The 124,421-nt window shown below is 49.3% G+C and overlaps 4 protein-coding genes across 8 annotated transcripts; 2 read left to right on the top strand and 2 right to left on the bottom strand.

Moving 5' to 3' along the window:
- The first annotated feature begins 11,952 nt into the window (after positions 1-11,952).
- EIF2B2 (eukaryotic translation initiation factor 2B subunit beta) lies at positions 11,953-20,770 on the top strand. Its single transcript, XM_069736325.1, has 8 exons — positions 11,953-12,188; positions 18,251-18,371; positions 18,736-18,884; positions 19,058-19,221; positions 19,839-19,934; positions 20,021-20,158; positions 20,448-20,514; positions 20,589-20,770. The coding sequence occupies exons 1-8, from the start codon at positions 12,026-12,028 to the stop codon at positions 20,744-20,746; spliced, it is 1,056 nt and encodes a 351-aa protein (XP_069592426.1). The 5' UTR covers positions 11,953-12,025; the 3' UTR covers positions 20,747-20,770.
- ACYP1 (acylphosphatase 1) lies at positions 20,771-94,407 on the bottom strand. 3 transcript variants are annotated; one of them, XM_069736284.1, is made up of 13 exons: positions 94,304-94,346; positions 84,373-87,235; positions 84,178-84,270; positions 84,049-84,113; positions 74,244-74,348; positions 73,600-73,666; positions 73,411-73,482; positions 73,232-73,337; positions 73,003-73,162; positions 71,910-71,933; positions 21,243-21,321; positions 20,926-21,077; positions 20,771-20,850 (listed from the first exon to the last, which is right to left on the bottom strand). In XM_069736284.1, the coding sequence occupies exons 2-13, from the start codon at positions 87,215-87,217 to the stop codon at positions 20,785-20,787; spliced, it is 3,834 nt and encodes a 1,277-aa protein (XP_069592385.1). In that variant the 5' UTR covers positions 87,218-87,235; positions 94,304-94,346; the 3' UTR covers positions 20,771-20,784. The 3 variants fall into 3 exon arrangements, with proteins under 3 accessions (XP_069592385.1, XP_069592394.1, XP_069592404.1); XM_069736293.1 differs by lacking the exons at positions 84,049-84,113; positions 84,178-84,270; positions 84,373-87,235; positions 94,304-94,346 and adding an exon at positions 76,939-77,069; XM_069736303.1 differs by lacking the exons at positions 20,771-20,850; positions 20,926-21,077; positions 21,243-21,321; ... (7 more) ...; positions 84,178-84,270; positions 84,373-87,235 and adding exons at positions 90,736-91,261; positions 91,359-91,492 and having other exon boundaries at positions 94,304-94,407.
- Position 94,408: 1 nt separating this feature from the next.
- On the top strand, positions 94,409-98,448 carry ZC2HC1C (zinc finger C2HC-type containing 1C). The gene is made up of 3 exons (XM_069736313.1): positions 94,409-94,488; positions 96,631-97,870; positions 98,108-98,448. Exons 2-3 carry the CDS (start codon positions 96,632-96,634, stop codon positions 98,360-98,362), a joined length of 1,494 nt encoding a protein of 497 aa, XP_069592414.1. The 5' UTR covers positions 94,409-94,488; position 96,631; the 3' UTR covers positions 98,363-98,448.
- Positions 98,449-101,164: 2,716 nt separating this feature from the next.
- NEK9 (NIMA related kinase 9) lies at positions 101,165-121,944 on the bottom strand. 3 transcript variants are annotated; one of them, XM_069736260.1, is made up of 23 exons: positions 121,669-121,944; positions 116,472-116,649; positions 116,339-116,394; positions 110,976-111,046; positions 110,548-110,653; positions 110,334-110,465; positions 110,144-110,254; positions 109,140-109,204; positions 109,004-109,054; positions 108,740-108,932; positions 108,520-108,664; positions 107,365-107,565; positions 107,244-107,290; positions 107,022-107,177; positions 106,835-106,943; positions 106,572-106,733; positions 103,915-104,085; positions 102,904-102,963; positions 102,652-102,830; positions 102,442-102,570; positions 102,054-102,215; positions 101,924-101,977; positions 101,165-101,535 (listed from the first exon to the last, which is right to left on the bottom strand). In XM_069736260.1, the coding sequence occupies exons 1-23, from the start codon at positions 121,831-121,833 to the stop codon at positions 101,404-101,406; spliced, it is 2,835 nt and encodes a 944-aa protein (XP_069592361.1). In that variant the 5' UTR covers positions 121,834-121,944; the 3' UTR covers positions 101,165-101,403. The 3 variants fall into 3 exon arrangements, with proteins under 3 accessions (XP_069592361.1, XP_069592367.1, XP_069592377.1); XM_069736266.1 differs by lacking the exons at positions 110,144-110,254; positions 110,334-110,465 and having other exon boundaries at positions 121,669-121,915; XM_069736276.1 differs by lacking the exons at positions 110,144-110,254; positions 110,334-110,465; positions 110,548-110,653; positions 110,976-111,046 and having other exon boundaries at positions 121,669-121,915.
- Between the last annotated feature and the right edge of the window lie 2,477 nt (positions 121,945-124,421).

Here is a 124,421-nt window from a genome sequence, read left to right as displayed (position 1 = left end):
TGAGGCATCTGGACCACAAATTCTCTAATGAAGTCAGGTGTGTCCAAGATCGGTTGCTTACATAGTGAGTTTCAACTACTAGAAAGCCATCTCTTTTTCAGAGAACCATTTAGCCATTGATATCTTCATGCCCTCAAGAAGGTTTGTTAGGGGTGGGGCTATCATGGCAAAATTCTCTTTTGACGATGTATCCCAATTATTTTACTTCCTCTTTCCACCCCGCCTTCCTTAGTGCCTCCTGGACCATCTGCAGGTGACCTCCCCAATCTGGGCTGAAGATCACTATGTCGTCCAGGTAAGCTGCAACATACTTTTGTGAGGGCTAGGATCTGGTCCATGGCCCTCTGGAAGGTAGCTGGGGCGCCTTGTAGTCCAAACTGCATCCGGGTATACTGGAAGGATCCATCAGGAGTAAAGAAGGCCGTCTTCTCCTTGGTACTTTGATAGAAAGGTTACTGGCAAATCCCCTTCGTTAGGTCCAAGTTGGCGATGGACCTGGCTGACCCTAGCCTCTTTTCATCAACGCTGGGCATTGTGGAGATATGCATCAAATTTAGACACCTCATTTAGTTTCCTGTAGTCATTGCAGAAACATCACTCTCCATCCGGCTTCCAGAAGACAAGAATAGGGCTGGACCAGCCACTCTTTGACTCCTCAATGATACCCAGGCTCAACATTCTCCTCACCTCCTCGGAGATCACCTCATGGCAGGCTTTGAGGATTCTATATGGCTTTTGATTCACCCTCTCATATGTTTTCGTCAGGATTTCATGGTCAACAACCTGCGTACGTCCTGGTAAGGCTAGGGTCACATTGCGTTAGCGCAACCCGCTAGCGCTAGACGGGTTACACTAACGCAATGTTTTTACTGTGGCCGCGTCCCGGGGTCGCGGTAACGTCCCCGCTCTCGCAGATCCCCGATCTGCGAGAGCGGGGAACGGACCGCGGGCGCGCCTCGGACGCTGCAAGCAGCGTCCGCGGCGCGCCAGGAAACACCGGCGCGTCGCTAGCGCGTGCCGAACATGGCACGCGCTAGTGCAGCGCGTTCCCATTGCCGTGAATGGGCGCGCTAACGGACGCGTTGCACGGCGTTAATTTCGCCGTGCAACGCTGTCCGTTAAGCGCGTTCCCATAACGCAATGGGAACCCAGCCTAACTCCGAAAACAGGTTCTGCTGAATCAGTTCTCGGCATTGTTGTTTCTGGGCAGAGTCCGCATCTCTGCCACTGTAACATCCTTGACTTTGGCCTCAGGATTGACCCCCAAGCACTATTTCTCTGTCTCTAAGAAGATTGATGTGGTACACCTGGTACAGCTTTCTTCATCCTGGCTGGTGGATCTTGTAATTGACATCACTGAACTTTTCAACCACCAACACTCTGTCTCCAGGGTTTAACTGTCTTAGCATCGCTGACTGATTGTAAACCTTTGCCTGGACCCCTTGTGCTTGAAGGAGGCCTTACTTCATGATCGGGATTACCCTCGCGATCCTGTCCTAAATCCGGGCAACATGCTTTGATCCTCCCATGGGGCGTAACCTCTTCCCAGGTTCCCTTCACAAAATCCAGAAGTCCCCGAGGGTGCTGTCTGTATAACCCCGAGAACCCTGTGGCACTAACCTAATAGAACACAGGTACGGGAGAAGGCAATAATAGTCTCGACCATCCTGCTCCACAACCTTCTTAAGCATTGACTTTAGGGTCTTGTTGAATCTCTCTCCACCAGGCCGTCTATCTGCAGATTGCACACCGACGTCCTGAGTTGTGTAATCTGGAGAACCTTACACAACTTCCTCATCACTTAGGACTTAAATGGCATTCCTTGGTCCGTCCGGAAGACAATATGAATTATCACTCGGGCTATACTCCTGGTGGATGAGTTTCTCAGTGGTTCTGCCTTGGGGTACCATGTTACATAGTGTATGACTACCAGGATACATTGGTGCCCTCTAGCAGACTTAACTAGGGTCCCAACAAAATCCAGTCAAATGGAACTTCTATAATGGGTAATGGCACTAGGACTGCGGAAGTGGGAGATGGGTCCAGTTAGCTGACAGAAAGGGCAGGACTGGCAGTAATTAACAATGTCTCGTGACATTGCCAGTAGAGCCTGTGAAGGACCCGCTCTCGGGTTTTGTCTACGCCCTGATGTCCACCCAAGACATGAGAATGGACCACGTCTAATACCCTACTCCTATAGGGTCCTGGTACTAACAGCTGCTCTAATACTTCCCCTATCGGTTTAGTGATCCAATATAGAAGTTCCTCATTTACTGCAAAATATGGAAACTTAGTGTCTGCCCTCGTCTCTTGGGCAACCCAATTTATCAGTCACATTGTCCCATGTCCCTTTTAATGTTAGGTCCTCCATTTGAACAGTCCCAAAACTCCCATCCCCCAGAGACCATCCAACTCAGGAATCTCAACCTCATGGGTCCCGTACCCGTGAATACAGCGGGCACCCACGATTTTTCTGTGGATCAACTGGTGGGGGAATGTGACCAAACTCCACAAGTCCCTTCACCAGCACCCCATTTATTGTTACGGGACATGCCTGCAGCCCTTCACCGCCTTTTATAGTCAACACTGCAGGCCGGAGAGGCATAATGCAAACAGCGCTTTACTATGCTGTAATCCATCTGTTCGGCGGACATGTGACAACGAACGGCAATATTCCCTGGACCGTGACATCTTCAACAAACTAAGTCCTTAGCAGCAGCCTCTCGCAACCCCTCAACAACCCCTTGGGGCCTCGAACTCCCCCAGTTGTGGCTCTATTACCCTTCTTTTGAAAGTCAGGCTCCCTCTGTGTACGCCAGTGTGAAGAAACCAGATTGCATCTTAATTTCCCAGACAACCATGTTTTTGCAAACCAAAAGAACTGGCTTTTTATCTGTATATTGGCTTGTGAATTTAAGTGTTTATGTCTGGTGGGTCAAGAAGACAGACTTGCCAACTGATATAGTATCTAACATACTGTGTAAAGGTACCGTTACACTAAACGACTTATCAACGATCACGACCAGCGATACGACCTGGCCGTGATCGTTGGTAAGTCGTTGTGTGGTCGCTGGGGAGCTGTCACACAGACAGCTCTCTCCAGCGACCAACGATCCGGGGAATGACTTCGGCATCGTTGAAACTGTCTTCAATGATGCCGAAGTCCCCGGGTAACCAGGGTAAACATCGGGTTACTAAGTGCAGGGCCATGCTTAGTAACCCGATATTTACCCTGGTTACCATTGTAAAAGTAAAAAAAAAAACTACATACTCACATTCCAATGTCTGTCACGTCCCCCGCCGTCAGCTTCCCGCACTGACTGTGTCAGCGCCGGCCGCAAAGCAGAGCACAGCCGTGACGCATTACAGTCTCTCTTTAGCTGGCTGCCTGGGCAAAAACCTGGTGCAAAATGAGCTCCCACTATCTTATACCCCCTGGCCGTGACATCACTGAGTGGGCCGAGTTATGAAAGCACTCCTCTTAGCAACCAAAACTTCCTTAATTTCATAACTCGGTGGGGCAAGCTTGTGGCACGACGACATGACTACCATTTATCTTGGTTCGAGAGTAGCGTTCTATTAAGTCTAAACATGATCTGGCTATGCATCTCGGGTAAGCAGTAATGCGTTTCTCAGTTTCTGCTGGTACGGGACATTAGAAAAACACTGTGTGTGTCACTCTACCCTGGCACATCCCAAATATGTAACTTTCACACCTATCTCCCTACCTGGGATCGAATTATTCCCTTTTGAATAACTCTCATACACAACAGAACGCACATGGCTGGAAACAAAAGAACTGGTTTTCTGCTAACCCCCACATTCTTGAGGGAGGGGGAGCAGAGTCACACACTGGAGTTACACGTTGCAGCTGTATTGTCAGCAGGGAGAAGGAGCTGGGAGGAAGGGTGGTCATAGAAATACATGCAGCCACACACTCCGGTCCCGAGTGCCGGCGGCAGTACGGGGTATTGACGTGCAAGTAGAAGAAAAATGAACGGCGCAGCTCTGGGGACACGAGGCTAAATCAAACTCCAGGGACACAGGTGCCGATCAGCAGAAATCAAGCAAATATCCAAATTTCACTATGTAAAAAAAAAGAACATGGCATTCACCGTCCCAAGCAAATGTTCTTTATTGTGGATACATATACAACAGAGGCAGGGAGGCTTTGAAGTGAGTAACGTACCGGACGATGTCTGTTTCGCACTACATTTGCAAAAAAAAAAGAGTGCCGGGTATTGAGGCGAGAGAATAGCGTGAGTTTCTCGCATTGCAGTTGCAAGTGTGACACCGGCCTAAGCCAAAGAGATATATGTATGCTAATGCCAGCACATATTTGGAGGTAAGCTGAGCTAATTATATTGTTACAATGCATGAATACTCATCGGCCTCAAGGACACCGTTCTCTCCTGGTTCTCCTATCTCTCTGACCGATCCTTCACTGTATGTTTTGCTGGTTCCTCCTCCTCTCACCTTCCCCTTACTGTTGGGGTTCCTCAAGGATCAGTCCTAGGCCCCCTTCTCTTCTCTTTGTATACTGCCCCTATTGGACAAACAATCAGTAGATTTGGTTTCCAGTACCATCTCTATGCTGATGACACCCAATTATACACTTCTGCTCCTGATATCTCGCCTGCCTTATTAGAAAACACCAGTGATTGTCTTACCGCTGTCTCTAACATCATGTCCTCCCTCTATCTGAAACTAAACCTGTCAAAAACTGAACTCCTCGTGTTCTCTCCCTCTACTAACCTACCTTTGCCTGACATTGCCATCTCCGTGTGCGGTTCCACCATTACTCCAAAGCAACATGCCCGCTGCCTTGGGGTCATCCTTGATTCTGACCTTTCATTCACCCCCTACATCCGATCACTGGCTCGCTCTTCTTACCTGCATCTCAAAAACATTTCTAGAATTCGCCCTTTTCTTACTTTCAACTCTGCAAAAACTCTTACTGACTGTTTCACTTATTCATTCTCGTCTGGACTATTGTAACTCTCTACTAATCGGCCTCCCTCTTACCAAACTCTCCCCGCTCCAATCTGTCCTGAATGCTGCTGCCAGGATCATATTCCTCACCAATCGGTGCACCGATGCCTCTACCTTGTGCCAGTCATTACACTGGTTACCCATCCACTCCAGAATCCAGTACAAAACTACTACCCTCATCCACAAAGCACTCCATGGCTCAGCACCACCCTATATCTCCTCTCTGGTCTCGGTCTACCACCCTACCCGTGCCCTCCGCTCCGCTAATGACCTCAGGTTAGCATCCTCAATAATCAGAACCTCCCATTCCCGTCTCCAAGACTTTACACGTGCTGCGCCGATTCTTTGGAATGCACTACCTAGGTTAATGCGATTAATCCCCAATCCCCACAGTTTTAAGCGTGCCCTAAAAACTCGCTGAGGATCTGTTTATACCAAGGAAGGTGACGGGCACAAGGGGGCATTCTTTGCGTCTGGAGGAGAGAAGGTTTTTCCACCAACATAGAAGAGGATTCTTTACTGTTAGGGCAGTGAGAATCTGGAATTGCTTGCCTGAGGAGGTGGTGATGGCGAACTCAGTCGAGGGGTTCAAGAGAGGCCTGGATGTCTTCCTGGAGCAGAACAATATTGTATCATACAATTATTAGGTTCTGTAGAAGGACGTAGATCTGGGGATTTATTATGATGGAATATAGGCTGAACTGGATGGACAAATGTCTTTTTTCGGCCTTACTAACTATGTTACTATGTATTTGTTCAGACTGGCCTACCGCCTCAATGCATTAATGTAAGGATCCCTGTGTGGCCTATTTTAAAAAAAAAAAAAAAAAATGTTCTCATTCACTTTATGCAGTTAATAGCCCTCTGTGTCTGTACTGTTACATACTTAGGCAGTTAACTGGTTCATGCAGCTTTACATGAACACCCGAGCCTTACACTATGGCTGGTCCGAATAACTATAGCATTTGTTACCATCCACCTCTCGTGTCTCCCCTTTTCCTCATAGTTTGTAAGCTTGCGAGCAGGGCCCTCATTCCTCCTGGTATCTGTTTTGAACTGTATTCCTGTTATGCTGTAATGTCTATTGTCTGTGCAAGTCCCCTCTATAATTTGTAAAGCGCTGCGGAATATGTTGGCGCTATATAAATAAAAATTATTATTATTATTACTTATATAAAGACTGACCGAATGATGTAATAAAGAGAGATCTGCTTTGATACTGAATGTATTAGAGTGGCTCTTCCGTGCACTTATTTGAATTTTACAATTTAATTTGGAGCAGGCACAACATCTCAAAACGTCCCACATTATGTGACAACGACGCACACATAGCTACTCCTGAGCATGCCAATATTTTAGTTTTTATCTTGGCATACTTGGGCGTTTTTTAAGACAAGGTCATAATAAGCGTTCTGGGGCTCACCAGTTAGATACAGTAGGCGGCCAACACCTCTTCCCACTGCTTCGGCAGCAGCTTCTCGCACTCTGCCACCCTTTTGAACACAGTAAAAAAATGCTTCAACATCATCCTGTGGGGTCATCTTTTGCATCACTCATCTTACCGCCTTCCGAACGTTTGTGTCGTCACCTGGATTTGGGGGAGGGGCTTCCGGCCTCCCATAAATTGCTTCTACGAGCAGCTCTTATCTGCTGCTGCTGTTGTCGATGCTAGTCTTGTTGCTGCTGCTGTTGCATTAGCAGCTTAAGCTACTTTCACACTAGCGTCGGAATCTGCCCGTCGCAATGCGTCGGGCCGAGATTCCGACGCTAGCGTTGTTAGCGCCGCACAACGGGTGCAGCGGATGCATTTCTCCGGCGCATCCGCTGCCCCATTGTAAGGTGCGGGGAGGTGGGGGCGGAGTTCCGGCGGCACATGCGCGGTCGGAAAAAGTGGTCCGTCAGGAGCAAAAAATGTTACATGTAACGTTTTTTGCTCCCGGCGGTCCGCCACAACACGGCGCAACCGTTGCACGACGGTTGCGACGTGTGGCAAAGCGTCGCTAATGTTAATCTATGGGGCAAAAATGCATCCTGCAAACAACTTTGCAGGATGCGTTTTTTGCCATAAACGACGCATTGCGACGTCTGGCAAAAAACGCCAGTGTGAAAGTAGCCTAAGGCTGCGTGTCCACGTTCAGGATGGCCGGCGGTATCGTCGGAGCGGCTTAGCCGCTCTGCGGTAAGCCCCGCCCCCTTTCTGGGACGCGATGATGCCGGATGTGTTCACAGCACACATCCGGGATCATCGCTCCCCACCATAGGGCCCTGTGCTATATCTTGCGGCGACGGAGCGTCGCCGCAAGATATACGGACATGCTGCGATCTGAAAAGACGCGCAGCATGTCCGGAGTCGCAGGGCCGCCGCGTGCGTGTTACCACGCATAGTGGAGACGGGATTTCATTAAATCCCCTCCACTATGCTGTAAGGCTACGTTCACATTAGCGTCGTGTCGCCGTTGCGTCGGCGACGCAGCGGCGACGCACGGAAAAACGCACGCAAACGCGCGCAAAAACGCGCGCGTTTTGCGACGCGTGCGTCGTTTTTTGCCGAAATCGGACGCAAGAAAAATGCAACTTGTAGCGTTTTCTTGCGTCCGACGCTAGCGTCTAAAACGACGCACGTGTCGGAAAACGCGTTCAAAAAGACGCACGCGTCCCCTATGTTAAACATAGGGGCGCGTCGCCGCTGCGTCGCCGCTGCGTCACCGACGCAACAGCGACGCACATTAGCGTAACGCTAATGTGAACGTAGCCTAACATCTGGACGCTGCGTGTCTGACGCTGCGTCCCTATGCAGCGTCAAACACGCAGCGTTTACTGCACGTGGACACATACCCTAAGGCCGGCTTCACACTCAGCGTATGACAATACGGTCCGTATATTACGGCCGTAATACGCTGAAATGTCCCGAAAATAGTGGTCCGTAGCTCCTCCGTAGGCAGGGTGTGTCAGCGTTTTTTGCGCATGGCATCCTCCGTATGTAATCCGTATGGCATCCGTACTGCGTGGTTTTCTCGCAGGCTTGCAAAACCAACATACCGCTATAGAAATGATCCATGTGTCCCAAAAAGAAAAAAATATATATATATACTGTCTATATATATATATATATATATATATATATATGTCATTAGACACATATATGTATATATATTAATATTTTTTCCAGCGCTATACAGCTTGAAAGCCGGTAATTCAATTACCGGCTTTTTCTTTCTCCTTCTTAAAACCCGACATGATTTGAGACATGGTTTACATACAGTAAACCATGTCTTCTCTCCATTTTTTTTGCAGATTCCACACTACTAATGTCAGTAGTGTGTATCTGCAAAATTTGGCCGTTCTAGCTCTTAAAATAAAGGGTTAAATGGCGGAAAAAATTGGCGTGGGCTCCCGCGCAATTTTCTCCGCCAGAGTAGTAAAGCCAGTGACTGAGGGCAGATATTAATAGCCTGGAGAGGGTCCATGGTTATTGGCCCCCCCTGGCTAAAAATATCTGCCCCCAGCCACCCCAGAAAAGGCACATCTGGAAGATGCGCCTATTCTGGCACTTGGCCACTCTCTTCCCATTCCCGTGTAGCGGTGGGATATGGGGTAATGAAGGGTTAATGCCACCTTGCTATTGTAAGGTGACATTAAGCCTAATTAATAATGGAGAGGCGTCAATTATGATACCTATCCATTATTAATCCAATTGAATGAAAGGGTTAAATAAAACACAAACACATTATTTAAAATTATTTTAATGAAATAAAAACAATGGTTGTTGGAGTATTTTATTCTACGCCCAATCCAATCACTGAAGACCCTCGTTCTGTGAAAGAAAAAACATAATAAACCAACAATATACTTACCCTCCGCAGATCTGTAACGTCCAACGATGTAAATCCTTCTGAAGGGGTTAAAACATTTTGCAGCAAGGAGCTTTGCTAATGCAGGCTGCTCCTCGCTGCAAAACCCCGGGGAATGAGTCTAAAAATAGATCAATGAGCTATATTTAGCTTCATTTGCGGTGAGGCGCCCTCTGCTGGATGTTTATAGATCGTGGGAACTTGCCTAGAAAGCCTGGGAGCTTTCAAGGAAAGTTCCCACGATCTATGAACAGCCAGCAGAGGGCGCCTCACCGCAAATGAAGCTAAATATAGCTCATTGATCTATTTTTAGACTCATTCCCCGGGGTTTTGCAGCGAGGAGCAGCCTGCATTAGCAAAGCTCCTTGCTGCAAAATGTTTTAACCCCTTCAGAAGGATTTACATCGTTGGACGTTACAGATCTGCGGAGGGTAAGTATATTGTTGGTTTATTATGTTTTTTCTTTCACAGAACGAGGGTCTTCAGTGACTGGATTGGCCGTAGAATAAAATACTCCAACAACCATTGTTTTTATTTCATTAAAATAATTTTAAATAATGTTTGTGTTTTATTTAACCCTTTCATTCAATTGGATTAATAATGGATAGGTGTCATAATTGACGCCTCTCCATTATTAATTAGGCTTAATGTCACCTTACAATAGCAAGGTGGCATTAACCCTTCATTACCCCATATCCCACCGCTACACGGGAATGGGAAGAGAGTGGCCAAGTGCCAGAATAGGCGCATCTTCCAGATGTGCCTTTTCTGGGGTGGCTGGGGGCAGATATTTTTAGCCAGGGGGGGGCCAATAACCATGGACCCTCTCCAGGCTATTAATATCTGCCCTCAGTCACTGGCTTTACTACTCTGGCGGAGAAAATTGCGCGGGAGCCCACGCCAATTTTTTCCGCCATTTAACCCTTTATTTTAAGAGCTAGAACGGCCAAATTTTGCAGATACACACTACTGACATTAGTAGTGTGGAATCTGCAAAAAAAATGGAGAGAAGACATGGTTTACTGTATGTAAACCATGTCTCAAATCATGTCGGCTTTTAGGAAGGAGAAAGAAAAAGCCGGTAATTGAATTACCGGCTTTCAAGCTGTATAGCGCTGGAATAAATATTAATATATATACATATATGTGTCTACTGACATGTATATATATATATATATACCTATTCTATGTGTACACATTTATTCTACCTATTCTACTGTAAGCTGTCAGTGTGATTTTACTGTACACCGCACTGAATTACCGGCTTTTCTCTCTAACAGCGCTGCGTATTTCTCGCAAGTCACACTGCTTGTCCGTGTGTAATCCGTATTTTTCACGCTTCCATAGACTTTCATTGGCGTATTTCTTGCGCAGTACGGTGACAAACGCAGCATGCTGCGATTTTGTACGGCCGTAGAAAGCCGTATAAGGCCATGTTCACACAGTGCGTTTTTTACCGCGGAACCGCGGCGGTTTTGCCGCTGCGGTTCCGCAGCTGTTTTCCATGCAGGGTACAGTACACTGTACCCTATGGAAAACAGGACACACTGTGCACATGGTCCGGAAATTGTTAAAAAAAAGACGCGCTGAATAGCTCCCGGAAAAAAGAAGGAGCATGTCAATTCTTTTTCCGGAGCCGCAGCGGTTCTGCACCCATAGACCTCCATTGTGAGGTCCAAACCGCAGTAAAACCCGCAGATCAAAAATATATCTGCGGGTTTTACTGCGATTTGATGTGCAGAACCGCTGCAGCAGGAAGTGCGGGGAGCGGGCGGAAGTGCGTGGGCGGAGTGTGGCTGCCCCCCCCGTGTTCCGATCCCGCCCCCCCGTGCTCCGATGCCCCCCCCAGTGCTCCGATGCCCCCCCCCCAGTGCTCCGATGCCCCCCCCGTGCCCTAATCTCCCCCCCTTATACTCACCCGGCGTCCCGGTGTCCGTCCGGCCGTCTTCTCCCTGGGCGCCGCCATCTTGCAAAATGGCGGGCGCATGCGCAGTGCGCCCGCCGAATCTGCCGGCCGGCAGATTCGTTCCAAAGTGCATTTTGATCACTGAGATATAACCTATCTCAGTGATCAAAATAAAAAAATAGTAAATGACACCCCCCCCCCTTTGTCACCCCCATAGGTAGGGACAATAAAAAAAATAAAGAATTTTTTTTTTTTTTTTTTCACTAAGGTTAGAATAGGGGTAGGGGTAGGGTTAGGGGTAGGGTTAGGGTTAGGGTTAGGGGTAGGGTTAGGGTTAGGGGTAGGGGTAGGGGTAGGGTTAGGGTTAGGGGTAGGGTTAGGGGTAGGGTTAGGGGTAGGGGTAGGGTTAGGGGTAGGGGTAGGGTTAGGGTATTTTCAGCCATTTTAACCCTAAAAAAATTCCTAGAAAACACACAGACTCTGGCTAGAAAACTGCATCAAAAAAACGCATCAAAAAACGCATCAAAAACGGACCAAAAAAGGACCAAAAAAAGGACCTGCGTTTTCTGCCAAGAGCTGCAGTTTTTTAAAAAACAGTCAGGAAAAAAAAAGGATGGAAATCCTGAACGTGTGAACATACCCTAATACTGATCAGTAAAATACGGCAGATAGGCGCAGGGGCATAGAGAATAATTGTGCCGTATTTTTTGCGAGTTTTACGGACGTAGTTTCTGCGCTCTTAAGTCCGTAAAACTCGCAAGTGTGAAGCCGGCCTAACTCTTCCACAGCAGTCACTTCTTCCCTCAGTACACCGTTGCTGTTTGTCACTTTGATGGGATTTTCCGGAACGGTAACCGTGCAGACAGGACTCGTTTCCGTCCTTTACGGATCTCAGGCCAGAGCTCATTGCTCTGATGTGCGGAGCCCGACTGCTCCCGGCCGGCGGCAGTGACCCGGATGACGCGTGTGCACGGCGCCTGCAGGGGAGCGCTCAGCTTAACCCTTTCAGCACGCTGATGCCCATTTCTGTGCCTGTTCACACCGGACTCAGCCATACATTGTTTTTTTTTTTTTATAGTCACTTTGTTGTTTAACCTGAAAAAAAGAGCAAAAGCAGAAAAACAAAACAACAGCTGCAGCTGAAGGAAACAAGCAGCGGCTCGTAGCTCTGAGACGTGAGGCGGCGCGGGCATGACGTCATGTACCACCACGTGTACGCGCCTCCCTCGCGCAGGTCGCACTGCAGAGCAACGGCCATCTTTCTGCTCTCGGTAACATGCCGGCCGCCAACGAGAAGGAGACGGAGCTGTCAGAGCGGATAGAGACCTTCATCACTGGCCTGAAGAGGGGTGGCGGGCGGCAGAGCTCGGAGGAGACGGCGCGAGAGACGGTGTCACTACTGCGCAGAATCATCGCCCAGGCCAGATGGGGAAATGCCGGTGAGCGAGACGCATGTGACCGAGAGCGCGCAGCGCGTACACGTCCGTGTGTGTATACTACTCACTACACAGTCACTCCTGTCCTGTATATATATATATATATATATATATATACTCACTACACCGTCACTCCCCATCCTGTATATATATATACTCACTACACCGTCACTCCTGTCCTGTATATATATATATACACTACACAGTCACTCCTGTCCTGTGTATATATATATATATACTCACTACACCGTCACTCCCCATCCTGTATATATATATATATACTCACTACACAGTCACTCCTGTCCTGTGTATATATATACACTACACAGTCACTCCCCATCCTGTATATATATATATATATATATACTCACTACACCGTCACTCCCCATCCTGTATATATATATATATACTCACTACACAGTCACTCCTGTCCTGTATATATATATACACTACACAGTCACTCCCCATCCTGTGTGTGTATATATATATATATATATATATACTCACTACACCGTCACTCCCCATCCTGTATATATATATACTCACTACACAGTCACTCCTGTCCTGTGTATATATATATACACTACAGTCACTCCTGTCCTGTGTGTATATATATATATATATATATATATATATATACTCACTACACCGTCACTCCCCATCCTGTATATATATATACTCACTACACAGTCACTCCTGTCCTGTGTATATATATATACACACTACACAGTCACTCCTGTCCTGTATATATATATATATACACTACACAGTCACTCCTGTCCTGTGTGTATATATATATATATATATATATATATATACTCACTACACCGTAACTCCCTGTCCTGTATATATATATATACTCACTACACAGTCACTCCTGTCCTGTGTGTGTATATATATATATATATATATATATATATATATATATATATATATATATATATATATATATATATACTCACTACACCGTCACTCCCCGTCCTGTATATATATATATACTCACTACACAGTCACTCCCCGTCCTGTATATATATACTCACCACACAGTCACTCCTGTCCTGTATATATATATATATATATATATATACACTAGTCACTCCTGTCCTGTATATATGTATACTCTACACAGTCACTCCTGTCCTGTATGTATGTATGTGTGTATATATATATATATACACTAGTCACTCCTGTCCTGTGTATGTATGTGTGTATATATATATATATATATATATATATATATATATATATACACACACTACACAGTCACTCCTGTCCTGTATATATGTATACACTACACAGTCACTCCTGTCCTGTATGTATGTATGTATGTGTATATATATATATATATATATATATATACACACTACAGTCACTCCTGTCCTGTGTGTGTGTAATATATATATATATATATATATATATATATATATATATATATATATATATATATATATATATATATATACATACTAGTCACTCCTGTCCTGCGTATGTATGTGTATATATATACATAAAATATATATATATATATATACATACTCTACAGTCACTCCTGTCCTGTATATATACACTGCACAGTACCACTCCTCCTGTCCTGTATATATACACTGCACAGTACCACTCCTCCTGTCCTGTATATATACACTGCACAGTACCCCTCCTCCTGTCCTGTATATATACACTGCACAGCACCACTCCTCCTGTCCTGTATATGCACTGCACAGTACCACTCCTCCTGTCCTGTATATACACACTGCACAGTACCACTCCTCCTGTCCTGTATATACACTGCACAGTACCACTCCTCCTGTCCTATATATATACACTGCACAGTACCACTCCTCCTGTCCTGTATATATACACTGCACAGTACCACTCCTCCTGTCCTATATACAGTGGGGCAAAAAAGTATTTAGTCAGTCAGCAATAGTGCAAGTTCCACCACTTAAAAAGATGAGAGGCGTCTGTAATTTACATCATAGGTAGACCTCAACTATGGGAGACAAACTGAGAAAAAAAAATCCAGAAAATCACATTGTCTGTTTTTTTATCATTTTATTTGCATATTATGGTGGAAAATAAGTATTTGGTCAGAAACAAAATTTCATCTCAATACTTTGTAATATATCCTTTGTTGGCAATGACAGAGGTCAAACGTTTTCTGTAAGTCTTCACAAGGTTGCCACACACTGTTGTTGGTATGTTGGCCCATTCCTCCATGCAGATCTCCTCTAGAGCAGTGATGTTTTTGGCTTTTCGCTTGGCAACACGGACTTTCAACTCCCTCCAAAGGTTTTCTATAAGGTTGAGATCTGGAGACTGGCTAGGCCACTCCAGGACCTTGAAATGCTTCTTACGAAGCCACTCCTTCGTTGCCCTGGCGGTGTGCTTTGGATCATTGTCATGTTGAAAGACCCAGCCACGTTTCATCTTCAATGCCCTTGCTGATGGAAGGAGGTTTGCACTCAAAATCTCACGATACATGGCCCCATTCATTCTTTCATGTACCCGGATCAGTCGTCCTGGCCCCTTTGCAGAGAAACAGCCCCAAAGCATGATGTTTCCACCACCATGCTTTACAGTAGGTATGGTGTTTGATGGATGCAACTCAGTATTCTTTTTCCTCCAAACACGACAAGTTGTGTTTCTACCAAACAGTTCCAGTTTGGTTTCATCAGACCATAGGACATTCTCCCAAAACTCCTCTGGATCATCCAAATGCTCTCTAGCAAACTTCAGATGGGCCCGGACATGTACTGGCTTAAGCAGTGGGACACGTCTGGCACTGCAGGATCTGAGTCCACGGTGGCGTAGTGTGTTACTTATGGTAGGCCTTGTTACATTGGTCCCAGCTCTCTGCAGTTCATTCACTAGGTCCCCCCGCGTGGTTCTGGGGTTTTTGCTCACCGTTCTTGTGATCATTCTGACCCCACGGGGTGGGATTTTGCGTGGAGCCCCAGATCGAGGGAGATTCAGTGGTCTTGTATGTCTTCCATTTTCTAATTATTGCTCCCACTGTTGATTTCTTCACTCCAAGCTGGTTGGCTATTGCAGATTCAGTCTTCCCAGCTTGGTGCAGGGCTACAATTTTGTTTCTGGTGTCCTTTGACAGCTCTTTGGTCTTCACCATAGTGGAGTTTGGAGTCAGACTGTTTGAGGGTGTGCACAGGTGTCTTTTTATACTGATAACAAGTTTAAACAGGTGCCATTACTACAGGTAATGAGTGGAGGAAAGAGGAGACTCTTAAAGAAGAAGTTACAGGTCTGTGAGAGCCAGAAATCTTGATTGTTTGTTTCTGACCAAATACTTATTTTCCACCATAATATGCAAAAAAAAATGATAAAAAAACAGACAATGTGATTTTCTGGATTTTTTTTTTCTCAGTTTGTCTCCCATAGTTGAGGTCTACCTATGATGTAAATTACAGACGCCTCTCATGTTTTTAAGTGGTGGAACTTGCACTATTGCTGACTGACTAAATACTTTTTTGCCCCACTGTATACACTGCACAGTACCACTCCTCCTGTCCTGTATATATACACTGCACAGTACCACTCCTCCTGTCCTGTATATATACACTGCACAGTACCACTCCTCCTGTCCTGTATATATACACTGCACAGTACCACTCCTCCTGTCCTGTATATATACACTGCACAGTACCACTCCTCCTGTCCTGTATATATACACTGCACAGTACCACTCCTCCTGTCCTGTATATATACACTGCACAGTACCACTCCTCCTGTCCTGTGTATATACACTGCACAGTACCACTCCTCCTGTCCTGTGTATATACACTGCACATCACCACTCCTCCTGTCCTATATATACACTGCACAGTACCACTCCTCCTGTCCTGTATATATACACTGCACAGTACCACTCCTCCTGTCCTGTATATATACACTGCACAGTACCACTCCTCCTGTCCTGTATATATACACTGCACAGTACCATTCCTCCTGTCCTGTATATATACACTGCACAGTACCACTCCTTCTGTCCTGTATATATGCACTGCACAGCACCACTCCTCCTTGTCCTATATATACACTGCACAGTACCACTCCTCCTGTCCTGTATATATACACTGCACAGTACCACTCCTCCTGTCCTGTATATATACACTGCACAGTACCACTCCTCCTGTCCTGTATATATACACTGCACAGTACCACTCCTCCTGTCCTGTATATATACACTGCACAGTACCACTCCTTCTGTCCTGTATATATGCACTGCACAGTACCACTCCTCCTGTCCTGTATATATACACTGCACAGCACCACTCCTCCTGTCCTATATATACACTGCACAGTACCACTCCTCCTGTCCTGTATATATACACTGCACAGTACCACACCTCCTGTCCTGTATATATACACTGCACAGTACCACTCCTCCTGTCTTGTATATACACTGTACAGTACCACACCTCCTGTCCTGTATATATATCCTGTATATATATACTGCACAGTACCACTCCTCCTGTCCTGTATATATACACTGCACAGTACCACTCCTCCTGTCCTGTATATATACACTGCACAGTACCACTCCTCCTGTCCTGTATATATACACTGCACAGTACCACTCCTTCTGTCCTGTATATATGCACTGCACAGTACCACTCCTCCTGTCCTGTATATATACACTGCACAGCACCACTCCTCCTGTCCTATATATACACTGCACAGTACCACTCCTCCTGTCCTGTATATATACACTGCACAGTACCACACCTCCTGTCCTGTATATATACACTGCACAGTACCACTCCTCCTGTCTTGTATATACACTGTACAGTACCACACCTCCTGTCCTGTATATATATCCTGTATATATATACTGCACAGTACCACTCCTCCTGTCCTGTATATATACACTGCACAGTACCACTCCTCCTGTCCTGTATATATACACTGCACAGTACCACTCCTCCTGTCCTGTATATACACACTGCACAGTACCACTCCTCCTGTCCTGTATATATACACTGCACAGTACCGCTCCTCCTGTCCTGTATATATACACTGCACAGTACCACTCCTCCTGTCCTGTATATACACACTGCACAGTACCACTCCTCCTGTCCTGTATATATACACTGCACAGTACCACTCCTCCTGTCCTGTATATACACACTGCACAGTACCACTCCTCCTGTCCTGTATATATACACTGCACAGTACCACTCCTCCTGTCCTGTATATATACACTGCCCAGTACCACTCCTCCTGTCCTGTATATATACACTGCACAGTACCACTCCTCCTGTCCTGTATATACACACTGCACAGTACCACTCCTCCTGTCCTGTATATATACACTGCACAGTACCACTCCTCCTGTCCTGTATATACACACTGCACAGTACCACTCCTCCTGTCCTGTATATATACACTGCACAGTACCACTCCTCCTGTCCTGTATATATACACTGCCCAGTACCACTCCTCCTGTCCTGTATATATACACTGCACAGTACCACACCTCCTGTCCTGTATATATATACACTGCACAGTACCTCTTCTCCTGTCCTGTAAAGTGGGTGTTTGGGCACGTTCACACATTCTGGATTTTACCTCAGTATTTAGAAGCCAAATCCAGGAGTGGAACAATCAGATAAGTATAATAAAAACACTTCACCACTTCTTTATTTTTCAACCTCTCGTGGTTTTGAGTTACAAATACTGATGTAAAATACCGACTCAATACTGATCTTGTGAACGTGGCCAAATGTTCAGTATCTGTATGTGACCCATATTTAGAAAATGTCCTTCCCCAGTGCGCCCACCCAACCCCACCACATATGCATAGGGCATTTCCCCCTATATGACCCACCTCCTGTTTCCTGGGTGCTTTACAGACATACAGGATTCGCAAGAGGAGTCCGGTCCTAGCCGCGTGGCTCACTATCCTGGAGGGGAAGGACTGTTAATAAGTCAGTGCGGTGGTTGCAGGGTTACTGCAGCCTGGAAGCAACACGCTGCCTTGTTGCGCTTCTGTACACAGGGCTGATATATTTGGGGGGTCCATTTGATGGCGATTTCACATCTTCCAGGTGAATTGATGGACATTATCCGTAGAGAGGGAAGGAGAATGACCACAGCTCAGCCGTCTGAGACCACAGTGGGCAACATGGTGCGACGCATCCTGAAGCTGATACGCGAGGAATACAGTAGGTGAGGGTGGCCAAGCAAATGGTCCCTTCCGTTATGTTGTCTGCCTCCTCTCCCTCTGGCCCCATCTTCCCCCCATGGATCCCCTGTTCTCTTTACCTGTCCCCCCCCCCACCACCACGATTCCACTATCTGTCTCCCGCCTCGGGTCCCCACTGTTTCTCCACCTTTTTTTCCCCACTTGTTCTCTCCTAAGGCTCCCAGGGTTGGTCTCTGCACCTCTTCCCTCCCCAAGGTTGGTCTCTGCACCCCTTTTCTCCCCAAGGTTGGTCTCTGCACCCCTTCCCTCCCCAAGGTTGGTCTCTGCACCCCTTCCTCCCCCCCAAGGGTTGGTCTCTGTCCTCCTGGCGCCATGTTTTCTGTGCAGGTTACGAGGGTGCAGTGAGGAAAATGAGCAGCAGGAGTCTCTGCACAAGCTGGTGATGGCTGAGGGTCCAAGTGACGACTTTAATACTCCATTCCCACTGCTGAAGGCCAATGTGATCGAGGTGGTGAACGAGCTGCTCATTGAACTGGGTAATTATGACGCAGTAGATAGATCATGCATCGGGGCACTTGTACACCGCCACTTGCCTGAGGCTGCGGGGTGAGTGGCACCAGTCAGCTGTGGCCGCCTGCCCCGGGAATCTTGTCAGTCCGCTGTGGCCACGGCTCACCTCCTCTACTCACTCTGATTATTTCTACAACAGAGGGGACGACAGACAACATCGCAGCTCAGGCCAAAGAACACATTCACTCCAATGAGGTGATCATGACCCTCGGGTGCTCACACACAGTACAGCTCTTCCTGGAAGAAGCTGCCCGAAAGCGCAAGTTTCATGTCATTGTGGCTGAGTGCGCCCCCTTCTGTCAGGTATGTGGCTTGTCTTGGTGGTGGAGGGAGACCCCTTCTTGTGGGTATGTGGTGTGTCTTGGTGGTGGAGCATGCCCCTTCTGGCGGGTGTGTGGCATGTCTTGGTGGCGACAGGTACCCCCTTCTGGTGGGTATGTGACGTGTCATGGTGCTGGAGGGCGCCCCTTCTGGCATGTCTTGGTGGCAGAGGGCGACCCCTTCTGGCGGGTGTGTTGCGTGTCTTGGTGGCGACAGGTGCCCCCTTCTGGTGGGTATGTGGCGTGTCATGGTGTTGGAGGGTTCCCCTTCTTGCATGTATGGGTGGCTGACGGCGACCCCTTCTGGCGGGAATGTGGTTAGTCTTGATGGTGGAGGGCACCCCGTTTTGGTGGGAATGTGGCTTGTCTTGGTGGTGCAGGGAGACCCCTTCTGGTGGGTATGTGGCGTGTCTTGTGGCGGAGGGTGCCCCCTTCTGGTGGGTATGTGGTGTGTGTTGGTGATGGATCTTGCTGGTGGAGGGTGCCCCCTTCTGGCTGGTATGTGGTGTGTCCTGGTGGCGGAGGGAGCCCCCTTCTGGCGGGTGCACTTCTTAGGCCGGTACCAGGAGTGCCTTCACTTTGGCTGAATTCTCCTTACAGGGCCATGACATGGCGGTCAGTTTATCCAAGGCAGGAATAGAGACTACAGTCATCACGGACGCCGCCATTTTTGCCGTCATGTCACGTGTAAATAAGGTAAGTAATGGAGGTAGCAGGGGTCTGGGAGGGGGGGCCACCGTCTTCTCTCATCACAGTCCTTCTTGTCTTTTTCTCATTTCTAGGTCATCATAGGGACTAAGACCATCTTGGCCAATGGCTCTCTGCGGGCCGTGTCTGGCACGCACACCCTCGCTCTAGCGGCAAAACATCACTCCACCCCCCTCATAGTGTGCGCCCCCATGTTCAAACTCTCGCCTCAGGTACCCACTTATTTCTGTGGTGCGGAATCTGATGGTGCAGTGTCATTAAGGGGGGGGTTTGCTTGGAGGAGGGGATGCAGTGTGGGGAGGGGGTCGCTGGGAAGCAGGGATCGCTTGCGTGTAGTGTCAGGGGGACCTCTCCGGGAGTAGGGGGTGTAGTGGCCGGGAGGCCTCTCTGGTGGTAGGGGGCGCAGTGTCAGAGGAATGCTCGCTGGCAGGAGGGGGATCAGAGGAGGCAGCACAGTGTCGTGGTAGGGGTTGCAGCGTCTGATTTTTGTTCTCTTCACAGTTTCCTAACGAAGAAGATTCCTTCCATAAATTTGTGTCTCCACAAGAAGTCCTTCCCTTCTCAGAGGGTGAGTGTTGAGCGACTATGCCAGGAGGGTGGGTGGTCCAGGGAAGACCCATACTCATGCTCTGTTTCCCACAGGTGAGATCCTGGCGGAGGTCAGCGCTCACTGTCCCATCTTTGATCACGTTCCGGCGGAGCTTATCACCCTCTTCATATCCAATATTGGGGGGAACGCCCCATCCTATATCTACCGGCTGATGAGCGAGCTTTACCACCCCGCCGACCACGAGCTGTGAAGTAATAAACACATGCCAGGCTGACACTGTTTGTGCCTTTATTTTGTCAGCTGCCATCTCAGTTGCCGCTGCCTCAGACGACGCAAGTTTGGGGCTGGAGAAACCTGGGGAAATAGAGACATAAGTACAGGGAGTGGAGGGAGCGGTAATTGCCTCAGCAAGACAGTGTGGGGACTCACCTCTGGCTCAGTGGCCACATGCTGCAGGTCTGCCAGGGGCAGGATTGATGGTCGTCCGTGTGCACACTGGAAAGGCAGAGCGCACTGGGCCAGAGAGCGCATCAGCTGGCAGCACTCGACCATCGTCAGGGGATGGTTAAACTTCACTGCCCCTGTGATCAAACAGAGTGCATGGAAATACAGCTGTGAGACCAGGACCAGTTGCCGGAAATCAGCGCCCCTTGCTGCAGCTTGTGTAGGGGCTAGAGAATGATGGCAACATGGAAAGACCTACCACCCTGCACATAAAAGGCAGATTAATGAGATACCCGACTCACCATGACAGGCCTGTGACGCCAGCACCCGCAGCACCGATCCTGGCACCGCCATATTTCCTGCACCAGTCACCTGCAGTAACTAAGGAGAAACACCACAATCAGAACGGTGCCCCACTCCCCCATTTTTTTTTTTTTCTACAAACAACCAAGCTAAAGCGAACAGCTGGGGACTGGTATTTTCAGACTGAGAAGGGGACATGGATATTGCCACCCCATCTATTAGATGTGCCAATTTTGGCGTTTTGCCTGGCTTTTCCCACTTGTCCTGGTGCGGTGACAAGTGGGGTAATAGGTTTGGGGTTGATGTCAGCTGTTTTATGGCCCTTGACATCAAGACCAGGGCTTAGTAATGGAGAAGCGTTTATAAGACACCCCCATTACTAACCCCATAGTTAGATTGTAATAAAGACATAGCCAGAATAAAGTCCTTTATTTTAAATAAAACTCCCCACCCTTGTTTACCTATTTAGTCACACAAAAAAAAGTTACTCAACTTTCTGATAACTCATCGATGCCCATGTCGCACTGTAAAAAACAAACAATAAAACGCCATAATCCTCACCTGTCAGACGATATCCCATTAATGGGCATGTCCCACGGCAATCTGGATGATTTGGGAGCTGTCACCTCAATGAAGCGACCGCTGTCCACGCCTGCCAGAACATACTGAGACAGGAGCTTGCGCTCCTCCAGTGTGTAGAGAGGACGTGACAAAGGTCACCGGAGTTCATAGCTGATGAATAATGGTCACAGCTCCCTGTGTCAGAACTTTGCAGTTGGCAGGCTCACATCACTACAGAAATGCCAAACGTGGGCACTAAATGTGGTTTAGACACACAGGAGTTCAGATGGGAGGGGGGCATTTTAATTTGGGCATACAGAATTTGCTGAATGTCTTTTGAAGGCCGAGGAGCTATTTTGCTTTTTGAGAGCCTTTGTACTACCAGTAACATGGAAGCCCCCTATATTTCTGTTAGTAAATGACAAACCTGAGTGAGGACTTGCTTTTTTGTGTGACTGCATTGAAGCTTTTAGTGGGAACATTTTACATAATGTTTGGGATCACAATCATCCTGCACTTTTTACGCCGTTACTCATGTGGTATAAGTGATTAGGCGACTTTACTCTTCGCTGCAGGGTATCAGATTGGCGTCTCAGCTCCTGCTCGCAGCAGGCGATCACAGGTCACCTTCCCGGCGCTGAAGGACCCCGCAGCCATCTTGTAGCCCGGTGACACCATGGAGACCATTGGCACAACACAATTTTATTGCTTTGTGCCGATGGAAGCACACCGGGATCTCACTCCCTCTGTGATGCTTTTCAATGTCACTATTGACAGCGGTGTCATGTCTGCGATTAGTGCTAGTACTGATCGTGGGCGTTGCTGCAGAGTATCATCTCTCACATAGAGCTGAAACCTGCACCCGATTGCGGCGGTGCTCAGCGTGAGCCCACATAATCGCCCTGCCTTATCTATACGGCGGTTTGTGGGAAACCGCTCCTGCGGCACCATGTATGTACAGTGCATGTCTGGATGGAGTTTAAAACAGAATAGTACCTAGGGGACAAAAAATTACTTAAACCTTCTCTTACTACAAACCCACAACTATTGGCAGCCTGGGACAAAGGAATCCACTGAATCCTCAGTAAGATTCCTGCATATCCTCGCAGCAGAGGAAAAAGAGATTTTTCAGGACTCTACCCTGAAATACAAATACGACCCCGATTTCAATAGATGTGAAACAATTCTACAGATCTCCGTCGAGAAACTTCAAACTCCCGTAAGGAAAGAAAGCACAGATTCGTCACCCGCGATCTAGGTGAAAGCACAGAGACGTCACGTCACCCGTGATCTAGGTGAAAGAACAGATTCGTCACCAGCGATCTAGGTGAAAGCAAAGAGACGTCACGTCACCCGAGATCTAGGTAAAAGCACAGATTCGTCACCAGCGATCTAGGTGAAAGCAGAAATGTCACCCGCGATCTAGGTGACAGCACAGATTTGTCACCAGCGATCTAGGCGAAAGCATGGAGACAACACCTGCGATCTAGGCGAAAGCACAGATGGCTCCCGCGATCTAGGCCAAAGCAGAGACGTCACCCGCGATCTAGGCCAAAGCAGAGAGACGTCACCCGCGATCTAGGCCAAAAGCAGAGAGACGTCACCCGCGATCTAGGCCAAAGCACAGAGACGTCACCCGCGATCTAGGCCAAAGCACAGAGACGTCACCCGTCATCTAGGTGAAAGCACAGAGACTTCACCCGTTATTAGTGATGAGCGAATATACTCGTTACTCGAGATTTCCCGAGCACGCTTGGGTGTCCTCCTTTTTTAGTGATCGGAGATTTGGGTTTTATTGCCACAGCTGAATGATTTACATCTGTTAGCCAGCATAAGTACATGTGGGGGTTGCCTGGTTGCTAGGGAATCCCCACATGTACTTATGCTGGCTAACAGATGCAAATCATTCAGCTGCGGCAATAAAAACTAAATTTCCAAGCACTAAATACTCGGAGGACACCCTGTGAAGGGTTAAACTAAGAAAAATTAAGGGTATGTGCACACGCTGCAGATTTTGCTGCGGATCCGCAGCAGTTTCCCATGAGTTTACAGTACAATGTAAACCTATGGGAAACTAAATCCGCAGTGCACATGATGTGGAAAAAAATGCGCGGAAACGCAGCATTTTATTTTCCGCAGCATGTCAATTCTTTGTGCGGAATCCGCAGCGTTTTTACACCTGCTCCAATAGAAAACTGCAGATGTAAAACCGCAGCGGAATCCGCAATAGAAACCGCGATAAATCCACAGGAAAAACCGCAGCGGTTTTGCACTGCGGATTTATCAAATCTGCTGCGGAAAAATCCGCAGAGCTTTCTACGTGTGCACATACCCTTCAGCAGGCTTCATTTTGTGCTTTTCGACTCCATCTTGCTGTTTTGAGATACATTTTTGTTACTAGGCTAAAGTTCATAGTTGTTATGAGACCTTGATTATTCCAACCCGAACAAGATATGACACTGAAGGTGTATTATTCTACGAGATCTTGACGTGCAGGCTATTCCTGCATTCTTATAGGTTAAGAACTATGAGCATATTCTTATGTTGATTGGTTGAAGTGTAACTTGTTAAGATTATGAAAAGTGTGACACAATAAACGGGGCTTAGAGATCTGCTCGATCCCCCCCAAGCAGAGACACACGTCTCTGTCTGGTCATTTTCAGTTGCCGGCAACGCCCTGTGGATCAATTTGAAAATCACTAAGTTAACCGTGAAAGGTCACTTCAGATCCTCCCTCAACAGCTTGGGGCCCCAAACAGAGACGCCTCACCCTCCCGAAGGACAACAAGACAAAGGACCCTCAAACCGGACACAGGCACTGGAAAATGGAATTGATCATCCTCCACAACAACCACAGTAAATTGGCAATTATACTGTTCAGACTGACCGTTTGATGTGGTTTTCCAATGTTTGTTGCTACAAAGAGGATCTGAGGTTTATCCCCGATGATGGGGTAATTTTTGGGTGAAATCATATAGAGGTGTAATTCCGTCCGTTGAGGACCCAGTGCTCGAACCGTACCTCATAAGGGACGAACACCCCGGATTGACCAATGATGTAATTCTCTTTATAATCAAAATATCCTGAAATCCTAATCACTGTTAGAATCAAGCATAATAAGGTGATCAAAGATGGGTAGGATGCGTAACTCAGGAATGAATATATATATATATATATATATATATATATAATCTCCAGAGAATTAATCCGAGATGTCCTCCTTCCTTCACTGAATACCGCGTTTTTTGGGTTGTCCCAGTGGGGGACAGGTAGACCTGGTAGAACAGACTATACAGCCGCTCTAGTACTGTACACAACTAAAGTAAAAATATATAGCTCTAAAGGAAAATCATGTTTCCATGGGAAAACAGTTTGAATTTGTATAATGAAAGTTTCGTAAAAATTAATTATGTCTGAGAACTGCAGCATTCTGTTTCTATATGAAATTTCTAAATACCTGATGGGAGGGGCAGTTTAAACAGCTGCGCGATTGCTTTCTCCTTTCTATGTTGAGGAATACTGTGAATTCTTATCTCCGCTCAAATCTCAGATGGAAGGGGACACGTAGCTGCACTCAAGATTCTCTGTATATTCTATCCTTGATGTAACACGCACTAAGAAATCTATGTTTTGTTTAACAATACTGTATTAAAATAAAAAATTGTAAATTCAAATTGGAAGTTAAAAATGAAATATAATGCCCAATTTTAAAAGGAAACTTATAAATGATTGTTTAATTATCAATGTGATTGAATGATTGGTAAAAGATTCACCTGCTTCAAATTAAGTGATTGATATATATATATATATATATATATATATATATATATATATATATATATAACAAAAAACTGGATGTTTCGTGGTGCAAAAAAACCCTGAGAAAATGACTGAGATTAATATGCCAGAAAGACAAACAATTAAAAATTTAGGACAGGGGGGCTCCCTGTTAGGTGATATGGTCCCTCCCCAGGAAATTAAGCCTCTTCTTCTGACTATAAGCCCTATGCCCCTTAACCCCAAGGCACCAATATATCCTGGACTGCCAAAATGTTCTATGGGCATCTTATGGTAGTTTTTAAACATCTGGGATTCTCATTGTAAAATAAAGCCCACTCACACATTTTTGTGGCAGCTTTAATGTCCGGCCTTAACCCCTTTACCCCCAAGGGTGGTTTGCACGTTAATGACCAGGCCATTTTTTACAATTCTGACCACTGTCCCTTTATGAGGTTATAACTGGAACGCTTCAACGGATCCCAGTGATTCTGACATTGTTTTCTCGTGACATATTGTACTTCATGATAGTGGTAACATTTATTTGATATTACCTGTGTTTATTTGTGAAAAAAAATGGAAAATTGGCGAAAATATTGAAAATTTCGCAATTTTCCAACTTTGAATTTTTATGAAATTAAATCACAGAGATGTGTCACACAAAATACTTAAGTAACATTTCCCACATGTCTACTTTACATCAGCACAATTTTGGAACCAAAATTTTTTTTTGTTAGGGAGTTATAAGGGTTAAAAGTTGATCAGCAATTTTTCATTTTTACACCACCATGTTTTTTTAGGGGCCACATCTAATTTGAAGTCATTTTGAGGGGTCTATATGATAGAAAACACCCAAGTGTGACACCATTCTAAAAACTGCACCCTTCAAGGTGCTCAAAACCATATTCAAGAAGTTTATTAACCCTTCTGGTGCTTCACAGGAATTTTTGGAATGTTTAAATAAAAATGAACATTTAACTTTTTTTCACAAAATATTTACTTCAGCTCCAATTTGTTTTATTTTACCAAGGGTAACAGGGGAAAATGGACCCCAAAAGTTGTTGTACAATTTGTCCTGAGTACACAGATACCCTATATGTGGGGGTAAACCACTGTTTGGGCGCATGACAGAGCTCGGAAGCGAAGGAGCTCCATTTGACTTTTCAATGCAAAATTGACTGGAATCGAGATGGGACACCATGTTGCACTTGGAGAGCCCCTGATGTGCCTAAACATTGAAACCCCCCACAAGTGACACCATTTTGGAAAGTAGACCCCCTAAGGAACTTATCTAGATGTGGGGCGCATGGGAGGGCTCGGAAGGGAAGGAGCGCCATTTGGAATGCAGACTTAGATGGAATGGTCTGCAGGCGTCACATTGCGTTTGCAGAGCCCCTAATGTACGTAAACAGTAGAAACCCCCCACAAGTGACCCCATATTGGAAACTAGACCCCCCAAGAAACTTATCTAGATGTGTTGTGAGAACTTTGAGCCCCCAAGTGTTTCACTACAGTTTATAAGGCAGAGCCGTGAAAATAAAAAATCTTTTTTTTTCCCACAAAAATTATTTTTAGCCCCCAGTTTTGTATTTTCCCAAGGTTAACAGGAGAAATTGGACCCCAAAGTACGCTGATACCCCATATGTGGGGGTAAACACCTGTTTGGCTGCACGGGAGAGCTCGGAAGGGAAGGAGCACTGTTTTACTTTTTCAACGCCGAATTGGCTGGAATTGAGATCGGACGCCATGTCGCATTTGGAGAGCCCCTGATGTGCCTAAACAGTGGAAACTCCCCAATTATAACTGAAACCCTAATCCAAACACACCCCTAACCCTAATCCCAACAATAACCCTAACCACACCTCTAACCCAGACACACCCCTAACCCTAATCCCAACCCTATTCCCAACCGTAAATGTAATCCAAACCCTAACTTTAGCCCCAATCCTAACCCTAACTGTAGCCTTAACCCTAGCCCCAACCCTAACCCTAACTCTAACCCTAATGGGAAAATAGAAATAAATACATTTTTTTAATTTTTCCCTAACTAAGGGGGTGATGAAGGGGAATTTGATTTACTTTTATAGCGGGTTTTTTAGCGGATTTTTATGATTGGCAGCCGTCACACACTGAAAGACGCTTCTTATTGCAAAAAATATTTTTTGCGTTACCACATTTTGAGAGCTATAATTTTTCCATATTTTGGTCCACAGAGTCATGTGAGGTCTTGTTTTTTTGCGGGATGAGTTGACGTTTTCATTGGTAACATTTTCGGGCACGTGACATTTTTTGATCGCTTTTTATTCCGATTTTTATGAGGCAGAATGACCAAAAGCTATTCATGAATTTCTTTTGGGGGAGGCGTTTATACCGTTCCGCGTTTGGTAAAATTGATAAAGCAGTTTTATTCTTCAGGTCAGTAGGATTACAGCGATACCTCATTTATATCATTTTTTTATATTTTGGCGCTTTTATACGATAAAAACAATTTTATAGAAAAAATAATTATTTTTGCATCGCTTTATTCTCAGGACTATAACTTTTTTATTTTTTTGCTGATAATGCTGTATGGCGGCTCGTTTTTTGCAGGACAAGATGACGTTTTCAGCGATACCATGGTTATTTATATCTGTCTTTTTCATCGTATGTTATTCCACTTTTTGTTCGGCGGTATGATAATAAAGCGTTGTTTTTTGCCTCTTTTTTTTTCTTACGGTGTTTACTGAAGGGGTTAACTAGTGGGCCAGTTTTATAGGTCGGGTCGTTACGGGTCGATACTAAATATGTGTACTTTTATTGTTTTATATTATTTAGATAAAGAAATGTATTTATGAGAATAATATTTTTTTTTTCATTATTTAGGAACTTTTTTTTTTTTTTTTTTTACACATTTGGAAAATTTTTTTTTTACTTTGTCCCAGGGGGGGAACATCACAGATCGTTGATCTGACAGATTGCACAGCACTATGTCAGATCAGCGATCTAACTTACAACACTGCAGGCTTACCAAGCGCCTGCTCTGAGCAGCCACTTGGTAAGCCACCTCCCTCCCTGCAGGACCCGGATGCCATGGCCATTTTGGATCTGGGCCTGCAGCAAGGAAGGAGGTAGGAGACCCTGTGTGCAACGCGAGCACATCGCGTTGCTGCGGGGGTCTCAGGGAAGCCCGCAGGGAGCCCCCTCCCTGTGCGACGCTTCCCTGTACCGCCTGCACACTGCGATCATGTTTGACACATAGTGCCGGATGTCAGCTGCGATAGGCAGCTGACACCCGGCCGCGCTCCCCCCATGAGCGCGGCCGATCGCGTATGACGTACTATCCTGTCGGTGGGCATACGGGCCCACCCCACCTCGACGGGATAGTACGTCGGATGTCAGAAAGGGGTTAAATCTGAATTAAAAGAAGCAATAATGTCCATTAGACCTGACATCGAGACTTCCACTCCAGATGATGCATTGAAAATAGTTAAGAGTTTTCAAAAGAACTTAGCCTGTTCTGCATCAGCAGGAAAGTCAAGGTTAAACCAGTAGCCTCAGCGATTCCTGCCCAACCTCAGCCCCAACCCCAGCTACAAGGACACAGCTCATACCTCATTAGTGGCCTGGCAGCAGCAGCAGTAGACTCCAGATTCAGCCCTCCTCCCATACACAAATCCAGTCCCATACTCCAATATCCCTTTTAACCCTATGTCTGGGAATCTCACTCCCCAGCTCCGCCATGTCAATTCTCAGACCAAGAGCTTGTTTTAATTGGAGTAGATGGCAGACCCAATAAACATACTCTTACAAAACCCATCCCTGTGGGACCTTTCCCTGAGGTTACTGCTCAGTTCGTAATCTCTCCATCATGTCCAGTAAATTTACTGGGGGCAGATTTATTATCACAGTTCCGCTCCAGAATACAATTCCAAGATGAGGGTCAGATGGTTTTTATGTTCTACTAGATGGTGGCCCGATTCTAACGCATCGGGTATTCTAGAATATGTATGTAGTTTTTGAAGTTTTCAGAATAATGCAATTTATACACAGGATTCGGCTGGCTGGGCGCGACCAATTAGCGAAGCGTGGTTCAAATTCCGCGCCAATTCGCAGGCGGACTGCACCTGTCGCTGATTGTTCGTGGCCGGGCGTGACCAATCCGTGAAGCCAGGGCCGGCTCCAGGTTTTTGAGGGCCCGGGCGAAAGAGTCTCAGTGGGCCCCCCTCTTTAACACATACCACGATTCACGATGCACAGATACAGCACAGAAATATAGCACAGCCAAGTAGGGTATGACACAGCCCACGTAGTATATAGCACAGCCACGTAGTATATAACAGCCCTCGTAGTATATAGCACAGGCCACATAGTATATTGCCCAGTGTCAGGGATCCCTTCTCCGTTGTGTCACTTATTCGTCACGTGCCTGCTCTCACACGTGACTTGGGGTTGTGCCTGCAAGGGTTAATCAAGCTCCCCACTCTCAGTCCAGCATTCAACCTCTGTCCTATGCTGTAATGGGAGCATAAATCACACACCGACCCAGGCCACACACCCGCTCATATGCGCTTCCACCACTCATCGAATACACAGGCGATGAGTCCTGGAACTAATAATACTAATAAAAATATGTCTATCACTCATAAGTCTCACACACCTTTTGGCTATGGATTCTTTTAGAACATTGAAGGTTCAACTTGTTAAAGTTTTATACATTAATAGCAAAAAGTTCAATGCTTACAATAAGAAAAAGGTATAAAAAGATGGTAATAAAAAGACATACAACTTATGCAAACAATGTCAAAATAAACAGGAGAAAACTTACAGAAATTATCTAACTGGTAGTTGCTTTCTGCTCCCAGGAAGAAGGTAGATTGGATCACATCAGCTTCTCAGGCTGCACCCATCATGTGAACACAATTCTCTGTCTGCAGCCTAAATTTATAACTTTGGTCTGAGGTCAGGTTTCTAGACCGGCCTCCCAGGTTAATATCATAATTGGGGTCTGTTTGATTGGGCACGGCCGCTCTACTAATGAATATATTATTATCTCTTGAGACACGTGTGAGATGGTTCCCAGGGATAGCTTCCCTCAGGCCGCAACTTAGCATCTCCCCTCCAAGACCTAGAAGGTGCCAAATGTTGCTTTTCTTTTCGGCCCTAGCTAGACCTCCTGGTGAGATCTGGAGACAGAATTTCTAGTATTGCCAAGGAAGTACCAATTAACACCTAGGTGCGACTTGCCTTCAGGACAGATGTTACATTATCACCAGTCACACATATAACCCTAGACATATGTCCCTACACACATATATACACATATTTCACCACACCCAGCCACGTAGTATATTGCCCAGCCACGTAGTATATCGCCCAAACACGTAGTATATAGAACAGACACGTAGTATATTGCCCAGTCACGTAGTATATAGCACAGCCATGTAATATATTGCACAGCCACGTAGTAAATTGCACAGCCACGTAATATATTGCACAGAGACGTAGTATATAACACTGCCCATGCAGTATCTAACACAGCCCACGTAGTATATAGCAATGTGGGCACCATATCCCTGTTAAAAAAAAGAATTAAAATAAAAAATAGTTATATACTCACCTTCCGTCGGCCCCCGGATGCAGCCAAGGCGTTTACCAATGCTCCTCGCGTCGCTCCGGTCCCAAGAGTGCATTGCGGTCTCGCGAGACCGCACGTCATCATCTCGCGAGACCGCAATGCACTCATGGACCCGTCACCTGAGCGTCGCGAGGAGCAGGAAAGGACTAGGCTGGATCCGGAAGGTGAGTGTATAATGATTTTTTTAATTTTTTATTATTATTAGCATTAGATCCCGCGCCAATGTCGCTGATTGGTCGCGCCGGCTGACCGCGACCAATCAGCGAAGCGTGATTTAAATCCCGCGCCAATGTCGCCGATTGGTCGCGCCGGCTGACCGCGACCAATCAGCGAAGCAGGATTTAAATCCCACGCCAATGTCGCTGATTGGTCACACCGGCTGACCGCCATCAATCAGCGAACCTAGATTTAAATCCCGCGGCAATGTCGCTGATTCGTCGCGACCAATCAGCGAAGCGGTGGGACCGGAGCATTGCAAGCTGCAGGAAACGCTGCTGCGGAGGCGACAGAAGGTGAGTATATAATGATTTTTTATTTTTTTTATTATTTTTAACATTATATCTTCATACTATTGATGCTGCATAGGCAGCATCAATAGTAAAAAGTTTGTCACATAGGGTTAATAGCAGCGTTAACAGACTGCGTTACACCGCGATATGCCGCAGTGTAACGCAGTCGGTTTAACGGACTGCTACAACGCTATGTGGGTGGCGGGCGGTGACGGGGGGGGGGGGGGTTGGGAATAGAGGGGGCACTGAGTGCAGGGGAGTAGGGAGCGGCCATTTCGCGGCCGGACTGTGCCCGATGCTCCCAAGAGTGCATTGCGGTCTCGCGAGATGATGACGTAGCGGTCCGCGAGACCGCTTCCTCATCATCTCGCGAGACCGCAATGCATGGACCCGAGTGTCGCAAGGAGTGGGAAAGGCCTGGGCTGGATCCGGGAGGCCGACAGAAGGTGAGTATATAATGATTTTTTACTTTTTTTAAATTATTTTTAACATTAGATCTTTTTACTATTGATGCTGCATAGGCAGCATCAATAGTAAAAAGTTGGTCACACAGGGTTAATAGCAGCGTTAACGGAGTGCATTACCCGCGGCATAACGCGGTCCGTTAACGCTGCCATTAACCCTGTGTGAGCGCTGACTGGAGGGGAGTAAGGAGCGGTCATTTTGCCGCCGGACTGTGACCGTCGCTGATTGGTCGTGGCCTTTTTGCCGCGACCAATCAGCGACTTGGGATTTCCGTGACAGAAGGACAGAGAGAAAGGCGGAAGTGAGCTTTAGACAATTATATAGTAGATAACCCTTATGCAGATGAACACAATGAGGAGATCTGTATCCCACACGCCCTTCCCACAGTTATAATGGCCCTGATAGGCCCAGGTCCACCCCCAATAATGCCTGAGGATCAGCGACTCACCCCATATCACTCAGAAATACCACCCAAACTCTGGTCAAAAGGGCCAGATGATATAGGGAAAATGCCTGTAGAACCAGTAAAAGTGTTTTTCAAACCTGGTGCCCCTTTTCCCAAAGTCCATCAGGGCTTTTTGAAATATGATCAGGAGCAGGGCCTCAGGGGGCAAATACAAACGTTACTCGATAATGGTGCCCTGGTACCCTGTGTTTCCCCATGTAACGCCCTTGTTTCCCGTTAAGAAAAAGACCCCACCCGACCAACCCCCTGTGTACCGGCTGGTACAAGATCTACGGGCAGTTAATGCAGCTACTGTTCTGGAAACTCCGATGGTGCCTAATCCACATACTCTTGTCCCAGATAACTCAGGATTGGTTCACAGTCATCGATTTTACCAATGCCTTCTTCAGCATTTCATTACACCCAGATTGACAGTTTCAATTTGCATTCACTTATCAGGGACGACAATTGACGTGGATAGTTATGCCACAAGGGGCCCAAAACAGTCCCAATCAGTTTGCAAAAAATATGGGCAAGTGTCTTTTTCCCTGGCAGTTAGAACACCCCATGTCACGCTGCTTCAGTATGTGGATGATCTTTTGTTGTGTGCACGAACAGATCAGGAAGCCATTGCTGCCACTGTTAGCCTCCTCAAGTATCTGGCAGATCTGAACTGTCGGGTTTCGGCCTCGAAACTTCAGTTCTGCCTTGGTCAAGTGATATTTTTGGGTCACTGTCTCCTTCAGGGTGTCAGACACCTCACAGAAAAAAGAAAAATAGCCGTCAGCTCCCTTCCTTTTCCGAAAGATGAGACTGATCTCCAGCGTTTTCTTGGACTATGTACCTATTGTCGTCAGTGGATACCGGATGCATCCCGCATAATGCAACCTCTCTACAATGCCTTGAAAGACAATATAATGAACTATAAGGAAAGATCACCGGTTTGTATGGAAAGCCTTTATCGTGCCTTCTCTGAATTAAAGCGGCTTATTGCTTCAGCCCCTGCCATGGGCATCCCGGACTATACTCGACCGTTCCATTTGTAATGGAATCTAATCTTCCCTTCATCTCTAAACTCCTCGAACGCCTGGTCCACTCCAGTCTTACCCACTATCTCTCAGATAACTCTCTTCTCAACCCTCTTCAATCTGGTTTCCGCTCTTTACACTCTACTGAAACTGCCCTCACTAAAGTCTCTAATGACCTACTAACAGCTAAATCTAATGGTCACTACTCCATGCTAATTCTCTTGGATCTCTCCACAGCATTCGACACGGTGGATCATCAGCTCCTCCTCACTATGCTCCGCTCCATCGGCCTCAAGGACACCGTTCTCTCCTGTTCTCCTCCTACCTCTCTGACCGCTCCTTCACTGTATCTTTTGCTGGTTCCTCCTCCTCTCACCTTCCCCTTACTGTTGGGGTTCCTCAAGGATCAGTCCTAGGCCCCCTCCTTTTCTTTTTGTATACTGCCCCTATTGGACAAACAATCAGTAGATTTGGTTTCCAGTACCATCTCTATGCTGATGACACCCAATTATACACTTCTCCTGTTATCACACCGACCTTTTTAGTAAACACCAGTGATTGTCTTACCGCTGTCTCTAACATCATGTCCTCCCTCTATCTGAAACTGAACCTGTCAAAAACTGAACTCGTGTTTTCTCCCTCTATTAACCTACCTTTGCCTGACATTGCCATCTCCGTGTGCGGGTACATCATTACTCCAAAGCAACATGCCCGCTGCCTTGGGGTCATATTTGATTCTGAGCTTTCATTCACCCCCCACATCCGATCACTGGCTCGCTCTTCTTATCTGCATCTCAAAAACATTTCTAGAATTCGCCCTTTTCTTACTTTCAACTCTGCAAAAACTCTTACTGTTTCACTTATTCATTCTCGTCTGGACTATTGTAACTCTATTAATTGGCCTCCCTCTTACAAAACTCTCCCCGCTCCAATCTGTCCTGAATGCTGCAGCCAGGATCATATTCCTCACCAACCGTTACACCGATGCCTCTACCTTGTGCCAGTCATTACACTGGTTACCTATCCACTCAAGAATCCAGTACAAAACTACTACCCTCATCCACAAAGCACTCCATGGCTCAGCACCACCCTACATCTCCTCTCTGGTCTCAGTCTACCACCCTACCCGTGCCCTCCGCTCCGCTAATGACCTCAGGTTAGCATCCTCATTAATCAGAACCTCCCATTCCCGTCTCCAAGACTTTACACGTGCTGCGCCGATTCTTTGAAATGCACTACCTACGTTAATACGATTAATCTCCAATCCCCACAGTTTTAAGCGTGCCCTAAAAACTCATTTGTTCAGATTGGCCTACCACATCAACGCATTAACCTAACTGTCCCAGTGTGGCCCATTAAAAAAAAAAAATCTGGCTCCTCGCAACATGTTCTCATACACTTCATGCAGTTATTAGCCCTCTGTGTCTGTACTGCTACATACTTAAGCAGTTAACTGGTTCATGCAGCTTTACATGAACACCTGAGCCTTACACTATGGCTGGTCCGAATAACTAAAGCAATTGTTACCACCAACCTCTCGTGTCTCCCCTTTTCCTCATAGTTTGTAAGCTTGTGAGCAGGGCCCTCATTCCTCTTGGTATCTATTTTGAACTGTGATTTCTGTCATGCTGTAATGTCTATTGTCTGTACAAGTCCCCTCTAATTTGTAAAGCGCTGCGGAATATGTTGGCGCTATATAAATAAAATTATTATTATTTATTATTATTTGTATGTGTCTGAGAATGAAGGACACGCAGCAGGGGTACTCACACAGTCGCATGGCAATAGACAACGACCAGTGGGCTATTATTCGGCCCGCCTCGACCCCGTGGCCCGAGCGTCACCAAGTTGCATAAGGGCAGTTCACGCCACTCACTCGTTGCTTGACAAGACTGCAGACATAATTCTTGGACATGAGACGCACATTTTTGTCCCACATGATATTGCAGCAATACGGACACTCCAACAGTCACGACATCTGACTGTACGACACTTGCGACTGCAGTGTTCACTCCTTTTGCCTAACTACGTCAAGTTGCATCGCTGTACTACAATCAACCCCGCTACTTTACTGCCGGGCCCCAAGAAGGATGGCAGTGATGAGGATTACCTCCAACATTCCCAACTCCTGACTGAAGAGACAGCTACTCCATCGAATGTCAGCGAAAATCCACTTCCAAATCCTGATCTGGTGTTATACACGGATGGTTCAAGATATGCTGATGAGTTTGGCAGATTCCACACCGGATACGCTGTTACTACGGAAGACACTCTAGTGCACACAGCTGCACTCCCTCAGTCAGCACAAGAAGCAGAACTTCAGGCTCTGTCTACTGCATGTGTTCTGGCCAAAGACAGGCGGGCTAATATATACACGGACTCACAGTATGCATTTGGTATTTCTCATGATTTCGGAGCCCTATGGGCTAATCGAGGGTTTATTACTACCGCCGGGACTCCAGTGAAGGATGCTGAAGCTGTTAAAACCCTCATGGACGCAATAAAATTACCTATACAGGTGGCCATTATCAAGGTCAAGGCGCACGGTCCTAGGAACAGTCCACAGACTGTTGGTAACGCCTTTGCAGATATGCAAGCAAAAGCTGCTGCTCTCCTACCTGTTGAGCTGACCATACCAGCTATGGTGACCATACGCTCTCAGCGTAAACAGTTACAAGAAACACTAACTCTACAGGAACCTGATGATCTGCACCAGACTGAGGTTTTCTGCCGGACCCCGCGAGACCGCTTAATGACAATGCAGACAATGTCCCCAAAGGAAGAAGTGAAGCAGTGGAAGGCTGATGGAGCACGTATTGACAATGGTCTCTGGAAAAAGGACCACCTTGTGTTTTTCCCTAAGCGGATGTACCCTGCTATTGCCACATGGGCCCACACAGAGGAAAAAACCAGGCCCTAGCCCTGGTACAAAAATTCTACTGGGCTCCAGGTATTTCTACAATCCTGACAGCACTCAATCGTGCATGTAATATCTGTCAGACCTGCAATCCCGGTCAACTTCAACGTGTACCCCCGAAGCACCTTGCTAAGCCCGACTATCCTTTCCAAAGGCTCCAAGTGGACCACATCACATTGCCTAAATCTGGAAGGTATGAATATTGTCTGGTGGTTGTCGACATGTGCTCCAGTTGGCCGGAAGCATTCCCCGTTACCAACATGACTACAAAAACTACAGCAAAGAAACTAGTGATGGAAGTCATATGCAGATATGGTGTTCCAGAAGTCGTTGAAAGTGACCAAGGCCCGACCTTTTCTTCTCATGTGTATCAGGAGGTTCTGACAATGCTTGGATCCACTGTAGCCCTCCATACTCCGTACCATCCACAATCTAGTGGGAAAGTTGAGAGGCTGAATGGCACACTGAAGGGACAATTGACCTAAATGATGCAGGAGACTACGGCTCCATGGCCAGAGCTCCTACCCATTGTACTGCAACACATTCGTACTACCCCTATTGCAAAACATGGCCTGTCCCCATATGAGATATTGTTTGGTGCTAGGCCCCAGTTGCAAATTTCCAGCCTCAGCAGTTATCAAAGGAAACTGACCGTGCTGTTCAATATGTTATTCAGCTTAGTAAAAATCTTGCTAACACCCATGTTCTAGTTTCTTCTTCCCTTCCAGATTCAGCAGAAACCGACACTTGATACAACTTGAAGCCTGCTGATTTTGTGGTCGTGAAAAGGCATGTCAGAAAACACAAACTAGAAGCCTTGTATGACGGTCCCTATCAGGTCCTCCTCATTACTCCTATGTCAGTAAAGCTGGAAGGAAGGCCGACTTAGATCCACGCATCGCACTGCAAGCTGGTCAAACAGACTAGTGGCAGATAAAGGGGCATAATGTTTTGGTTTTTCTCTTTGGGGAGACCACAAATAGTACAGATGGGTATAGCCAATACAATTGTCAATTCTATTTTCATTTACCCTATGATTACACAAATGTGGGATAAATTGGTTAGGGCCACAGACTATGTAGATGATCAAATTTGGGATATATTGGATATACTTAATACTACTGTTGCTGTCCAAAACCAACTTATCATAATCACTAATCAACATACTGTAGTACTGGATCACTTAACAGCAGCACAGGGTGGTATGTGTCAGGTTATTGGACCCGCTTGCTGTCATTATATACAGTGCCTACAAGTAGTATTCAACCCCCTGCAGATTTAGCAGGTTTACACATTTGGAATTAACTTGGCATTGTGACATTTGGACTGTAGATCAGCCTGGAAGCAAAAAAAGAATGTTATTTCTTTGTTTATTTTTTTTTTTAAATTGTGAAAAGTCTTTTCAGAGGGTCATTTATTATTCAACCCCTCAACCCACCAGAATTCTGTTTGGTTCCCCTAAAGTATTAAGAAGTAGTTCAGGCACAAAGAACAATGAGCTTCACATGTTTGGATTAATTATCTCTTTTTCCAGCCTTTTCTGACTATTTAAGACCCTCCCCAAACTTGTGAACAGCACTCATACATGGTCAACATGGGAAAGACAAAGGAGCATTCCAAGGCCATCAGAGACAAGATCGTGGAGGGTCACAAGGCTGGCAAGGGGTACAAAACCCTTTCCAAGGAGTTGGGCCTACCTGTCTCCACTGTTGGGAGCATCATCTGGAAGTGGAAGGCTTATGGAACTACTGTTAGCCTTCCACGGCCTGGACAGCCTTTGAAAATTTCCTCCCGTGCCGAGGCCAGGCTTGTCCGAAGAGTCAAGGCTAACCCAAGGACAACAAGGAAGGAGCTCCGGGAAGATCTCATGGCAGTGGGGACATTGGTTTCAGTCAATACCATAAGTAACGTACTCCACCGCAATGGTCTCCGTTCCAGAAGAGCCCGTAAGGTATTTTTACTTTCAAAGCGTCATGTCAAGGCTCGTCTACAGTTTGCTCATGATCACTTGGAGGACTCTGAGACTGACTGGTTCAAGGTTCTCTGGTCTGATGAGACCAAGATCGAGATCTTTGGTGCCAACCACACACGTGACGTTTGGAGACTGGATGGCACTGCATACGACCCCAAGAATACCATCCCTACAGTCAAGCATGGTGGTGGCAGCATCATGCTGTGGGGCTGTTTCTCAGCCAAGGGGCCTGGCCATCTGGTCCGCATCCATGGGAAGATGGATAGCACGGCCTACCTGGAGATTTTGGCCAAGAACCTCCGCTCCTCCATCAAGGATCTTAAGATGGGTCGTCATTTCATCTTCCAACAAGACAACGACCCAAAGCACACAGCCAAGAAAACCAAGGCCTGGTTCAAGAGGCAAAAAATCAAGGTGTTGCAGTGGCCTAGTCAGTCTCCTGACCTTAACCCAATTGAAAACTTGTGGAAGGAGCTCAAGATTAAAGTCCACATGAGACACCCAAAGAACCTAGATAACTTGGAGAAGATCTGCATGGAGGAGTGGGCCAAGATAACTCCAGAGACCTGTGCCGGCCTGATCAGGTCTTATAAAAGACGATTATTAGCTGTAATTGCAAACAAAGGTTATTCCACAAAATATTAAACCTAGGGGTTGAATAATAATTGACCCACACTTTTATGTTTAAAATTTATAAAAATTTAGCTGAGCAACAAAACTTTTTGGTTTGTAAGATTTATGCATCTGTTAATAAATCCTGCTCTTGTTTGAAGTTTGAAGGCTCTAACTTATTTGCATCTTATTAAACCTGCTAAATCTGCAGGGGGTTGAATACTACTTGTAGGCACTGTAGATAGCACTATGAAGTTAAAGTTAGAGGATATTCAAAGACTCAGATCAATATGATAAAGACAATGACCGTAATAAGGACATTTGGTGGGGAGACACCTTCTCCTTTCTTAATCCAGCCAATTGGTTTAAGGGATTTGGGGGCTGGATAGCTGGGATCTTGCAAAGTTTGTTACACATCACTGCCTTTATCCTTGTCATGTATGTAATACTAAAACTTGTTCTTTGGTGTATTCTTTATGTATAAGGAAATTCTGCACAAGGACACCTAATGATGATACCAAAGGCATTGCCACCCCTGCTCTTCTCTACACCAATTTCACAAAGTTACCTGATGAAGATGCTGAAGCCAAGCGCATGGCTACCTTCAAAAGACCTCCTCCACGGTCATGAAAAATTGTTATCCGCAAATTGTAGCATACAGGGGGGATGGGTGTGCCGCAACAGCCATGGCTGGTAACATGGCACCAGTCATGTGAAGACCGTACCCTCGAGCTTATAACTCGGGATAGTACCTCTGATGCTGCTTATTAATTAACAAAATTTATCTAGGGGGGAATGTGAAGGGTTAAACTAAGAAAAATTAAAGCAGGCTTCATTTTGTGCTTTTCGACTCCATCTTGCTGTTTTGAGATAAATTTTTGTTACTAGGCTAAAGTTCATAGTTGTTATGAGACCTTGATTATTCCAACCCGAACAAGATATGACACTGAAGGTGTATTGTTCTACGAGATCTTGACGTGCAGGCTATTCCTGCATTCTTATAGGTTAAGAACTATGAGCATGTTCCTATGTTGATTGGTTTAAATGTAACTTGTTAAGATTATGAAAAGTGCGACACAATAAACGGGGCTTAGAGATCTGCTCGATCCCCCCAAACAGAGACACACGTCTCCGTCTGGTCATTTTCAGTTGCCAGCAACGCCCTGTGGATCAGTTTGAAAATCACTGAGTTAACCGTGAAGGGTCACTTCCGATCCTCCCTCAACAACCCGAGTGTGCTCGGGAAATCTCAAGTAACGAGTATATTCGCTCATCACTACCCGTTATCTAAGTGAAAACACAAGAGATGTCACCCGGGCAAATCAAGGGTACACGGTGCTGCTAAGCCAGAGATATCATCATCGGATACCAATACTTCTGACACGGAGGGAATACAGGGTGCAAACACTTATACATCCCGTGCGAGCGGCAGATTTACAAAAACTAAATGGTGAGGATCCAGAAATCTGTCCAGACAATATGGGACATGGAGGGAGGCACCAACAACACCCTCAGATGCAAGATCCTCATCGGCATCCTCTACAGCAGCGGTTCTCAACCTGGGGGTCGCGACCCCGAGGGGGGTCGAACGACCAAAACACAGGGGTCGCCACCAGTGGCGTAGGAAGGGGGGAGAAGAAGAAAAAAAAAGACGCCCCTTTAAATCTTCGGGCGGCGCCGTCCGCCGCCACGACCAGGGCCAGCTCCCCCCACCCCCGGGCCCCGCCCCCGCTCTAATACTCACCTCTATTGGTTCCTGCGGCGCCGGCAGCTGCAGCGTCCTCTGACTCTGCGACGTCTCAGAGCAGAGGGCGCGATGACGTCACTACTGTGCGCGCCGCTCTGCCTCTCTGTCCTGAGCGTCGCAGAGCCGGAGAGACGCTGACTGGCTGCACCGGACCTGCGCTAGGAACGGGAGAGGTGAGGATTTTACTTTTTTTTTTTTTTCTTTATGTCTGACTGTCTGGGGGCAATGCTGGACACACTGGGGCAATACTGGAGACCATGGGGCAGATTGCTGGACACACTGGGGCAATACAGGAGACCATGTGGCAGAATGCTGGACACACTGGGGCAATACAGGAGACCATGGGGCAGATTGCTGGACACACTGGGGCAATACAGGAGACCATGGGGCAGATTGCTGGACACACTGGGGCAATACAGGAGACCATGGGGCAGATTGCTGGACACACTGGGGCAATACTGGAGACCATGGGGCAGAATGCTGGACACACTGGGGCAATACAGGAGACCATGGGGCAGATTGCTGGACACACTGGGGCAATACTGGAGACCATGGGGCAGATTGCTGGACACACTGGGGCAATACTGGAGACCATGGGGCAGATTGCTGGACACACTGGGGCAATACTGGAGACCATGGGGCAGAATGCTGGACACACTGGGGCAATACTGGAGACCATGGGGCAGATTGCTGGACACACTGGGGCAATACAGGAGACCATGTGGCAGAATGCTGGACACACTGGGGCAATACAGGAGACCATGGGGCAGATTGCTGGACACACTGGGGCAATACAGGAGACCATGGGGCAGATTGCTGGACACACTGGGGCAATACTGGAGACCATGGGGCAGAATGCTGGACACACTGGGGCAATACAGGAGACCATGGGGCAGATTGCTGGACACACTGGGGCAATACAGGAGACTACTATGGGGCAGATTGCTGGACACACTGGGGCAATACTGGAGACCATGGGGCAGAATGCTGGACACACTGGGGCAATACAGGAGACCATGTGGCAGATTGCTGGACACACTGGGGCAATACAGGAGACCATGTGGCAGAATGCTGGACACACTGGGGCAATACAGGAGACCATGGGGCAGATTGCTGGACACACTGGGGCAATACTGGAGACCATGGGGCAGAATGCTGGACACACTGGGGCAATACTGGAGACCATGGGGCAGATTGTTGGACACACTGGGGCAATACAGGAGACCATGTGGCAGAATGCTGGACACACTGGGGCAATACAGGAGACCATGGGGCAGATTGCTGGACACACTGGGGCAATACTGGAGACCATGGGGCAGATTGCTGGACACACTGGGGCAATACAGGAGACCATGTGGCAGAATGCTGGACACACTGGGGCAATACAGGAGACCATGGGGCAGATTGCTGGACACACTGGGGCAATACTGGTGACCATGGGGCAGAATGCTGGACACACTGGGGCAATACTGGAGACCATGGGGCAGATTGCTGGACACACTGGGGCAATACAGGAGACTATGGGGCAGATTGCTGGACACACTGGGGCAGAATGCTGGACACACTGGGGCAATACTGGAGACCATGGGGCAGATTGCTGGACACCCTGGGGCAATACAGGAGACTATGGGGCAGATTGCTGGACACACTGGGGCAATACTGGAGACCCTTGGCAGATTTCTGGACACATTGAGGCAATGCTGGAGACCCTGGGGCAGACTTCTGGACACACTGGGGCAATGCTGGACACTGGGGCAGATTGCTGGACACACTGGGGGTAATATGCTGGACACACTGGGGCAATGCTGGACACTGGGGGTAATATGCTGGACACACTGGGGCAGATTGCTGGACAACATGGGGGTAATATGCTGGACACACTGGGGGCAGGACTTGAGGCATGGGCAGAATGTAGATACGGGGCATGATTGGAGACACGGGGCAGGATTGGATCATGGGGCAGAACGGATACGATGGAGGCTGGTGGGGCAGGATGGGGAGATCATATGGAGTAGAATGGATACTCATGAGGGCAGGATGCGAGAACATATGGCTGGAGCCAGGAATGAGATAAACGGGGCCAGGGTGGGGAATAGTGTTACCATAGGCATAATAGGGGATAATTAAGGGATATTATTACTGCAGTGATGTATTTATTTTATTTTTTGAGTATACTGTTTTAAATGGGGGGGCGGTCCTGTTACTGTGCAGAGTGACACTATATCGCCTTTTTATCTTCATGTGGTGTAATGTAGAAGTTGTGAAAAATTAAGTAATGTGTTCTGCAAGCGGAGCTCTAGATCAGGGGTCCCCAACTCCAGTCCTCAAGGCCCACCAACAGGTCATGTTTTCAGGATTTCCTTTGCATTGCACAGGTGATGCAATTATTACCTGGGCAAGACTAAGGAAATCCTGAAAACATGACCTGTTGGTGGGCCTTGAGGACTGGAGTTGGGGACCCCTGCTCTAGATAACTTATTTCCTGCAGAAACGAGTCCTGGCTGGAAGGAATGATGGCGGTCTGTGCTGGATGAAAGATGAAGGACTTCACCTAGAGACGTCACTGGTGAGTCAGTGTTACCTATACACTGACACTATACACTGTATACTATATAGAGGTCCTGTGTATAATGTCACCAGTGATCTCTGTATTACCTCTATACATAATGCATATCAGATATTTACATTCCGAATCATAACTAATAAAATTACAGTTTTAAAGTAGCCACCAAAATTATTTTTTGGGTTGGGGGTCACCGCAACATGAGGAACTGTATTGCGGGGTCACGGCATTAGAAAGGTTGAGAACCACTGCTCTACAGTGTCATGCTCCTCTTTTTAGAGAAACCACGCAACTGATATGACCTAAGGAAAAAGTAGTGGACCAGGGACAAATTATCAATCTTGCATCACAATTACTAGAGAGGCATACTCGCTGCTGTGCAGGAGTCTAAATGCTGTTCCCACCAACTCATACAACCATTTTAATTTGGGTTAAGGATCTCGACATCTACACTATAGGGAACAGTGTCATCAATTAGGGCTATCAGAGGAGGACAATAAGAGCCAACAGGCACACTTTTCTACGGGGGAAAGAAAAAGGGGACCCCAAAAAGAGAAGCACAAGGAAGCTCCCAAATAAGGAGGCTACAAACATAGATATCTTCATTAAATTAGTGGAAAATGATTTAACCAAGATCCCCAAAAGGAAAACACAATATATTCCAAACCTCTCTGGGGTAGAACTGGAAACTTTGAGTTGACTGGAAATAAACGCATCATCATAAAGCCTTCAGACAAGGGGGGAACCTAGTGCTATTAGACCAGAGTTCCCCAACTCCAGTCCTCAAGAGCCACCAACAGGTTATGTTTTCAGGATTTCCTTAGCATCGCACAGGTGATTGAATGCTTGCTTGTCCAGGTGATGCAATTATCACTTTGCAATACTAAGGAAATCCTGAAACCATGAACTATTGGTGGCTCTTCATCAGTGAACTGCTCTTTTTATATCTTGACTCATAACTACTTCCTGTTTAATGGGAAGTACTTCCACCACCTCAGGGGTACAATGATGAGAAGCCCTTATGCTCCCACATACACTGATATGTTCCTGGGATGGTGGGAGGAAACGGTGGTCTTTGAGTAGGAGGAAGCGTGGTGGAATCAGTGTATCGGCCAGACAAATTGACGGTATCTTTGTCCTATGGTCTGGCCCAGAGTCGGAGTTTTATGAAAACCCTGAACAACAATTAGGCTTAAAATGTACCTATGAGTGGCACACAGCATCAAGTTTCTGGATCTGACCATCTCAAGAGAAAAAGATAGCAGCTTGGGATAATAATAATAAACTTTATTTGTATAGCGTCAACATATTCCGCAGCGCTTTACAGTTTAACAGTTTCAAACACAACAGTCATAAGTAACAACGTTAACAATACAATAATTAAAGCGAAATAATCGATCCTGAACATCATGGCCACCAGCCTCTTATAGTGGGAGAGTCATTACTCACTCCCCCTGAAAGACGTACAGTGAGTACGGAAAGTATTCTGGCCACTTTAAAATGTTTAAATCTGTGTTTCATTGCTGCCATTTGGTAAATTCAAAAAATTTAATTTTTTCTCATTAATTTACACTCTGTACCCCTTTTTGACTAAAAAAAAAAAGCCAGAAATGTAGAAATTTTTGCAAATTTATTAAAAAAGAAAAACTGAAATATCCCATTGTCATTGTTTTCAGACCCTTTGCTCAGTATTGAGTAGAAGCACCCTTTTGAGCTAATACAGCCATGAGTCTTCTTGGGAATGATCATCAAGTTTTTCACACCTGGATTTGGGGATCCTCTGCCATTCTTCCTTGCAGATCCTCTCCAGTTCCATCAGGTTGGATGGTGAACATTGGTGGACAGCCATTTTCAGGTCTCTCCAGAGATGCTCAATCGGGTTTAGGTCAGGGCTCTGGCTGGGCCAGTCAAAAATGGTCACAGAGCTGTTCTGAAGCCGCTCCTTTGTTATTTTAGCTGTGTGCTTAGGGTTCTTTGTCTTCTTGGAAGGTGAACCTTCGGCCAAGTCTGAGGTCCAGAGCACTCTGGAAGAGGTTTTCATCCAGGATATCTCTGTACTTAGGCTGGGTTCCCATTGCGTTATGGGACCGTGTTAAACGGACAGCGTTGCATGGCGAAATTAACGCCGTGCAACGCGGCCGTTAACGCGCCCATTGAAGGCAATGGGAACGCGCTTCACTAGCGCGTGCCATGTTCGGCACGCGCTAGCGACGCGCCGGTGATTCCTGGCGCGCCGCGGACGCTGCTTGCAGCGTCCGAGGCCCGCCCGTGGTCCGTTCCCCGCTCTCGCAGATCCCCGATCTGCGAGAGCGGGGACGTTACCGCGACCCCGACCGCAGCCCCATAGAAAACATTGCGTTAGCGCAATCCGCTAGCGCTAAACGGATTGCACTAACGCAATGTGACCCTAGCCTTAGCCACATTCATGTTTCCTTCAATGGCAACCAGTCCTGTCCCTGCAGCTGAAAAACACCCCCATAGCATGATGCTGCCACCACCATGTTTCACTGTTGGGTTTGTATTGGGCAGGTAATGAGCAGTGCCTGTTTTCTCCACACATACCACTTAGAATTATCACCAAAAAGGTCTATCTTTGCCTCATCAGACCAGAGAATCTTATTTCTCATAGTCTGGGAGTCCTTCATGTGTTTTTTTTATGAAACTCTATGCGGGCTTTCATATGTCTTTCACTGAGGACAGGCTACCGTTGGGCCACTCTGCCATAAAGGAAAAACACCTATATAGAAAAGAAATACCATAAATATATTGATCATGAAAAAAATAAGAATATCAAGCACAATATATAACCCAAAAGAATATTCATAGTATTGATACAAAATAGATCACTTTATTTACATATATTAAAAAACATGATTACACAAAATGCCAAAGAAAAAACTGATGTGACAAAAAGATTTTATAGACATATAGTGGTGTATGTGAGGGGCAGTGGAGTGTCAGACTGGTTGGTATGGGATTTTTATGCACCTTCACTAATTGCACTTTATATGATTTATCATGGCTGGCCACATGACTGGTATTTAATGTGCACCTTACTTTCTTTGTATGGGCATTAATCATTAATATTTTTTATGATGATATTCACTTTCATCTTCTCTCATCAAACTAAATTATATATATATATATATATATATATATATATATATATATATATATATATATATATATATATATACCCAGCTCTGGCACCGGCACTCCGGAGCGGTGCATGCAGCTCCATGTATTGCGGTGCATGCAGCTCCATGTATTGCTATACGGCTGCACGCTCCGCTCCGGAGTGCCGGCGCCAGAGCTGGGTTTTCACCTGCGAGACTCTGCCGTATCTCGCTTATGTGTGATCCCGGCCTATTACTTGCACAAATTATACTATATCCCTAAATTTTTTTATTCTTTATTTATATATGGTATATTTATTGTTGATCCGTCTGTCATTCTATGCCCCCTGCATCACACATAGATTATCAGTTTTGAATTAGTTTTTATGTAATTAATCAAATCTTCTTGTAACATCAATTTTTCTTTGGTATTTTGTGTAATCATGTTTTTTAATACAGTATATGGCAATAAAGTGGTATATTTATCAGTACTATGAATATTCTTTTGGGTTAAACACTCTGCCATAAAGGCCCAACTGATGGAGGGCTGCAGTGATAGTTGACTTTGTGGAACTTTCTTCATCTCCCTACTACATCTCTGGAGCTCAGCCACAGTGATCTTGGGGTTCTTCTTTACCTCTCTCACCAAGACTTCTCCCACGATTGCTCAACTTGGCTGGACATCCAGGTCTAGGAAGACTTCTGGTGGTCCCAAACTTCATCCATTTAAGGATTATGGAGGCCTCTGTGCTCTGTGCAAGGAACCTTGAGTACTGCAGAAATTCTGTTGTAACCTTGGCCAGATCTGTGCCTTGCTACAATTCTGTATCTGAGCTCCTTGGCCAGTTCCTTTAACCTCACGATTCTCATTTGGTCTGACATGCACTGTGAGCTACTACAGAAAATAATTAAAGCGCAATAGGGTCTTATCCGAGGGAGAGTTTCAAGGGTACGATAAGATTGCACTCACCTATTAGTTGAAAACAAAAATGCCTAACAAACTCATCAGAGTTTTAACAGCTGCAGCAGATCCACAAGGTCTGCTCAGGACCAAATCAGGATATTCAATCTGGAAGTTTCGTGGTTAATATCCTTGCTGATATTAACCACAAAACTTCCAGATTGAATGCACTGTGAGCTGTGAGGTCTTATATAGACAGGTGTGCGCCTTTCCAAATCAAGTCCTATCAGTTTAATTAAACTCAGCTGGACTCCAATGAAGGAGTTGAACCATCTCAAGGAGGATCAAACATAATAAAAATGATATAAATGAGGCATCGCTGTCATTTTACTGACCCGAAGAATAAAACAGCTTTATCAATTTTACCAAGCGCGGAATGGTATAAACGCCCCCCCCAAAAGAAATTCACGAATTGTTGGATTTTGTTCATTCTGCCTCACAAAAATTGGAATAAAAAGCGATCAAAAAATGTCATGTGCCGAAAATGGTCCCAATAAAAACGTCAATTAGTCCCGCAAAAAACAAGACCTCACATAACTCTGTGGACCAAAATATGGAAAAATTATAGCTCTCAGAATGTGGTAACGCAAAAAATATTTTTTGCAATAAAAGGCGTCTTTTAGTGTGTGACAGCTGCCAAACATAAAAACCACATAGATAGTAAATCAAACCCCCCTTAATCACCGCCTTAGTTAGGGAAAAATAATTAAATAAAAAAATGTATTTATTTTCATTTTCCCATTAGGGTTAGGGTTGGGGCAAAAGTTAGGGTTAGGATTACGTTTACGGTTGGGTTAGGTGTGTGTCAGGGTTAGAGGTATGGTTAGGGTTGGGATTAGGGTTAGGGGTGTGTTGGGGTTAGGGGTGTTTTGGGGTTGGGATTAGGGTTATGTTCGGGTTGGTGTGGTTAGGGTTGGGATTAGGGTTAGGGGGTGTGTTGGGGTTAGGGTTGGGATTAGAGTTAGGGGTGTGTTGGGGATAGGGTTGGAGTTAGAATTGGGAGGTTTCCACTGTTTAGGCACACCAGGGGCTCTGCAAACGCAACATGACGTCCGATCTCAATTCCATCCAATTCGGCATTGAAAAAGTAAAACAGTACTCCTTCCCTTCCGAGCTCTGCCGTGCACCCAAACAGTGGTTTACCCCCACATATGGGGTGTCATCGTACTCAGGACAAATTGGACAACAACTTTTGGGGTCCAATTTCTCCTGTTACTCTTGGGAAAATACAAAGCAGGGGGCTAAAAAATAATTTTTGTGGAAAAATTTAGTTTTTTTATTTTCACGGCTCTGCGTTACAAACTTTAGTGAAACACTTGGGGGTTCAAAGTTCTCACAACACATCTAGATAAGTTCCTTGGGGGTCTAGTTTCCAATATGGGGTCACTTGGGGGGGGGGGGTTCCACTGTTTAGGCACATCAGGGGCTCCCCAAACGAGACATGGCGTCCTATCTCAATTCCAGCCAATGTTGCATTGAAAAGTCAAATGGCGCTCCTTCCCTTCTGAGCTCTGCCATGCACCAAACAGATGCTCCTTATAAAGCTGTGCCATATATGCTCTGCACCGTTCAGTTTGGCCCCATAGATGCTCATTATAAAGCTGTGCCCTATATGCTCTGCACCGTTCAGATTGGCCCCATAGATGCTCATTATAAAGCTGTGCCCCATATAAAATGCTCTGCTCTGTTTATTATGGCCCTATAGATGCTCCTTATAAAGCTGTGCCATACATGCTCTGCACCGTTCATTATGGCCCCATAGATGCTCCATATAAAGCTGTGCCCTATATGCTCTGCACCGTTCAGTTTGGCCCCATAGATGCTCATTATAAATCTGTGCCCTATATGCTCTGCACCGTTCAGTTTGGCCCCATAGATGCTCATTATAAAGCTGCCCCATATAGAATGCTCTGCACCGTTCAGTTTGGCCCCATAGATGCTCCATATAAATCTGTGCCATAAATAACGCTGCTGCTGCTGCAATAAAAAAAACACATACTCACCTTTCTTGCTTGCAGCTCCCCAGCGTCCGGTCCCAGCGTCTCTCCGCACTGACTGATCAGGCAGAGGGCGCCGCGCACACTATATGCGTCATCGCGCCCTCTGACCTGAACAGTCAAGAGCGGAGAGACGCCGGGACCGGACGCCGGGAAGATGGAGCGACGCCCGGCGTGTGGATCGTGGACAGGTAAATATGACATATTTACCGTATATACTCGAGTATAAGCCGTCCCGAGTATAAGCCGACCCCCCTAATTTTGCCACAAAAAACTGGGAAAACTGATTGACTCGAGTATAAGCCTAGGGTGGAAATGCAGCATTTACCGGTGAATTTCAAAAATAAAAGTAGATCATTCTTGCCCTATAGCTGTGCCATATAGTGCTCTGCACCGTTCATATTTCCCCATAGCTGTGCCATATAGTGCTCTGCACCGTTCATATTGCCCCATAGCTGTGCCATATAGTGCTCTGCACCGTTCATATTGCCCCATAGCTCTGCCATATAGTGCTCTGCACCGTTCATATTGCCCCATAGCTCTGCCATAGAGTGCTCTGCACCGTTCATATTGCCCCAAAGCTCTGCCATATAGTGCTCTGCACCGTTCATATTGCCCCATAGCTCTGCCATATAGTGCTCTGCACCGTTCATATTGCCCCATAGCTCTGCCATATAGTGCTCTGCACCGTTCATATTTCCCCATAGCTGTGCCATATAGTGCTCTGCACCGTTCATATTGCCCCATAGCTGTGCCCCATATAGTGCTCTGCACCGTTCATATTTCCCCATAGCTCTGCCATATAGTGCTCTGCACCGTTCATATTGCCCCATAGCTGTGCCATATAGTGCTCTGCACCGTTCATATTGCCCCATAGCTGTGCCCCATATAGTGCTCTGCACCGTTCATATTTCCCCATAGATGCTCCACATATAAAGCTGTGCCATTGCCGTTGCAATAAAAAAAAAACGCCATACTCACCTCGCTGCTTGCAGCTCCCAGCGTCCGGTCCCGGCGTCTCTCCGCTCTGACTGATCAGGCAGAGGGCGCCGCGCACACTATATGCGTCATCGCGCCCTCTGACCTGCACAGTCAGTGCAGATAGACGCCGGGAAGATGGAGCGGCGCCCGGCGGCTGGAACGTGGACAGGTAACTATGCGATACTTACCTGGTCCCGGCGTCCGGCTCCTTCTCCCGTACAGCTGTCTTCGGTGCCGCAGCTTCTTCCTCTATCAGCGGTCACCGGCACCGCTGATTAGAGAAATGAATAGGCGGCTCCACCCCTATGGGAGGTGGAGCCGCTTATTCATTTCTCTAATGAGCGGTCCCACGTGACCGCTGAACAGTGGAAGAACTGCAGCACCGAAGACCATGGGACAGGCGGGGAGCGTCAGGATCGCTGGAAGCAGGTAAGTATGCCTCAGCGCCCTCACCCGCCGACCCTGCTACCCACCTTGACCCGAGTATAAGCCGAGAGGGGCACTTTCAGCCCAAAAATTTGGGCTGAAAATCTCGGCTTATACTCGAGTATATATGGTACCTGCTCCCGGCGTCCCTGGCTCCTTCTCCCGGACAGCTGGTCTCCGGGTGCCGCAGCTTCTTCCTCTATCAGCGGTCACCATTACCGCTGATTAGAGAAATGAATATGCGGCTCCACCCCTATGGGAGTGGAGTCCATATTCATAAGTTTAATGAGCGGTCTCACGTGACCGCTGTACAGGGGAAGAGCTGCGGCACCCGAAGACCGTGGGACGGCAGGGGGAGCGCCAGGATCGCCGGGACTAGGTAAGTATGCCTCAGACCTCTCCCCCCCTCACCCGCCGACCCTGCCACAGACCGTGACTCGAGTATAAGCCGAGAGGGGCACTTTCAGCCCAAAAATTTCGGCTGAAAATCTCGGCTTATACTCGAGTATATACGGTAAACGCAAGTAATGTCAAGGAAATTTTACCACTAACATGAAGTACAATATGTCACGAGAAAACAATGTCAGAATCACCGGGTTCCATGCAAGCGTTCCAGAGTTATAACCTCATAAAGAGACAGTGGTCAGAATTGTAAAAATTGGCCCGATCATTAACATGCAAACCGCCCTTGGGGGTTAAGGGGTTAAATATGACTGTCTGAGCAAAGGGTATGAATACTTATGACCATGTGATATTTCAGTTTTTCTTTTTAATTAAATTTGCAAAAATTTCTATATTTCTGTTTTTTTCAGTCAAGATGGGGTGCAGAGTGTACATTAATGTGAAAAAAATGAACTTTTTTGAATTTACCAAATGGCTGCAATGAACCAAAGGGTGAAAAATTTAAAGGGCTCTGAATATTTTCCGCACCCACTGTAGTTACTTACCGGTAACAGGATTTCTCAGAGCCCATGACGGCACCATAGACAGAGGGGATCTGACCTTCAAGGACAGGAAGCCTACAGATAAAAAGGCGGTATCTCTTGCATCAGTTATTTACAGAGCATGAGAGGACCTCCAGGTTAATAACACAGTATTCAACATTACTATGAAACTTAACAGGAACACCATATGACTACATATAAATAATAAAAAATAACGATAAGTGTGCACACCCACACGTGAAGGGAGAGAATGTATGGGTGCCGTCATGGGCTCTGAGAAATCCCGTTACCAGTAAGTAACTACGTCTTTCTCCTTCCCCCATGATGGCACCACGGAAAGAATTGCAGAAAATGTATCATTAGGGAGGGACAACCGCTTCCAAAATCTTTCTACCAAAAGTAAGGTTTGAAGAAGAGGCTAGATCCAGTCGATAGTGACTGAAGACTGTAGAGGGGGAAGACCACGTAGCAGCTCTACATATCTGCTCTATTAAGGCACTAGCTCTTTCTGCCCAGGAGGCTGCAACTGCCCTTGTTGAATGAGCTTTCAGTTTCTCCGGGGTGGCCACCCCACGTGAGGAGTACGACAGGGTGATGGAGTCCCTTATCCATCTCGCCAACGTGCCCTTAGAAGATTTTTTTCCCCTTTCGAGGTCCCTAAAAGCACAAAAAGAGACCTATAATTCCTACATTCTCGTATGGCCACTAGGTATTGGATTAGGCACCTTCTGACATCTAGTGTATGTAATACTCTCTTTCTTGTTCTTGGGATTGGGACAAAAAGAAGGGAGGGAGATCTCCTGAGATCTATAGAAACACTACACCACTTTTGGTAGGTAGACTGGTTCGGTCTTCCAAGATTTGTGTGAAAAGGGGGGCCAGCAAATAATGGCACCATTTAAGCTCTAAAAAACAAAAGGGGTCGGTGTTGGGACCTATTCTCTTCAACATATTTATTAACAATCTGGTAGAAGGTTTACACAGTAAAATGTCGATATTTGCAGATGATACAAAACTATGTAAATCAGTTAATACAAAAGAAGATAGTATTTTGCTACAGATGGATCTGGATAAGTTGGAAACTTGAGCCGAAAGGTGGCAGATACGGTTTAATCATCATCACCATTACACACTGAACGGGAAACCACTGGGTAAATCTGACAGGGAGAAGGACTTGGGGAACCTAGTTAATGATAAACTTACCTGGAGCAGCCAGTGCCAGGCAGCGGCTGCCAAGGCCAACAGGATCATGGAGTACATTAAAAGAGGTCTGAATACACATGATGAGAGCATTATACTGCCTCTGTACAAATCTCTGGTTAGAGCGCACATGGAGAACCTTGTACAGTTTTGGGCACCGGTGATCAGGAAGGATATAATGGAACTAGAGCGAGTACAAAGGAGGGCAACAAAATTAACCCCTTAGCCAAAGGTTTGAAATCTGACCAGTGTCACTTTGTGTGGTAATAACTCTGCAACGCTTCAACAAATCCCAGTGATTTTGAGATTGTTTTTTCGTGACACATTATACTTTATGATAATGGTAAATTAAAGTCAATATGTTTTGTGTTTATTTGTAAAAAAATATCAAAAAATTAGCAATTTTCAAAATTTGAATGATTATCCCTTTAATCCAGATGGTCATACCACAGCAAACCATTAATAAATAACATTTAGCACATGTCGGCTTTACATCAGTATCATTTGTAAAATGTTATTTTATTTTTTTAGCATTTCAGGAGGTTTAAAAATGTAGCAGCAATTTTTCATTTTTTCAAGGAAATTTACTAAATGTATTTTTTTAGGGACTTAGCCATGTCTGAAGGGACTTTAGGGGTTTCATATGTTGGGAAACCCCCAAACGTGATACCATTTTAAAAACAGCACCCCCTGACATATCGAAAACTGCTGTCAGATAGTTTATTAACCCTTCAGGTGCTTTACAGGAATTAATGCAAAGTGGTGTGACAGAAATGAAAATGTGTATTTTTACCACCTAAACGCCTCTAACTTCTGAACAGATTACTACAGGCCGCTATTTGGTCATGAATTGCCATGGCAAACATCAGGACCACACAATTATGATCTGAGGGCACCAATTGGGATAAAGAGGAAGCCCCCACACTCTGTTAACCATTTATAATGATGTAGTCACTAATTACAGCAGCATCTAAGGGGTTAAACAGATTTGGATGGTGCAAACACTGATCGTGGCTGATGCAGAAAGTTGTCAGCTATAGTGTACAGCCGACAGATGCTGGATTGTTGCCTGTATGGGGAGGATATTCTCTTATATGTCAGGTCAGTTAAAAGGCGTATTGGCTGTCATTAATGGGTTTATAAAGGGGATGGGGAACTACAATACCCAGAGAGATTAGCAAAATTTGGATTATTTAGTCTAGAAAAAAAGACGAATGAGGGGCGATCTAATAACCATGTATAAGTACCGTATATACTCGAGTATAAGCCGAGATTTTCAGCCCAAAATTTTGGGCTGAAAGTGCCCCTCTCAGCTTATACTCGCGTCACGGTGGGCGGCAGGATCGGCGGGTGAGGGGGAGAGGGCGCTGAGGCATAATCACCTAGTCCCGGCGATCCTGATGCTCCCTCTGCCCGTCACACGGTCTTCGGTGCTGCAGCTCTTCCCCTGTTCAGCGGTCACGTGGGACCGCTCATTAGAGAAATGAATACGCGGCTCCACCTCCCATAGGGGTGGAGCCGCATATTCATTTCTCTAATCAGCGGTGCCAGTGACCGCTGATAGAGAAAGAGGCTGCGGCACCGAAGACCGTGTGACAGGCAGAGGGAGCGAGACGCCGGGAGCAGGTAAGTATGTCATATTTACCTATCCCCGTTCCACACACCGGGCGTCGCTCCATCTTCCCGGCGTCTCTCCGCTCTGACTGTGCAGGTCAGAGGGCGCGATGACGCATATAGTGTGCGCGGCGCCCTCTGCCTGATCAGTCAGAGCGGAGAGACGCCGGGACCGGACTCCGGGAGCCGCCAGCAAGAGAGGTGAGTATGGCGTTTTTTTTTTTTTATTGCAGCAGCAATGGCAGAGCTTTCTATGGCACAGCTATGGGGCAATACTGAACGGCGCAGAGCACTATATGGCAGCTATGGGGCAATAATGAACGTCGCAGAGCACTATATGGCAGAGCTATGGGGCAATAATGAACGGCGCAGAGCACTATATGGCACAGCTATGGGGCAATACTGAACGGCGCAGAGCACTATATGGCAGCTATGGGGCAATACTGAACGGCGCAGAGCACTATATGGCACAGCTATGGGGCAATAATGAACGGTGCAGAGCACTATATGGCAGCTATGGGGCAATACTGAACGGTGCAGAGCACTATATGGCACAGCTATGGGGCAATACTGAACGGCGCAGAGAACTATATGGCAGCTATGGGGCAATAATGAACGGTGCAGAGCACTATATGGCACAGCTATGGGGCAATAATGAACGGTGCAGAGCACTATATGGCACATCTATGGGGCAATAATGAACGGCGCAGAGCACTATATGGCACAGCTATGGGGCAGTAATGAACGGTGCAGAGCACTATATGGCACATCTATGGGGCAATAATGAACGGTGCAGAGCACTATATGGCACAGCTTTATATGGCACATCTATGGGGCAATAATGAACGGCGCAGAGCACTATATGGCACAGCTATGGGGCAATAATGAACGGTGCAGAGCACTATATGGCACATCTATGGGGCAATAATGAACGGCGCAGAGCACTATATGGCACAGCTATGGGGCAGAAATGAACGGTGCAGAGCACTATATGGCACATCTATGGGGCAATAATGAACGGTGCAGAGCACTATATGGCACAGCTTTATATGGCACATCTATGGGGCAATAATGAACGGCGCAGAGCACTATATGGCACAGCTTTATATGGCACATCTATGGGGCAATAATGAACGGTGCAGAGCACTATATGGCACATCTATGGGGCAATAATGAACGGTGCAGAGCACTATATGGCACAGCTTTATATGGCACATCTATGGGGCAATGATGAACGGTGCAGAGCACTATATGGCACAGCTTTATATGGCACATCTATGGGGCAATAATGATCAGTATGGAGCATTATATGTGGCACAGCTTTATATGGAGCATCTTATGGGGCAATAATGAACGGTATGGAGCATCTATTTTTATTTATGAAATTCACCGGTAGCTGCTGCATTTTCCACCCTAGGCTTATACTCGAGTCAATAAATTTTCCCAGTTTTTTGTGGCAAAATTAGGGGGGGTCAGCTTATACTCGAGTATATACGGTATATAAGGGGACAATATAAATATCTCTCCGAGGATCGGTTTATACCAAGGAAGGTGATGGTCACAAGGGGACATTCTCTGCGTTTGGAGAAGAGAAGTTTTTCCACTAACATAGAAGAGGATTCTTTACTGTTTGGGCAGTGAGAATCTGGAATTCCTTGCCTGAGGTGGTGGTGATTGCGAACTCAGTTCAAGAGAGGCCTGGATGTCTTCCTGGAGTGTAACAATATTGTATCTTACAGTGATTAGAATTTTTAGGACGTAGATCTGGGGATTTGTTCTCACGAAATATAGGCTGAACAAATGTCCATTTTCGGCCTTGCTAACTATGTTACTATGTTACTGACCCTACGAGCTGAGGTGAGAGCTACTAGAAGTGATGTCTTAAGGGACAGGATTCTCAGCGAAGCCTCTGCCAGAGGTTCAAAAGGAAGTTTGGTCAGGCCTGTAAGGACCAAATTAAAATCTCAAGGAGGCGTATTCCGAGAGGGAATGGGTCTAGACCTGGCTGATGCCTTCATGAATCTGGATATCCATTGATTCCTAGCTAAGTTGTAATTGTATAGGGCCCCTAATGCTGCGACTTGAACCTTTAAAGTACTTGTAGCTAGGCAGTTTCCAACCCCTTCTGAAGGAACTCTAAGATAGCTTCTAACTTGGAACCTGAAGTTGACAGGAACTTTCTCCATGTTTTCCCATAAAGTTTGGCGGCTACGGGTTTCTTACTTTGTAGCAACGTAGATTAAATTTGGGGAAAATCCCTTATTATTCAGGAGAGCCCTTTCAAATTCCAGGCTGTCATTTGTAAGTTTGTTAACTGAGGATGAAGAACCAATTCCTGGGAAAGAACGTTCAGAAGCTCCTGAAGTACCCAGGGGCAAAGATGGACATCACCCTTAGCCAAGAAAACCACATCCTCTTTGGCCAGAAGGGGGTTATTAAGATCACTTTGCCTTGTCTGCCCGGATTTTCCTCAGAACAGCTGGAATCAGGGCAATGGGATGAAAAGCATAGCCTAGATGGTCGTCCCATGGAATCATGAAGGCATATTAAGCAGAATACGTCTACCTTTCTGTTCTGTTGGCGAATAGATCTATGGAAGGATGTCCGCACCTTTCTGCGATCTGATCGAACACTGACCGATTCAGTTCCCATTTGCATATCTCAGCTTTGTCCGACTCTGGAAGTCAGCTCTGCGATTTTCTGTCACTATTATGTGGAGTGCACATAGAGACCCAAGTTGCCCTTGGCTAACTGAAAAATGGATCTTGTAATTTCAATGAGAGGGCGGGTCCGGGTTCCTCCCTAGTGATTTAAGTGTGCTGCCACTACCCGATTGTTTGAGAATACTCTTACGTGATGTCCCTGGAGAGTGTTCAAGAATTCTAAAAGGGTGAACTTTACTGCCAATAGTTCCTTCATGTTTGAGGATGCTGATCTTAGGTCCTCTCATTCAGGTGAGCTCCCCAACCCCTGGGGCTTGCATCTGTGGCCAGAACCTGAGAGATTGAAATCACCCATTGAATTCCCCAGGTTAAAGGGAACCTGTCACCCCGTTTTTTCAAGAAGAGCTAAAAATAGCGTTAAATAGGGGCAGAGCTGGGCTTTACATTAGTGTATTTTGGAGCCTTTATTCCCCACCTATGCTCCGAAATACCTTTGTAAAGTCGCCGTTTTGGGCTGATGCGAACTCGGCTGCAGGAAAATGGCCGCCGCGATCGCCATCTGCGCACGCGCGGCATCCCGCGGCCATTTTCCTGAAGCCCCGGGAAGCCGAGAAGAACCATCTGCGCACGCGCGGCCTCACAAAGATGGCCGCGCCCACCAATAAACGCCTGAATAGTGCAGATCGCGCTATTTTCCTTGAAGCTGCGCAGTGGATTCGCCACTTGGACATGCGCACACCACTACGCCACCAACGGAGGTCTGGGAGAGAAACAGCGCTGTCACCATGCCCACCTGACCTGACCAGCGTGAGTGACAGCCCAAAACGGCGACTTTACAAAAGGTATTTCGGCAGCATAGGTGGGGAATAAAGGCTCCAAAATACACTAATGTAAAGCCCAGCTCTGCCCCTATTTAACACTATTTTTAGCTCTTCTTGAAAAAACGGGGTGACAGGTTCCCTTTAAGTTGTTTATCCTCATCCACCATTCTAAAGTAAGTATCGTTTCAGATGACAAGGTTAATTTCCCTTCTAAATGCCCTGGTAGATAATTTTCGGCTGATAAAATTTCCCACTGCAAATCTCTGGTGTGTGTTTCAGCCCACTGAATGGCCGGGATACAGGCAATCATGGAACCTAGGAGGGACATTGCTTTCCGCAAAGTCGTAAAGGGGAGGTCCCTTATCCGAGATATTAGGGCTATGATTTTCTGAACTTTCTCTGTCAGGAGGCAACACTTCTGTTTCTTTGAATCCAATATGATACCGAGATATTCCTTCACTTGGTTCGACATGGTTTTTGATTTCCCTAGATTCAAAAGCCAGCCTTAGTTCGTCAAGGAATGCATGACTTTCTTTAGTTGGTTCTTGCAATGCTGGGGGTTGATGCCCATTATCAGAAAATCGTCTAGGTAAGGGACAACAATGCCATTATCTTGGTGAACACCCGAGGAGCTATGGCTAGACCGAATGGGAGGGCCATGAACTGATAGTGCTTTACTACCCCATTTATCGGGACTGCTACTCTGAGGAATGTCTCTGTGGATGGGGATGTAATAGAATGCTTCCTTTAGGTCCAGCAAAATCATGAAATAGTCCAGAAACAGCATTTCTACCGATGTTTTTATTGTTTCCATCTTAAAGGTTTGAACCTTCAATAACTTGTTCAGTAACTTTAGATTTATGGTTGTCCTGAACGTTCCATCTGCCTTTTTCCTCAGAAACAGAGGGGAGTAGAATCCTTCGCCTTTTTCCCAGTAAGGCACCTCTTGAAGGACAGCTTTCCCTGTTAGACCCAAAACCTCCTGCTCTAAGGCTAGTTGCTCTTCGTTTAAAGATCTCCAAGGTGTCACTATGAAATTTGGACAGGGAGGTGAGTGGAATTGAAGTTTTTTTTTTTAAATTCGTTTATTTATTAAACACAGAATAAAATTACAGCATACATATTTGTCCTTGTCGTTAATTTGTATAGTTGCATTTACAGGGATTGAAAAAGACAAAATATACATATGCCAATCATTTACATAAAGAAAACATATGCGTTAAGTTATACAACAGTCAGAACATAGGATTCCTAAACTATAACCAAACTAAGCCTCCAAAACTGCTAAGCCGCCACTTAACAAAGTTGAATACACTATTATTTAACTTTTTCCCTTTCCCATTACGCAATATTTACGGATCAAAGAACCATGTATACCACATTTCTCTCAATCAGTCAGGTCACAAAGTAAGATGTGAGGCATTCCATTTATCCCAGATTTTACTAAATTTACGCGGACAACCTCTATTTTGATAAAGAGTACGCTCATAGGGGATAACTGCATTTACCAGCTCAATCCAAGACCTAACGGAGGGGGGCGAGTTTCCCATCCACCTCAGAGCTAGTAACTTCCTTGCCAGAAAGAGTGTTTCACGTAAAAAAATCCCAGTATAATGTTCCCAGGCCCCCTCGTCCCACACTCCAAATAAGCAAATTAAGGGTTCAGGAGGAATTGGAATTGACAATACTGAAGTTAATAGTGATGCCACCTCCCTCCAATAATGAGAAACTATGGGGCACTGCCATATCATATGTATAAAATCCGCGTCAGGAGAGTGGCATCGCAAACATTCCGACGTCGGGTATCGACCCATCCGACAAAGTCTCAACGGAGTCAAGTATGACTGGTGGATTATGTATAATTGGGTCATCTGATTGTTGACTGATGGGGATACTCTGAGAGGGGATTCCAAAATATCCTCCCATTCCTCGTTTTGCATGTCAGGAATGAGTCTCCCCCATTTGCCCCTTACCGAGTCCACAACAGAGTTCGTCCCCGCTGATAGCAGATATGTGTATAGGGACGAAATAAGACCTTGAGGTCCCTGCGACTTAAGAATACCTATCAAAGGTAAAGATGAGATGTTACGGTTCATCCTCTCATTCCTGACAAATGACTGAACGGCAGATCTGAGCTGCAGATATCGAAAAAATTGAGACCTTGGAAGATCACACTTATTTTGTAGTTGTTCAAAGGACACAAAAAAACCCTGATCATATAAGTCTCCGATCAAAAGAACCCCACGAGAAACCCAAAATTTTGTAGATGGGTGATTCATCAGTGTCGGGAAATAACCATTATCCCATAGAGGCATCTCTGCTACAATGTCCCCAAATCCAGTAATTTTTTTAATTTTCTTCCAAGTGGACCGCGCCAAACGAATCATGGGTAACAGACAGGGAGCGCCTATCCTCTCCGATTCTAGAAGACCCAGCGGGCATCCAGCACCGACAGAGCTAACTAAGTGGCTTTCAGAATTGGGGAGATAGTTATGAGGCATCCATTTACATAGTGCTTTAGCCTGTCCCGCTAGATAGTATAGCAAAAAATCTGGCAATGCCGCACCTCCCTCCCGCTTAGGTCTTTGCAAAGTGGCCAGTTTAAGCTTGGGCCTACCCTTCCCCCATACGAATGAAGTAACATGAGAATTTAAACTGGTGAAGAAAAATTTTGGTATAGTTACTGCACTATGTTGAAGACAATAATTGAATTTAGGAAGCAAAATCATTTTAATGAGATTAATGCGGCCTGCTAGAGATAGCGGAAGCTTACTCCAAGATGCAAATTTCAATTTAGTATATTCCAACAGGGGAAAAACGTTAAGCTGTAAGTCCAACCCACTGTGCTGGGACATGTAAATACCCAAGTACTTAAATTTAGACACTATCGGCAATAAAGAGAGAGTACTAAGATTAGGTTCTGGGAGCTGAGATAGAGGTAGTAGGGCAGATTTATCCCAATTAATATATAGACCTGAGAACCCACTAAATTTATTTATGGTAGCAATTACCCTTGGTAATGTTTCTTCTGTCTTATCCATGAATATTATCATGTCGTCAGCATATAAACCAACGATATCCGTGCGGTCCGCTATTTTAAATACCATCAATACCGGGGGTTGAGCGCAGACGTATAGCTAATGCTTCTATTGCTAAAGCAAATAGGGCTGGGGAAAGGGGGCACCCTTGACGAGTTCCCCTATATAGTGAGAATGGTTCAGAGATGGAGCCGTTAACTATACGGGCCTTGGGTTTCAGATATAGCACACCAACCCACTTCAAAAATTTCTCCCCAAAGCCATATTTCTGTAGACAGGCGGACAAAAAGGGCCATTCAAGAGAGTCGAACGCCTTGGCTGCGTCTAACGACGCCAGTGCCCAGCTATTATCTGGCAGCAAAGAGCTATACTGAATCACCGACTGGACCCGCCTAATATTTATAGAGGTGCTCTTACCGGGCATAAAGCCAGTTTGATCTGGGTGTACAATATCTAATATGATGGAGTTCAACCTGGTAGCCAGTATTTTAGCAAAAATCTTATAATCCACGTTTACCAGGGATATGGGACGGTATGATCCACATTCCAAAGGATCTTTCCCCTCCTTCTTAAGTACAATAATATGTGCTTCATAAAAAGTATCAGGTAGACACCCTGCCCTCCATATCTCTTTAAATACTTTCAATAAAAGCGGAGCCAGTATCTCCCGGTATTTCCTATACAGCTCTATAGGAAAGCCATCTGGTCCAGGGGCCTTCCCGGAGGCCATATCCGTTATAGCTTGCTCCACTTCCTCCAGGGTAAATTCAGCGTCCATAAAGGCCTGCTGGGCGGAGCTCAGTGCAGGGAATGTTATATCGGACAAATATCTTAGACAGTCGGAAATACCAAAACCGCTCTTAGATTCATACAGCCCCTTATAATAGTCATAAAAACATTGGAGTATTCCCTCAGTGGTGGAATTCAGTGAGCCGTCTGGTGAGCGAATTTGTAATATCATATTAGATGTGTTGTGTTGACGCACCAAGTAGGCCAGGAATTTCCCCGCCTGATTCCCCATTTCAAAGTACGATTGTCGTGTGAAAAATAGTTTTCGCTTAGACTTAGTGTCTATGTGTTGGGTGTATAATCTTTGCAGAGTCAACCACTCAATTCTATTATCGTTGGTCTGGTCAGCTGTAAATGTTGTCTCAGCATTTCTCAAGCGTTGCTCAATTTCGTCATCCTCTCTCGATGTTACCCTCTTGATTTATGAAATTGTTGAAGACAGACAGCCCCTTAAATATGCCTTAAGTGTGTCCCAAAATAAATTAATATTCTGAAGTTCTAAGTGGGACTGAATGAAGCAGTTTAACTGGTCAACTGTCCTATCATCTGAACCCATTAGTTTACACCAAAAGGGATTCAATTTCCATATTCTACCGTTATTCAATGTCCCGAACACGAGTCTAAGTGTGACCGGACTATGGTCTGAGATTCCTCTATTACCATGTTCCACACTATCCACCCACCGCACCAAATCGCCAGACCCGAAGATATAATCTATGCGAGAGAGGGAACTTTTAGTGGATGAGTGGCAGGTATATCCCCTCTCCCCAGGGCGATGGATCCTCCATAGGTCTATCCAGCCGCTACCCTCCATGAACTGTGCCAACTGAGTCGGGGCTGAGGAGGGAGAAGAAGACAAGGGCTCCCCGGACGACCCACCTCCCAAACGTATTCTATCAAGACTACTGTTCATAACCAGGTTGAAGTCACCCATACACATAACATGCGCGTCAGGGTAGTTTAACGCAAAGCTCATTGCCATCTTAAGTATTGAGGTGTTGGCCGGAGGGGGGTTATATATGCATAATATGACATATTCACGGGAGTTAATTAGTGCATGGACAAAGACAAATCGTCCCTCTATATCCCGCCGAGTCGCTCGGGCCTCCCATCGGACATCTTTGTGTACTAATAATGATACCCCTCTTGAGTAGCTAGTGTGAAATGAGTGAGCATACCATTGTACCCAAGGTTTCTGTACACCTCTGGCTGTATCTCTGGTCAGATGTGTCTCCACCAGGACCACAATATGGGGATGACATCGCCTGATTTGAGAGAACACCTTAATTTTCTTCCGGGGTGACTTAATACCCCGTATGTTCCATGTCATACATATCAACTCAGACCCCATATCCAGTCATTAAAAAAAAATGGTGTGCACTGATGGTGAGAGAAAACCACTAATTACGCATGGGAGGTCATAAAGGCTTTGGTGGCGGCTCTTACCCAAATACCTACTAAAACTGATTAAATCTAACAAGATAGAAAAACAACAACTTAACAAAAAACGAACAATCCAGGAGCATAGAACAGCACTCCCGCCTTCAAATAAACCTGGGGATACCCCCGCTGATTCCAGCGTCCGGTATTGTTGGTACGTTGAGCGCTCACAGGGAGAGCTCCAATTCAGCAACTAAATAACCGTTGATCAGCCGAGAACACATCAGGATTCTATTCCACTAGACATTCCACGGGAACGCAGCCAATCAGCTGCCTCTGACGGGTCAGTGAAAAACAGGGAGGAACCGTTGCTGACAACCCGGAGACGCGCCGGGTATATCATGGAGTAGATAATGTTTTTATCTCTGAGCTGCTTCTTAACATCCACAAATCTTGCCCGTTGTTTCTGGAGTTCAACGGAGAAGTCTGGAAATATCGAGATTGTAGCATCGTTGAACTTGATGAGACTCTTTTGTCGCGCCAATCGTAGGATAGCATCTCTGTCTTTGCAATTGAGAATACGTGCCAGGAAAGGTCTGGGTGGTGCCCCAGGAGGAAGAGACTTGGTGGGGACTCTATGGGCTCTTTCCACCGAGAACATCGGAGAAAACGTGTCTCCCAACGACAACTTAAGCCAATCCTCCAGGAATTTTTCAGGCTGCTGGCCTTCTGTACGTTCCGGTAGGCCTATGATGCGAATATTATTTCGGCGCATTCTGTTTTTAAGGTCATCAGCCTTTTGTTTCCAGGCATTTGTAGAGCCAGCAACTTTTGCCAACTTGGCCTCCATAGGTTTAATGGTGTCCTCTACCTGAGACACCCTTGTCTCCACTTCCGTCATACGTCCCTTCATGGCTTGCATGTCTTGCCTCAGACGTCCCACTTCAGTGTGTACGTCCTCTATTTGTTCAGAGAGGGACGTTCTAGTCAGAGATATAGCTTGCATTAATTGCGCAGATGCTTGTTTAAGAGTTAGTTCATCTTGCTCAGCTTCATCATTATTATCAGAGAGGCGGTTTTTCCCCCGCTGTGCTTGTGAGGAATTATTTCTAAGAGATCTTGCACTGTCCTGAGCATCACTCCTAGCAAATTCTTTTAGCTTGTCAGCTACAGATGTGCTTTTTGTACGCTGCATGTCTAACAGGCAAATGATACAGCAAGGTGGTCCAAATCAGATCTGCAGCAGTGTCCTGCAGGCACAGGGCTGCTGTATATTAACGGTGTTTTTATTGAGGGCCTCTATGTCCAGGGGGTGCACCAATGTACTGCCAGGAGGTGTAGGCTGAGGGTTTAATGGTAGTCCCTGCAATAGGGAATGCCCAGGGCAGTGGCGGTATCAGCAAGGGGGCCTATGTAATCTCCAATTGGAGACACAGCTGGCCGAGTTGTGGCTGATTCGGGAGCGCGGGGTTCAATCTTTCAGAGCTCACTCCGCGCTGACCCTTAAACTATGGAGCACCAGTATGTGTTACTCAGCCGCGCTGTAATAATGAGGGGCTGCGCCACGTCCTCTGCTGCAGGAGCGCGCGCTTTAGTAATGGCCGCCGCTCACAGCCGCCCCCACCGCCGATGTGTGTTCCTCTCCTCGGAGTCCCGCAGTCCTCACCTGCCGGCGCCCGGTGCCTCCCGAAGATCAGGGAGAGATTCCGGCTGCAGATATCCGCAGCACCGCGTCTCTTGTGGACAAGGCGTCCCCCTGGAAGATGGCCGCCGTCACATGCAGGGCCCTCCGCGTCGCCGATCTTCCTCCCTCACCGGCACCTCTCTGTCACCGCCCTAGTCTTCTCCAGAGGCTAGCAGCCTCTGCGTCTCCAGGGGTCTCGGCAGCCGCAGGATTTTAATAGTTTAAGGGGTCTAATAGGCAGGATGGTAGAAGGATATTAGGGAGCTCTCCCAAAGCACGTCTTCTTCCTCTCACTCCATAACCACGCCCCGGAATTGAAGTTTTAGACCTGATTTTATTAGGTCTAAGATCCAAGAGCTGTTGGAAATTTTTTCCCAGGCACGGAGAAAAAAGAGATAATCTTCCCCCCTCCTGGGGAAAACCATCATTGGAATGTCTTCTTGGTGTTATTGGAGGGCCTGTTGAACAAGAACCCCTGGTTTTCCCCCTTCTATCCTCCCTCTTATCCTGGTTCCTGTGGGGCTTCTTCTGGATAAATCTCCTAGTCCGAAAGTATTTCCTATAAGAGGTATTGGTGAGGATATGGAAGCATTTTTTATTATTCCCCACCTGGCCAACATTTAAGCCAGAGGCTCGCCAGGCTGCATTAAAGATGGCTGATCTGGCTGCCAGCCTGACCAATTACGTTGATGCGTCAGCTAAGAAAGCAGGAGCTCCTTTCATTACCGGGTCCGGGATGGAGTCTAGTATTGTGCCCTAGAGGTTTTCTCTCTCAGCTGTGATTCCAGCTGGTCTAGCCAGACCATTAGTGACTCGGCTGTACAAGTGGCAGCTACAGCAGGTTTAAGTAAACATAAAGGACATCGGTATAAGAAATGTTTGTTTCCAGATCTACCATTGCCTACTTATTTTGTGGCAATCCGCCTCTTAACCCCTTCACCCCAAAGCCTGTTTTCACCTAAGTGACAGGGCCAATTTTTACAATTCTGACCACTGTCACTTTATGAGGTTATAACTCTGAAACGCTTCAACGGATCCTGGTGATTCTGACATTGTTTTCTCGTGACATATTGTACTTCATGATAGTGGTAAAACTTCTTCGATATGACTTGCATTTATTTGTGAAAAAAACAAAAATTTGTCGGAAATTATGAAAATTTAGCAATTTTCAAACTCTTAGTTTTTATGCCCTTAAATTAGAGAGTTATATCACATAATATAGTTAATAAACAACATTTCCCACATGTCTGCTTTACATCAGCACAATTTTGGAAACAATTTTTTTTGTTAGGACGTTATAAGGGTTAAAAGTTGACCAGCGATTTCTCATTTTTGCAACAAAATTTGCAAAACCATTTTTTTACGGACCACCTCACACTTGAAGTGACTTTGAGGGGTCTATATGACAGAAAATGCCCAAAAGTGACACCATTCTAAAAACTGCACCCCTCAAGGTACTCAAAACCACATTCAAAAAGTTTATTAACCCTTCAGGTGCTTCACAGGAATTTTTTGAATGTTTAAAAAAATTGAACATTTAACTTTTTTTTCACAAAATTTTTACTTCAGGTCCAATTTGTTTCATTTTACCAAGGGTAACAGGAGAAATTGGACCACAAAAGTCGTTGTACAATTTGTCCTGAGTACGCCGATACCCCATATGTGGGGGTAAACCACTGTTTGGGCACATGGCAGAGCTCGGAAGGGAAGGAGCGCTATTTGACTTTTCAATGCAAGATTTGCTGGAATTGAGATCGGAGCCCATGTCACGATTGGAGAGCCCCTGATGTGCCTAAACAGTGGAAACCCCCACAGGTGACACCATTTTGGAAAGTAGACCCCCTAAGGAACTAATCTAGATGTGTGGTGAGCACTTTGAACCTCCAAGTGCTTCACAGAAGTTTATAATGTAGAGCCGTAAAAAAAAATTTTTTATTAATTTTCACAAAAAATGATCTTTTTGCCCCAAATTTTTTATTTTCCCAAGGGTAAAAGGATAAATTGTACCCCAAAAGTTGTTGTGCAATTTGTCCTGAGTACGTCGATACTTCATATATGGGGATAAACCACTGTTTGAGCGCATGGCAGAGCTCGGAAGGGAAGGAGTGCCATTTGACTTTTCAATGCAAAATTGGTTGGAATTGAGATCGGACGCCATGTCGCATTTGGAGAGCCCCTGACGTGCCTTAACAGTGGAAACCCCCCACAAGTGACCCCATTTTGGAAAGAAGACCCCCTAATGAACTTATCTAGATGTGTGGTGAGCACTTTTAACCCCCAATTGTTTCACTAAAGTTTAGAATGTAGCATTGTGAAAATTAAAAAATCATTTTTTCTTTCCACAAAATGATGTTTTAGCCCGCAATTTTTTTTTTCCCAAGGGTAACAGGAGAAATTGGACCACAAATGTTATTGTCCAATTTGTCCTGAGTACGATGATACCCCACATGTGGGGGGGAACCACCGTTTGAGTGCATGGCAGAGCTCGGAAGGGAAGGAGCACCGTTTGAAATGCAGACTTAGATGGAATGGACTGCAGGTGTCATGTTGCATTTGCAGAGCCCCTGATGTACCTAAACAGTAGAAACCCACCACAAGTAACCCCATATTGGAAACTAGACCCCCCAAGGAACTTATCTAGATGTGTTGTGAGAGCTTTGAACCAACAAGTGCTTCACTACAGTTTATAACGCAGAGCCGTGAAAATAAAAAAAATTTTTTTTTCCACGAAAATGATATTTTATCCCCTATGTTTTTATTTTCCCAAGGGTAACAGGACAAATTGGACCCCAAAAGTTGTTGTCCAACTTGTCCTGAGAACGCTGATACCCCATATGTTGGGGGGAACCACTGTTTGGGTGCACGGCAGAGCTCGAAAGGGAAGGAGCGCCATTTGAAATGCAGACTTAGATGGATTGGTCTGCAGGCGTCATGTTGCATTTGCAGAGCCCCTGATGTACCTAAACAGTAGAAACCCCCCACAAGTGACCCCATATTGGAAACTAGACCCCCAAAGGAACTTATCTAGATGTGTTGTGAGAGGTTCGAACCAACAAGTGTTTCACTACAGTTTATAACGCAGAGCCGTGAAAATAAAAAAAAAATTTTTTTCCACGAAAATGATATTTTATCCCCTATGTTTTTATTTTCCCAAGGGTAACAGGACAAATTGGACCCCAAAAGTTGTTGTCCAACTTGTCCTGAGAACGCTGATACCCCATATGTTGGGGGGAACCACTGTTTGGGCACACAGGAGAACTCGGAAGGGAAGGAGCCCTGTTTTACTTTTTCAAAGCAGAATTGGCTGGAATTGAGATCGGACGCCATGTCGCGTTTGGAGAGCCCCTGATGTGCCTAAACAGTGGAAACCCCCAATTATAACTGAAACCCTAACCCCAACCCTAACCCTAGCCCTAACCCTAACCCTAGCCCTAACCCTAGCACTAACCCTAGCACTAATGGGAAAATGGAAATAAATACATTTTTTTACATTTTATTATTTTTACCTAACTAAGGGGGTGATGAAGGGGGGTTTGATTTACTTTTATAGCGGTTTTTTGGCGGATTTTTATGATTGGCAGCCGTCACACACTAAAAGACGCTTTTTATTGCAAAAAATAGTTTTTGCATCACCACATTTTGAGAGCTATAATTTATCCATATTTTGGCCCACAGAGTCATGTGAGAGCTTGTTTTTTGCGGGATGAGTTGACGTTTTTATTGGTAACATTTTCAGGCAGATGACATTTTTTGATCGCTTTTTATTCCGATTTTTGGGAGGCGGAATGAACAAAAACCAGCAATTCCTGAATTTCTTTTAGGGGGGGCGTTTATACCGTTCCACGTGTGGTAAAATGGATAAAGCAGTTTTATTCTTCGGGTCAGTACGATTACAGCGATACCTCATTTATGTAATTTTTTTATGTTTTGGCGCTTTTACACAATAAAAACTATTTTATATAAAAAAATAATTGTTTTTTGCATCGCATTATTCTGAGAGCTATAACTTTTTTATTTTTCTGCTGATGATGCTGTATGGCGGCTTTTTTTTTGCGGGACAAGATGACGTTTTCAGCGGTACCATGGTTATTTATATCCGTCGTTTTGATCGCGTGTTATTCCACTTTTTGTTCGCCTGTATGATAATAAAGCGTTGTTTTTTGCCTTGTTTTTTTTTTTGTTTTTTTTTTTGCGGTGTTCACTGAAGGGGTTAACTAGTGGGATAGTTTTATAGAGCGGGTCGTTACGGACGCGGCGATACCAAATATGTGTACATTTATTGTTTTTTGTTTTTTTTTACATAAATAAATGGATTTATTGGGAAATTTTTTTTTTTTTTGTGGGGGGATTTTTTTTAATTTTTTTTTACACATTCTATTTTTTTTTTTTTTTACTTTCTAACATTGTCCCAGGGTGGGACATCTCTGTATTAGATCAGATCGTTGATCTGACACTGTGCATAGCACACTGTCAGATCAACGATCTGACAGGCAGCTTAGCTGGCTTCCAGCGCCTGCTCTCAGCAGGCGCCGGCTAGCCAGGTCACTTCATGACCCGGAAGGAGTCCGGCGGCCATCTTGGATCCGGGGACTCCTTCCGGGTCACCGGAGCAACGCGATCTCATTGCGTTGCTCCGGTGGGAGAGCGCAGGGAGCCCCCGTCCCTGCGCGATCCCCCTCTATGCCGCTGTCACTACTGACAGCGGCATCAGAGGGGTTAAATGCCCGCGATCGGCGATAGCGCCGATCGTGGGCATTGCTGCGGGGTGTCAGCTGTCATATACAGCTGACACCCGCACCCGATCACCGCGGCGCTCAGCGCGAGACCGCGGTGATCGATGCGCCGTACTAGTACTGCTGCTGGCACTAATGCAGTGCCGGCAGCGCAGTACTAGTACGGCGCATGGCGCGAAGGGGTTAAACCAGCCCAATAATGCGAGTACAGAAGAGACATTTCCATCTGTGCACACTGGTGTAATATGTACTCACTGTGTCCGTCTGTCCCGGATTAGTAATGTTACTAATATTCACTGGCGATCCCCCCAATCATCCATATGGGTGACTACACATAATCCTTATCTGTACAGCCAGTTAGGCTACGTTCACATTCGCTTCTTTTGACGCAGCGTAGTCGCCGCAACGCACGACGGATGTGAAACGCACGCAAAAACGCGTTGTTTTGTGACCCATGCGTCCATTTTTGGCTTGATTTTGGACGCAAAAAAAAATGCAACTTGCTGCGTCCTGATGCTTGCGCCAAAAAATGACGCATGCGTCACAAAACGCAAGACAACGCATGTCCATGCGCCCCCATGTTAAATATAGGGGTGCATGACGCATGCGTCGCTATGTGTCGCTGAACCTGCGCCCGACGCAACGCAAATGTGAACGTAGCCTTAGTGAGCCCCCACTGTATGGCACTGTAGTCCCCATATATACTAATCAGAATTATTATTATTATTTATTATTATTATTTATTTATATAGCACCATTGATTCCATGGTGCTGTACATGAGAAGGGGTTACATACAAGTTACAAATATCACATACAGTAACCAAACTAACAATGACGGACTGATACAGAGGGGCGAGAATGATGCTCTTATTAATGGTGCTCTTAGTAATGGTGAGTAGATCTCAAATGAACAATGTGCATATGTAGCACTGTTTATACAGGTGAGAATGCTGCGTCATAGAGCTAGAGGGGATTGTTATTTAGGCCCCTATATATATACCGAAGTTATGCTGGGTACCTAAGGATATACCAGCCGGGGACCGATGGGCACCTGCCCCATCAGTGACGGGCAATAGGCTTAACATTACCCTCCTGAAGTGACAATTACCCCCCCCCCTTCCCCCTGTAATTACACTCAGCTTAGGAATATCTGCCCCTGTAGTGACGCCCAGACGTCACGTGACAGCACATGAACTCTGCATAGATGAGCGTCATTCGAGGGACAAACAATGGAGCAATGAATTCTGCTGTCTACTAAAAAGTCCTGACGGAGAATATCCGGCCATCTTATTGTGACCTCAAGCTGAGAGCACATGGCTTATGCAGCAGGACAATGATCCAAAACACACCCAGCAAGTCCACCTCTGAATGGCTTCAGAAAAACAAATTTAAGACTTTGGCGTGGCCTAGTCAAAGTCCTGACCTTAGTCCAATTGAGATGCTGTGAAATGAGCTTTAGGGTATGTGCACACGTAGTTTTGAGCTCTGCGGATTTTTCCGCAGCGGATTTGAGAAATCCACAGGTAAAAGGCACTGCGTTTTACCTGCGGATTTACTGCGGTTTTTGTGAGGATTCCATCTGTGGTTTTACACCTGCGGATTCCTATTATGGAGCAGGTGTAAACCGCTGCGGAATCTGCACAAAGAATTGACATGCTGCGGAATGTAACCCGCAGCGTTTCCACGCGTTTTTTTCCACAGCATGGGCACTGCGGATTGCATTTTTCATAGGTTTACATTGTACTGTAAATGCATGTAAAGCTGCTGCGGACTTGCAGCCACCCAAATTCCTACACACAGCGTTGTAAAGGACTCATTGCCAGTTATCACAAACACTTGAGTGCAGTTGTTGCTGCAGTTATTAAGTTTAGGGGGCAATCCTTTTTTTCACACAAGGCCCTGAAGGTTTGGATTTCTTTTTCCCTTAATAATAAAGACCTTCATTTATAAGGAAACATTTTAGTGGGAAAGAATAGGAAATCAGGAAGGGGGTGAACACTTTTTCATACAACTGTATATAGTGAAGCGCTATATGTTCAGCAATAAACCCCTGATAGTGCGCCAGCAGAGAGGGCAGACGGGGACACGACCAGAGTCCGTGCTCTTACCTGCACCTGTTCCTGCAGATACTCCTGTGGAAGAGAAAGAGTAAAAAGTGGGTTCAGCGATCAGCCCCACAGTGCGTTCCGCACTTATCCTCCCTCTCCTGCAGATCACATACCACACACGCTCTGCTCTCCTCCTGCAGAGCACAAATGCTCCGCTTTCCTCCTCCCACAGAGCACACCTCACATATGCTCCGCGCTCCTCCTGCAGAGCACAAACGCTACAATTTCCTCCTCCCACAGAGCACACCGTACATACGCACTGCTTTACTCCTCCTGCAGAGCACACGCCACACACGCTCCACTCTCCTCCTCCATGCTCCTGGGCACCAGCCTTCTCCCTCACCTGCAGAGCACACACGCTTCACTGCTCCTCCTGCAGATCACAAATGCTTCACTCTCCAGCGGAGCACACCCCACACACAATACGCTCTCCTGCGGAGCACACCACACACATACTACGCTCTCCTGTGGAACACACCACACACATACTACGCTCTCTTGCGGAGCACACCCCACACACGCTACGCTCTCCTGTGGAGCACACACCACACACGCTACACTCTCCTACGGAGCACACACCACACACGCTACGCTCTCCTGCGGAGCACACACCACACACGCTACGCTCTCCTGCGGAGCACACCCCACACACGCTACGCTCTCCTGTGGAGCACACACCACACACGCTACGCTCTCCTGCGGAGCACACACCACACACGCTACGCTCTCCTGTGGAGCACACACCACACACGCTACGCTCTCCTGCGGAGCACACACCACACACGCTACGCTCTCCTGCGGAGCACACCTCATGCATGCTGCTCTCTCCTGCAGAGAACACACCACCCACGCTCCGCACTCCTGCAGAGCACATACCACCCATGCTCTGCTCTCCTGCGGAGCACACAACACACATGCTCCGGATCTCTTGTGGAGCACACCTCACACATGTTCCGCACTTTTGCAGAGCACACACCACACATGCGCTGTTCTCCTGCAGAGCACACACCACACATGTTCCGCACTTTTGCAGAGCACACACCACACATTCGCTGTTCTCCTGCAGAGCACACACCACACATGCTCCGCTCACCTGCACGATACTCCTGAGCACTGGCCTCCTCCCTCTCTGGGTCTCGTTGGCCTCCCTCTCTAGGAAACATAAAGGGATCTCACTGACCAATATTCGAGGGGTCCCTGTGTCGGGGAATGAAAGACTCAGGCCCAATCTCCCCAGCGATCCGGCTCGTGTCCTGCAGGAGAAGCAGCAGTCATAGCTCAGCGTGCCACCCAGCAGTGACACTGGCAGACGTGGCAATTACCTAAGTATGCGATATTCTTCCTCTGACACGTGAATCTCTAGAGCCGGATCCACCACAGAAACCTTCAGCCGCCGCTCACAGAATTCAGAGGAGCCCTGAAAAGAATCTACAACAGAAGTGACAGACATGAGACCCCATTGAGTGCCAGTGGTGGCCGTCGCCAGCGTGTGTGAATGTACCTGCTATAAGCTGCTCCAGGCGCACACGCTCATGTGCAGCATGCTGGTCCACTAATACCAAGAGCTGGCCACCTGTACAGGAGACGTGGAAGACAACAGATCACTGGCCGGCACCTACAGACCCTGCAATGAGTCAGATCCATCCATCATTACTGTACTGCCTGATCTCTGCAGGCGCCCTGCTCTTACCTGACGCCGTGGTGAGCCCGGCCTCCATCACACAAGCTATAAACTTACTGTCCACCTGCTGCAGTACCTGGAACAAGAGGACTGGAACAATGAGGGGGAAGGTGGCAACACAGCAGCAAGTGGGGAGGTGGCGGCTCAGTGGCAAGTGGGGAGGTAGCGGCTCGGCGGCGAGATGGGCGGGGGTGGTTCAGTGGCGAGATTGGTGGGGGTGGCTCAGCAGCGATGGGCGGGGTGGCGAGTGGGGAGGTGGCGGCTCGGTGGCGAGATGGGCGGGGGCGGCTCAGTGGCGAGATGGGTGGGGGTGGCTCAGGAGTGAGGGGGAGGTGGTGGCTCAAAAGCGACGGGGGAGCTGGCAGCTCTGCAGCGACGGGGGAGGTGGCAGCTCTGCAGCAAGGTGGCGGCTCTGCAACGAGGGGTGCAAGGTGATGGCTTTGTAGCGAGGGGGTGAGGTGGCTGCTCTGCAGCAAGGGGGGCAAGGTGGCGGCTAGCTATGCAGCGAAGGAGCAGAGGTGGCGGCTCTGCAGCGAGAGGTGGCGGTTTTGCAGCGAGGGGGGGGGGCGAGACGGCAGCTCTGCAGGGAGGGGGAGGGGACAGCTCTGCAGCGAGGGGTAGTTGGACCCTCCACAAGTGCTACGCACTGTTACCTTCATGCTGTGCACCATCTCCTTGGTGAAGCGATACGGACACAGAATATTGTGGATCTTCACTGATAGAACATCTGAATGCTCCCGGCTCACATCCACTGCAAGCTGAGAATGGAGCGAAAGATAAACAACCGTCCAGATCATCATAGTCCTGTCAGGAAAATGCATATATGGTCTTGTGCGGAGTCCGATATGCGGTACACACGTGTTTGAGGTCCTGTGCGGAGTCCGGCACATACAGTTGTGTTCAAAAGTTTACATACCCCGGCAGAAATTTTGCTTTCTTGGCCTTTTTTCAGAGAATATGAATGATAACACAAAAACTTTTTCTCCACTCATGGTTAGTGGTTGGGTGAAGCCAATTATTGTCAAACTACTGTGTTTTCTCTTTTTAAATCATAATGACAACCCAAAACATCCAAATGACCATGATCGACAGTTCATATACCCCATTTCTTAATACCGTGTATTACTCCCTCTAACATCAATGACAGCTTGAAGTCTTTTGCGGTAGTTATAGATGAGGTTCTTTATTTTCTCAGATGGTAATGCTGCCCACTCTTCTTAGCAAAAAGCTTCCAGTTCCTGTAAATTCCTGGGCTGTCTGGCATGAACTGCGTGCTTGAGATCTCCTCAGAGTGGCTCAATGATATTGAGGTCAGGAGACTGAGATGGCCACTCCAGAACCTTCACTTTATTCTGCTGTAGCCAATGACAGGTAGACTTGACTTTGTGTTTTGGATCGTTGTCATGTTGGAACGTCCAAGTACGTCCCATGCGCAGCTTCCGGGCTGATGAGTGCAAATTTGCCTCCAGTATTTGCTGGTAACGTTCTGCATTCATTTTTCCTTTAACTTTGACCAAGTTACCTGTGTCTTTGTAGCTCACACATTTCCAAAACATCTGAGATCCATCTCCGTGCTTTACAGTAGGAATGGTGTTCCTTTCATCATAGGCTTTGTTGACCTCTCTCCAAATGTAACGCTTATGGCTGTGGCCAAAAAGTTAAATTTTCGTGTCATCACTCCAAATTACCGTGTTCTAAAAGTTTTGAGGCTTGTCTCTGTGCTGTTTTGCGTATTGTAGGCCAGATAATTTGTGGCATTTGCGCAGTAATGGCTTTCTTCTGGCGACTTGATCATGCATCCCATTATTCTTCAAGTGCCTCCTTATTGTGCATCTTGAAACAGCCACACCGCTAGTTTTCAGAGAGTCCAGTATTTCAGCTGATCTTATTTGTGGGTTTTTCTTTGCATCCTGAAAAGTGATGAGCGAATATACTCGTTACTCGAGATTTCTCGAGCACGCACGGGTGTCCTCCGAGTATTTTTTAGTGGTCGGAGATTTACTTTTATTGCCGCAGCTGAATGATTTACATCTGTTAGCCACATTAAGTACATGTGGGGGTTGCCTGGTTGCTAGGGAATCCCCACATGTACTTATGCTGGCTGACAGATGTAAATCATTGAGCTGCGGCAAGAAAAACTAAATCTCCGAGCACTAAAAAATACTCGGAGGACACCCGAGCGTGCTCAAGAAATCTCGAGCAACGAGTATATTCGCTCATCTCTAATCCTGAACTATTTTCCTGGCAGTTGTGGATGAAATTTTTGTTGGTCTACCTGACCGTGGTTTTGTTTTTACAGAGTCCCTGATTTTCCATTTGTTAATCACAGCTTGAACGCTGCAGACTGGCATTATCAAATCCTTGGATATCTTTTTGTATCCCTTTCCTGTTTTATACAGTCCAACTACCTTTTCCCGTAGATCTGTTGACAATTCTTTTACTTTCCCCGTGACTCACAATCCAGAAACATGAGTGGCTGGATGAAATATGCAAGAGTCTGTCTGGATCCCAGAAACTCACTCAGCTAAAATGCACACACACTGATTACAAGCAAACAGGTCACAGGTGAGGATGTTACCTTTAGTATCCATTCAAACCCATTTGCGTCAACTTCTGTGCATGTTATCAGGCCAAAATCACCAGGGTTTGTGAACTTTTGATCAGGGTCATTTGGATGTTTTGGGTTGTCATTATGATTTAAAAAGAAAAAACACAGTAGATTGTCAATAAATGGCTTCACCCAACCACCAACCATGAGTGGAGAAAAAGTTTTGGTGTTATCATTCATATTCTCTAAAAAAAAAAAAGGCCAAGAAAGCAAGAATTCTGCTGGGGTATATAAACTTTTGAGCACAACTATACGAGTATGAGCTCCTGTGTGGGGTCTCTTGTGCGGTACATATGTGTATGCAGTCCTGTGTGGCGCAATACTTGTATGAGGTCCTGTGTGGGGTCCAGTGTGCACCACATACGTGTATGTGGTCCTGTATGAGGTCTGGTGTGTGGTACATACGTGTATGCAGTCCTGTGCGGAGTCCGGTGTGCGGTACATACGCGTATACATGTATGTGGTCCTGTGTGGGGTCCGGTGTGTAGTACATAAGTGTATGCAGCAGTGATGAGTGAGTGTACACGTTGCTCGGGTTTTCCCGAGCACGCTCAGGTGACCTCCGAGTATTTGTTAGTGTTCAGAGATTTAGTTTTCATCACCTCAGCTGAATGATTTACAGCTCCTACCCAACCTGAGTACAAGTGGGGGTTGCCTGGTTGCTAGGGAATCCCCACATGTAATCAAGCTGGCTAACAGGCGCAAATCAGCTGCTGCAAGGAAAGCATTAAGCTACTTACTGGTAGCGGCGTTTCTCGGAGGCCCATGACAGCACGACAGAGAGAGGGGATCCGCCCATTAGGAACAGGAAACCTACAGATACAAAAGGGCGGTACCTCTCCCTTGCCTCAGTTGTATTTCAGAGTCTTGAGAGGACTACCGCGGTTAGTGGCACAAAATATACACTACATACAATTATATACAGATTATATACAAATTTCCAGCTATATATTTGGAACTGGTATCCTGAGTGAGATATATACATCTATAGGAAGTGCAACCCCCAGTGAATAGGGAGGGAACTAAGGGTGCTGTCATGGGCCTCCGAGAAACGCCGCTACCAGTAAGTAGCTTAATGCTTTACTCGGACTCCCATGACAGCACGACAGAGAGAATTACAGAGATGTAAGGTACCTTAGGGAGGGACTATGGCTTGTAGCACCCTTAACCCGAAAGTGAGATCAGAGGAAGCCCCCAAATCCAACCTATAGTGCTTAAAGAAGGTGGACGGGGATGACCATGTGGCCGCCTTACATATCTGGTCGATTGATACCCCAGATTTTTCCGCCCAGGATGTAGCCATGGCCCTGGTGGAATGCGCCCTCAGATTCTGCGGAGCCGGACCCCCACCTGCAGTATAAGCCAAAGAGATAGCCTCCCTAATCCACTTTCCTAATGTGTATTTTGATACCCTAAGTCCCTTTCTAGGATTTTGAAAAGATAAAAATAATGCATCATCTTTCTTCCATGTGTCGGTAACCGAGATGTATTCTAGCAGGCATCTCCTAACGTCTAATGTATGGAGTAGTTCTTCCTTAGGGTTAGCAGGATTAGGGAGGAAGGATGGTAAGATTATCTCTTGTGACCTGTGAAACTGTGATGACACTTTTGGTAAATAGGCTGGGTCCGGTCTGAGGATTACTCTGTCTGATAGAAACTCTGCATAAGGGGATACCCTGGAGAGAGCTTGTATGTCTCCTACTCTACGGACAGATGTAATTGCTACCAGAAATGCTGTCTTAAGGGATAGTGCCTTAATTGAAGCTGTTTGCAAAGGTTCAAATGGCTCTTTAGTCAATGCTGATAGGACTAAGGGTACCGTCACACAGTGCAATTTTGATCGCTACGACGGCACGATTCGTGACGTTCGAGCGATATAGTTACGAGATCGCAGTGTCTGACACGCTCCTGCGATCAGGGACCCCGCTGAGAATCGTACGTCGTAGCAGATCGTTTGAAACTTTCTTTCGTCGTCTAGTGTCCCGCTGTGGCGGCATGATTGCATGGTGTAACATATATCGTATACGATGTGCGCATAGTAACCAACGGCTTCTACATCGCACATACGTCATGAAATTATCGCTCCAGCGTCGTAGATTGCAAAGTGTGACAGCAGTCTACGACGCTGGAGCGATATTGTTACGACGCTGGAGCGTCACGGATCGTACCGTCGTAGCGATGAAAATTGCACTGTGTGACGGTACCCTAAGTTGAGATCCCAAGGCATAGATCTATCTTTCTGAATGGGTCTAGATCTACTGGATGCCTTAATGAACCTTGAGATCCAGTAATTATTGGCAATGTTACAGGAGAATAGAGCCCCTAGGGCCGAGACCTGTACCTTTAGAGTACTAGTGGATAGACCTAGTTCTAAGCCTTTTTGCAGGAATTCTAAAATTTGTTTTACAGGTATTCCTTCTTCTAAATTGAAATCAGAAGAGGCCAGAAACTTTCGCCAGGTTCTAGCGTAGATTGTTGTGGTTATCTGCTTCCTACTTTTCATAAGGGTTTCAATCAAACTCGGGGAGAACCCTTTGTTTTTCAGTAACGCCCTTTCAAAGTCCATGCCGTTAAATGAAGGTTCTTTACTTGCGGATGACTGATCGGCCCCTGGTAGAGCAAATCCGGAATCTCCGGAAGTACCCAGGGATCCTCCACTGACATGATCCTGAGCCAAGTGAACCAGGCCCTTCTGGGCCAGAATGGGGCAATCAATATAACCCTGGCTCGATCTTCCCTTATCTTCCTGACTACCAAGGGTAATAGGCCTAGTGGAGGAAATGCGTATGCCAGCTGAAAATCCCAATTGATCAGGAAAGCGTCTACGGCTAGAGGATTTTCCCTGGGATTTAGGGAACAGAATTTTGTTGTCTTCCGGTTGTCCCTGGTAGCAAATAGATCTACATCTGGATGTCCCCATTTGTGGACAATCTGATCGAACACGCAATTGTTTAGGGACCACTCCCCTTGTCTCAAGGTGTTGCGGCTTAGAAAGTCCGCTTTGACGTTTTCCTTTCCTCTTATGTGCAGTGCGGATAGGGATAAAAAGTGATTCTCTGCTGTCTGGAACAGACGATCCGCCACTCTCATCAGTGACTCGGAATGAGTTCCACCCTGATGATTTATGTACGCGACCGTCACCCGGTTGTCCGAAAGGATCTTGACATGATGACCCTGCAGATATGAGAGGAATTTTTTCACTGAAAGCTCTACTGCCATTAATTCTTTCTGGTTGGAGGAGGCTGATATTAGGGAAGGGGGCCATAGACCCTGAACCATCATGTCATCCATGTGTGCTCCCCAACCCGCAGGGCTAGCATCAGTAGTTACCACAAGTGTTACCTGAGACATCCAGGGAACCCCCGCCGATAAGTTTTCACTGACTAGCCACCACTTAAGAGATGAGAGTGCTTTTGGACCTAAAGTAACCTGACTCTGCAGGGACCCCTGTAAGATTTTGTCATTAACCAGCACCTCAGCTTGTAATGGTCTGGTGTGGAATTGGGCCCAACGGACAGCGGGAATGCAGGAAGTTAAGGAACCCAATAGAGACATAGCCTGTCTAAGGGTCATGGATGGTTTGTCAATTGCCTTAGACACCTGTTGCTGAATATGTAAAGATTTGTCGAGTGGAAGACAACATTGTTGTGTTTCTGAGTTTAATGATAATCCTAAGAATCTTTGTATTTTTTGAGGCTGTAAACGGGATTTCTCATAATTTATGATCCACCCCAGACGCTCCAGTCTGGATGTGGCTGATTCTAGCTGGGACAGGCAATGGTCTGCTGAGCTCCCTACTATAAGGAAGTCATCCAAGTAGGGAATGATCAGGATGTCGGACTCTCGCAAGTGCGCCATACCCTCAGCCACTAGCTTTGTGAACACTCTAGGAGCTGCTGATAAGCCAAAGGGGAGCGCTCTGAACTGGAAATGGTGAATGCTACCCTCCATTGACACCGCTACGCTCAGGAATTTCTGGAAATCTTCATGTATTGGAACATGATAGTATGCATCTTTAAGATCTACAACTACCATAAAACAGTGATTAAACAATATCTTTATTGCTGAAGTAACCGTTTCCATTTTGAAAGATTCATTAACCAGGAATTCATTAAGACGCTTTAGATTAATGATCGTTCTAAACGATCCATCTGGCTTTTTGATCAGAAAAAGAGGAGAATAAAATCCCCTTCCTTTTTCTGAATCTGGAATTTCCACCAATACATTCTTGGCGCATAAGTTCATGACTTCAGCCTCTAGGGCTGCTTGCTCCAGGGGGGAGGAACGATAAGGGGTTACTTTGAATTTATCCCGAGGCCAATGATTGAAGTCCAGCCTTAGACCTTTAGTAACAATGCCTCTGACCCATCTACTGTTCGTTATGTCAAGCCATGCTGAGGAGAATGCTGACAGTCTGCCCCCCACAGGGATTGCTAGTCATTGGTCTGGTTTTTTCTGATCCTTTGAGGAACGGCGAAACATATATCCCGTACCTCTACCGCGTCTGTCTTCCCATCTGAAACTCTCTCTAGTGGGAGAGGACCCGCGTTTCTTCCCACGACCAAATCTTCTTCGACTGAAGGGTCGGCGGTAGGATGCCGAGTACAGACTTGGGAACTTCTTTTTATCATCGCTTGCCTTTTCCAGTAACTCGTCCAGCATTGGACCGAAGAGATACTGTCCCTCGCACGGAATGGCGCAGAGCTTAGTTCTGGACTGGATGTCCCCTGACCAGCACTTTAACCATAGGGCCCTGCGAGCTGCGTTAGATAGACCTGCTGCTCTGGCCGCCATTCTGACAGAGTCCACAGAAGCATCCGATAGGAAGGCTGCAGCATTCTGAATTGTCGGAAGCGCTTTCAAAATAGAATCTCTGGATGCCCCATCCTTCAGCTGAGACTCTAATTGATCTAGCCAGACCATTAATGATCTGGCTGTGCATGTTGTGGCCACTGCTGGTCTGAGGGATCCAGCCGCCATCTCCCAGGTACCTTTAAGAAAGATATCCGCCTTTCTGTCTAGGGGATCTTTGAGGGACCCCATATCCTCAAAGGGTAATGAGGCTTTCTTTGACGCCTTTGCTACGGCCGCGTCCAACCTCGGAGCTTTATCCCATGTCTCCACCACCGGATCATCAAAGGGATACCTTCGTTTTAAAGCTGGCGGTAAGGCCCCCTTTTTTTCAGGTTTTTTCCATTCACGGAGTATCAATTCTTTGATCTTCTCATTTACCGGAAAAGACCTATGTTTCTTACGATCTAAACCACTAAACATTAACTCCTGTTTGGAGGGCTGTGATTTGGGTTCCTCTATACCCATCGTGCCCCTAACTGATTTGACTACCTTGTCAATCTTATCTAAGGGTAGACAAAATCGTCCAGACTCTTCATCTGATGAAGAGGAGAAAGGACTAGAGAGATAAATATTTTCTTCTCTTTCCTATTCTGATGAATTAGAGTCCACAGGGGTCCTATGCTTCGAGCCTTCCGCTTGGGATAGGGATCGTAATGACTCCCTTACTTCCAGCCGGATCATTTCTTTTAAATTTGCCGTACTCACGGACTCTTCTGCTACCTGGGGGAGGACAATATAGGTGATAACTACTATCTGACCTAAGGTCACTTCCACCCAACCACTCCTGTAGACCTCACCGTCTGTTGTATACAGGGGGCACATAACTTTTTAGTACAGGAGTCGGGTAAGGGGACTCCACAGAGGGCACACTCCTTATGCTTGGATTTTTCCGTACTTTTCTTCCCCTGGAAAGATAAAGTATAAGGGGCCGCGTCACAGAGTGAACTTTCACGTAGATCACTTACCCGTGCGCCCAAGTCAAATACCGGAATCCGAGGGGGTTCTTTCCTAGACGAAGCTCTGGATCCCTGTTCGGATGAGCTTTTCCGACTAGGTTGGTCGCCTCTATCCTTTTTGGGCTTCTGACGCATCTCGTCTGACAGCTGCTGCTGCTGCTGCTCACCACCACTCTCCATGACGGATTACGACCAAAAGCATGGTTCTGAAATTGTGACCTGCTTATATCCCCCTTGGATCCGGTCAACAGATAGGCCAGCGCTACCCTATTGGTTCCTGGACACAGTCAGGAGGGCAGAGGGCTGTATGATGAACCGGCGCTCAGATGCGATGGGCGCCGCCATCTTGGAACGCCCGCGCATGCGCAGACGCCCGGCGACCCGGAAGCGGCTACCAGACTCCGCCCCCCCACGTCACCGCACCCGGAAACGCTCCAGCACACGCTGAGAGCGGTGCAGGACGCCGGGGACGGATCGGCAGCGCTCCGGAGCTCGCCCACACATCGGAGCCCGGCACCCGCAGCCATGCCGCACCGCTGCACCACCAATGGGAATACTTACCTGCGCCGACGCTGATGGATGCAGGAAATCCTCCGGACTCCGCTCCCTGCTGCGAACACCACCGACGTGCAATCCAGCAAGGACCACCGTGGTGTCTCCAGGGATCTCCGCACCGGCCGAGGTAGGAGACCCCCCCGCTACCGTAATCGGCCGGCCGGCCTGGGCTCCTTCGTCTGTAGGCACCATTCCCCTCAAGAACAGGAAACCAACTGAGGCAAGGGAGAGGTACCGCCCTTTTGTATCTGTAGGTTTCCTGTTCCTAATGGGCGGATCCCCTCTCTCTGTCGTGCTGTCATGGGAGTCCGAGTAAAACTAAATCTCTGAGCAGTCATAAATACTCGGAGACCACCCGAGTGTGCTCAGGAAAACCAGAGCAACGAGTACACTCGCTCATCACTAGTATGCCGTCCTGTGTGGGGTCCAGTGTGCAGCACATACGTGTATGTGGTCTTGTATGGGGTCTGTTGTGTGGTACATAAGTGTATGGAGTCCTGTGGGGAGTCTGGTGTGCGGCACATACGTGAATGTGATCCTGTGTGAGGCACATAAGTGTATGCGGTCCTGTTTGAGGTCCGGTGGGCGGCACATACCGTACATGTATGTGGTCCTGTGTGGGGTCTGGTATCAGGCACATAAGTGTATGTGGTCCTATGTGAGGCACATATGTGTGTGCAGTCCTGTGTGACATATATACGTGTACACGGCCCTGTGTGGTGTCCGATGTGCGGTCCTGTGTGGGGACCAGTGTGAGATACATAAGTGTACACAGTCCTGTGAAGGGGCCAGTGTGAGGCATATACATGTGGTCCTATGTGGGGTCCAGTGTGAGGGACATACGTGTACACTGTCCTGTGTGGTGTCCGGTGTGAGGCACATAAGTGTACACGTTCCTGTGTGGGGTACAATGTGCGTCACATTCGTTACGATGACCTGTGTGGAGTCCGTTGTGCTGCACATATGTGTATGCGGGCCTGTGTGGGGTGCAGCGTGAGGCACATACGTGTATGGTGTCCTGTATGGAGTCTGGTGTGCAGGACATACATGTACAGCACCCTGTGTGCACTCCAGTGTGCTGCACATACGTGTACGGTGTACCGTGTGGGGTCCGGTGTACAGTACATGTGTATATGCCGTCTTGTGTGAAATCCGGTGTGCGGTACTTACGTGTACGGTGTCCTGTGTGGGGTCCAGAGTGCTGCACATACATGTACGATGTCCTGTGTGGGGTCCAGTGTGCAGCACATACGTGTATGTGGTCTTGTATGGGGTCTGGTGTGTGGTACATACGTGTACGGTGTCCTGTGTGGGGTCCAGGGTGCTGCACGTACATGTACGATGTCCTGTGTGGGGTTCAGTGTGCTGCACATACGTGTACGGTGTCCTGTCCTGGAGGAGCAGATTTCCATGTAGCACAGGTGAGTACATGTGTAGTCAGAATGCAGCACGGACACCATTGGAGGCCGGCAAAGTACTACTCACCGCTGGATGGCGCTCATACACCGGGTTGGTCCATTCTGTGTAGAGCGAGGACAAGGCGCCATCATCTGCAAGAGACAGCACCGTTATTACACTGTCTATCAGAGTGACACAGCGGTCGGCCATTACTACCTGTCTGTCCTGATGCGTCTCTCTCATGCCGGGGTCTGGGTAGGAAAGGTAAAAAGGTCTGACTCTTAAAGGGATGACTCTGATACTGGAAGCCTAGAGCAATGAGAGCGGAGATGATGGGCAGGAAATGCTGCAGTCACAAGCCCTCTAAAAAGATTCATTGGTGTCCTCCACACCCCATACTGGTATACGTACCGCCACTGCAGACCACATTCACCGCCATGTTGGAGAAGTCCTTGGTGCAGGCAGCTGGCGTGTCCCTGTTGGGGGCGCTATAACTGCTGAGCCCTGTTGCAGTGTTAATGAAGACACTTTTACCTAGAGACTCTTGGTAACAGTGCAGCCATTCATGAGACATGGGCCCATCTAGGGAATCGTCAGCCGATCGCGCTCTGTGCCTCCGTGTTGATTGCTGCTCGCAGGGCATTCGATTTGCATCGTTGTCAAAGCTGACCAAGTCATGGGGTGCACTTGGGGCAGGTTTACCTGTACCCCACCACCTCTCGCTCTGGTTTCTTAGCCGGCACAGTTTGGTGGTTAATGTTGGGGAACATTGTGGATGATGAGATTCTCTTTGTTTTATACCCACATAGTCTAGCGGTTCTGGCGGAGTGGTCCGCACTGCACAGGGGGGAATATCTGTGCCAGCACAACTGATAAGATGGATGGCTTCACTCTTCCCAGGGCTTTTGGTGGGTTGTTCCTGGTGATCCGTGTCCACCGGACACTTCTTTCCATAGCGTCTTTTGAACTTGTCTAAGGTCCCCCCCAGGCTGGAGGCCACACACAGCTGGATATTCGTGGGCTCTGAACCATGTCTGTGATTTTCATTCTTTGCCCTTTTGGTTGCTCGGTCTTTTTGTCTTGCATTTGGCAATGGATATGGTGCAGATATCGGTGTACAAACATCAAATTTACTGATGTCCTTCTGTAGAGGCTCAGATCCAGTTCCAGGACATCTAGGGTAAGTGGCAGTGTGGGGTACAGATGATGTGGTCTTCTCACTCATCGCATAAGATGAAGCAGTGGAGGCAGATTCAATACTGCTACATCTAGGGTTAGGGGGTACAGAACAGGTGGTCATCTCACTTGTGGCACAGAACAGCGTGGTGGAGGTAGATCCAGTCCCAGGACATCTAAGGTTAGGGTGATTTTGGGGTACAGATGAGGTGATGTTCTCACTCGTAGCACAGGACAGAGCAGTGGAGGCAGATCCAGTACTGTTACATCTAGGGTTACGGGGATTTTGTGGTACAAAGGTGGTGGTCTTCTCTCTTGTGACAAAGGACAGAGCTATGGAGGCAGATCCAGAACTGCTACATCTAGGATTAGGAGGGGTTTGGGGTACAGATGAGGTGGTCTCACTCATGGCAGAGGACAGAGCAGTGGAGGCAGATCCAGTACTGCTACATCTAGGGTTAGGGGGTTTTTGGGGTACAAATGAGGTGGTCTTCTCACTCGTGACACAGGACAGAGCGGTGGAGGCAGATCCAGTACTGCTACATCTAGGGCTAGGGGGGTGTGAGGGTAAAAATGAGGTGGTCTTCTCACTCGTGACACAGGACAGAGCTGTGGAGGCAGATCCAGTACGGCTACATCTAGGGTTAGGGGAGGTTTGGGGTACAGATGAGGTGGTCTCACTCATGGAACAGGACAGAGCAGCGGTGAACACTGTCTCCTTGTGTAATGTGCTGATATGAAGAGGAGACAGGGGGCTTCTATCATTGTTCCCTGTGACCTCATGGTGGTCACACACTTTCCTGCCCTCGCGTGAATACATGAGTGTCTCGGAGACTTTCCTGGAGATTTGGTGGTCCTCCTGAGCCCCCTCTTCTGTGACATCACTGCTCCTGATTACACATTTGGATCTCACATGAGCTGAATCTGAGTGGTGCGAATTCCAGGGGTCCGGAGGTGGGACGAACCACTCAGCCTCCCCACAGGAGGAATCAGACCTATGATTTTGGCTAGATGCAGCCAAGGATTCTTTTGAGGGCTCTAGAAGCAGGTTCTCCCTCTTCAGAAAAATCTTGAGCCCCTGTTCTGTGCAGCTCATTACTGCATCCCAGTCCTGGAACTGGATCAATGTCTTATCCGGCTGAAAGGAGATGTCATAGCTGGACACCGGACACAGGATATTAACTATGAAGATGCCGTAGAGATCAGTTGTAGAGCGCGGGCGGCTGCTCGCTCTGCAGATGGAGCTCTCCTTCCTGATGATGGAGTCCATGAGTTTATGTAGGCCTGTTTTCAGGACCAGTCGCTGGTTGACGTACAGGAACTGCATGGTCCTGTTGTAGTGCCCCTCACGGCTGATGAATCCCTGCATTGTGAATGTGCCATCTGTGTGGTGCACCTCCCTCAGGCCCCGGCTTCTGGACAAGCCATAGATCTGGCAGAATCGAGAACACAGGTCCTTTGTTTTTGGTAACTGGAGCACCACGGAATGAAAGGCGTCATTTCTTAAGGAGAAGGAGACGCACTGCCTCAGCAGAGAGACGGACTCCACCCTGTGACGGATCCGCTCCAGCTCCAGGGCAGGGTCCAGACACCTCCTGCGGACGGGCAGACTGGAGAACAGGCTGTAGATGGTGACTGTGGTCCCAGCACTGGGTCGGGGGCTGTCTACCTCCACGACCTCCAGTGGCTTCCCATTCTGGAAAAGTCTGCTGAACGTCTGCTGTGAGTCTCTGTGCTTGGAGCAGATTTCCACCACGCTGGACGTGTCCACCATACTCGCTATAGCTTCTCCCCGAAAACCATAAAACCGCAGCTCCTCCAGGTCCTCAACAGAGTGACATTTACTTGTAAAGTACCTCCTCCCTACGCGCTCCATGTCTTCACGGCACAGTCCGCACCCATTGTCCACAACCTGCACCTTGAAGGTTTCCAGGTCCACACGCACAGCAATGCACGAGGCCCCCGCATCCACGCTGTTCAGAACCAGCTCTTCTACACACTGCGCCACCGATGTCACAGCCACCGCCGAGCGCAGCCGGCACCTCACGTCTTCTCCCAAAGCTCGGAGCATGGAGACCATCAGGTGACGGCCTCACCGCTGTAGAACAAGGACGAAGAGTTACTATAAAACATAGCTTCTTATACATCCCTGAATACATGTGTGGGAGGCTGTCTGCTTCGCTCCCTGGTGGTGACAACAATAACTACAAATAGATAATAGACGTTTTCTCCTGTATACTCTGACACGTATAAGTGGGGCTCGTACGGGACCCCCCTATACTGTGACACGTAGACGTGGGGCTCGTACAGCACCCCCCTATACTGTACCACAAGACGTGGGGCTCGTACAGGACCCCCTATACTGTGAAAAGTAGACAGGAGCTTGTACAGGACCCTCCTATACTGTGACACGCAGATGTGGAGCTCATGCAGGACCCCCCTATACTGTGAAACGTAGACGTGGAGCTCGTACAGGACCCCTGTATGTGAAACAAACCTGGGGCTCATACAAGACCCCCCTATACTGTGACACGTAGAAGTCGAACTCGTACAGGACATCCCGATATTGTGACACAGATGTAGGACTAGTGCAGGACCCCCCTACACTGTGACACGTAGACGTGGGGTTCATACAGGACCCCCCCTATACTGTGACACATAGAAGTGGAACTCGTACAGGACATCCTTATACTGTGACACAGACGTGGGACTCGTACAGGACCCCTCTATACTGTGACAAACGTGGGGCTCGTACAGGACCCCGCATACTGTGACAAGTAGAAATAGGTCTCGTACAGGACCCCCTGTATACTGTGACACGTAGACGTGGGCTCGTACAGGACCCCTCTATACTGTGACACGCAGACTTGGAGCTTGCACAGGACCCCTCAATACTGTGAAACGTAGACGTGTGGCTCGTACAGGACCCCCCATACTGTGTCAAGTAGACGAGAGGCTTGTACAGGACCCCCTTTATACTGAGACACGTAGACATGGGGCTCGTACAAGAACCCCCCTCTATACTGAGACACAGACGTGGGGCTTGTACAGGAACCCCCCTCTATACAGTGACAAGCAGAAATGGGGCTCGTACAGGACCCCCTCTATACTGTGACACGTAGACCTGGGGCTCGTACAGGACCCCCTGTATACTGTGACACAACGACATGGGGCTCGTACAGGACCCCCTATATACTGTGGCAAGTAGACGTGGGGCTCGTACAGGACCCCCCATGTGACACAGATCTGTTGCTCGTACAGGACCCCCCTATACTGTGACACGCAGACGTGGTACTCGTACAGGACCCCCTCTATACTATGACACGTAGACGTGGGGCTCGTACAGGACACCCCTAGTACTGTGACATGCAAACAAGGGGCTCGTACAGGACCCCCTCGATACTGTGACACGCCGACATGGGACTCGTACAGGAGCCTCCCATACTGTGACACGTAGACGTGGGGCTCGTATAGGACCCCCTATACTGTGACATGCAGACAAAGGCCTCGTACAGGACCCCCCTATACTGTGACACGTAGACATGGGGCTCGTATAGGACCCCCTATACTGTGACATGCAGACAAAGGGCTCGTACAGGACCCCCTCTACACTGTGACACGTAGGCGTGGGGTTCGTACAGGACCCCCTCTACACTGTGACACGTAGGCGTGGGGTTCGTACAGGACCCCCTCTACACTGTGACACGTAGGCGTGGGGTTCGTACAGGACCCCCTCTACACTGTGACACGTAGGCGTGGGGCTCGTACAGGATACCCTTGTACTGTGAAATGCAAATGTCGGGCTCCTACAGCACACCCCTATACTGTTACATGCAGACGTGGGGCTCGTACATGACCCCCCTATACTGTGACACGTAGACATAGGTCTCGTACAGGACCCCCTGTATACTGTGACACGTAGACATAGGTCTCATACAGGACCCCCTGTATACTGTGACACGTAGACGTGGGGCTCGTACAGGACCCCCCCATATGTGACACAAATTGGGGATCATATAGAACCCCCCTATACTGTGACACGTAGATGTGGGGCTCCTACAGGACCCTCCTATACTGTGACACGTAGATGTGGGGCTCGTACAGGACCCCCCATATGTGACACAGACGTGTTGCTTGTACAGGACCCCCCTATACTGTGACATGCAGAAATGGGGCTCGTACAGGACCCCCTCTATACTATGACACGTAGACGTGGGGCTCGTACAGGACCCCCCTATACTGTGACATGCAAACAAGGGGCTCGTACAAGGATCGTCTATACTGTGAAAAGTAGACGTGGGACTGGTACAGGAGCCTCCCATACTGTGATACATAGACGTGGGGCTCATATAGGACCCTATACTGTGACATGCAGACAAAGGGCTCATACAGGACCCCCTCTACACTGTGACACGTGGGGCTCGTACATGACCCCCCTATACTGTGACACGTAGACATAGGTCTCGTACAGGACCCCCTATACTGTGACACGTAGACGTGGGGCTCGTACAGGACCCCCTATACTGTGACACGTAGACGTGGGGCTCGTACAGGACCCCCCTATACAGTGACATGCAAACAAGTGGCTCGTACAGGACCCCCTCGATACTGTGACACGGCGACATGGGACTCGTGCAGGACCACCATCAATACTGTGAAAAGACGACGTGGGACTCGTACAGGACCCCCTCTATACTGTGACAAGTAGATGTGGAGCTCATACAGGACCCTCCTATACTGTGACACGTAGACGTGGGGCTCGTATACGACCCCCTAAACTGTGACAAATAGATGTGGGGCTCATACAGGACACCCTTATACTGTGAAATGCAGATGTGGGGCTCCTACAGGATCCCCCTATACTGTGACATGCAGACTTAGGGCTCATACAGGACCCCCCTATACTGTAACATGCAGATGAGGGGCTTGTACAGGACCCCCCCTATACTGTGACATGCAGACGAGGGGCTCATTCAGGACCCCCCTATACTGTGACATGCAGACGAGGGGCTCGTACAGGACCCCCCTATACTGTTACATGCAGACAAGGGGCTCGTGCAGGACCCCCTCCATACTGTGACACAGACGTGGGGCTCGCACAGGATCCCCTCCATACTGTGACACATAGACGTGGGTCTCGCACAGGATCCCCTTTATACTGAGACACGTAGATGTGATGTTTGTACAGGACTCCCTCTATACTGAGACACGTAGACGTGGGGCTCGTACAGGACCCTCCCATACTGTGACACATAGACGTGGGACTCGTACAGGACCCCCCTATACTGTGACACGTAGACGAGAGGCTCGTACAGGACCCCCCTCTATACTGAGACACGTAGACGTGGGGCTCGTACAGGACCCCCCTATACTGTGACATGCAGACGAGGGGCTCGTACAGGACCCCCCTCTATACTGAGACACGTAGACGTGGGGCTCGTACAGGACCCCTTCTATACTGTGACATGCAGACGAGGGGCTCGTATAGGACCCCCTAAACTATGACACACAGATTGTCATACGCAGGCCTGTATTACGGACAGATGTGAATGTCTTCTGTATTAGACACTGTGAGGTGTAAAGAGACCACCAGTAGTTGACCAGTAGAAGACAAACACTTTAATAATGGAGTGGGTAGAGGTGGCAGACACTGTGCACTGGTAGGACATCACATAAATAGTGGGGTGCTCACTATGTATTGGGGACAGTCTGAGGGGCACAAAGCTGAGGCTGCGAGTCTGTGCACACAAGGTTTGTCTTTGTGGCCCCATTTGGTAGCTGGCTGGAGGTCCCATAGGCTGTGGGGCTGAGCATATGAGGGCACATGGAGAGGCACGGCCTAGTCTCTGCTGTAAGAGCCGTCCTATGGGTCATGTCACTGCGAGAGCTGTGACGCCCGTAGATACTGTCACTTGTGGATCTGGAAGCTGGCATGATCCAGCTGCTGGATCTTCTTCTCATTGTGGAATTGGGCCGCTGTGATTCTGGACTTTGGGCTCCCTGTTTTCTGCAGCCATTGCTGCATTTCCCGCATTTTGGCCACAGGACCTTGTAAGTGACCTCTGACCGTTCCATGTTCTGTGTTCTGCACCCATCCGACCAGACCCAGACGAGTCCCCTCTGCCTGCAACAGGGGAACACAAACACCACGTCACACAAGGGCCCCCAAACAGGAGGGTGGTCATCACTGCTGGTGCACCATGTGCCGGACCCTCGGTTACCTGTGTGTGCTTGCGAAAGAAAACACCTTGAACCTTCCCAAACACCTCATAGTCCAGACAGATTAAGGTGTCGCCCTCCATTATGATCCTGGGTGTGGAGCAGATGGGCACAGTCCGCAAACACACAGTGGTACCTGAAAATGATAGAAAACACAAGGGACTGATGGAGGGGGCCACACGGCTGTGCTGCTGCCAGTCCCGGGTGCGCATACACAGCACACAAGGTATGTAGACGTTAGAAACCTATGGAAAATTAAGTACACCCATACTGCTTCCATTAAAAGGGCAAATAGTGGCCAGGTCCTGCTACTGAAACGCCCTCTGTAAGGGCTCACACCCCCGTATACATTGGACCGTCTCGGATCTCACTCCTTATTCAGTGGGGCACTGCTTAAGACCAACTTTTTTTTGCCTGTGTGACTTCGGCCCATGTGCAGACGTTCTGGCAGTTTGCTGGTCTGAAGCATTCAGGCGTGTGATAACCCAATACCAAAGAGGAAAGACATCAGCAAGGATTCCAGAAAAACAATTGTTGCTGCCAATCAATCTCAGGAGGGTTATAATATAATAATCCAGACAGACAATCTGGAGTCCATCATTATACAGAGCTTTTTCATTGTACAGGGAGGGAAGTGAGGGGGGGCTGACCTCCTGGTACAGGGAGGGAGGGAGGGGGGGGGGGCTGGCCTCCTGGTACAGGGAGGGAGGGAGGGGGGGGGGGGGGGGGGCTGGCCTCCTGGTACAGGGAGGGAGGGAGGGGGGGGGGCTGGCCTCCTGGTACAGGGAGGGAGGGAGGGAGGGGGGGGGGCTGGCCTCCTGGTACAGGGAGGGAGGGAGGGGGGGGCTGGCCTCCTGGTACAGGGAGGGAAGGGGGGGGGCTGGCCTCCTGGTACAGGGAGGGAGGGAGGGGGGGGGGGGGGGGCTGGCCTCCTGGTACAGGGAGGGAGGGAGGGAGGGAGGGGGGGGCTGGCCTCCTGGTACAGGGAGGGAAGGGGGGGGGGGCTGGCCTCCTGGTACAGGGAGGGAAGGGGGGGGGCTGGCCTCCTGGTACAGGGAGGGAAGGGGGGGGGGCTGGCCTCCTGGTACAGGGAGGGAGGGAGGGGGGGGGGCTGGCCTCCTGGTACAGGGAGGGAGGGAGGGGGGGGCTGGCCTCCTGGTACAGGGAGGGAAGGGGGGGGGGCTGGCCTCCTGGTACAGGGAGGTAGGGAGGGGGGGGGGGGGCTGGCCTCCTGGTACAGGGAGGGAGGGAGGGGGGGGCTGGCCTCCTGGTACAGGGAGGGAAGGGGGGGGGGCTGGCCTCCTGGTACAGGGAGGGAAGGGGGGGGGGCTGGCCTCCTGGTACAGGGAGGGAAGGGGGGGGGGGGCTGGCCTCCTGGTACAGGGAGGGAAGGGGGGGGGGCTGGCCTCCTGGTACAGGGAGGGAAGGGGGGGGGGGCTGGCCTCCTGGTACAGGGAGGGAAGGGGGGGGGGCTGGCCTCCTGGTACAGGGAGGGAGGGAGGGGGGGGGGGCAGGCTGGCCTCCTGGTACAGGGAGGGAGGGAGGGGGGGGGGGGCTGGCCTCCTGGTACACGGGGGGCTGGCCTCCTGGTACAGGGAGGGAAGGGGGGGGCTGGCCTCCTGGTACAGGGAGGGAAGGGGGGGGCTGGCCTCCTGGTACAGGGAGGGAAGGGGGGGGGGGCTGGCCTCCTGGTACAGGGAGGGAAGGGGGGGGGGGCTGGCCTCCTGGTACAGGGAGGGAAGGGGGGGGGCTGGCCTCCTGGTACAGGGAGGGAAGGGGGGGGCTGGCCTCCTGGTACAGGGAGGGAAGGGGGGGGGCTGGCCTTCTGGTACAGGGAGGGAAGGGGGGGGCCGGCCTCCTGGTACAGGGAGGGAAGGGGGGGGGGCCGGCCTCCTGGTACAGGGAGGGAAGGGGGGGGCTGGCCTCCTGGTACAGGGAGGGAGGGAGGGGGGGGGCTGGCCTCCTGGTACAGGGAGGGAAGGGGGGGGCTGGCCTCCTGGTACAGGGAGGGAAGGGGGGGGGCTGGCCTCCTGGTACAGGGAGGGAGGGGGGGCTGGCCTCCTGGTACAGGGAGGGAGGGGGGGGCTGGCCTCCTGGTACAGGGAGGGAGGGGGGGGCTGGCCTCCTGGTACAGGGAGGGAGGGGGGGGCTGGCCTCCTGGTACAGGGAGGGAGGGGGGGGGCTGGCCTCCTGGTACAGGGAGGGAGGGGGGGGCTGGCCTCCTGGTACAGGGAGGGAGGGGGGGCTGGCCTCCTGGTACAGGGAGGGAGGGGGGGCTGGCCTCCTGGTACAGGGAGGGAGGGGGGGCTGGCCTCCTGGTACAGGGAGGGAGGGGGGGCTGGCCTCCTGGTACAGGGAGGGAGGGGGGGCTGGCCTCCTGGTACAGGGAGGGAGGGGGGGCTGGCCTCCTGGTACAGGGAGGGAGGGGGGGCTGGCCTCCTGGTACAGGGAGGGAGGGGGGGCTGGCCTCCTGGTACAGGGAGGGAAGGGGGGGGCTGGCCTCCTGGTACAGGGAGGGAAGGGGGGGGGCTGGCCTCCTGGTACAGGGAGGGAAGGGGGGGGGGCTGGCCTCCTGGTACAGGGAGGGAAAGGGGGGGGCTGGCCTCCTGGTACAGGGAGGGAAGGGGGGGGGGCTGGCCTCCTGGTACAGGGAGGGAAGGGGGGGGGCTGGCCTCCTGGTACAGGGAGGGAAGGGGGGGCTGGCCTCCTGGTACAGGGAGGGAAGGGGGGGGGCTGGCCTCCTGGTACAGAGGGGGGGGGGGGGCTGGCCTCCTGGTACAGAGGGGGGGGGCTGGCCTCCTGGTACGGGGAGGGAAGGGGGGGCTGGCCTCCTCGCACGGGGGGGGGGTGTGAGGTTTCTGACCCTCTGGTAAAGGGGGGTGTACTTTATATGATATCGCAGTTTCTATCATGACTCCATACATATACGCGGTTCCCGGTCACGTACCTGCAGACCTCCGGCTATTCCTATGGCAACAGATCCGCTCGCCAGGCGCCTGATGATGACGCCATCAGCACCATCCCCCACCGTCACGTTACACACGTCGTTGCCTAGAAACGAGCACAACAGAACCGAGTTTCCCAGCAGTCAAGTTTGAGCGCAGCGTTTTTCAGTAGCCCCTAATGAGTGCGGTAAGGACCCCCAGATCTCCAGCATGTGTCTGGGGGCAGCTCGTGTAGTGTCGAATTGGGTCCTGGGTGGGGGGGCTGCCAATGTGGAGGCGGTGACAGCCTGTGTTCCGGGAGCAGGGTTCCGGGGGCGGCCCGTATAGTGTAGAACCGACTCGCGGGTTGGGGCAGCCTGTGTAATGTGGAGCCGGGTCCTGGGGGAGCAGCCTGTGTAATGTGGAGCCGGGTCCTGGGGGAGAGCAGCCTGTGTAATGTGGAGCCGGGTCCTGGGGGGGGGGGGGAGCAGCCTGTGTAATGTGGAGCCGGGTCCTGGGGGGGGGGAGCAGCCTGTGTAATGTGGAGCCGGGTCCTGGGGGGGGGGGAGCAGCCTGTGTAATGTGGAGCCGGGTCCTGGGGGGGAGCAGCCTGTGTAATGTGGAGCCGGGTCCTGGGGGGGGAGCAGCCTGTGTAATGTGGAGCCGGGTCCTGGGGGGGAGCAGCCTGTGTAATGTGGAGCCGGGTCCTGGGGGGAGAGCAGCCTGTGTAATGTGGAGCCGGGTCCTGGGGAGAGCAGCCTGTGTAATGTGGAGCCGGGTCCTGGGGGGGGGAGCAGCCTGTGTAATGTGGAGCCGGGTCCTGGGGGGGGGAGCAGCCTGTGTAATGTGGAGCCGGGTCCTGGGGGAGCAGCCTGTGTAATGTGGAGCCGGGTCCTGGGGGAGCAGCCTGTGTAATGTGGAGCCGGGTCCTGGGGGAGCAGCCTGTGTAATGTGGAGCCGGGTCCTGGGGGAGCAGCCTGTGTAATGTGGAGCCGGGTCCTGGGGGAGAGCAGCCTGTGTAATGTGGAGCCGGGTCCTGGGGGGGAGCAGCCTGTGTAATGTGGAAACGGGTCCTGGGGGGGGAGCAGCCTGTGTAATGTGGAGCCGGGTCCTGGGGGGAGAGCAGCCTGTGTAATGTGGAGCCGGGTCCTGGGGGGGGAGCAGCCTGTGTAATGTGGAGCCGGGTCCTGGGGGAGAGCAGCCTGTGTAATGTGGAGCCGGGTCCTGGGGGAGAGCAGCCTGTGTAATGTGGAGCCGGGTCCTGGGGGAGAGCAGCCTGTGTAATGTGGAGCCGGGTCCTGGGGGGAGAGCAGCCTGTGTAATGTGGAGCCGGGTCCTGGGGGGAGAGCAGCCTGTGTAATGTGGAGCCGGGTCCTGGGGGGAGAGCAGCCTGTGTAATGTGTAGCCGGGTATGGGGGGGGAGAGGCCTGTGTAATGTGGAGCCGGGTTTGGGGGGAGGGGACAGCCCGAGTAATGTGGAGCCGGGTCCTGGGGGGAGAGGCCTGTGTAATGTGGAGCCGGGTCCTGGGGGAGAGCAGCCTGTGTAATGTGGAGCCGGGTCCTGGGGGGGAGCAGCCTGTGTAATGTGGAGCCGGGTCCTGGGGGGGGAGCAGCCTGTGTAATGTGGAGCCGGGTCCTGGGGGGAGAGCAGCCTGTGTAATGTGGAGCCGGGTCCTGGGGGAGAGCAGCCTGTGTAATGTGGAGCCGGGTCCTGGGGGAGAGCAGCCTGTGTAATGTGGAGCCGGGTCCTGGGGGAGAGCAGCCTGTGTAATGTGGAGCCGGGTCCTGGGGGGAGAGCAGCCTGTGTAATGTGGAGCCGGGTCCTGGGGGGAGAGCAGCCTGTGTAATGTGGAGCCGGGTCCTGGGGGGAGAGCAGCCTGTGTAATGTGGAGCCGGGTCCTGGGGGGGGAGCAGCGTGTGTAATGTGGAGCCGGGTCCTGGGGGGGCAGCAGCCCGAATAATGTGGAGCCGGGTCCAGGGGGGGGAGCAGCCTGTGTAATGTGGAGCCGGGTCCTGGGGGGAGCAGCCTGTGTAATGTGTAGCCGGGTATGGGGGGGGAGAGGCCTGTGTAATGTGGAGCCGGGTTTGGGGGGAGGGGACAGCCCGAGTAATGTGGAGCCGGGTCCTGGGGGGAGAGGCCTGTGTAATGTGGAGCCGGGTCCTGGGGGGGGGAGAGGCCTTTGTAATATGGAGCTGGGTCCTTTTCGGGGGGGGGGGGGGAGCCGTGTAATTAGGGAGTTGAGTCCTGGGGGCGGCCCGCGTAGTGTGGAGCTGGAATCTGACCCTACCTCACTCACCAATGGATGGTTGCTCTACAGTAACTTTTCTGTCTTTTCCTTCTTCCTTCCAGGATGGCGAGACTAACGCTGGCTTCCTACACGTCTGCTGAGGGCCTGGGAGAATGTCAGCTGTCGCCCCTCCGTCCAAGACAAGGTCCCCTACTTCTTTCTAAACTGGAGCTGTTAAAGAATGAATACCAGGAGCGAGCGCTGCGGGAGAAAGAGCAGAAGATGCTAAAACTGCTGACGCATCAACAAGATCGCATCTCCCAGCGGATCACTGGCTCCAGAACTCAGCAGCCTCCTGAGGAGAAAGCCTGGGCTTCTAACTGGACCGTGACCAAAAGGACAGCAGGTGTAGACAGGGCACACCTGCTAAAGCCCGTATATCCCCATAGGCAACCCAAAGTTTACCGCTGTCCATCAGCCAGTGCTGCCAGCATCAAACCCTCACTGCCGCATGTCCGCTCTAAGTCAGGTCCAAGTCGCCCTGACCAGTGGCAAGAACTGGAGAAAACTGAGTTGAATCTGGAGGCAGAAATTCGCCGGAAAGAGGCGCTACTGCGAGAAAAGCTGCGCAGAACAGAAGAAGAACTGCGGCGCATCCAGAGGGAAAAGGAAGAATCAGAATGGAAGGAAAGGAAGGCTCAAGAGATCGAAGACACCAAGACGAGGTCTAGAAGAACTAAACTGCAGGAAGGAGATGGTGGAGGCTTGAAGAGGGCCACCAAAGACAGAACAGAGAAGGCCACAAAAAACAACCCCTTCTTTATAGATCAGTACAGCGGTGGCAGGGAGAGAGCCACAAAAGACAGTCATCCCTCCATAGACCTGTATAGTGGAAGCAGGGAGCGGGCCACAACGCACAGTGCCCACTCCATAAACCAGTACAGCTGGGGCAGGATGAATGCTGAGGAGGACAGTGGCCTTTCCTTAGTAGAGTCCCGTCAGCAGTATGGCGGGGGCAGAAACGCGAGCCATCCTGCTGTCACACAAGTTGAAGACACATTTCATCAGCTGAGACTGGAGGCTCCTGGAGTGCAGGACATAGGACGGCCATCATCTGGTCTCCTAGATGAGGAGATATTGCTTTATGGAAACGTCCCTCAGAACCCTGGCCAGCCGCTCGTCCAGTGTCAGCTGTGTGGCCGACGCTTCATGTCGCATCGTCTGCAGAAGCATGCTGCGGTATGCCAGAAGACACACACCTCCAGAAGGAAAGTGTTTGACTCCTCCAAGGCCCGAGCCAAAGGAACAGATCTAGAGCCGTATCTGCACAAAAAAGGAAATCGTACTTCCCCAGTGCCCCAGGTCAGCCCCCTCTGTCCTTATCTCTTACATCTTTGCGTCTCTCCTCCTTTTCACCTCCTGCATTTCATCTACTTGACTCCTTACTTTCTTGCACCTTCTTTCCTTGTCTACTTATGTCTTGCATCTTCCCTCTTCATCCTGCATTCTTTTTTTCTTGCACCTTCTCTCCTTGACATCTCGCTGGTCTCATATTTGCGTTTTCACCTCCTCCTATGTCCACGTTTCTCTTTTTCTCAGGTGAGGGTTAACTCCTGGCGTCAGAAGCACGAGTCTTTCCTGAGGACGATCCGTCAGGCACGGGTAGTGCAGGATGTTATTGCCAAAGGTGGAAGGATATCGGACCTTCCTCCTCCTCCTCCCGAGGAGAACCCCGATTATGTGTCGTGTCCTCACTGCAGCCGGCGCTTTGCTCCACGTGCAGCTGAACGACATATTCCCAAGTGTGAAACCATTAGAAGCAAGCCTCGACCTCCACCATCCCGCCGCCGCTGACAGGTACGAGGTGTGGTAGGCCACCTGGAGTAGGCTGTATAGTATCAGTTACTTTCTCAGGACTGTAGAGGGCATCACACAGCATCCGGCCGTACAGACGAAGCTCCTGACGTGTTGTGTCCAGCAACTGCGGTGCATCTACTGAGCAGTTTCTGAACATCTTAAGTCCTTCTAGCAGTATAGTTTTTTTTTTATAATGTACGAGATAACGTATGGTGTGCCGTTTGGAGATGAGGGATCGTCAGTCTGTACAGAACGTCAAAACGCTGTGTTAGAAGTGGGCAGCGTTCCCGCAGGAGACGTTGGGCAGTGCATGACGCCAAACCCAATGTGTCCATGTTAAGCATGACTGTAGCCGCTACTCCAGCAAGACCCCTGCCAAAGCCAATAAGGCCGCAGTCCCTCAGCTAGTTTTGTTTAAAAAAAAAAAAAACTGTCCGGTATCTGGTATTGTCTCAGTGTTGCAGCCAATCTGTTAGTTCAGTGGCTTGTGCCAACACAAATAGAGCCGTTGAGCTCACCGATTAGCTGCAGCACTGAGACAACACCAGACACCGGGAGCAGCTGAGGCGAGGTTTCCTTCTATATCTGCAGCCAAGGGACAGGGGTCTAAGGCTGGGGCTATACGAGCAGTATAGACTTTATTTATAGTCTGGGCAGCACCATAGCTGAATCCATTCAATACTTCGCCTACTGAACGGGCGAGAAGCTGGCAGCGGGTTTCAATGGTCAGACCCCATATCCTGTGAGAAGTGATAATTAGGGTGGTTGCAGCTGGGGACACTGGTGATTACTAGTCCTCCATGTTAGGTTGGGTATCTGTAGGTGTACCATGGTCCAGGGGATGTAGAGGTAAAGCCAAGGTTTAGTGTACCACACAAAATAACCCTGACCCATGCGGCCGATCATACCATCTGCAGGAGCCCGGCTGCGACCCTGACCCATACGGCAGATCATAGCATCTGCAGGAGCCCGGCTGCGACCCTGATCCATGCGGCTAATCATAGCATTTGCAGGAGCCCGGCTGCGACCCTGACCCATGCGGCCGATCATAGCATCTGCAGGATCCTGGCTGCGACTGACCCATGTGGCCGATCATACCATCTGCAGGAGCCCGACTGCGACCCTGACCCATGCGGCCGATCATAGCATCTGCAGGTGCCCGGCTGCGATCCTGACCCATGCAGCCGATCATAGCATCTGCAGGAGCCCGGCTGCGACCCTGACCCATGCGGTCGATCATAGCATCTGCAGGAGCCCGGCTGCGACCCTGACCCATGTGGTCGATCATAGCATCTGCAGGAGCCCGACTGCGACCCTGACCCATGCGGTCGATCATAGCATCTGCAGGAGCCCGGCTGCGACCCTGACCCATGTGGTCGATCATAGCATCTGCAGGAGCCCGACTGCGACCCTGACCCATGCGGCCGATCATAGCATCTGCAGGAGCCCGGCTGCGACCCTGACCCATGCGGCCGATCATAGCATCTGCAGGAGCCCGGCTGCGACCCTGACCCATGCGGCCGATCATAGCATCTGCAGGAGCCCGGCTGCGACCCTGACCCATGCGGCCGATCATAGCATCTGCAGGATCCTGGCTGCGACCCTGACCCATGCGGCCGATCATAGCATCTGCAGGAGCCCGGCTGCGACCCTGACCCATGCGGCCGATCATAGCATCTGCAGGAGCCCGGCTGCGACCCTGACCCACGCGACCGATCATTGCGTCCATTTCTTTGACCTGTGCTCTGCTGCATAGAATGAGGAGCATGGGTGGTGCTCAGGGTGTTCGATGGCATATGGGGGGAACTTATTTTCTGTACACCTTGGGGCACACTGGTGGTGCTTAGGGTGTATGATGGTGGCACATGGGGGGGGCACTTGCCATAGAATGGGGCACACTGGTGGTGCTCAGGGTGTAAAATGGTGGTACATGGGGGGCACTTTCTGTAGAATGGGGCACACTGGTGGTATTCTGTGTACGATGGTGGTACATGGGGGGGCATTTAGACTTCTGTAGTATGGGGCACACTGGTGGTGTTCAGGGTGTACAATGGTGGCACATGTGGGGGCACTTTCTGTACAGTATGGGGCACACTTGTGCTTGGGGTGTACGATGGGGGCACTTACTTTCTGTAGAATTGGGCACACTGGTGGTGCTCAGGGTGTATGATGGTGGCACATGGTTGGGCACTTTCTGTAGCATGGGGCACACTGGTGGTACTCAGGTTGCACAAGGGGGCACTTTCTGTAGTGTGATGCTCAGGGTATACAATGGTGGCAAATGGGGGGGCACACTGGTGTGTAAAATGGTGGCATATATGGGGACACTTACTTTCTGTAAAGTACGGTGGTACTCAGGGTGTGCGATGGTGGCCCTTACTTTCTGTTGTGTGGGGAACATGGGTGGTGCTCAGGGTGTAGGAGGCACTTTCTGTAGCGTGGTGCACAGGGTATACAATGGTGGCATATGGGGGGGCACACTGGGGGTGTACAATGGTGGCATATATGGGGGCACTTTCTGTAAAGTACGGGGCACACTTGTGTTGCACTTTCTGTAGTGTAGTGCTCAGGGTGTGCAATGGTGGCACATGGGGGGCATTTTCTGTAATATGGGAAACATGGGTGGAGCTTAATGTGTACAATGGTGGCATATGGGGGGCACTTACTTTCTGTCGTGTGGGGCACATTGGTGGTACCCAGGATGTATGGTGGGGGCACACATGTGTTCAGGGTGTACACTGATGGCACACAGGGGCACTTTCTGCCTGGTATGGGGCACAGTGGCGGCACATAGCGGCGTAGCTTTAAACAGTGTTTAATTTCACATTTAGTGTGAGGCGGGCCCAGAGCGTGGCTGAATACTGCTGCCTGTACGCCAGCCCTGGCACTGCCCACATTCACTTTAGCCTGTACATCTTTGGCGTGCAGAAACCGTCCAGTCTGGCAATAATCCCCACAGGCACGTTGGGGGCGCTGTGCTCAGATAAGGCACTGATAAGTCTTTTCATTTATAACAGGAACTGGCTGCATTTCAGAAATCACATGGGGGTCCCAGAAGCCGAGCGACAGGGGTCTGTACCCAGGAAGCACCAGGAAGTCTCATCGCAGTCTTCTCTAGAAGTCTCTGTGCTGCCACCGGCTGAAGACATACCCTTCATACAGAGCGCCACCTGCAGGGAAAAGAGCAGCTCAGTCATGGCGTGAAGGCTGCTGGCGGCCCTGTGCAGACCACTGACCCCACTACCAGCCCGGTGTTACATCTACTATCGATGGAGCATTGGTGCTAAGACTGTTATATAGGGAGGTCCTGTGCCCTGTGATGGCCGAGTGGCGGCATCTTGGGTGGGTCAGCCATGAGCCAGCCATTTATCTGCACAATCCCTCTCCAGTAAAGCCAGTGAAACGACCATAAGAGTTTGTCTGCACGTGTATGTGTGTACATGGTTACGGAGCAGCACGCGTGTATGTGTGGTTATGGGGCGACCATCGTTCCTGAGCCGCAGAGAGGCAGAATATATCGAGAGGGTAGTGAGCGTGCTCTGTGGAGGGGGTGGTTACCTGTCTCTGCAGCACATGGATCATCTCTCCTTGTTTACTGACCGTCTGACCTTCCTAGAAGACAATCCCCATGTCATATTTTCAGGAGAAACAGTTGAGGATTAGTAACATCACAGACTCTCGCACCAACCTGAAATGCTGTCTGCAGCCGCTCCTCCAGCGACTGAACCTGCACTGCCAGCCGAGCATTGTCTCTGCGTAGACTCTCCTGCTCGCTCATAAAGGCGCTTACCAGTCCCTGCAGTCTCTTCACCTCTTCCTGCAGAGAGCTGCATACACAAGTCTGGGCCTCCTGGAAAGAGAAGGTTTATAATGTAGGGACATCACAAAGCACGGCCCACCCTCTGCTGCGCCACCATCAATCTCTCACTCCATTGCCCCACACCATCACCCTCTCAGCTCAACCGCCTCCTCCACTGCCCCACCACCGTTCTCTCTGCCCAGCTGACACCTCCAGTGCCCCACTGCCATTCTCTTGGTCCAGCCTCTTCCCCACCACCATTCTTTTGTCCCAGTACCGGTGTAGCCGACACATCTTCCGATTTCTTGTGCGGTTCTTCCAGCGGGGGCGCCTGGTCCTGGGAGAACTCCATACTGAGAAATGCGGGAGATTCAGGCATGGGGATGAACTCTGCCTCCTCCAGCTCCTGCTCGGGGGAAGGGATAATGAAGACCCGCGACCTGAATGTGTGCCCGATGTAAGCATGCAGGGAGTGCCCATCTCTTACCTGTCGCAGCCAACTTGGGCACGCACTGCTCTCCATGTTTCCGGTGGTATTGAAAGGGCCGGTCTCTGGTTCTGCCTCCATCGTCCCACGGAAACCATCACTAGGTTCGGACACTATGGACTCGCTGGCACTGTCCCCTTCACCTTCTGTTGAGCCCCGAGAAGAGCAGCTCTGTGCCACTGTGGGGGTACGAATGAGTAATGGCTGCGTCTACACAGACCCCTCACATCATTAACCCTTTCCCACACTCACGCGTTCCAATCGAAAGGCCACTGCTGTTCGAGCGAATCGTTTTTGAGTTCAGTACTTTTTCTGTGAAAAATAATATGAAAATAAGAAAAGAGCAAAAACACAAACCCTCACGATCAACACTGGCCCAACTCCCTCACCGCAGAGAGCACCCCAAAAGTAGCAACAGCCCCATCGAGCAGCACCTACCGCCCCTATTAGTAGCATCGGCCCAACCGCCTTACAGCTGAGAGTACCCTCACAATCAGCACTGGTATGACTGCAGAGAACGCCCCTACAAACCGCATCAGCCCGACTGCAGAGAACATCCCTAAAAGCAGCACTATCCTATGAAAGAGAGTTTCTACACGCACCAGCCTAAATGAGCCACCACAGCGTAGCACCGACCCCACAGCGGAGAGCGCCCACATGAGCAGCACCGGCCCAACGACCCCATCGTGGAGAGCGGCTAGGCATAGAGCGGCTGCACGAGCAGTATCATCGAAACGACCCTACTTAAGAGCAGCACCAGACCCACCAAAGAGAGAGCGTCCCCATAAGTAGCCACAGCGCTAGGATGGAGAGCACCCCCACGTGAACCAACGGCACCACTGCAGAGCACCCCTACGAGCAGCACTGGCCCGACCGCCCCACAACGAAGAGCGCCTCCACATGCCTCACTGACCCGCCACAGAGAGCGCCCCCACAAGCAGCACCAGCCCAACAGCCCTACGATGGAGAGCACCCCCATGTAACCACCGGCCCCACTGCAGAACGCCCTTACAAGCAGCACTGGCGCAACCGCCCCACAACAGAGAGCGCCTCTACGTGCAGCACTGCCCCACCGCACAGGGCGCCCCCATAAGCAGCACCAGCCTGATCGCCCCACAACGGAGAGCGCCTCCATGTGCAGCACTACCCCACTGCAGAGCGTGCCCCACAAAGGAGAGCACCTCCATGTGAACCACCGGACCCACTGAAGAGGACCCCTACAGGCACCACCAGCCCAACTACCCCACCACAGAGAGCACTCACCCACAATAAGGATGGTGTGCCAACCACAGCATGAAAGGTCGGTCACGTGGTGCAAGGAGCCAAATATTGGACGTGGCCATGAGGTGCAAATGTCAGAGCCTTGAGGACGCTCGTTTGGTGTCATGGCGAGACGGCCATTCCCTCCATTACCCCAGGCAAAAATGTGGTTATCTAAAGGAGAAGCAGACAGATGCTGGTGAGGTGTATCACTTGGCAAGAGGCATACCCCATCCCTCCTTGTACCGTTCCCCTCCCCTTATTCCCCTATTCTGGTGCCATCCACACATGTATAACCTCCCTCCCATATCTCCATATTCTGTCCACCCCGCCCTTCATGTACCAAAACCCCCCACCTTCCCCATCCCTCCACATAGTGTACCCCCCATCAATGTACCATATCACACCCCCTCCCAGAACCATCTCTCCTTTAATCCCCCTTTTCCTTCCTGCTCCATTCCGACACTTACCCCCCATATCTCAATGCCATATAGAGAAACTGCACCCTACACACATCTTTACACCATTCCTTCATGTACCGCCCCCCTTCCCATCTCAGCACTATCCCTTTATGTACCACTCCTCCCATCCCTCCATGTATGACTTGAACCCCCATGTCAGCGCCATCCCCCCCATATACAGTCATGGCTAAAAGTATTGATACCCCTGCAATTCTGTCAGATACTCATTTTCTTCCTGAAAATGATTGCAAACAGAAATTATTTGGTATTATCATCTTCATTTAATTTGTCTTAAATGAAAAAACACAAAAGAGAATGAAGCAAAACATTGATCATTTCACACAAAACTCCAAAAATGGGCCAGACAAAAGTATTGGCACCCTCAGCCTAATACTTGGTTGCACAACCTTTAGCCAAAATAACTGCGACCAACCACTTCCGGTAACCATCAATGAGTTTCTTACAATGCTCTGCTGGAATTTTAGACCATTCTTCTTTGGCAAACCGCTCCAGGTCCCTGATATTTGAAGGGTGCCTTCTCCAAACTGCCATTTTTAGATCTCTCCACAGGTGTTCTATGGGATTCAGGTCTGGACTCATTGCTGGCCACCTTAGAAGTCTCCAGTGCTTTCTCTCAAACCATTTTCTGCTTTTTGAAATGTGTTTTGGGTCATTGTCCTGCTAGAAGACCCATGACCTCTGAGGGAGACCCAGCTTTCTTACACTGGGCCCCACATTATGCTGCAAAATTTGTTGGTAGTCTTCAGACTTCATAATGCCATGCACACGGTCAAGCAGTCCAGTGCCAGAGGCAGCAAAGCAACCCCAAAACATCAGGGAACCTCCACCATGTTTGACTGTAGGGACCGTATTCTTTTCTTTGAATGCCTCTTTTTTCTCCTGTAAACTCTATGTTGATGCCTTAGCCCAAAAAGCTCTACTTTTGTCTCATCTGACCAGAGAACATTCTTCCAAAACGTTTTAGGCATTTTCAGGTAAGTTTTGGCAAACTCCAGCCTGGCTTTTTTATGTCTCGGGGTAAGAAGTGGGGTCTTCCTGGGTCTCCTACCATACAGTCCCTTTTCATTCAGACGCCGACGGATAGTATGGGTTGACACTGTTGTACCCTCGGACTGCAGGGCAGCTTGAACTTGTTTGGATGTTAGTCGAGGTTCTTTATCCAACATCCGCACAATCTTGCGTTGAAATCTCTTGTCAATTTTTCTTTTTCGTCCACATCTAGGGAGGTTAGCCACAGTGCCATGGGCTTTAAACTTCTTGATGACACTGCGCACGATAGACACAGGAACATTGTCTTTGGAGATGGACTTGTAGCCTTGAGATTGCTCATGCTTCCTCACAATTTGGTTTCTCAAGTCCTCAGACAGTTCTTTGGTCTTCTTTCTTTTCTCCATGCTCAATGTGGTACACACAAGGACACAGGACAGAGGTTGAGCCAACTTTAATCCATGTCAACTGGCTGCAAGTGTGATTTAGTTATTGCCAACACCTGTTAGGTGCCACAGGTAAGTTACAGGTGCTGTTAATTACACAAATTAGAGAAGCATCACATGATTTTTCGAACCTTGCCAATACTTTTGTCCACCCCCTTTTTTATGTTTGGTGTGGAATTATATCCAATTTGGCTTTAGGACAATTCTTTTTGTGTTTTTTCATTTAAGACAAATTAAATGAAGATAATAATACCAAAAAATTTGTGTTTGCAATCATTTTCAGGAAGAAACTGAGCATTATCTGACAGAATTGCAGGGGTGTCAGTACTTTTGGCCATGACTGTACCTTCCCAGCACTATTCCTACGGGTCCCACCTCACAATGTAATGACCCCCACCCCTACAGTACCACCCAACATCTCCCCATGAACTGCCCCTCACCCCCAGTGCTATCACTACAGTACCAGCCACAACTCATGTACTGCGCCCAACCCCAGCGCCATCCCTACAATACCACCCACCATCCCCCATATACTGCCTCCCACCCCCAGTGCAATCTCTACAGTACCATCCACCATCACCGCACCCCATCACCCTAAGCACCATCCATATAGTACCACCCACCCCCCATATACTGCCCCTCACCCCCAAGGCTATCCCTACAGTGCCACCCACCCACATGTACTGCCAGTGTGATCCATACAGCAAAACCCACGATCCTCCCTCCCCTGCGTGCTGTCACTCACCGTCGGTGGCTGCAATGGTGAACTCATCCCCACAGGACACTCTTATCACCTGCTTTCCACCGAGAGGCCCACCCAGAAGATTGATGCCCAGATGCTTGCGGTAGTCTCCTACACCCAGCTGCCCACACTTATTAGAGCCAAAGGTTAAGAGACGGCCACGCTCTAAAAGAGAAAAAAAAAAACAGGGCACACATAAAGGCAGAGCTGGCGCAGGGCAAGCGACTGGTGCAGGGCAGGCAGCTGGCACTGGACTCGCTCCTTACCATCTATAGCGGCGGTGTGAGTCTTTCCCGGGGACACGCTGCGTACTTTATAGAAGGAGAGAGGCTTGGCGAGGGTCAGCGACGTGGTATAAGGGACCTCTCGATAAGCCTAAAAACAAAGCAACTATATCACACAAAAGCAGAAGAAAAGCAGTTGTGCACATTTCCCCGGCGCTCACCCACTCACCTCATGGTTAATGATGCCCACCGTGCACTGGTTCAGCCCCAGCTTGTTGTGTTCATTCAAGCCACAGGCGAGAACTTTACCCGACTGAGTGAGAAGAAAGCTGCCATCCGCACCACAACTAACGCTTACGATGCACAGACCGCGCTGCACCTCCACCTGACAATGGGAGACGTGGTCACCAACCATCTAACAAGAGAAAGACCGAACAGGCCAGGTACTCACCCTCTGAGGTGTGGAGACATCGTCCTCAGAGTCCAGGCCCAGACGTCCTGCACAGAAGACGCATAAGTCACAGCAGCATCCAGCGCTGTGCAGCAGCGCCGCAGATTGTACTGCCACGTACCATACTCTCCGCAGCCCCACGAGTACACACATTTGCTGCGAGTCAGAACCATCACGTGACTGTCACCACAGGACACCTGCTCAATGGGCTCATGCAAAAAGAAATCCACCAGGACCGGCTCCAGAACCTCCGAGCCCAAGCTCTGGTCCACTCCGAGGCAGCCATAATAATCCGAACCAAAGGAGTAGAGCTGACCCTCATCTACATGGCGAGAAGAAAGGGTTAATAGCTGCAGAGCTTTACAGCCCCAACCCACTGGTGACACACCACACACACTCCACTATATTCCCCAGCCCACTGTTGACACACTGCCCATACTCCGTTATACTCCCCAACCCACTTGGGATAATGGTGATAGGAAAGGGGGAGCAGAGAGCGAGAAAGAGGAGGAAGCAGAGAAGGGGAGCAGAGAGCAAGAAAGGAGGAAGCAGAGAGAGGATAAGAGGAGGAAGCAGAGAAGGGGGAGCAGAGAATGGGAAAGAGGAGGAAGCAGAGAAAGGGGAGTAGAGAGCGGGAAAAGAGGAAGCAGAGAGAGGATAAGAGGAGGAAGCAGAGAATGGTGAGCAGAGAATGGAAAAGAGGAGAAGGGGAGCAGAGAGCAAGAAAGGAAGCAGAGAGAGGATAAGAGGAGGAAGCAGAGAAAGGGGATTAGAGAGCGGGAAAGAGGAACGGAAAGACAAGGAAGTAGAGAATAGGGAGCGGGAAACAGGAGGAAGCAGAGAAAGGGGAGCAAAGAGGAGAGAGGAAGGAGTAGAAAGGAAGGCAGCTCTGAGACAGGCTTGTGGACATCCCTCCAGGTTCACCAGACCCCCGTTACGCCGTCAGCCCTCATTTTGTCCACTTTACATCATTCTGCACTATGGAGAGCCCAGCCTTTTTCTTCTCTCTATCCCACACGCCTGTCTCCTATAGGCCGGCCTGTCCATAGTCGAGATGGATCGGGAGCTGGGTGCAGACCATCAGTCTAGTGTAGTGTGAGCTGTCCGTGCAGAACATGCCCCATATACTATAATGAAATGATAGTTCTTTCTACTCATTCTCCTCTTCCTCCAGCGGTGACATTGCCATCACTCACACACAGTGATGATGGTCTGTAAAGAGCTGTGGAAATCACTGGTGCTATATTAGGAAGTTAAATAAATACACCTCACTTACCGGTGATGCACATGGTGAAATCCCCCCCACAGCTGACGTGTTGCACAGATTTGCCCTGCAGCTTCTCCACATGCTTTGGCTGTCGGTACGAGGCGCGGTCTCCGTGCCCAAGTTGTCCGTGTAGTTTAGATCCTCCCTGCATATTCTGAGAACGAGGAGATTGTGTGTCAGCTACGAGCCAATGAGGCGGCTTTTACTGTTCATGGCTACTGGCACTCACCACCCAGGTGTACAGCTCCTTCTCTACTGTCACCACTGCAAAATGAGCATCTCCGGCACACACCTGCCGAGCGCGGCACCCTCCCTTAAACACGTCCAGCTTCTGAGGAGTGGACTTTCCACCTCCCCACACGTAGACTTCACTACTTCGAGATGTCACCACTGCAACAGGGGCCTCAGTGACGGTGCCAGGCCTTCAGAGAGGGAAGACGATAAGTGCCAGAACTCAGGTGTGAACAGCGCCATGCACCATCCAAATCCTCACCTGGGTCTCTTGTTGGACTTGTTGAGGAGAGAAACTCGTTCTTCCATATCCCTGTATGGGGAAAAAATAGAAATTTCATGACCTCATCCATGCAACTCCCACCCTAACCCACTCATAAGTGCCATTCTCCAAGTACCTCCGACGACAACTCAGCAACGGCCGCTCCAAGATCTCATCCGCACTTGGCCTCAGCTCTGGGTCCTAAAACAGAAGTCCAGAAAACAGTAGGTAGAAGACGATATAACTCAGACATGCAGACCCAGCCTAACTACATCTAGGAAGTACACACTCACTTTCTACAGACACAGCCGCACTACATCTACCAGCTCCAGAGTACACGCTCTCCTCCTGCAGATACAGCCGCTCTACATCTATCAGCTCCGGGGAGTACACGCTCACCTGCTGCAGACACAGCCGCACTACTTCTATCAGCTCCGGGAGTGCACTCACCTCCTGAAAATACAGCCGCACTACATCTTATCAGCTCCGGGGAGTACACACTCACCTCCTGCAGACGCAGCCGTAGTACCTCTATCCGCTACGGGTAGTACATGTTCTCCTGCTGCAGACACAGCCGCACTACATCTATCAGCTCCGGGAGTACAATCACCTCCTGAAAATACAGCTGCACTACATCTATCAGCTCCGGGGAGTACACACTCACCTCCTGCAGACACAGCCGTAGTACCTCTATCAGCTATGGGGAGTACACGCTCTCCTCCTGCAGACACAGATGCACTACATCTATCAGCTACTGGGAGTACACGCTCACGTGCTGCAGACACAGCCTCACTACATCTATCGGATCCCAGAGTACACGCTCACCTGCTGCAGACACAGCTGCACTACATCTATTGGCTCCCAGAGTACACGCTCACCTGCTGCAGACACAGCCGCACTACATCTATCAGCTTCGGGGAGTAGACACTCACCTGCTGCAGACACAGCCGCACTACATTTATCTATCAGCTACTGGGAATACACGCTCACGTGCTGCACTACATCTATCAGCATCGGGGAGTAGACACTCACCTGCTGCAAACACAGCTGCACTACATCTATCAGCTACTGGGAATACACGCTCACGTGCTGCAGACACAGCCGCAGTACATCTATCAGCTCCAGAGACTTCACGCTCACCTGCTGCAGACACAGGCGCACTACATCTATCAGCTCCTGGGAGTACACACTGTTATCCAGCTCCACGGCCCAGTTTCCCTGCACAATCTTCACACACAAGTTGAGTGGGTTCTGTGGGAAGAGTAAGAAGTGAGACAGCAGCTTTTGCAGAGACAGGCAAGGATACTGGACACGAGAGACAGGTGCTCACCGTGGCGTCAAACGTGCGCGTCAGTGTCAGCAGCTCATACAGCACACAGCCCACCGCCCAGATGTCAGACTTGAAGCTGTACTTCACTCCTTGGCACAGCTCTGGAGACATGTAGTAGAGGGTGCCGACACACTGCAATCAGAGTGCAGACAGGAGGGTCACCAGCGTGGAGTCCTCTGCACACACGCACGCCTGGCACACAGCCGCCACTCACCGTCTCTGCCATCGAGAACTCCGAGTTTAGCTGCTTGGCCAGTCCATAGTCCCCCAACTTTATCAGATTGGCTTTAGTGAGGAAGATGTTCAATGTCTTAATGTCTCTGCAGGAGAAAGGGATGCCCATTAGATCCGCCTTCCCCACAGGGACGCCCATTAGCTCCGCTCTTCCCACAGGGACGCCCATTAGCTCCGCTCTTCCCACAGGGACGCCCATTAGCTGTGCCCTCCCCACAGGGATGCCCATTAGCTCCGCCCTCCCCACAGGGGGATTGCCCATCAGCTCCACCCTCCCCACACAGGTACAAGCCTTATTAGGTCCCTCTCAACATCTCCATAGAAGATGTTTGATCTGCCCAATAGCTCCATAATAACCAGCTCTTGGATACTCCCTTCCCTCATAAGCTCCACCCAGCGAGTGCTCACCGATGCAGAATCCCAGCTCGATGGATGCAGCTGACTGCCGAGGCAATTTGGAACAAATACCAGACAACCATCTGTGGAGAGGCGGAATGTCATAATACACTTATGGCAAAAGTAATCCCACCCCCACAGAGCCCTGCCCATTTTACTCCCCTCACCCAGCAGAGCCCCACAAACGTACTAATTCCCCACCCTTGCAGAGTACCACACAATTACTAATCCCCACCCCTGCAGAGCCTCACAAATTTACTAATCCCCAACTGTCAAGTACCAGCTTCTCAGCACATGACTGGGATTTGCGCCAGCAAGGGATAATATATCTCCTCTCTCTCAGTCCAGCATTCAGCCTCTGTCTTATTCTGCAATGGGAGCATAACTCATACCCCGACACAGACCATGCACCTCGCTCATACACGCTGCCACCACTCACTGAACACACGGGCGATGAGTCCCGGAAATACTACTAATACTGTCTGCCAATCAGCAGGGTCACACACTTAAGGCTATGGATTCTTTAGAACATACAAGGTTCAAACTTATGAAAGTTTTAAGCTTTAATAGAAAAGGTACAGTGCTTACAATAAAATATATACAAATATGGAATTAAAATTCACATACAAATATGCAAAACAGTTATAAAAATAAAGGGAGAAAACATACAGAAATATCTAAATTTGCAGTCCGGCATTCTGCTCCCTGAAGGGGGATGAATATGGAAAGGCTTTCATCAGCTTGGCTGCCCCTCAATCTGTGAACAGCTTTCTATGTGTAAAGGCCTAATTTATAGAGTCAACCTGGAGGTCAAATTTCTAGACCAGCCTCTCAGGTTAATATTCTAATCCTTGGTTTGTGACTGGATCCTGGCTATTTTACCAATGAATACATTATTTTTCTTTGAACCTATTTGTGTGACCTTTCTCAGAGTAAATAGTGTCATGCTGTAATTGGCATGTCTGTTCAAAAGAGTCAGAAGGTGTGAACTGTTTCCACTTGTGTTCAGGACATCACCCCTGGGGTGAGACTAGGAAGGCTGTCTTTTTCTCCCCACCCACACAGAACCTAGCACACTTACTAATCCCCACCCCCACAGAGCCCAAAATACTTACTAATTCACACCCCAGCAGAGCCCAGCACACTTACTAATTCACACCCCAGCAGAGCCCGGCACACTTACTAATCTCCACCCCCACAGAGCCCGACACACTTACTAATCCCCACCCCCGCAAAGCCCGACACTTACTAATCCTCACCCCCACTTAGCCTGGCAAATTTACTAATCCCCGCATCGACAGAGCCTGGCACATTTACGAATTCCCACCTCCACAGAGTCCCAGACACTTATTAATCCCCACTTCCATAGAGCCCCATACACATTCTAATCCCCACCCCACAGAGTACTGGACACTTATTAATCCACACTCCAGCAGACCACCGCACATTTAATAATCCACAGCCCCACAGAGCCTCATACATTTACTAATTCCCACCCTCAAAGAGTTCCGCATTTACTAATCCCCACAAAGCTCACCACAAAATCCACCCCCCCGCAGAGCCCCTCACATGTACTAATCCCCCACCCCCACAGAGCCCTGCACACGTACTAATCCCCATCCCAGCACAATTTACTAATCCCAATTTACATAGAGCCCCACACTTACTAATCCCCATCCCCGCAGAGCCCTGTGTTACTCACGCAGGTGGAGCATGTGGTTCGTGGGCCCACTGTGCCACAAACTGGACCTTCCCTGGAGCGGCGTGACTAAGCAGCTACTTTCGTGTTCACGGTAGCCTCTAGTGAGGAGGTCGGGCTGGTGCAGCAGATAGCTGCCAGGTGGCTCTCCAGAGCGTCGTCCGGCAATAGCAGCTGACCCCAAGAGTCTAAAGGTACCGTCACACATAACGATATCGTTAACGATATCGTTGCTTTTTGTGACGTAGCAACGATATCGTTAACAAAATCGTTATGTGTGACAGCGACCAATGATCAGGCCCCTGCTGGGAGATCGTTGGTCGCTGGGGAAAGTCCAGGACTTTATTTCGTCGCTGGATCACCCGCTGACATCGCTGAATCGGCGTGTGTGACGCCGATTCAGCGATGTCTTCACTGGTAACCAGGGTAAACATCGGGTTACTAAGCGCAGGGCCGCGCTTAGTAACCCGATGTTTACCCTGGTTACCATTGTAAATGTAAAAAAAACAAACACTACATACTTACATTCCGGTGTCTGGTCACGTCCCTCGCCTTCAGCTTCCCGCACTGACTGTGAGCGTCGGCCGCCATAAAGCAGAGAACAGCGGTGACGTCACCGCTGTGCTTTACGGCCGGCGCTCAGTCAGTGCGGGAAGCTGAAGGCGAGGGACGTGACCAGACACCGGAATGTAAGTATGTAGTGTTTGTTTTTTTTACATTTACAATGGTAACCAGGGTAAACATCGGGTTACTAAGCGCGGCCCTGCGCTTAGTAACCCGATGTTTACCCTGGTTACCCGGACACTTCGGGATCGTTTGTCGCTGGAGAGCTGTCTGTGTGACAGCTCTCCAGCGACCAGCGATCGGCATCGTTGTCTAGATCGCTGCAGCGTCGCTAAATGTGACGGTACCTTTAGCTTTTAATCTAGACTCCTGGAAAAGGCAGGACAGGACATCCACTGTAACAAGTTCATGCTGTGCAGGCAGGACGGCCACGTGGGACAGTTTCAGACTATGACGACTGGACAGCCACAGGAACAGGTTCAGACTGTGCAGTCTCTGACAAGACTGGACAGGAAGGGTTTAGACTATGCCGACTGCACAGCCACAGGGACGGGATCAGATTATGTCGACAGGACGACCATAGGGACATATTCAGACTGTGCAGTCTCCGACAGCAGACAGGATGGCCACAAGGACGGCTTCAAATTATGCCGACAGGATGGCCACAGGCTCGGGTTCAGACTGTGCAGTATCTGATGGCAGACGGAAAGGCCACAGTGTCGGGTTCAGTCTGTGCAGTCTCCGATGGCAGACGGGATGGCAACAGGGTCGGGTTTAGACTATGCCGACTAGACAGCTATAGGAACATGTTAAGACTATGCCGACAGGACGGCCACAGGGCCGGGTTCAGATTATGCCGACAGGACGGCCACAGGGACGGGTTCAGATTATGCCGACAGGATGGCCACAGGGACAGGTTCAGACTGTGCAGTCTCAGATAGACGGAATGGCCACAGGGACGAGTTCAGACTATGCCAACAGCACGGCCACAGGGAAGGATGCAGACTATGCCGACAGGTCGGCTACAGGGACAGGTTCAGATTGTGCAGGCTCCGATGGCAGATGGGAAGGCCAAAGGGTCGGGTTCAGACTGTGCAGTCTCCGATGGGAGACGGGACGGTCACAAAGTTGGGCTCAGACTGTGCAGTCTCCGATAGCAGATGGAATAGCCACAAGGACGGGTTCAGACTATGCCGACAGGACAGCCACAGGGACAGGTTCAGATTATGCCGACAGGATGGCCACAGGGACAGGTTCAGACTGTGCAGTCTCCGATAGCAGATGGGATGGCCACAGGGACGGGTTCAGACAATGCCAACTGGACAGCCACAGGGAAGGATGCGGACTATGCCGACAGGTCAGCCACAGGGACAGGTTCAGACTGTGCAGACTCCGATGGCAGACGGAACGGTCACAGGGTCGGGCTCAGACTGTGCAGTCTCCGATGGCAGACAGGACGGCCACAGGGTCGGGTTCAGACTATGCAGTCTCCGATGGCAGACGGGACGGCCACAGGGTCGGGTTCAGACTGTGCAGTCTCCGATGGCAGACGGGATGACCACAGGGTCGGGTTTAGACTATGCCGACTGGACAGCCACAGGAACATGTTCAGACTATGCTGTCAGGACGGCCACAGGGATGGGTTCAGATTATGCCGACAGGACGGCCAAAGGTACGGGTTCAGATTATGACAGAACGGCCACAGGGACAGATTCAGACTGTGCAGTCTCCGATAGCAGGCGTGATGGCCACAAGGATGGGTTCAGACTATGCCGACAGGACAACCACAGGGACAGGTTGAGATTATGCCGAAAGGACGGCCACAGGGACAGGTTCAGACTGTGCAGTCTCCGATAGCAGATGGGATGGCAACAGGGAATGGTTATGCCAACAGGCCGGCACAGGGAAGGATGCGGACTATGCCAACAATGGACACAGGGACAGGTTCAGACTGTGCAGTCTCCAAAGGCAGACGGGACGCCACAGGGTAGGGTTCAGACTGTGCAGTCTCCGATGGCAAACAGGACGGCCACAGGGTCGGGTTCAGACTGTGCAGTCTCCGATGGCAGACGGGACGGCCACAGGGTCGGGTTCAGACTGTGCAGTCTCCGATGGCAAACAGGACGGCCACAGGGTCGGGTTCAGACTGTGCAGTCTCCGATGGCAGACGGGATGGCCACAGGGTCGGGTTCAGACTGAGAAGTCTCAGATGGCAGACAGGACGGCCACAGGGTCGGGTTCAGACTGAGAAGTCTCAGATGGCAGACAGGTTGGCCACAGGGTGGGGTTCAGATTGTGCAGGCTCCAATAGCAGATGGGACGGCCACAGGGACAGGTTCAGACTGTACTGACAGGATGGCCACAGGGACAGGTTTAAACCCACTGGTCTGAGGAAACAGTTCAGGTACCACCAATGCAGTTTCAGTGTATGGACACCACCAAAGCGGTCACAAGAACAAGGACTAACTATACTAAACTAACAAGACACAGGCTACGGGAACAAGATAAGCAGACTAAGGATGGAGGACCTGGCAACATACAGTTGCACAACCCTAACACAAAACTACAGTGGTTGCACAGACTGTGCCTATCATACAAGATACTACATTCAATAAATGCCTCCCAACTGTTACTTCGGGGCATTTACCATGTACGAGCACTGCCCCTTTAAAAACAGGGAAGCATGCCAAACAGCAGTAAGTTAGAGAAGCCAGGGACTGAGCCAAGGATCAGGATTCGGGACAGTGAGTAATCCTCACCCCTGCAGAGCACGGGACACTTGTTAATCCCCACCCTTGAAGAGTCCTGCATGCTTATTAATCCCCACCCCTGCAGAGTCCAGCACAGGAGCCCCTCACTATTATCAATTATCACTCCCACTGAATGCAGCACACAGTTAACCCCAAATTGGCCCACGCAGTTATTTTAGTCACCACCATGGAGTTATCAGGCAGAAAGTACAATTATTAAAAGCTTCCCTGCAGAGCCCAGAGACCTAGTTATTATTCCCTCCTCCTCGGAGCACGTCAGCTATTAATCCCTGCCCCCTTAGGAGCCCCACAGTTATTAATCCCTTTGGTGCAGAGCCCCTTCTTTTCCAGAGAATTCTCACCTCCTCCTCGAACAGCTCCTCCTTCTGCCTGACAATCTTGTCAAACAAATTGCCACCTGTGGAGATGAAGCTGATGTCAGAGTGGCACAGTGTGGCCCTAGAGTGGGAGAGGACAGCAGAAAGCCCAGCTCACCATTACAGTACTCCAGCTCGATCAGAAGCGTGTTACTGTCCAGGAAGTGGTTGTAATAAGCGATAATGTTATCATGCTGCAGAAGTGACAGGATGACAATCTCATTCAGAGCATCACGGCGCTCCTTCTCCGACAACCGCGTGAGGCCAACCTCCTTCCACACCACCAGGGAGTCATCCTGAGAGAGGAAGGGAGGACCAGAGTCAGAGGATCAGGTGGGGAAGAGATGGGGGGGTGTCCAGCCAGCGACTGGGGGAGGGGTTATCCGCTTTAGAACTTTTAACACCCCACCGACCCCAGTGATCATTTCTCCTTCCCCTGTAATAACCTCCTCTCCCTAGGTATGACTTCCCCATCCCCATTATCAGTTCCCCCTCACCAATTATCAATTACCTTTCCTCTTTTATCAGTCCCCCTCCCCTCTCGTTATCAGTTACCCCCCCTGTTATCAGTAACCCCTCCCCTTATCAGTTACCCCTCCCCTGTTATCAGTGACCCCTCCCCTGTTATCAGTTACCCCTCCCCTGTTATCAGTTACCCCTCCTCTGTTATCAGTTACCCCTCCCCTGTTATCAGTTACCCCTCCTCTGTTATCAGTTACCCCTCCCCTGTTATCAGTTACCCCTCCCGTTATCAGTGACCCCTCCCCTGTTATCAGTAACCCCTCCCGTTATCAGTTACCCCTCCCGTTATCAGTAACCCCTCCCCTGTTATCAGTGACCCCTCCCCTGTTATCAGTGACCCCTCCCCTGTTATCAGTTACCCCTCCCGTTATCAGTAACCCCTCCCCTGTTATCAGTAACCCCTCCCCTGTTATCAGTGACCCCTCCCCTGTTATCAGTAACCCCTCCCCTGTTATCAGTAACCCCTCCCCTGTTATCAGTTACCCCTCCCGTTATCAGTAACCCCTCCCCTGTTATCAGTTACCCCTCCCCTGTTAGCAGTTACCCCTCCCCTGTTAGCAGTTACCCCTCCTCTGTTATCAGTTACCCCTCCCCTGTTATCAGTGACCCCTCCCCTGTTATCAGTTACCCCTCCCCTGTTATCAGTGACCCCTCCCGTTATCAGCTACCCCTCCCCCGTTATCAGTTACCCCTCCCCCGTTATCAGTTACCCCTCCCCCGTTATCAGTTACCCCTCCCCCGTTATCATTGACCCCTCCCCCGTTATCAGTTACCCCTCCCCGTTATCAGTTACCCCTCCCGTTATCAGTAACCCCTCCCCTGTTAGCAGTTACCCCTCCCCTGTTATCAGTTACCCCTCCCCTGTTATCAGTTACCCCTCCCCTGTTATCAGTTACCCCTCCCCTGTTAGCAGTTACCCCTCCCCTGTTATCAGTTACCCCTCCCGTTATCAGTAACCCCTCCCCTGTTATCAGTTACCCCTCCCCTGTTATCAGTTACCCCTCCCGTTATCAGTAACCCCTCCCCTGTTATCAGTTACCCCTCCCCTGTTATCAGTTACCCCTCCTCTGTTATCAGTTACCCCTCCCGTTATCAGTAACCCCTCCCCTGTTATCAGTTACCCCTCCTCTGTTATCAGTTACCCCTCCCGTTATCAGTTACCCCTCCCCTGTTATCAGTTACCCCTCCCCTGTTATCAGTTACCCCTCCCCTGTTATCAGTTACCCCTCCTCTGTTATCAGTTACCCCTCCCGTTATCAGTAACCCCTCCCCTGTTATCAGTTACCCCTCCTCTGTTATCAGTTACCCCTCCCGTTATCAGTTACCCCTCCCCTGTTATCAGTTACCCCTCCCCAGTTATCAGTTACCCCTCCTCTGTTAGCAGTTACCCCTCCCCTGTTATCAGTTACCCCTCCCGTTATCAGTAACCCCTCCCCTGTTATCAGTTACCCCTCCCCTGTTATCAGTTACCCCTCCCCTGTTATCAGTGACCCCTCCCGTTATCAGTGACCCCTCCCCTGTTATCAGTGACCCCTCCCCTGTTATCAGTTACCACTCCTCTGTTATCAGTTACCCCTCCCCTGTTATCAGTTACCCCTCCCCTGTTATCAGTTACCCCTCCCGTTATGTGACCCCTCCCCTGTTATCAGTTACCCCTCCCCTGTTATCATTACCCCTCCCCTGTTATCAGTGACCCCTCCCCTGTTATCAGTGACCCCTCCCCTGTTATCAGTGACCCCTCCCGTTATCAGTTACCCCTCCCCTGTTATCAGTGACCCCTCCCCTGTTATCAGTTACCACTCCTCTGTTATCAGTTACCCCTCCCCTGTTATCAGTGACCCCTCCCCTGTTATCAGTTACCCCTCCCCTGTTATCAGTTACCCCTCCCGTTATCAGTGACCCCTCCCCTGTTATCAGTGACCCCTTCCCTGTTATCAGTGACCCCTCCCGTTATCAGTGACCCCTCCCCTGTTATCAGTGACCCCTCCCCTGTTATCAGTGACCCCTCCCCTGTTATCAGTGACCACTCCTCTGTTATCAGTTACCCCTCCCCCGTTATCAGTGACCCCTCCCGTTATCAGTGACCCCTCCCCTGTTATCAGTGACCCCTCCCCTGTTATCAGTGACCCCTCCCCTGTTATCAGTGACCACTCCTCTGTTATCAGTTACCCCTCCCCTGTTATCAGTGACCCCTCCCCTGTTATCAGTGACCCCTCCCCTGTTATCAGTAACCGCTCCCCTGTTATCAGTTACCCCTCCCCTGTTATCAGTTACCCCTCCTCTGTTATCAGTGACCCCTCCCCTGTTATCAGTTACCCCTCCCCTGTTATCAGTTACCCCTCCCGTTATCAGTTACCCCTCCCGTTATCAGTGACCCCTCCCCTGTTATCAGTTACCCCTCCTCTGTTATCAGTTACCCCTCCTCTGTTATCAGTGACCCCTCCCCTGTTATCAGTGACCCCTCCCCTGTTATCAGTTACCCCTCCTGTTATCAGTCACCCCTCCCCTGTTATCAGTGACCCCTCCTCTGTTATCAGTTACCCCTCCCCTGTTATCAGTGACCCCTCCCCTGTTATCAGTAACCCCTCCCCTGTTATCAGTGACCCCTCCCCTGGTATCAGTGACCCCTCCTCTGTTATCAGTGACCCCTCCCGTTATCAGTGACCCCTCCTCTGTTATCAGTGACCCCTCCCCTGTTATCAGTGACCCCTCCCCTGTTATCAGTGACCCCTCCCCTGTTATCAGTGACCCCTCCCCTGTTATCAGTTACCCCTCCTCTGTTATCAGTGACCCCTCCCCTGGTATCAGTGACCCCTCCTCTGTTATCAGTGACCCCTCCCGTTATCAGTGACCCCTCCTCTGTTATTAGTTACCCCTCCCCTGTTATCAGTGACCCCTCCCCTGGTATCAGTGACCCCTCCCCTGGTATCAGTGACCCCTCCTCTGTTATCAGTGACCCCTCCCGTTATCAGTGACCCCTCCTCTGTTATCAGTGACCCCTCCTCTGTTATCAGTGACCCCTCCCGTTATCAGTGACCCCTCCTCTGTTATCAGTGACCCCTCCCCCGTTATCAGTGACCCCTCCCCCGTTATCAGTGACCCCTCCTCTGTTATCAGTGACCCCTCCTGTTATCAGTTACCCCTCCCGTTATCAGTGACCCCTCCCCTGTTATCAGTGACCCCTCCCCTGTTATCAGTGACCCCTCCCCTGTTATCAGTGACCCCTCCCGTTATCAGTGACCCCTCCCCTGTTATCAGTGACCCCTCCCCTGTTATCAGTGACCCCTCCCCTGTTATCAGTGACCCCTCCCGTTATCAGTGACCCCTCCCCTGTTATCAGTGACCCCTCCCCTGTTATCAGTTACCCCTCCCCTGTTATCAGTGACCCCTCCTCTGTTATCAGTGACCCCTCCCCTGTTATCAGTGACCCCTCCCCTGGTATCAGTGACCCCTCCCCTGGTATCAGTGACCCCTCCTCTGTTATCAGTGACCCCTCCCGTTATCAGTGACCCCTCCTCTGTTATCAGTGACCCCTCCTCTGTTATCAGTGACCCCTCCCGTTATCAGTGACCCCTCCTCTGTTATCAGTGACCCCTCCCCTGTTATCAGTGACCCCTCCCGTTATCAGTGACCCCTCCCCTGTTATCAGTGACCCCTCCCCTGTTATCAGTTACCCCTCCCCTGTTATCAGTGACCCCTCCCCTGTTATCAGTGACCCCTCCCGTTATCAGTGACCCCTCCCCTGTTATCAGTGACCCCTCCCCTGTTATCAGTTACCCCTCCCCTGTTATCAGTGACCCCTCCTGTTATCAGTGACCCCTCCTCTGTTATCAGTTACCCCTCCTGTTATCAGTTACCCCTCCCCTGTTATCAGTGACCCCTCCTCTGTTATTAGTTACCCCTCCCCTGTTATCAGTTACCCCTCCTGTTATCAGTTACCCCTCCTCTGTTATCAGTGACCCCTCCTCTGTTATTAGTTACCCCTCCCCTGTTATCAGTTACCCCTCCTGTTATCAGTTACCCCTCCCCTGTTATCAGTGACCCCTCCTCTGTTATTAGTTACCCCTCCCCTGTTATCAGTTACCCCTCCTGTTATCAGTTACCCCTCCTGTTATCAGTTACCCCTCCTCTGTTATCAGTGACCCCTCCTCTGTTATTAGTTACCCCTCCCCTGTTATCAGTTACCCCTCCTGTTATCAGTTACCCCTCCTGTTATCAGTTACCCCTCCTGTTATTAGTGACCCCTCCCCTGTTATCAGTTACCCCTCCCGTTATCAGTGACCCCTCCCGTTATCAGTGACCCCTCCCCTGTTATCAGTGACCCCTCCCCTGTTATCAGTGACCCCTCCCCTGTTATCAGTTACCCCTCCCGTTATCAGTGACCCCTCCCCTGTTATCAGTTACCCCTCCCGTTATCAGTGACCCCTCCCCTGTTATCAGTGACCCCTCCCCTGTTATCAGTGACCCCTCCCCTGTTATCAGTGACCCCTCCCCTGTTATCAGTGACCCCTCCCCTGTTATCAGTGACCCCTCCTCTGTTATCAGTTACCCCTCCCGTTATCAGTGACCCCTCCCCTGTTATCAGTGACCCCTCCCCTGTTATCAGTTACCCCTCCCCTGTTATCAGTGACCCCTCCCCTGTTATCAGTGACCCCTCCCCTGTTATCAGTGACCCCTCCCCTGTTATCAGTGACCCCACCCCTGTTATCAGTTACTTTTATCAGTTTTCCCTCCTCCCCACCCCTATCAGCCCCCTCTCCCCCGGTATGGCTCCTCCTCTTCCGGTCACAGACCTCGGTTCTCCGGTACAGGGTGGCCTCGCCGTAGGCCCCGTGTCCCAGCACGCGGATGGGGATGTAGTGCAGCTCCTCCTGCTCCGCCCCGCAGCTCCGCACTGAGTCTCCATAGTCAGAGTTGATAGAGTCACAGTGACGGTCGTACCGGCTGAGGGCGGACATGGCGGAATCAGCGGCCTCCGCCAGCCGCCATACCGCTGACCCCTGACCCGGAACTGTACACCGGCTGCTGGAAACAGCTGACACGTGACTGCACAATCGGCGCCAATGCCACGCCTGAGCAGGGAGAAGTGAGCGATGATGTAGTAATGAGAGGAGGAGAGGCGCCGTAATGATAGGAGCTGCAGTGATAGGAGGAGAGGAGCTGCAAGGATAGTGGAAGGAGGAGAGGAGCTGCAGTGATAGTGAGGAGGAGGAGAGGAGCTGCAGTGATAGGAGAGGAGCTGCAATGATAGTGGAAGGAGGAGAGGAGCTGCAGTGATAGGAGAGGAGCTGCAATGATAGTGGAAGGAGGAGAGGAGTTGTAGTGATAGGAGAGGAGCTGCAATGATAGTGGAAGGAGGAGAGGAGCTGCAATGATAGTGGAAGGAGGAGAGGAGCTGCAGCGATAGGAGAGGAGCTGCAATGATAGTGGAAGGAGGAGAGGAGCTGCAGTGATAGGAGAGGAGCTGCAATGATAGTGGAAGTAGGAGAGGAGCTGTAGTGATAGTGGAAGGAGGAGAGGAGCTGTAGTGATAGTGGAAGGAGGAGAGGAGCTGTAGTGATAGTGAGGAGGCGGAGAGGAGCTGCAATGATAGTGGAAGGAGGAGAGGAGCTGTATTGATGGGGAGAAGGTGCAGTGATAGGAGGAGAGGAGCTGCAGTGATAGTGGGGTGAGGAGGAGAAGAGCTGTAGTGATAGTGGGGGGAGCTGCAGTGATAGGAGGAGAGAAGCTGTTGTGATAGGAGGAGAGGAGCTGCAGAGATAGTGGGGGGAGGAGAGGAGCTGAAATGATAGTGGTTGGGGAAAGGAGCTGCAGTGATAAAGCTGCAGTGATAGGAGGAGAGGAGCTGCAATGATAGTGGAAGGGGGAGAGGAGCTGCAGTGATAGGAGAGGAGCTGCAATGATAGTGGAAGGAGAGGAGTTGCAGTGATAGGAGAGGAGCTGCAATGATAGTGGAAGGAGGAGAGGAGCTGTAGTGATAGTCGAAGGAGGAGAGGAGCTGTAATGATAGAAGGAGAGGAGCTGCAGTGATAGGAGGAGAGGCGCTGCAATGATAGTGGAAGGAGGAGAGGAGCTGCAGTGATAGGAGAGGAGCTGCAATGATAGTGGAAGGAGGAGAGGAGCTGCAGTGATAGGAGAGGAGCTGCAATGATAGTGGAAGGAGGAGAGGAGTTGCAGTGATAGGAGAGGAGCTGCAATAATAGTGGAAGGAGGAGAGGAGCTGTAGTGATAGTGGAAGGAGGAGAGGAGCTGTAATGATAGGAGAGGAGCTGCAGTGATAGGAGGAGAGGCGCTGCAATGATAGTGGAAGGAGGAGAGGAGCTGTAGTGATAGTGGAAGGAGGAGAGGAGCTGCAGTGATAGGAGGAGAGGCGCTGCAATGATAGTGGAAGGAGTAGAGGAGCTGTATTGATGGGGGAGAAGGTGCAGTGATAGGAGGCGAGAAGCTGTAGGGATAGTGAGGAGAGGAGCTGCAGTGATAGTGGGGTGAGGAGGAGAAGAGCTGTAGTGATAGTGGGGGGAGAAGCTGTTGTGATAGTGAGGAGGAGAGGAGCTGTAGTGATAGTGGCGGGGGAGAGGAGCTGAAATGATAGTGGTTGGGGAGAGGAGCTGCAGTGATAGTGGGGAGAGGAGAGGAGCTGCAGTGATAGGGGGAGGAGAGGAGCTGTAATGATAGTGGGGGGAGGAGCTGTACTGAAAATGGGGGAAGGAGGAGAGGAGCTGTAGTGATAGTGAAGAGAGGAGCTGCAGTGATAGTGAGGGGGAGGAGAGGAGCTGTAGTGATAGTGGGGGGAGAGAGGAGCTGTAGTGATAGCGGGGGGGGGGGGGAGAGAGGAGCTGTAATGATAGTGGGGGGAGAGAGGAGCTGTAATGATAGTGGGGGGAGAGAGGAGCTGTAGTGATAGTGGGGGGAGAGAGGAGCTGTAGTGATAGTGGGGGAAGAGAGGAGCTGTAGTGATAGTGGGGGGAGAGAGGAGCTGTAGTGATAGTGGGGGAGAGAGGAGCTGTAGTGATAGTGGGGGGAGAGAGGAGCTGTAGTGATAGTGGGGGGAGAGAGGAGCTGTAATGATAGTGGGGGGAGAGAGGAGCTGTAATGATAGTGGGGGGAGAGAGGAGCTGTAATGATAGTGGGGGGAGAGAGGAGCTGTAGTGATAGTGGGGGGAGAGAGGAGCTGAGGTGATAGTGGGGGGAGAGAGGAGCTGTAGTGATAGTGGGGGGAGAGAGGAGCTGTAATGATAGTGGGGGGAGAGAGGAGCTGTAATGATAGTGGGGGGAGAGAGGAGCTGTAGTGATAGTGGGGGGAGAGAGGAGCTGAGGTGATAGTGGGGGGAGAGAGGAGCTGTAATGATAGTGGGGGGAGAGAGGAGCTGTAGTGATAGTGGGGGGAGAGAGGAGCTGTAGTGATAGTGGGGGGAGAGAGGAGCTGTAATGATAGTGGGGGGAGAGAGGAGCTGTAGTGATAGTGGGGGGAGAGAGGAGCTGTAATGATAGTGGGGGGAGAGAGGAGCTGTAGTGATAGTGGGGGGAGAGAGGAGCTGTAGTGATA

The sequence above is a fragment of the Ranitomeya imitator genome, chromosome 1 (genome assembly GCF_032444005.1).
Source record: "Ranitomeya imitator isolate aRanImi1 chromosome 1, aRanImi1.pri, whole genome shotgun sequence".
Classification (NCBI taxonomy): Eukaryota; Metazoa; Chordata; class Amphibia; order Anura; family Dendrobatidae; genus Ranitomeya; species Ranitomeya imitator.
Note: the sequence above shows the minus strand (reverse complement) of the source record. Positions and strands in the feature narration are given on the sequence as shown.

Coding starts and splice junctions, on each gene's coding strand:
- ACYP1 (XM_069736284.1), bottom strand. CDS start 87,217: ATGGTCTCCATGCTCCGAGCTTTGGGAGAAGACGTGAGGTGCCGGCTG. Junction 73,483..73,599: donor CGGGCTCACCACGGCGTCAG/GTAAGAGCAGGG, acceptor TCTCCTGTACAG/GTGGCCAGCTCTTGGTATTA. Junction 20,851..20,925: donor ATGTGGCCACTGAGCCAGAG/GTGAGTCCCCAC, acceptor CTATTTCCCCAG/GTTTCTCCAGCCCCAAACTT.
- NEK9 (XM_069736260.1), bottom strand. CDS start 121,833: ATGTCCGCCCTCAGCCGGTACGACCGTCACTGTGACTCTATCAACTCT. Junction 107,178..107,243: donor ATGTCTCCACACCTCAGAGG/GTGAGTACCTGG, acceptor TCCCATTGTCAG/GTGGAGGTGCAGCGCGGTCT. Junction 106,944..107,021: donor TGGGCATCATTAACCATGAG/GTGAGTGGGTGA, acceptor CTTTGTTTTTAG/GCTTATCGAGAGGTCCCTTA.
- ZC2HC1C (XM_069736313.1), top strand. CDS start 96,632: ATGGCGAGACTAACGCTGGCTTCCTACACGTCTGCTGAGGGCCTGGGA. Junction 97,871..98,107: donor GTACTTCCCCAGTGCCCCAG/GTCAGCCCCCTC, acceptor TCTTTTTCTCAG/GTGAGGGTTAACTCCTGGCG.
- EIF2B2 (XM_069736325.1), top strand. CDS start 12,026: ATGCCGGCCGCCAACGAGAAGGAGACGGAGCTGTCAGAGCGGATAGAG. Junction 18,372..18,735: donor ATACGCGAGGAATACAGTAG/GTGAGGGTGGCC, acceptor TTTTCTGTGCAG/GTTACGAGGGTGCAGTGAGG. Junction 19,935..20,020: donor TCATGTCACGTGTAAATAAG/GTAAGTAATGGA, acceptor TCTCATTTCTAG/GTCATCATAGGGACTAAGAC.